Source organism: Hemibagrus wyckioides, linkage group LG11 (assembly GCF_019097595.1).
Source record: "Hemibagrus wyckioides isolate EC202008001 linkage group LG11, SWU_Hwy_1.0, whole genome shotgun sequence".
NCBI classification, from domain to species: Eukaryota; Metazoa; Chordata; class Actinopteri; order Siluriformes; family Bagridae; genus Hemibagrus; species Hemibagrus wyckioides.
Window position 1 is genome coordinate 1,301,693 of NC_080720.1, and position 129,159 is coordinate 1,430,851.

At 41.1% G+C, this 129,159-nt stretch overlaps 4 protein-coding genes and 1 non-coding gene across 13 annotated transcripts; 3 read left to right on the top strand and 2 right to left on the bottom strand.

Moving 5' to 3' along the window:
• Positions 1 to 19,149: 19,149 nt before the first annotated feature.
• On the bottom strand, positions 19,150 to 21,380 carry LOC131361408 (serine protease 27-like). Of its 2 annotated transcripts, none has more exons than XM_058402480.1 (7): positions 21,309 to 21,341; positions 21,022 to 21,042; positions 20,832 to 20,905; positions 20,380 to 20,648; positions 19,799 to 19,944; positions 19,492 to 19,667; positions 19,150 to 19,368 (listed from the first exon to the last, which is right to left on the bottom strand). In XM_058402480.1, the coding sequence occupies exons 2-7, from the start codon at positions 21,022 to 21,024 to the stop codon at positions 19,362 to 19,364; spliced, it is 675 nt and encodes a 224-aa protein (XP_058258463.1). In that variant the 5' UTR covers positions 21,025 to 21,042; positions 21,309 to 21,341; the 3' UTR covers positions 19,150 to 19,361. The 2 variants fall into 2 exon arrangements, with proteins under 2 accessions (XP_058258463.1, XP_058258462.1); XM_058402479.1 differs by having other exon boundaries at positions 19,152 to 19,368; positions 20,737 to 20,905; positions 21,309 to 21,380.
• Positions 21,381 to 31,282: 9,902 nt separating this feature from the next.
• eif4bb (eukaryotic translation initiation factor 4Bb) lies at positions 31,283 to 51,404 on the top strand. 3 transcript variants are annotated; one of them, XM_058402794.1, is made up of 15 exons: positions 31,283 to 31,334; positions 35,527 to 35,667; positions 36,266 to 36,471; positions 37,054 to 37,170; positions 37,259 to 37,313; positions 37,993 to 38,139; positions 38,227 to 38,439; positions 38,559 to 38,690; positions 42,693 to 42,939; positions 43,220 to 43,293; positions 46,820 to 47,051; positions 47,141 to 47,175; positions 47,282 to 47,429; positions 50,318 to 50,393; positions 51,002 to 51,404. In XM_058402794.1, the coding sequence occupies exons 1-15, from the start codon at positions 31,322 to 31,324 to the stop codon at positions 51,077 to 51,079; spliced, it is 1,914 nt and encodes a 637-aa protein (XP_058258777.1). In that variant the 5' UTR covers positions 31,283 to 31,321; the 3' UTR covers positions 51,080 to 51,404. The 3 variants fall into 3 exon arrangements, with proteins under 3 accessions (XP_058258777.1, XP_058258779.1, XP_058258778.1); XM_058402796.1 differs by having other exon boundaries at positions 50,318 to 50,384; positions 51,002 to 51,403; XM_058402795.1 differs by having other exon boundaries at positions 47,141 to 47,169; positions 51,002 to 51,403.
• Positions 51,405 to 56,680: 5,276 nt separating this feature from the next.
• On the top strand, positions 56,681 to 78,900 carry tns2b (tensin 2b). Of its 4 annotated transcripts, XM_058402790.1 has the most exons (25): positions 56,681 to 57,053; positions 59,180 to 59,276; positions 59,364 to 59,401; positions 67,290 to 67,321; positions 67,407 to 67,593; positions 67,690 to 67,740; positions 68,859 to 68,981; positions 69,158 to 69,222; positions 69,307 to 69,390; positions 69,502 to 69,614; positions 70,121 to 70,181; positions 70,267 to 70,342; positions 70,439 to 70,568; positions 70,653 to 70,718; positions 70,812 to 70,928; positions 72,001 to 73,263; positions 73,956 to 74,049; positions 74,169 to 74,956; positions 75,052 to 75,276; positions 76,045 to 76,122; positions 76,205 to 76,282; positions 77,066 to 77,234; positions 77,542 to 77,610; positions 78,432 to 78,461; positions 78,751 to 78,900. In XM_058402790.1, the coding sequence occupies exons 1-25, from the start codon at positions 56,940 to 56,942 to the stop codon at positions 78,896 to 78,898; spliced, it is 4,296 nt and encodes a 1,431-aa protein (XP_058258773.1). In that variant the 5' UTR covers positions 56,681 to 56,939; the 3' UTR covers positions 78,899 to 78,900. The 4 variants fall into 4 exon arrangements, with proteins under 4 accessions (XP_058258773.1, XP_058258774.1, XP_058258775.1 ...); XM_058402791.1 differs by lacking the exon at positions 78,432 to 78,461; XM_058402792.1 differs by lacking the exons at positions 56,681 to 57,053; positions 59,180 to 59,276; positions 59,364 to 59,401 and adding an exon at positions 64,647 to 64,732.
• A 2,135-nt stretch (positions 78,901 to 81,035) lies between these two features.
• trnaq-uug (transfer RNA glutamine (anticodon UUG)) lies at positions 81,036 to 81,107 on the bottom strand. The gene has a single exon. It is a non-coding gene; the product is annotated as a tRNA-Gln (tRNA).
• Positions 81,108 to 89,431: 8,324 nt separating this feature from the next.
• On the top strand, positions 89,432 to 120,553 carry vdrb (vitamin D receptor b). Of its 3 annotated transcripts, none has more exons than XM_058402387.1 (10): positions 89,432 to 90,085; positions 90,322 to 90,483; positions 109,416 to 109,560; positions 110,807 to 110,937; positions 113,743 to 113,927; positions 114,037 to 114,136; positions 114,551 to 114,731; positions 114,900 to 115,051; positions 115,682 to 115,798; positions 116,292 to 120,553. In XM_058402387.1, the coding sequence occupies exons 2-10, from the start codon at positions 90,468 to 90,470 to the stop codon at positions 116,540 to 116,542; spliced, it is 1,278 nt and encodes a 425-aa protein (XP_058258370.1). In that variant the 5' UTR covers positions 89,432 to 90,085; positions 90,322 to 90,467; the 3' UTR covers positions 116,543 to 120,553. The 3 variants fall into 3 exon arrangements, with proteins under 3 accessions (XP_058258370.1, XP_058258369.1, XP_058258371.1); XM_058402386.1 differs by having other exon boundaries at positions 89,432 to 90,046; XM_058402388.1 differs by lacking the exons at positions 89,432 to 90,085; positions 90,322 to 90,483 and adding an exon at positions 93,696 to 93,876.
• Positions 120,554 to 129,159: the final 8,606 nt, after the last annotated feature.

The window sequence follows — 129,159 nt, forward strand, 5'->3', positions numbered from 1 at the left end:
AGGTCATCCACAATGCTGTTTGCTTTGCGGATGCAGTGTACAGTGTAAATGTCTGTGATAGAGGGGAGAGAGACTCCAATGACCTTTTCAGCTGTCCTCACTATCCGCTGCAGGGTCTTGCAATCCAAGACGGTACAATTCTCAAACCAGGCAGTCATGCAGCTGCTCAGGACGCTCTTGATGGTCCCTCTGTAGAAGGTGGTCAGGATGGGGGGAGGGAGATAGGCTTTCTTGCTGATGGAGCTGGTGTTAAGTGACCAGGTGAAGTCCAGGTGAAGGAATTTGGTGCTCTTGATGATCTCCACAGAGGATCCGTCGATTGACAGTGGAGAATGGCCACTCTGTGCTCTCCTGAAATCAAAAAACATTTCTTTAGTCTTGTCAACGTTTAGAGACAGGTTGTTAGTTGCACCTTCTCTCTGTATGCTGACTCATCATTCTTGCTGATGAGACCCACCATGTTCATGTCATCCACGAATTTGATTATATGGTTGGAGCGTTGCATTGCTGCACAGTCGTGAGTCAGCAGAGTGAACAGCAGTGGACTGAGCACACAGCCCTGAGGAGTTCCAGTGCTCAGTGTGGTGGTGCTAGAGGTGCTGTTCCCAATCCGGACTGACTGAGGTCTCCCAGTCAGGAAATCCAGGATCTAGTTGCAGTGGGAGGTGTTCAGGCCCAGCAGGCTCAGCTTCTCAATCAGCTGCTGAGGGATGATTGTGTTGAATGCTGAACTGAAGTCTATGAACAGCATTCGTACATTATGCTCACTCTGCCACTCTAATTACCTGATAACTTTCACCTGTGCACCTCTCTCTCCTTATAAGCAGTTACTCTGGGCCTGTTTCTCTGCCAGGTTGTGCTTTGTGCCAGAGAGCCAACATCTTTCAGCTGCCTGAGCCTGACCTCGAATCTGAATCTGAGACATAGACCTGACCTGTTATCCTGTGAGCTTCTGAACCCTGCTACATTTCTGACCTATCTTCTGCCTGATCTCTGCCAGCCATGAGTACCTGATTAGACCCTGGAACTGTTTCTGGATTAAGACTTGGATCCTGTTTATACCTGAAAGCCTGCTCTGTCTGATACCTGGTTCTGACTTCTGCCCATATTATTAGACCTGGATCTTCCTCTCTGCCTACCTGAATTTGTCTGCCTGCCTACCTGCCTGTATCTGTCTGCCTGTTTTCTGGCTGCCTCTCTGCTACTGTAGCCATCAGAATATCTCCTTTCGGGAGTCCTCGCCTGTCTGCCATCTTGGATTCCCTCAGCACTCACCCTCCTGTTCTCAGCCCCAGAGTGCTTGCACTACCGTTTCTGGATTCACTCTCCAAGAAACTGGCGAGTGAATATTAGTTGTTTGACAGAGTATCAGCCAAGTTCCGTAATCCTCTGCTAACCTCTGTCTCCTGTGTTCAGGCCGCTGTTGTCACCACTAGCATGCTGAAGAACCCTCAACCCAAAGACACTTCTTTTAATAACCTTTTACTCAATAAACCTTTTGTCTTCATTTCACTCCTGGTGTTATCACTGATAATCACCACCGGTATCACCACCGTCCTCACGTTACAATTGAAGTTTGTGTACGACTTTGTGATTACACCCAGAACTTTCTGATGTTTTTACTACATAGACCAGGAGGGGTTGTGCACAATGTTAAGTTTTCTTTATTTGTCACATATACATTACTGCAAAGTGAAATTCTTTCTTCACATATTCCATCCCTGTGGGTTTGGTTTAGAGTGCAGGGTCAGCCATGATGCAGTGTGGACAGTATTGGAGTGAAGTGTTTATGTCTTGTGGTTTTAGTTAGGGCTCTAGCTGTTGCATTCTGGACTAACTGGAGCTACAGTACAGTAGTTTATGCTCCTCCTGGAACATCTAGACAGTAAGACATTACAATAATTCAAGCTGGATTTTAAGATGGTGTCTAACATATGGCTTTGCCAAAACATATAGTTGTGTGTCAACAGCATAAAAAGGAATCTACTACCATGTTTATGAATACATTTTCCCAGAGGAAGCATTAAAAAGGAGAATATCAGTAGGCCTAAAACTGAACCTTGTGGAAGGCCGAACTTATCCTTAGTATAAATAGAGAATAACACCTGAGGCAGGAGAGGGCTGTCTCCTTAACTCCAACAACATGCAGCAAGATGGCCAAGCAACAGCAGCAAGGAGACACAACACTGATCTGTGGGGTCAGATGGTGATCCAATCAAAGATTATAACTCTGGGAGATTATTGCTAAAACTATGAGCGGTAGATGATGTGAATGTACATTTTATGTGAAAGCTTGGCAAGCTGCGTATATTATGACTAAATATTTGTTAAATGAGATGAGCTAATGATCTGAGATAGCTTCAGACTGTGGAAATGTGATTATATATTTTAAACTTAAACTGATATTGTTTATTTATAAAAATATTTTCAATATTTAACCTACATGAAATGACTCACCAACCAAGAGGTGTATGCTGGTGAATACTCTTTAATTGTGTGAATATTAAATAAAACATTAAAAATTATTACAAACATTACAAAATATGTAATATCCTGTACATGTAGTACATACAAAATGATTATTTCTGCAGTCATCTTTATTAAATATAATATACAGTGACTCTTCTTCTTCTTTCGGCTTTTCCCTTCAGGGGTCGCCACAGTGAATCATCTCTCTCCACCTATCCCTATCTTCTGCATCCTCAACACTTGCACCCACTATCTTCATATCCTCATTTATTACATCCATATACCTCCTCCTACTAATATACTCACTTTCCCTCCTCTGGACATGTCCAAACCATCTTAATCTGTTCTCCCTAACTTTGTCCCCCAAACATCCAACATGAGCTGTCCCTCTGATGTACTCATTCCTAATCCTGTCCAGCCTTGTCACTCCCAAAGAGAACCTCAACAACTTCAGCTCTGCTACCTCCAGCTCTGACTCCTGTCTCTTCCTCAGTGACACTGCCTCTAAACCGTACAGCATGGCCAGTCTCACCACTGTCCTGTATCACCTTCCCCTTGATTCTCGCTGAAATTTTTCTATCACACAGAACTCCTGACACCTTTTTCCACCTATTCCAACCTGCCTGCACTCGCTTCTTTACCTCTTTCCCACACTCTCCATTACTCTGGACTGTTGACCCCAAGTACTTAAACTCCTGTACCTTCTTCACCTCTTCACCCTGTAATCTTACTGTTCCACTTCCCTATCTTTCATTCACACACAAGTACTCAGTCTTACTATGACTGACTTTCATTCCTCTTCTCTCCAGTGCAAACCTCCACCTCTCCAGGTTTTTCTCCACCTGCTCCCTGCACTCACTACAGATCACAATGTCATCTGCAAACATCATTGTCCAAGGAGACTCCTGTCTGACCTCCTCTGATAACTGGTCCATCACCAGTCACCATCACCATTCATATGCTTCATATGCTCCATTCATATGCTTCCAGTGCCGCAGTGAGTAGCAGCCTTTACAGCAGCTCTGTGTGTGCCTTACTATTTATTATTTATTTACTATTTTCTTCCATTTTTTTTCTTTTCTTTTTCTTTTGTGTGTGCATCTGATTATCTATCCTATAGATATGGATTTTCACAAACCCAAACTCTATATTCGAGACACCAACTTCTTGCTCTGAAAAAGTCCCCCGCCAGCGTGGTTCCCTGTTTACCTGACGAGGTGAGGAGGCGGTATCGTGGCTGCAGAGCCGGAACTAAGCTAAAAGCTAAGCGACTAGTGAAGAAGACTTGGTAAATTCTGTAATCATGGGAAACATGAACTCACTACCAAACAAGATCGACCAGCTGGCTGAGCTGGTGAAAAATGATAAAATCTACAGAGAGTGCAGTTTATTGTGCTTCTGTGTAATGTGGCTAACGTCTAGCATTCCGGATGCTAACGTGGAGCTACCCGGCTTCAGCACGGTCAGGGCGGACAGAGACACTAAAGCCTGCGGGAAGCAGAAAGGAGCTGCTGTCTCCAACTCCTGCAGGGACATCGAACTTCTGGCTGTAAGTTTGCGTCCCTATTATTTGCCCAGAGAGTTTGGACACACAATTGTTCTCATTGTTTACATCCCCCCACGCACCGACGTGGAAGTAGCGTGTGACGTCATCCACTCTGCTGTCGCTAGGATACAAACACAACACCCCAAGGCAATGGTGTTAATCTCTGGGGACTTTAATCATGTTACTCTGGACACAACACTACCTGCTTTCTCCCAGTATGTAGACTGTAACACCAGGGGAAATAACACCATTGATTTACAGTATGCTAACATAAAGGATGCATACAGAGCCACCCCGCTGCCTGCACTGGGGAAAGCAGACCACAACCTTATTCTGCTTCAACCTCACTATAAACCAAGAGTGAGGAGACTACCAACAACCACACGTTCATTCAGAAAGTGGTCTCCTGAGGCTGAGCAGATCCTGAGAGACTGCTTTGGGGACACAGACTGTGATGTACTGCAGGGGCCGCACAGTGAAAACATTGAGGATATTGTTGACTGCACTACTGACTACATCATCTTCTGTATGGACGTTGTTGTGCCAGTAAGAACTGTACGCTGGTATGCAAACAACAAGCCCTGGATCACAAGTGACATCAAGGGACTTCTGAACCAGAAGAAGAGGGCCTTTAAGGATGGTGATCAGCAGGACCTTAAGCGTGTGCAGAAGGAACTAAAAGTCCAGCTCAGGGAGGCGAAGGAGCAGTAGAGAAGAAAGATGGAGCAGAAGTTACAAAACAACAGCATGAAGGAAGTGTGGAGCGGGATGAAGACAATAACTGGATGCAGCTCAAAGCAGGGTAATACCATTGAAGGAGGTGTGGGAATGGCGAACCAGCTAAACAATTTTTTCAACAGGTTTGCCGACCCCAACTTATTCACACCTCAGTACACTGTACCCCCCACCCCCACTTCTGCTCTCAATCTACCCACTGAGAACAACTATGGCACAGAGGAGGAGAATAATCATCCACCCATGATCACAGCAGCCCAGGTGTGCGGAGAGCTGAGGAGGCTCCATCCCAGTAAAGCTGCAGGCCCAGATCCACGACTACTGAAGGCCTGCACAATGGAGCTGGGAGACCCTTTACAGCACATCTTTAACTGGAGCCTGGAGCAGGAGAGGGTACCTCAGTAGTGGAAAACATCCTGTATCATCCCAGTCTCAAAGAAACCACGCTCTGGAGAGCTGAATGACTTCAGGCCAGTCTCCCTGACGTCTAACATAATGAAGATCATGGAGTGTGTGATGCTACACTACATTAGGCCACAGATCCACCACGCCCTCGACCGTCTGCAGTTTGCATACCAGGAGAAGGTGGGAGTGGGAGATGCCATTACTTACATGCTACACAGATCCCTCTCTCACCTGGACAGCAGCAGCGGGGCTGTGAGAATAACATTTTTGGACTTCTCCAGTGCATTCAACAACATCCAGCCGCTGCTCCTCAGAGACAAACTAACAGAGATGGGAGTAGGCTCAGACCTGATCATGTTGATCACAGACTACCTGGCAGACAGACCTCAGTACGTGAGACTGGGGGATAGCAGGTCTGACACTGTGGTCAGCAGTACTGGGGCACCACAAGGGACTGTTCTCTCTCCGGTCCTGTTCACCATCTACACCTCGGACTTATAGTTACAGTATAGCTCAGAGCTCTGCCACATGCAAAAGTTTGCGGACGATACTGCTATCATTGGCTGTATCAGGAAGGGACAGGAGGAAGAGTACAGACAACTGATACAGGACTTCGTTGCATGGTGTGACGTTAACCATCTGCACCTCAACACTACAAAGACCAGGGAGATGGTGGTGGACTTTAGGGGGCCCAGGCCTCAACCTGAGCCTGTTACTATCAACCGGGACTGTGTGGAGTTTGTCAAGACCTACAAGTACCTTGGAGTACAACTGGATGAAAGAATGGACTGGACTGCCAACACAGACGCTCTGTGTAGGAAAGGACAGAGTCGGCTGTACTTCCTAAGAAGGCTGGCTTCCTTTAACATCTGCAAAAAGCTGCTGCAGATGTTCTATCAGACTGTTGTGGCAAGTGCTCTCTTCTATGCGGCAGTGTGCTGGGGAGGCAGCATAAAGAAGAACTTACATCTGGACAAGCTGGTAAGGAAGGCGGGCTCAATTGTAGGCTCAGAACTGGACAGCCTGACATCAGTGGCAGAGAGGAGGACGCTGAGCAGGCTCCTGTCCATCATGGACCTTCAACTGCATCCACTGTACAACATCATCTCCAGACAGAGAAGCAGCTTCAGTGACAGGTTGCTGTCACTGCCCTGCTCCACTGACAGACTGAGGAGGTCATTCCTCGCCCATGCCATGCAACTGTTTAATTCAACACAGGGTGGGAGAAGTCAGTGCTGACACTACTCTTCTCTCTATACTGGACTGTACAATAAAACACACACTACACACAATATACTCCGGTTTATACAGAACTCTCTATAAACTGAGATTTGCACAGGACTCATAAACACGCAGTTTTTGCACATAACAGTTTTTGCACAACGACTAGGTCTGTAACCTTAAACACTTGTTTTGCACATTACTTATTTTGTTTGTCATCTCATTCTCCATATTTATTCCAAAATCTCTGTATGTAGTATTTTTCTGCTATATTTTGTTATATTGTTATATTCTGCTATATTTTGTAATATTTCATATTTTGTTATTTGATATATTTTTTGTTATATTTTATATTTTGTTATTTGATATATTTTTCATCATATTTTTGTACCCTAATTTGGGTATTTTAGTATTTTTCTGATATATTTTGTCATATTGTTATATTCTGCTATATTTGGTAATATTTTATATTTCTGTTATTTGATATACTTTTTGTTATATTTTGTATCCTAATTTGGGTATTTTAATATTTTTGTTATATTCCTTCCCATTTTATCTATTACCTGTGTTTATGGATACTGCTGGAAACTGTGAATTTCCCTTTGGGATGAATAAAGTATCTATCTATCTATCTATCTATCTATCTATCTATCTATCTATCTATCTATCTATCTATCTATCTATCTATCTATCTATCTATCTATCTATCTATCTATCTATCTATCTATCTATCTCTATCACTATAGCAAACAAGAAGGGGTTCAGAGCCAATCCCTGATGCAGTCCCACCTCCACTCTGAACTCCTCTGTCTGCCGTACAGCACACCTCACCACTGTCCTGCTCCTCTCTGACATACTTCTCTGCTACTCCTGACTTCCTCATACAGTACCACAGCTCTTCTCTTGGCACCCTGTCATACGCTTTCTCCAAGTCTACAAACACACAGTGCATAAATTCCTCACAACATTCCTCCTTTTCAGCTTCCACCACTTGGTTTTCTTCTGTATCTCTATCTTTGCCCTCTTCTCACAGACCATCAAAGTCATGCTACACACCACCATCCTGTACTGTCTGACTACACTCTCTCCCACTACCACTTTACAGTCACTAATCTCTTTCAGATTGCCTCGTCTACATAGGATGTAGTCTACCTGTGTGCTCCTACCTCCACTCTTGTAAGTCACTCTATGCTCCTCCCTCTTCTGAAAATAAGTGTTAACCACAGCCATGTCCATCCTCTTAGCAAAGTCCACTACCATCTGCCCTTCAAGGTTCTTTTCCTTAACTCCAAACTTGCCCATCACTTCCTCATCACCTGTGTTCCCCTCACCAACATGTCCATTAAAATCTGCTCCTATCACCACTCTCTCACCCATGGGAATACTCTCTATCACCTAATCTAATTCACTCCAGAATCTCTCTTTCTCCTCTAGCTCACAACCTACCTGTGGGGCATAACCACTAACAACATTCAACATCACCCCTTCAACCTCTAACTCATCACCCTGTCCGACACTCTCTTCACCTCCAGAACATTCCTCACAAATTCCGGCACAGAAGTCACTGGACTGTGACCCCATGGCTAAATTAATACATATACAATATACAATGACTATGTTTTGATAATTTGGATTCATGTTTGTAAAAAATCTATAAATGTAGACCCGTATAGTTAACATATATACATTGGTAAAATAAGATGCTTTCTTGTTGCCTGATCCATCAGTAGAGTCTCCTGTTTTTCCCACTGTGTTAGTACCTGGCAAGATACAAGAACACATTATGAACAAGAGTTAGTGAGTTTTTGTAAATCAATGACCCCTAGCCTGAGATTGCTTTGTATATACATATATTTAATGCTCATAACCAAATCATGTCTTATGTGATAAAGCCAGGCAGATTTTGGTTGATGATGCTGGATATCCAGTTCTGGTGCTGAGATACCTGAGTGTACACACCAGGTGAGTTAAGCTGAGCACAGCCCCTACCCCAGCTAGTGATACCAGCCTGAATCCAGACTGCACCCTGCTTAGTCACCAATGGACCTCCATTGGTGACTAAGATCCACTGAGATCCCCCTTTAAAAGAGTAAAATAAGTTTTGATGTTTTTTGTTTGGACCATAATAAATTCTATTATGTTCACTCTTTAAGGTTTACTTACACATTATTCAGATATTTGTTCATGTTGTATCTGTGACCATTGCCTCCTGCAGCACACCAGGATATAGCTAATGATGGCACTGATAAAAAAACTTAATCCATATGCAGCTCTGCACAGGGATCTCTGTGTGTGTGTGTGTGTGTGTGTTCTACCTCCAAATGCAATGTTTCCCCAGCCTGTGATCCAGCAATTGGTTCCAGTTGGAATACTGCTGTTTTGAGCTGCAAGGCACACTGGTCTGATGTAGTTTGTGAAGGTGACGGAGGAGTTCAGAAGCAGAAGGGCAATGTCATTGTTTTGGGTTGCGCTGTTGTAGTTGGGGTGAAGGATCACCTGTTTAACACCTCTTGCAATTTGATTGGGATTAGGGCCATTTAAAGTTTCCCCAAATACACAGTCAGGCTAGAATTGCTAGTGCTGAAGGCATTAAGAAATACATAAAAGTATTTAGTCATTTTTCAGTTAAAGTTCTAAGAAATATTAGTACAGTGTTATGTGCAATATTGTACCTGGAGAAACAGTGGGCTGCTGTCAGAACCCGGTCTTTGTTAATGAGGGATCCTCCACAGATCCCTCCACAGTAATATACAGGGTGCTGTGTACTAACCTGCCATGGCCACACCCCAGCCGAGGAATTCTGTCCACCCACTGACTGAGTAAAACTGATTGAGTAAAACTGAGGAACAGAAATGCCTCCAGCAAACAGTGAGAATGATTAAGAGAAGTACCTACCACTGAGCTGGGAAAGGGAACCTAAAATGAGAGAAAAAATATTTGTCACAAAATGTGATGTTGACTCTGTTGTTGTAGAATATTCAGAAGTTACACCAGAGCTATGCATCCAGGATAGAATTGGCCTAAAACACTGACAGTCATGTTTACAGTGATTAATTTGATTTAAAAAAACAGCTACGAATATTCAAGCAGCAGTTGTTTTTCCCTTCAACAGTTTCGTTGATATAATATTAATTGCATAACATGAGCTCTATTAGCTTAGAGAGAACATTTTAAATACAAGACCAGGGCCACAAACACACACTGAACTTTCAGCATCTTTGTATTCAGCTCTCTGTGCAAGTCAGCAAGTGTCCTTGTCCTCTCTCAGCACTCTTTTATATCTACCCAGTACTGATACTGGTCTAACCTGTTCTATCGCTAAAACATTACATAACCTTCTAGACATCCAATCAAATTAGATTGTTCAATTTGATAAATCTAAAAAATGCAGAGTGACACTCAGAATCAGTTTAATACATAATCCAAGAGCCTCAACAGGGTCAGTTTAGTGATATCATCCGTACTACAGTTCACCAGCTGATCATGGTACTTTGCCACACTCTCTATGGAGAGCCTTCTCCCATGGTTTAGGAGACATAACCACAAGATAAAGCAGTTGAGAATGGAGAGAATCAACTGGTGAGAATAACTGCTCAGACATTGAAAACTTGGCAATGCTGGAACATGAATCATGCCAAGGAAAGTACAGCAATTTCCTGGCATGTTTGCTGTCTAGTACTACACTTAGTTCTTATACAGTTGTTCTTGGTATCATCACAGGATCCATTGTAATGCTGACGAATATGACTTTAGGAATGTCATTTTTCAAAAAATGTCTTAAAGACAAGGGTAGTTTAAGTTGTGTTGCTGTTCCTTACATTTACTCTGGAACTGTAAATCCATTAGACTTCCATATTAAGAAGATTTTTTTTCTTCATAGCATTTTCTTAAAGTCTAATTTAAATTCTATTTCATTTAAAAAGCACTACAGTGCTAAGCATCTATTGAATTTAAAATAAGGTGTGGGAGTGTTTCGGTCATTGTTCAAATTCAAATTCAAATTTTATTTGTCACATACATATACATACACAGTATGACATGCAGTGAAATGTTTTTCATGACTGTCCGGCATGTAAACATTTATAAAAGGTATTTGAGAAAGAGATCCATAAAAATAAAGATAAAAGTAAAACTAGAGTATCTAGTACAAAAATAGAAAGTACAAAAATAGAAAATAGAAAATAAAGTAAATAAAATATAATATAGATAAATAAAAATAAAATAAAATATGAAAGTATAGGTGTAAATAAAAATATAATATAAATAAAAAATAAAATATGAAAATATAGGTGTAAGAATATGAAAATATAGGTGCAAGTAAATAAATATATATATACACACTAACAAAGTGGTATACACACATATATACACATAAATGCAGACATGAACGTGAAGGGATCTATGTGTATATGGCATATATTGAGGTGATCCAGTGTTATCATTAAAGTGTCCATGTGCTGGAATAATTGTATAAAGTGACTTGTGCCAGTCCAGTGTCAAAGTGTCAGTTTGTGCAAATGTGCAAGATTGTGCAAAGTGATGAAAAGTGATGAAAAAAAGCAGAGAGTCCCTGTATCCGTATCAGGTTCTAGGTGTTTCCTGGTTCAGACTCCGAATGGCCTGCGGGAAGAAGCTCCTCCTCATTCTCTCTGTGTTTGCCTTCATGGAGCGGAAGCGCTTCCCTGAACGCAACAGAGAAAAGAGTCCATTTTTGGGATGGCTGAGGTCCTTCACAATCTTCCTGGCTCTGATCTGGCACTGCTTGGTGTAGATGTCCTGCAGGTCAGGGAGCTCGGTGTGGATGGTACGTTCAGCTGAACGCACCACTCTCTGGAGGGCTCGCCTGTCCTGCATGGTGCTGTTCCCAAACCAGGAAGTGATGCTACCCGTCAGGACACTGTCAATGGTGCAGGTGTAAAAAGTCTTTAGCACCTGAGAGGGAAGTTTAAAGTCCCTAAAGCATCTCAGGTGGTATAAATGCTGCCGGGCCTTCTTCACCAGGGTGTTGGTATGACAGGACCAAGTCAAGTCCTGCGTGATGTGAACACCTAGGTATCAGAAGCTGTTCACTCTCTCCACTGGGGTTCTGCTGATCGTGGTCGGTTGGTATGACCGCTCCTGCTTTGTACTGAAGTCCACTATTAACTCCTTAGTCTTGCTGATGTTCAGGAGTAGGTTGTTTACCTGGCACCAGCTCTCCAGGTTTTTAATCTCCCGTAGGTAGGCCGTCTCATCGCTGTTTGAGATCAGGCCCAACACAACAGTGTCATCAGCAAACTTAATGATGGTGGTGGAGTTGGAAGTGGCCACACAGTCATAAGTGTACAGTGAGTACAGCAGGGGGTTCAGAACACAACCTTGAGGAGCTCCAGTGATGAGGGTGATGGAGGATGAGGTGTGTTTGCCCATCCATATGGTTTGTGGTCTGTCTGTTAAGAAGTTGGAAATCCACTGGCACAGGGGTGTGCTGAGACCTAGGACCTCCAACTTAGAGGTGAGCGTGGAAGGAATTATGGTGTTGAACGCTGAACTGTAGTCCACAAAAAGCATTTTTACATAATACCCTTTTCTGCAGTCCAGGTGGCTTGTTGTTGTGTGAAAGAGGTGTGAAATGACGTCCTCAGTGGAGCGTTTTTGTCTCCTTCACCGTTCTGCACACGCTGTAAGACACAGCCTTGTAGTCGTCCATGTTCCCGGTGACAAGCCCCGCGTTGTAGGCAGCGGAGCGGGATCTCAGGGCGTCACGTATGGTCTTATCCACCCATGGCTTCTGGTTGGGAAACGTCCTGATGATGGTTTTCTGTACCGTATCATCCATTAGTTTCCCTATAAATCCCACAACCGCTTCCGTAAACATGCTGACATCATCAGAGCTGCGCCGGAACATGTCCTAGTCTGCGTCATCAAGCGTGTCCTGCAGAGCGGCCACCAATTGGTCTGTCCAGCATGCGACCTCCCTCTGCACCGGGGCTTCCTGTTTCAGCCTCTGTTTGTATACAGGCATGAGGAAGATGGCAGCATGGTCTGATTTCCCAAACAGTGGTCGTGATTGTGCCTTGTAGCTGTTCTTAAATGGTGTGTAGCAGTGGTCTAGTGGTCTAGTCCCTGTTGGGGCAGCTGTTGTGCTGATGGAAATTCAGCAGTGCGCGCTTGAGGTTGACACTGTTAAAATCACCCAAAACAATGAGTGTGGCGTCCCGGTGCTGTGTCTGGTGAAGGTTTAGTGTCTTGTGTAAGTCCCATATCGCAGTGTCTGTGTCCGCTTGAGGTGTAATATAAATGGCACTGACTATGATCGAGCTAAATAAGATAAAATGGGCGACATTTGATGGTCAGAAGTTCAAGATTCGGTGTGCAGTAGCATGAGAGGGGAACAATGCTCGCGCTGTCGCACCAGTGGTTGTTCACCATCAGACACACTCCACCTCCCCTTGTCTTCCCCGAGTCCAGTGTTCTGTCCATGTGGTAAACCGAGAAGAACTCGGCCGGCTGGATGGCGTGGTCCGGTACCGCTGGGTTCAGCCATGTCTCGGTGAAGCAGAGAGGGTTGCAGTCCCTCTGGAACTTGACCCTTGCCCTGAGGTCATCGAGCTTGTTTTCCAATGACTGGACGTTGGCTAATAGGATACTAGGTAAGTGAGCACGGTGTGCGCGTGCCCTCAGCCTGTTCCTGACGCCGACTCGTTTTCCTCACGGACACCGGTACGGGTTGCGTCCTTTGTTCTTCCTCAGGATCTCGCTCGACCAAGATGGGTCTGGGTTCAAAAACAGCGAAAAGTGAGTGCATTGTGCACCAATAGAAATAAGAGTGGCCCTGTCATACGTAGTAATGGCCATCTTACAAAAAGAAACCGGTGTGTGTGTGAGAAAATACAAAAAATAAACCAAAACAAGCAAGGTTTGGTCGGAGCAGTCGTGATGGCAGCCGACCTCACCGGCGCCATCTTTAGGATCTTAGCACTGATTTCCTGCTCATCATGATGATAATTGCATGTCACGTATGTAGACTGTAAGAGAATATAAGAGAAGACTGTACTGTTAGAGAATATGAAAGGGTAGACATAAAAGAATGTACAGAGAGGACAAGGTCACCATTTAGTAACTAGGAAATTTTGTTTGATAAAAATAGAAATCATCGTGTAAGATTTTTCCAGGAAGGCCTCAGTCAACTAATCCAAACAAATATAGGTGTCACAGATACCAGAGGGCAGCCCTGCAATTTTAGACAAACTCTTCCTGGGTTATGTGTTTCATTCAGCCCCCTATTCGGTTTCACCAGTTTAATGTGATTAGTCACTCAGATAATTAGCTTCCTGTTTTAAGCCATTTTGTCATTCCATTTAATTTTCTAGCTTCTGATACCAGTTGTAAATCCGTCTGTTTATCGTACCCAGCCTTGATCTAGTTCCTAGGTATTCCTGTTTTTTAAAGACTGCTTTGCTTTGCATTACAACATTTTATGTTTCCACCAAGTATCTTATTCTGTAGCTTAAATGAACAATTCTGCACCTGCTCCTGTCCTCACCACCTCTATGTATCAAAAAACACCACTCAATAGTATGGAGCTTTTTCTCCTTACATGTTCCTTATCCAAACCTGATGGTACCTAATTTTCTTATTTTAAAACCCTATTCATGTTGAGTAAACTGTGGATTTATTATATTGATCTTTTCTGTTGAGGACCCCTGATCAACAATGACTAGATTCTAGAAATGTGCCATTGTGTCAAAAACCTGCTAAGTCAAATATAGTTCTGACTTAGGAAACAAGAAGTAAATGTAGGTAATATTTATGTAACTGTTAGTAGTTATAATTAATTTAGGGATGATGATTATAGGAATGTTATCTAGACCAGGTAGCTTGTAGAACCATAAAAGTTGATTATGGACTTATGATGGCAAGGCCTGCACAACAACCATTCAGCATCAATTCTCCACTCATCCTGCTACTGCAGTTCGGGATCTGAACAGAAATCGTCATTTTAGCACCCCATTGTTGTGGACATCCAGAAAGCGGGTGCTTGCAATGCAGGGCGGCACCACTGGAGGTAAATTTCTCCAGCTAATCACAGCGCACCAGAACTGCATCCACCTTCACTGAGAAGAGAAGAGGGCAGCATCAGCATAGCGATTCCACAGTGCTAAAATGGTATGCTGCAAAAGAACTAACATGCATTTGTAATCTCTCTTTTTGTTTGCTGAACAGCCTGAGGATACCAAAGTTGATGACACTACCTTACATTGCTGTGCCTCACCAGGCTCATGTATATCACCTTGTTGCTGCCTCCTGAGCTGTCTGATCTGCTTGCCATACCATGATTACAAATTTCTTTTGCTCAAATTGTCCAGCTGACTGCTAAAGACATATTTTGTTTCCCACTTTGCTCACTGTAAAAAAACCTGCACGTTTCTTGTTCAAAAAGTGCTGGCTCTGGTGTCTTTGTTCTGCTACAACTGGTGGAGAATGTGGGCATGAACAAAACACCCACATACTACCCACCCAGTATGGAACAAATTCTGAAGCAACTCCTAAATACTAGCCTACAGCAGCAGGCAGTGACCCAGGACCCATTCATGCAGATTTCTGTGAGGTCCTGGACAGGTGAGCATCTGGAACTGAGAGGGGGAGTGGCCACTTCTAATGGGTGCAATCCCAGATTTGCCTGTTCCTCTGCTCTTAGGGTGTGACTGGCCAGGGTTCCCCACCAGGAGCCCTGAGGCCAAACCATGAAGACAACGGCAAACCCTGACCATGCTCTCGTACTGCTTATTCCACTCCTCATCATAAGTGTCCCCTTTGAATGGATTGGCATGGACCTTGATCTGCATTGTCTTTTGAAGGTGAAATACCTGAGAAACTCTGTCTACCACCCCCAGACGGATGGAGTGGTTAAATGCTTCAACCAAATGCTGAAGAGGATGTTCCAGAAAGTGGTAGATGAGGCTGTGAGGAACTGGTACCTCCTCTTCACTGACTGTGAAGCTCCCCAAGCATCCACTGGCTTCACCCCACTCAAGCTGCCTTATGGTGACCTTATGGTGACATTTGACATGGCCCAAGAGCAGGAAATGCAAGACCATATTTTCAAAGTTACCCCCATTGTATGGAAACATATGTAAGCAGCCCAAAGAGACCAGCAAAAGGACTATGGTCCCACCCATCTCCACTTGCAATTTCTTGACAAAATGGCAGGGCACATACACAGTCCTTGAGAGGGTTGGCCAAGTCAACTACTGGTCCAGCCCCATTGTGTTTGTGCCCCATGGAAGCCTATGCCTATGCAATGATTCGGCAGGCTTATCCACTTGAGCTACCACCACCCCAATGTGAAATTGGACTGGGAGCCAGTGCAGTGTGGACAAGATTGGATTGAAGTGTTAATGTCTTCTAGCTCTAGTTAGGACTAATTCAAGCTGGATTTTAAGATAGTGTCTATCATCTAGCTTTGCTGAAACATATACAGCTCTGGAATAAAAGAGACCACTGCAAAACAATCAGTTTCTTATGTTTTTTTCTTACAGGTACATGTATTGGTAAGATGAACAGTTTTGTTTCATTTTTTGTGAACTGCTGACAATATTTCTCCTAAATTCAAAATATAACTATTGTTATTTAGAGTGTATATTTAAAGGAAATGACAACACATCAAAATAACCCAAGATCATGCAGTATTTGCAGAGCTTTAATAACTAAAATAAAACAAAATGCAAATAAATTGTAAAGAAATTGTGTTAATGCTTTGTCTAAATAACATTAAGAAATCAGTATTTGGTGAAATAACCCTGATTTGCCTGTGTTTTGGCTCCATGCTTTCCACCAGTTTTTCACATTGCTGTTGGGTAACTTTATACCACTCTTTTTGACGGTACTTGACGGTTTGTGACTATTCATCTTCCTCTTGATGACATTCCAGAGGTTTTCAATAGGATTGAAACCTGGAGATTGGGCAGTGGTCTCTTATTTTTTCCAGAGCTGTAGCAGTGTCTCATCAGCATCAGAGGGAATCTATAGCATGAAAACATATGGACTATTATGTTTTCAGAGTCCATATGTTTTCAGTGTCCCATCTTGCTTGGAAAAGTACAGGAAGTTCCTTGCATGTTTGTTTTCTAGAGCTACGCTTAGATATTACACAATAGTTCTTGGTGTAGGATCCACTGTAATGCTGATGAATAAGGCTTTTGGAATGTCACTTCTTTTTTATTTGTTTTTTCTTCATAGAATTTTTTAAATGCTATGAAAACAAACACAAAACAAACAAAAAAAAACCTCTACAGTGCCACACTTCTACTGAATTTTAAATAAGGTGTGGAAGTGTTTCTGCCATAGTTTAAGATCTTAGCACTGATTTCCTGCTCATCATTATAATAATTGCAGGTCACGTATGTGGACTGTAAATGCTGCTATTTTTTTTTTTTTACTCATCAGGAAGTCATTCCACTGATGGAATAAATGAGACTAACATTGTTATAATCAAGGATGTAAAAAGGTATACATAATGTCCAGAGAGGACAAGGTCACCTGCTGAGTGCTAATATGCTGAGATTTTAATATATTAAAGCGAAAATTATACCTTTTTTTATTTAGCTACTAGGACATTTTGTTTGATGAAATAATTCATTGTGTAAGATTTTCCAGGAAGATATCAGTCAACTAAACCTAAATAAATATAGGTTTCATAGATACCTTTGACATTTCCCTGCCAGACCAGAGGGCAACTCTGTAATTTTATTTGAACCCTTCCTGGCTTGTGTGGCAAACACTGCCAGCATTCTGATTCAAGTGACAACCAAGACACTTTGCCATAACATTATCATTTATTTACAACTGTAAGCATGTGCAATAGCAATATATACAATACATACAAAAGTAACAAAACAAGCCAGCCAGGAACATGCAGAGAGAGGGACAAGTGCAGTGCTATATCAATGAAAACAATAAAACCAAAGCACACTAGTTAGGCACTCCTAATCTGACCAGAAAAATCAAAGAAAACAAACTACCCTGTCTCATGGTACACTAACTACCAGAACAAAAATACACAGGGTGGCACTCGCTCCTTGCCTAATAAACTAAACAGAACCAAACCTCTATGTGTGTGTATTATGTCGCTCCAATACATGTGCAATAATCCTAAATAAATCCACATAAGTAGCTGAGTTTACATGCAGTATTCCATACATGGGGCAAAAATCCAAACAAATATCCTCACAATATTGCATTCAGAAGAGTTCAGAAAGATCCACAATATTTAACAAAACCAAGTAGCAAAGTTTATGGGCTATAATCCATGCAAGTGCAAGACATGCCAGGCAAAAGATACATGGATCATCCACAGGGAGTGGCAAAAACCTGAAAATGGACAAACGGCCTTCAGAAGAAGAATTCAGAAAAATATCCACAATACAGCGGAGACAATGTAGCATGGTTTATGAGCTATAATCCATGCTAGTGCAAGGAACATCCAGAAGGGAAAAAAAATTCCAAGCGGGCAAAACTGGAGTGGCAAAAAATGGAATACAGGTCCGAAAATGGAAAAGCACTAGAGAAAAATACAGTGGGATGACCCACAGAGACACGGGGAGGCTGTTGAGACCATCTGGGATGTTCAGTGTTCAGATACCCACAGACATCTGGCCATATAATGCACTACATTGTATTATTTCTGGTGGACCAGGTACTATGTTCATTTTATGGACACTTTGCAAAGAATTTTCTCATGTTTTCACCTCATAGAGCACTTCACGCTGATCAGGAGGGGTTGTGCACAATGTTAAGTTGTTTTTATTTGTCCCATATACATTTCTGAATAGTGAAAATTTTTTCTTCGCATATCCCATCCCTGGGGCTTGGGGTCAGAGCGCAGGGTCAGCCATGATGCAGTGTCCCTGGAGAAGGGTTAGTTAGAGGCCTTGCTCAAGAGCCCAACGCTGGCAGCTCGAACCCCAATCTTCCAGTCCATGACCCAGAGCCTTAACAATTGAGCTACCACCACCACAATGTGAAATTGGACTGGGAGCCAGTGCAGTGTGGAAAAGATTGGAGTGAAGTGTTCATGTCTTCTAGTTCTAGTTATGACTCTAGCGGCTGCATTCTGGAGCTGGTTTACCCCAGCTGAAACGTCCAGACAGTAAGACATAACAATAATCCAAGTTGGATTATATAATGGTCTCTATCACCTGGCTTTGCTGAAACATATAGCTGTGTGTCATCAGCCTAAGAGTGAAAGCTGTCCCATTAACTTCAACAACATTTTCTAGCCTATCAAGTAGAATAGTATGATCAAAGAAAAGTAAGTCAAAAGCTCCACTAAGTTCAAGAAACACCAGCCAGGAGACACAACCCTGATCTGTGGGGTCAGATGGTGATCCAATCAAAGATGATAACTCTGGGATATTATTGCTTAATGTGTGTAGAAATGTGCTATGTTCTAAATGTGCTGTGTGCAGCAGATGATGAGATGTAGATTTTATGAGGCAACTTGGCAAAGTGCATATATTATGATTAAATGCATATTAAATGATCTGCTTCAGACTGTGGAAATGTGACTATGTATTTTAAATTTAAACTAAGTGAATATTTATTTATAGAATATTTTCAATATTTAAGCTACATGAAATGATGACTCACCAACCAAGAGGTTTATGCTGGTAAATACTCTTTAATTGTGTAAATATTACTTTTGATAAAACATTAAATTATATAATAAATAAAAAAAAAATAAACATAAATTTTAATAAAACATTAAAAATGATTAAAAACATTACAAAATATGTAATAACCTGTACATGTAGTACATACAAAATAATTATCACTACAGTCTTCTTTTTATTAAATATAATATACAATGACTATGTTTTGATAATTTAGTTTCTTTAAAAAATGTATAAATATAGACCCATATGGTTAACATATATACACTGGTAAAATAAGATGCTTTCTTGTTGCCTGATCCATCAGTACAGCCTCCTGTTGTGCCACTGTGTTAGTACCTGGCAAGACACAAGAACACGTTAAGAATAAGAGTTATTGGTTTATTGTAAATCAATGACTCCTGGCCTGAGATTGCTTTGTATATACATATATTTAATGTTCATGACCAAATAATGTCTTACGTGATAAAGCCAGGCAGATTTTGGTTGATGATGCTGGATATCCAGTTCTGGTACTGAGATACCCGAGTGTATACACCAGGTGAGTTCATCTGAGCACAGCCCCTACCCCAGCTAGTGATACCAGCCTGAATCCAGACCGCACCCTGTTTAGTCACCAATGGACCTCCAGAATCCCCCTTTAAAAGAGTAAAATAAGCTTTGCTGTTTTTAATTGGACCATAATAAAATCTATGTTGACACTATACAGATGATTTGCATTGTATTATTCAGATATTTGTTCATGTTGTATCTGTGACTCTGTGTGTACCTGGCAGGTGTCTGTGCCTCCTTGGAGATAACCAGCACACATCATGTTTGTAGTAATGGATCCAAATCCCAGTAGAAAATCACAAAGATATGTATTGACCGTGGGCACCATTGCCTCCTGCAGCACACCAGGATATTGCAGTTGCACTACACACAAACAAATACAAACATATCTTAATAAGGGTAACAAAATATACCCCAGATTGGCTGATTGGAACCCATCTATGCTCCCATTTTCTCTGCTTTCTTGAGATAGGCTTCAGGTTGATGAACAACAACTATTCACAACCCTTCAACTCAACCCAGTGCAAAATAGAGTTGGCAGATACCAGAAGCTCTGGCAGCTTGGTCTAGAGTAGTTTTAGCTACCCCAGGCATTTCAGAATCCTTACATAATTTCCTGCCTTTTGGGGCACTGATCAACAACCAAGCCCTAAACACCTCTACTACTACTGAGACACTTATATGATTATGCAAATGCAACAACTCTGTGGCTGAGAATTGCCTAATAAGTACAATATGAGTATGTTCACTTGTGCACAGGGAGCTGTGTGTGTGTGTGTGTGTGTGTGTGTATTCTACCTCCAGATGCGATGCTTCCCCAGCCTGTGATCCAGCAATTGGTTCCAGTTGGAATACTGCTGTTTTGAGCTGCAAGACACACTGGTCTGATGTAGTTTGTGAAGGTGACAGAGGAGTTCAGAAGCAGAAGGGCAATGTCATTGTTTTGGGTTGCACTGTTGTAGTTGGGGTGAAGGATCACCTGTTTAACACCTCTTGAAATTTGATTGGGATTAGGGCCATTTAAAGTTTGTTTCCCCAAATACACAGTCAGGCTAGAATTGCCAGTGCTGAAGGAATTAAGAAAGAAATACAAGTATTTAGTCATTTGTTAATTTTCTGAGAAATATTAGTACAGTGTTATGTATAAAATTGTACCTGGAGAAACAGTGGGCTGCTGTCAGAACCCAGTCTTTGTTGATGAGGGATCCTCCACAGAAATGACCGTAATATACAGGGCTCTGTATACTAACCTGCCATGGCCATGCCCCAGCTGAAGCATTCTGTCCACCCACAATACGGGTATTAAAAGGTGCACTGCCACATTCTGAAATAAAAACATCAGTTACAATTCTAGTGTCAACAATCAGGATCTGACTGAGTAAAACAGAGGAACAGAAATGCCTCCAGCAAACAGTGAGAGTGATTAAGAGAAGTACCTACCATTGAGCTGGGAAAGGGAACCTGAAAGGAGAGAAAGAATATTTGTCATAAAATGCGATGTTGACTCTGTTGTTGTAGAATATTCAGAAGTTACACCAGAGCTATGCATCCAGGATAGAACTGGCCTAATACACTTGTCACATTTGCAGTGATAAATTTGATAAAAACAACTATGAATATTCAAGCAGCAGTTCAGTTGTTTTTCTCTTCAACAGTTTTTTTTGACCTAATAGTAATAGCATAACATGAGCTATATGAGCTAAGAGTGATCCTTGCAAATACCTTACCTTTTAAATACAAGACCAGGGCCACGAACACACACTGGAGTCTCAGCATCTTTGTATTCAGCTCTGCCTCTGTGCAAGTCAGCAAGTGTCCTTGTTCTTGCTCAGCACTCTTTTATATCTACCCAGTACTGCTGCAATTAACTATGTTACTGGTCTAACCTGTTCTATCACTGGAATGCCCTAATTACATAACCTTCTAGGCATCCTGTCAAATTACATAGTTTGAATTCAGTAAATCTGAGAATGCAGAGTGACACTCAGAATCAGATCAATACATGATCCTAGAGCCTGAACGGGGTCAGTTTAGTGATACCATTCATACTAAAGATCACCTGATCTGATCATGGTACTTTGCAAGATGAAAACCTGCTCTCCTATAAAGCTCTGGGTAGCCTAGTGAACAGCTGATGGTCTCCTCTCTTGACTAGCTTAACCTTTACTAATGTCAGTCCAACCATAGGAGAAATGGAATAACAGAAGTTCCATGTAAATCAACAAAAGAGCCTGAAGGAGGTTTAGAATGGTTATTTCCAATCTGTACAGTTAGACATTAGGTTTCCTAACCATTTTAAGACTTTTTGTGCCATTGATACACAAGGACATTCTGTCCTCCTACTTCTGTCATGGTTTAGAAAACATGAGCACAAAACATGGAACAGGGAGCAGCCGAAACAACGACAAACATTACGGTAATGATATGTAGACGAGGTTACTTGCAGTACCATAGAAGCTGATTATGCACATTCACCACAATTACAACAAAGCTTAAATAAAATGATCAAATATATTAACCACTTTATTAATGAATTCATCAACACTGGTTCACTAGGTTACAGGATACAATCAGCCTAAAACTGTTGAGAAGAATTATAGCACAATTTTTACACATATACATAATACAAACAGGGAAAATAAGGGCTAGTTTAACTGTTTCAGGAAGAGGTAGGACTTTATCCTTTGTTGGAAGACAGCCAGTGACTCAGCTGTTCGGACATCAAGGGGAAGTTTATTCCACTACCTTGGTGCCGGAACAGACAGAACAGAGGAAGTGTGGTGCAGTTCAAGCAGAGTTTGTAACCCAAGTAACCTGGCCTAGATATAATTACTGTAATTATCTTCCCTTAATTAATTATTACTATTTACAGTTACACAATGAATACCTGCATGAACCTCTTGTTTTTCTGAGTCATAACTATATTTGTGACCTAGCAGATTTCTTGACACAGTGAACCATTTCTACTGAACATTTCTCACTGAAGGCTTTCACTCAATACTGAAGGTTCCCTGTCTCCTTCTATAAGTTTTTCATTTCTGAGGACTTCCTTTGAATAAACCTTACATGAACTGTGTATACAAATATGTCTTTGATTACCATAAACATTCCCATTGGCCATAAATATGCTTCATATTCTGACTGGGTAAATGTTTCTCTGATTCCTGGAGGCATGTAAAATACCATGAATATTGAAGATCCTTTTGTTAAATCAATCTTGAAGAAGCTTTGTAAATATTCAAACACACTGAGAAAATTATCGCACCAGGACAATTAATCAAATACCATAGTGCTATTCAAAAACTGAGCACACACCCACACACATACCAAGATACATCGCTTTACCGTAAACTGTTATTATAGCTTTCCAGCAAGCCTTTGTGTAATTTGTGTTACTCCTGCCTTTCATGTAGTGACTTCTTGTTGTGTTGTTGTTTATCTACACTATATTGCCAAAAGTATTCGCTCACCTGCCTTGGCTCGCATATGAACTTAAGTGACATCCCATTCCTAATCCATAGGGTTCAATATGACGTCGGTCCACCCTTTGCAGCTATAACAGCTTCAACTCTTCTGGGAAGGCTGTCCACAAGGTTTAGGAGTGTGTTTATGGGAATTTTTGACCATTCTTCCAGAAGCGCATTTGTGAGGTCACACACTGATGTTGGACGAGAAGGCCTGGCTCTCAGTCTCCGCTCTAATTCATCCCAAAGGTGTTCTATCGGGTTGAGGTCAGGACTCTGTGCAGGCCAGTCAAGTTCATCCACACCAGACTCTGTCATCCATGTCTTTATGGACCTTGCTTTGGTCACTGGTGCACAGTCATGTTGGAAGAGGAAGGGGCCAGCTCCAAACTGTTCCCACAAAGTTGGGAGCATGGAATTGTCCAAAATGTCTTGGTATGCTGAAGCATTCAGAGTTCCTTTCACTGGAACTAAGGGGCCGAGCCCAGCTCCTGAAAAACAACCACAAACCATAATCCCCCCTCCACCAAACTTTACACTTGGCACAATGCAGTCAGACAAGTACCGTTCTCCTGGCAACCGCCAAACCCAGACTCAGATGGAGAAGCGCAATTCGTCACTCCAGAGAACACATCTCCACTGCTCTAGAGTCCAGTGGCGGCGTGCTTTACACCACTGCATCCGACGCTTTGCATTGCACTTGGTGATGTATGGCTTGGATGCAGCTGCTCGGCCATGGAAACCCATTCCATGAAGCTCTCTGCGCACTGTTCTTGAGCTAATCTGAAGGCCACATGAAGTTTGGAGGTCTGTAGCGATTGACTCTGCAGAAAGTTGGCGACCTCTTCGCACTATGCGCCTCAGCATCCGCTGACCCCGCTCCGTCAGTTTACGTGGCCTACCACTTCTTGGCTGAGTTGCTGTCGCTCCCAAACACTTCCACGTTCTTATAATACAGCTGACAGTTGACTGTGGAATATTTAGGAGCGAGGAAATTTCACGACTGGATTTGTTGCACAGGTGGCATCCTATCACAGTTCCACGCTGGAATTCACTGAGCTCCTGAGAGCGACCCATTCTTTCACAAATGTTTGTAAAAACAGTCTGCATGCCTAGGTGCTTGATTTTATATACCTGTGGCCATGGAAGTGATTGGAACACCTGATTCTGATTATTTGGATGGGTGAGCGAATACTTTTGGCAATATAGTGTATGTGTAAAATGTTAGTTTTTTGTATCTTGTTTAAAGGTCAAGTAATAATAATAATACATTTTATTTATAGGCGCCTTTCTCAGCACTCAAGGACACAGAGTAAACACTTCAAAATAAAAATATATATTAAATTACATCAGGCTTTATAGGGTTTAGGGCCTTACTGAAGCAGTAGCTTTTTGGTGGGATTTGAACTCACAACCTTATGCTTAGTAGCCCAACAGGTTAACCACTTCCCTGTAAAATTCCACTGAGTTAGATATGAACCACACATGGGTGTGATGGTCTGGGGTGCACATACTTTTGCCCATATAGTCTATATTGCTGTCCTATTCAAGATAACTGATACAAAACCCTCTCTAATGTTTATAATGATTTATAATCCCACTCTCAGTGTTTATAATGATTTATAATCCCACTCTATGGTGTTTATAATTATTTATAATTCCACTCTCAGTGATTTATATATATTTATATTCCAAAAGGTAAATCATTGCAATAAGGTACTCTACATTCTTATCTAATTACATAACGAATGAAAGGTTAAGGTGTGGGACTAGTGATCAGAATGTTGTGAGTTTGGTCCACCCAAGGTCCTTAATTGCTCAGTTGTATGAGATAAATATAAGTCGCTCTGGATAAGGTTGCGTGCTGTAAATGTAATTGAAACTATGTTAATTGGCTTTCTCGTCATGCAGAGCAGTCTGGAGATCCCAATACTATGCTAATTATAATGCTAATTATAACCTCGTTGTTTACTCAAAAGTCTGTTGCTCAAGATGCGCTTCATGATCTAAAGACTAAAGTCACCTTTTTTCCAAAAAAAATTGATTGTAGAAAATAATATATTGGAAATTACAGTGAGTGATTTTAGAATTAAAATTTTGAGAAGATTTTCTTTAAAACGTAAAGTATTTTTCTATTCTAGAGTATTGTAATGCTAATGCTGTGCTCAAAATAACATGCTATACATCAACACACAGCACAACACAAAACACTTTGCTCTCTCGCTCCCAAGTGGTTGATGATGTTACTGCAGGTTGATCAAGTAAAGTAGTCTTTATTTGTCATATACACATTACAGCACAGCGAAATTCTTCCTTCGCATATCCCGACCTTGGGGGTTGGGGTCAAGGTGCAGGGTCAGCTATGATACAGCGCCCCTGGAGGAGGGGGGGCCTTGCTCAAGGGCCCAACGGTGGCAGCTTGGCAGTGCTGGGGCTTGAATCCCAACCTTCCGGTCAAAGGCCCAGAGCCTTAACCACTTGAGCTACCACCGCCCTGATCAGAGTGCAACATCCAGATCAAAACGCAACATCGGTTTTTCATCAAACTGCAAATTTCAGCTTTTCATCAAACTGCAAGATTCTTTATCACATTGAATTCCTATATAGACCTGAACAAGAACCCAGTTGAATCCTATTGGAAAACTCCAGTAGAAGTGGTCCAGCTCAATATTTATATCTTGACCTATGAAACACTTCCTATTGGAATACCATGTACATTCCAAAATACGATGAAAAAAATTCTCATCCTGTACGAGTTTGTTGTTGGAATCCTTTAGGATTTGTAACAAGAGCAGCATGACTAAAACATCTGTAACACCACTGTCATCTATTTCAAAACAGTTTGTAAAATGCAATAAATTATCTTACAGCTGCTCTAATGTGAGGTTTTTGCTGCTAGTTTCGTACCCTCCTACATTTTTTTGTGCAAGTAGACACTCATGTGGTGTAAAGTATATGTGCATCTGAGTTGTAAGAGGAAGTAATGCAATATAATGGTATTTTCTTCTTTTTTTGGTATTTTAGGCGACTGTTTGCTGTGGTCTATAGATTCTGTTTGCTGTTTTTCCAGTTGGTGAGAGAAAAGGTGAGGTTTGTTATATGTACATAATACCTCCTTCAGCAACAGGAAGTGACAACAGTATTTAAAGCATTCTATCACAAAAAGCAGAGATCAGTGATACAATGACATCAATGATCTATTCAAAGTTTTAGCATTATTGCAGTTTCTGAACCCAGGTAAAGAAATACATTCACCTGGCCAAAGGCTATTTTATAAGATGTGACATGAAAAAGCCAATTAAAAGTCTTCAACTGCTTACTGCTTTCAGTTATAGATAGTTCATAATCGTGAGCAAAACAGTAGAGCCCAAAAGTAGGCTTAACTTTAACAGCTAAAGCTTAATGAATATGGAACTTCCCTAAAAGACAAATTAAAATGATTGCATCATCGGGGTCAACAATGTTTGTCTGTGTTTGTAAGACTACATTTATATAAATCAGGAAAAAAAGTGTAAATATATCCACACAAAACATTTAAGTAGAATAGTCAAAAAAATAAATGATGATTAAAAAATCATTCTGATTACAAAAAAAGTGTTTGGAATTTTTAAAATCTATTCAGAAAGTGTTACATGGTGAAAAATAATGAAGAATCATTTCTTTTATTTTATTAGTAGTAGTTTACTATTATTACTATTTTTGTATTATTGTTATTATTATTTAAAAATACCAATACCACTAGTTGGGAGTAATGGAATGTTATTGAACATTGAACTTTTTGCCAAAGGTTTTGGGACATCCCTTCAAATCATTGAATTTGGGTGTTCCAATCACTTCCATGGCCACAGGTGTATAAAATCCAGCACCTAGGGATGCAGACTGCTTCTACAAACATTTGGGAAATAATGGGTCGCTCTCAGGAGCTCAGTGAATTCAAGCATTTTACTGTGATAGGTTTCCACCTGTGCAATTAGTCCGTTCGTGAAATCTCCTCAGTACTAAATATTCCATGCTCAACTGTTAGTGGTAATATAACAAAGTGCAAGCAACTAGGAACAACAGCAACTCAGAGACATAAAATCACTGTGACGGCGCTGCGCACACTGCCGCACACATGCAGAAGAGAGTCGCTCCTCGCCCCCTCCCTCTCCCTGGAAAACACAAGCTGCAGTGGTGCAGCACCCTGGACAGCGGTGCCTGCATAGACGGAAGCAAATCAGCACCATGGCTAGCGCCGCTAAATTGGAGTGCAGGGCGGAGCAGGAGAAAGCGTGCCAAAACGCTCTGGGCCAATCAGAAGCGCCGCTAAACTATTCACCCTCCATCTGAGCAACACAACAGAGAGGCTGGCCCCGCCGGCCCCCGAAGGTAAGGGGAAGCCCCCTGCTGGACTAATAGGGATGCTGTGTTTTGTTTTACAGGCAGCTCGGACTAAAGCAAGGCCTTCGTGGAATCACCGAATCTCAGCCCCTCCTGGATCTGCACCTGCCGTCCCCAGCCATTTTCAGCCTTCGCCAGGACACTGCTGCCACCGTTAGCCCTTCTTGGCCTAGGCCCCCTTCTACGCCCCTTCAGGGAAGAATCTCCTTAGTTGGCTATCTTTTTTTGCTGGTTTTCATTCCCCTTTTTGTTTTTTCCTGCCGTTCTGCTAACCTGAGTTCCTGTCTTCCCTACTTTCGGTTTGCACGGGAGTTAGCCTGGGGCCTGATAATCACCACTGAAGAGCTAAAGGAGCTCCAAAGAGGCCCCCAAGCTGCGGCGTTCCCTCTCCCAGACCCCGGCCATGCTGCCCGGCACCTCCTCACAAAGATGACAGCAGAAGATGACTTGGAGGCCTTCCTCGAGACGTTCGAGCGTACGGCGGAACGGGAAGAGTGGCCATGGCGTGATTGGGCCAACGTGCTTGCCCCCCTTCTCACTGGGGCTGCCGAACTGGCCTATTATGCTCTCGAAATGGAGGCGCAGGACTACGAGCTGGTAAGGGCCGAAATCCTCACCCGGTGCGGCCGATCTCCAGTCAGTGCGGCCGGGGACTTCCATAAATGGCGGTACGACCCCAGCCCGGCAGGTCGGGCTCCCAAACCTTGGCTTGCTGGATGTGTCCTGCATGCGGCCACTATCCCGGAGTCCCCAAGGGTCACCGTGGAGCTCAATGGCCGCTCCGTGCCTGCCCTGCTGGACTCAGGGAGTACCATCACCCTGGTCTGACCCGGCGTCCTCCCCAAGACAGCAAAACCAGCAGGAATCATACCCGTCTCCTGTATCCACAGGGATGTCCGGTCCATCCCATCCGCTCAGGTCCTCATCCGGGACCCAGCCAGGGAGTGGCCCATCGTCGCGGGAGTAATCCAAAATCTCCCAGTCTCTGTGCTACTCGGGTGTGACTGGCCAGGGTTCTCCGCCACCATGAAGGGCCCCAACCAGGCGAGGTGGCCTCAGAGGCCCAGAGCCCGGACAAAGCCAGCGTGCATGGCCCATGGAGCCCCAGACCCAGAGCCTTCCTCCCCAGGTGAGTCTGAGAAAGAAGCTAATCCCTTGTCTTCCCTATCTCAGCAGGTCACCAGGGAAGGGAGTTTCGGACGGGAGCAGAAAGAGGATGACCGGCTGAAGCACTGCTGGGTCCAAGTTCTGCAGGTAGAGGGTGTAAACACCCACCCAGTGGACCAGCTTCCCGCAGCGTATTTCCTCATCAAGGGGGGATTGCTGTACTACCACACCAAACGCCGTGGGGAGCCATGTGACTTATTAGTAGTCCCTCACTCATGGACCACCCTCCTCCTGCATCTGGCCCACACGCATCCACTGGGGGGCCATCTGGGCCCATGTAACACCCTAGAGAAACAAAAGGACCGGTTCACCTGGCCTGGAATGTAGGCAGAAGTCCAAGCCTTCTGCCGGGCCTGTCCCAAGTGCCAACAGACTGCCCCCCAGAAGCCAGCACCGGCCCCTCTCATTCCGCTCCCCATTATCAGTGTCCCCTTTGAGTGTCTCGGCATGGACCTCGTCGGGCCTTTGCCGAAGTCCACCCAAGGTCATGAATACATCCTTGTGATGATGGGTTATGCCACCAGATACCCCGAGGCAGTGCCACTTCGAAAAGCCACCTCCCACAACATCGCCAGAGAGCTCCTCGCGCTCTTTAGTCGTGTGGGAATCCCCAAGGACATCCTCACTGATCAAGGTACGCCTTTCACCTCACGACTAATGGCAGATCTGTGTCGGCTCTTACAGGTCAAACACTCTGGAGGCCATTGGCAGTATAGAGTCCTGCCCTTCGGTCTTCACGGGGCCCCAGCTACCTTCCAACGTCTTATGGACGTCGTTCTCCGGCCCTATAAAGCCTTCGCTGCCACCTACCTAGACGACGTCCTTATCCATTCCTCCACCTGGTCAGACCACCTCTTCCACCTGAAGGAGGTATTGAGCGGCCTCCAGAAGGCAGGACTGACGGCCAACCCCCGTAAGTGCCACCTGGGGCTGACCGAGGCACAGTACCTGGGCTACTGCATCGGACGGGGGCTGCTACAACCCCAAGAAAAGAAGGTCGAGGCCATCAGGAAGTACCCCCAGCCCACCACCAAAAAACAGGTACGAGTCTTTCTGGGGTTGGCGGGGTATTATAGACGATTCGTCCCTAACTTCTCCTCTGTAGCCTCCCCTCTCTCAGATCTCACAAAAAAGGGCCAAGTGCGCTGGACGGAAGAAACCGAGCGAGCCTTCCAACAGCTGAAAACAGCGCTCACCAGCCACCCAGTGCGCCGAAATCCTGACTTCGGCATCCCCTTCACCCTTCATACTTACGCCTCCGAGACAGGTCTCGGGGCGATTCTGTCCCAGGTATTTGAAGGGGAAGAGCATCCGGTCCTCTACACTTCAAGGAAGCTAACCCCTGCTGAAAAAAACTATGCTGCAGTGGAGCGAGAAGCCCTGGCAATCAAATGGGCCGTGGAGGAACTACGCTACTACCTGGCAGGGCGACACTTCACGCTGGTCACTGACCACACGCCTCTGCAATGGATGGCCAAAGCCAAGGACACTAATGCACGGGTAACTAGGTGCAAACTCTCTTTGCAGGACTTCTCGTTCCAGGTCCAGCACAGAGGCGGGAGCTAACATGGGAATGCGGATGGTCTCTCTCGCGCCCACTCCCTCTGGGCCCAAAGACCACCAGGTGGGGGCTCGGAGCTAAGGGGGGGGCCCTGTGGCCTGCTGGACTAATAGGGATGCTGTGTTTTGTTTTACAGGCAGCTCGGACTAAAGCAAGGCCTTCGTGGAATCACCGAATCTCAGCCCCTCCTGGATCTGCACCTGCCGTCCCCAGCCATTTTCAGCCTTCGCCAGGACACTGCTGCCACCGTTAGGCCCCTTTCCATGCCCCTTCAGGGAAGAATCTCCTTAGTTGGCTATCTTTTTTTGCTGGTTTTCATTCCCCTTTTTGTTTTTTCCTGCCCTCCTGCTAACCTGAGTTCCTGTCTTCCCTACTTTTGGTTTGGAGTAATTAAAAGCTGGTGTTGATGTGCTCCCGGGCTCTGTGTGTTGTTCTCTGTCCCTGCTCAGCGCACTACATCACATACATAGATGAGCGAGTTTGGTGGGGAGGAACTTGACTGGCCTGCACCTCCTGAGTCCTGACCTCAACCCCACAGATCACCTTTGGGATGAAGTAGAGTGGAGACTGTGAGCAAGACTCGTCCAACATCAGTGCCTGACCTCACAAATGAGCTTCTAGAGGAACGGTCAAAAATTCCCATAAACACACTCCTAAACCTTGTGGAAAGCCTTCCCAGAAGAGTTGAAGCTGTTATAGCTGTAAAGGCCGGACAACTCCATATTACATTCATGTGCAGGTAAAGGCAGATGTCCCAAAACTTTTGGCAATATAGTGTAGCTACAGTGTACCCTAAACAGAGCTATTAAATGACCTTAAACTCTATTTTTTAATGTTGTTGAAATCTTTCACCGAAACTTTAATGCAAAAAAGTCTCCATGTTCATTCATTTATTCATATTCTGATCAACTCACTATCTGAGTTTCCATATAATAAGGTAAATGTTCTATATCATAATATGGAACAACGTGAGGATTATAAAAAAAAAAAGTAACGCTTAAAAGTAAAATTTTCCAAGAACCCAGCGCTTGCTTATAAAAAAAAACAAAAAAAAAACTGGACGTGTAGCTGGATAGAAAGCAAAAGCTGGACAGTCAACATTTCTGACGCGCCCCCATGACGCACGAGGCTTTCATCCGGGTTCTGAGTGACGCGCACACTATCCAACATGGCGGCGTCAGGTGAGCTGAATGTGCACTTGCGGTCTGTGTGAATTTTGAGTGAAACTCAGAAAGCAAGTTTTTAAATTGCGGGTTTGTTGGGGGAGCAAATATACATTTACTATCCTCTAATGATAATGAGCTATGCGTTTGTAGGTAAAAAAAACAACGGAAGAGCGTTACACAAGCCAGCGGCGGGTTAGCCTGTCCAGGCGGAATAGCCAGTTAGCTAAGTAGCTAGCCAGTCATGTGGGGTGTCCTGCTCGCGTGCTGTCGGTTATTGTTTTGTCGCAGGCTCGCGCGCACATGTTGTGCAAATCTTAAATATTATACTTATTCGCCTCTTGAGATGAAACGTGCGGTTTTGTGCGCGGTGAAATGGCGTGTTGCGTGCAAGTGACGAGGTGCAGTTTGCGCGCATGCGCACAGTCGTGTCAGAGGAGGGCTTTTCCACGTGTAGTGCGCAGCGGTGTCGTCGCTGACCCCGGTGTCACTCAGTGCACGCAGACGTGCTTTTATGATGCCTAGCGAAGTCTTAAATGCAGAAAAATACATCAATAAGTAAAAAATACAATCTCCTGCTCGCGTTTTAGAGAGTGATCTAATTATTTAAATGACCTCGTCATTAATTATGCACCAATTAACCAACAAAGGGTCGTGTTCAAAATGGCTTACACGCTGTGGACTGAACCCATGGAGCTCTGAGTCCAGCATGTGAGAATTAGCGTTTATCAGCATGCACTGCCTGGTCACGTGACCTCCAGCAGTTCTGCTGTGAACCCATTTACACGAACGAGACAATAATCCGGTTTAAGTCTGAAATGAGATCATCTTGTAAACAACTCGGTCACACTTCAATAAAAGGGATTAAAATTTCCTTAAGCAATAATAATCCTATCTGATTACCTTCAATGTCAGGATCTGTGCTGCTGGTGCATTAAAACCAGCCTGTACACTTTAATCTGTGTGAATGATGGTGTGTGTTTACATCTCCATCACTTCATCTGAGCTGGACACTCGGTGTCTAATCTCTGTTTACACACTCGAGCTACACATAATCAGATCTGCTGTTATCTTGGGCATGTGGAGTGAGGTTTAGTGTGAACATTACAGTCACAACACGGAGCGTTCACACTGTGTGTAGATTTCCAGTTCATTATTATTCCTGATTGTGGGGTTTTCCTTCCTGAGGTTTTCAGAGGGTATAAGGTGCTTTCTAGGTTCCTCTGGTGGTTGGTAGTGTTTGAAATCATTCAAAGGAAACTTTCCACATTGTTTTTGACCATTATCTTTACCATGTCTGTGAAAGAAGCCAACTTTCAACACTTATCATATTTATAGTGAAAACTCTGCTCATTTCACCAGATTTGAGAGTAAGTGAGAATATCTTTGGATTGTTTTAAAATCCATGTGTTAGCTAGCTAGTTAGCTAGTTTAGCAATATCTCTAGATCTAGTTATCTTTTCCAGGAGGAATGTTTACTCATTAGATATTTAAGGAAAGTAAGGAAGTATCCATGATATCATTTTTAATTGTGTGTGCGTGTGTGTGGATATAAAGTAATGTTTTCCCTCTTGTGTTGTGGAGGTTTTACTGTCCAGGCCGTTTTTTTAGGCCTTCTGCAGCATTTCTCTCCATGTGCTGATTCAGGAAATGTTATCTGGAGCAGAGGCCCAGACACACACACACACACACTGTGAGAGCTGATACAGCAAGTAGACAATGTTTAAAATGATCAGATGAGGTCTGAACTGGAGATAAGGGGGACAACACCACATCTACAGGAACACAATACAGGATACACTATGTTGCCAAAGGTTTTGGGACACCCCTCCAAATGAATTCAGGGGTTGGGCTCGGCCCCTTAGTTCCAGTGAAAGGAACTCTTAATGCTTCAGCTTCATACCAAGACATTTTGGACAATTTCATGCTTTGTGGGAACAGTTTGGGGATGACCCCTTCCTGTTCCAACATGACTGCACACCAGTGACCAAAGCAAGGTCCATAAAGACATGGATGAGTGAGTTTGGTGTGGAGGAACCTGACTGGCCTGCACAGAGTCCTGACCTCAACCCCATAGAACACCTTTGGGATGAATCAGAGCGGAGACTGTGAGCCAGGCCAAAAGATTTGGGACGTCTGCCTTTACATGCACATGAATGTAATATGGAGTTGTCCCGCCCTTTGCAGCTATAACAGCTTCAACTCTTCTGGGAAGGCTTTCCACAAGGTTTAGGAGTGTGTTTATGGGAATTTTTTGACCATTCTTCTAGAAGAACATTTGTGAGGTCAGGCACTGATGTTGGACGAGAAGGTCTGGCTCACAGTCTCCACTCTAATTCACCCCAAAGGTGTTCTATCGGGTTGAGGTCAGGAATCTGTGCGGGCCAGTCAAGTTCCTCCACACCAAACTCACTCATCCATGTCTTTATGGACCTTGCTTTGGTCACTGGTGTACAGTCATGTTGGAACAGGAAGGGGTCATCCCCAAACTGTTCCCACAAAGTTGGGAGCATGAAATTGTCCAAAATGTCTTGGTATGAAGCTGAAGCATTAAGAGTTCCTTTCTCTGGAACTAAGGGGCGGAGCCCAACCCCTGAAAAACAACACCTGAACTCAATGATTTGGCCAGGGGGGTGGGGGGGTGGCTGGGGGTCCAAAACATTTGGCAATAAACGATAGCTACAGTGTGCCCTAAACGGAGCTCTTAAATGACCTTACATTTTTTTTATGTTGTTGAAATCTTTCCCAGAAACTTTAAAGGCAAAAATGTATCAAGACGTGATGAGAGCCTCCATGTTCATTCATTTATTCATATTTTGATCAACTCACTATCTGAGTTTATTTTATATAATAACTTAATTATTCCATATCATAATGTGTTTACATAACAACCAGATCGATAATTATTGGGTGAATATAAACACAGAAGGTGTGATGATTTTTAGTTCTGGACATAAATACAGTGATGTAATATCAGTATCATGACTGGTGACGTCGCAGTACTCTCTTCTGAGGAGAGATCACCAGTGTCCTCATTGATGAGAACTTTGTAATATTTATTTAGTTTCTCAGGGTTTTTTTTTTACCGGGCAGTTACCTGTATATGCACCATTTTATCACGATACATGTAGTTCATTATACAAATGTTAATATCAATTTGAACTGATATTTTTTTGCGTATCGTCCAGTCCTGTATCTGTTTTACTGATGGATAATGTACTTTTTTGGTCCAACTTCAGACCCTGATTTTTGGGAGATATGAAATACATGTTCACGCTCTCCCAATGACATTAATAGTAGTTTAGTTTTTAAATCTATCTAAATGCAGTTAATAACGTTTTCCCCATTTCTCTAATAACTAGCCATAAGGCTCAATTGAATTGTTCGGAATATCGTGCTCGGAATATAGTTTGGAATATTCTGCTGTGACAAATATGTTTGTGTCGGTCTCGTCTGAAACGATTCAGAATCACATGATGATGTAAGCAGAAAGTACATATTAATGGAGAAGGATGAGGAAATCTCCAGAGTAATGTGAGGAGTGTGTTTCTGATGTCTACAGTTCTGTAGGTGAGCGTGAGGAGGAGCTCCTTTCCATATGAATAACACTGCTGGGAAATACACAAGAAACACATTCAGGTGGTTTTCCTTCATGTCAGTGACACCTGTCATACCTGTCTCTCATACCACCGCTTTAATGCATCATGTTTAATAGGAAAAATGAAGAACTGGCTTATTGTTATGTGTAGAAAACAAAAACAAGCTAAAAACTTGATGTTCAGTAGCTTGGAATGGTGAGTCGGCCAAGAAGCTGGGCGTCGCTACAGTACAATAGCGGTCTGTTTTTTACTGTCTTGGAGATATCAAGCACTTTATCACTTTTTCTCTCACTGACTGGTGTTTATCTTAAAGTCCACGTGGTTTAGAGCGGGTATCACTTTAAACAGCTGAATGTCCTGACATTTACATGAAGAATAATCGATAAGTGAATCCTTCTCTACAAACAGCACATTTTTATTCCTCCTGCATTTACATTAACATCCATAATGTTATAAAGCATTAATAAAAACTAGAGCTGCTGTTATAAAAAACTAATCCAGAACTCAACACCGCACCAGGGCTTTCTTTCTCTTTAAATATTGTTCTTTCTCTTTAAATATTTTTCTTTCTCACACTCTCTCTCTCTCTCTCTCTTTTCTGCTTTTTGCAGCTAAGAAGAAGAATAAGAAGGGGAAGACTTTAACTCTGACGGACTTCCTGGCAGAGGATAGCAGTGGTTCTGGGCCGCCGGTTTATCAGGCCCCAAAGGCCACCAGCTGGGCAGATGAGACCGAAGACCTGGATGGAGAAGGTGAGCAGGAGTTTAAATAAGAGCTATTTTAAAGAGCTATAAGTGCGGGATTTGGGTGTAGTGTGTACAACCTTAGATCTGTTGCTATGGAGATAAAAATTAAACACTTGTTGAAATGAGGTTGAATAAAATAGAGGAAGGAGAGAACACGGGTTGTGAAAGCTGCTCAAGCAGTGTTTATCTGGTGAACTGTGTAGTCATGTGAGCTAACAGAAAAAATGAGGATTTAGTAGTTTTCTTTGATAAACAGGTTGCTCAGTGTTAAAAGTTTTCAGTTTGTAGGTTGGTTGTTTGTTTAAAAAAAGACTTATGAACATTTATGCCTGTGTGTCTGTAAACAGTTGTTGAATGATAAAAGTGTAATAAAAGAATAAAATTGTCTTTCACCTTATTACCTTATAGCCTACTGAATATAATTTTCTTTCTTTCTTTTTTTTCAATTCTTTAATGTCAGCAACATCTGCCTAAACAATTACTCTCTTTTTTGTTTTTTCCTTTTTTTTTTTTAATCTCTCGCCATGCATAGACTTTTATCATTTAATCCTGTTTATCAGAATTGTTGTTTCCTCCTCTAACACAGTCCTGTCTGTCTCTGCAGTGTCCACTTCCTGGCACACCCCTGAGGATTCGTATCGTGCCCCGCCCATCGATCGCTCCATCCTGCCCACGGCTCCTCGTGCGGCCCGGGAGCCGAACGTTGACCGCTCGCGTCTTCCTCGCAGCCCGCCCTACACCGCCTTCCTCGGAAATCTGCCCTACGATGTCACCGAAGAGTCCATCAAACAGTTCTTCAGAGGCCTCGCGGTGAGACCAGTGCAGTCCAGTCTTCTGGATTAATATGCATTTGGATTAATATTCCCGAGGATATAATGTCTCGATATCAGAAATGCAGCTGCAGTAGAGATATAAAGAATAACATAGTACATGCTGTTACATGATTTTTCCAGAAGGTTACAGAAAGCACCGGCTAAAATCTTTACGTCTAAATGTTACACTATGAAGTTTCACTGTTGCACTGTGTAGTTACACTGTAAAGGTTACATTTTGAAGTTACACTGTAAGGGTAAACTGTAAGGTTACACTATAAAGTTACACTGTAAGGTTACACCTTGATGTTGATGCACTATGAGGATCACTATGCTCATTGACATCACATCTTGTCACACTTTGCTGTTGTTCTGTGACGTTTAACTTTTCCATTGTACCTCAACATTACGTTACCAGGTTACACACAGACATTACAATTTGATGTTACACCTTTATGAATCTAATAAAATACTGAAGAGACACATCTTATAGTTTAGGAAAGTTTATATCTGTAGTTGTTGTGTTGCTACACAAATGTAAGAGATTTACATGTGTAAATGTAAGTGTGTGTGTTCTCAGATCAGTGCTGTGCGGTTGCCACGTGAACCCAGTAATCCTGAGAGACTGAAAGGTTTTGGCTATGCTGAGTTTGATGACGTCGACTCGCTGCTCCGTGCGCTCACTCTCAACGAGGAGGTAGAGTTACACTCCACACACACTGTTATTTACAGCAACATGTAGTGCTTTACATTAACGTGTGTATGTGTGGTGTGTGTGTGTGTAGAACCTGGGGAACAGACGTATCCGTGTAGATATCGCAGATCAGTCCAATGATAAAGGTGAGTGTGAGATTACAGTGTAGATAATCGCCATTTTATGCAGTAAAGGTCAACATTTTGCAGTTTAAAGCATTTAAGAATAAAAGAAATATCTTTAAAATTTATTTATTTTGCTTTTAAAAGAAAGGAAATAATCAGTCCTGCCACTTTATTATTTGAAAATACAGAAAAGTCTTTTCAAAGCAGTTGGAAACCCCTATTCAATCAATTATCTTGTATTATCATAATGATTATAGTTGGAAACGTAAGAGATGATTAAAACCCATTCCTAGATTTTCCTCTTATAAATTCTAGGTAATTGACTTAAGCTAGTTTGTTATTCTGCTAGCAGGCAATATTTTTATTTTACCGTAAAATAATGTAACCAGAAAAAGAAACAGTGAAGTAAAGCGTAACATGTAAAGGTAAATATTTATATATAAAGGTCATATTTTTTATAAATAAACAATATAAAAAGAAAAAAGTGCAATAAATAAAATAGTACTATTTTTCTTGTATTATTATGTAATGATAAATTTGGGTACATTCTTGTCATCATTGCCCTTTATTTTATTCTTTAAATAAATTTATTTAAGTTTTGTGTTTCTTCCTCCAGCTCTGAAATTATGGTGTGAAAGCAGTCAGGCAATTGTTCAGTGATGTTTTGAATAATTGTTTTTTTCTGACGTTACTTCCACAGAGCGAGATGGAGGTTCGATGTCGGGGCGTGACCGTGATCGTGGGCGTGGTGGTGACGGCGGCCCTGATAAGACGGATTCTGATTGGAGGGCTCGTCCCAGCGTGGAGCAAGATGACGGGCCACGCAGAGACGACGGTTATGGAGAGAGTGTGTTATTAATCACACGATGACTCTAATTTCTGTCTGTTAATTTACAGCTTCTTTTATCATTTATATCCCTCGTTTTTTTCTCAGGGTCACGTGACCGCTACGAGTCAGATCGGTATAGGGATGGGCAGCGGCGTGACGATCGTTTCGGCGGCCGTGATCGTTTTGAGGACCGGGACCGCAGGGATCGCTATGACGACCGGGATCGCTATGACGACCGGGACCGCAGGGATCGCTATGACGACCGGGACCGTAGGGATCGCTATGACGACCGAGGGGGCAGGGACTACGACCGTGGAGGTTAGTGCTTCAGTGGTTCTAATATGTTAATATAACAACAGGTAAATATTTATCATATTTATTTATTTATTACATTAATATATGTAAATAACGTAAACACGTGGTCATGTGGCTTGTAGGTTATGACTCCCGTGGTGGAGGGCGACGGGCGTTCGGGAGCGGATACAGGCGCGATTATGACGACAGGCGAGATGGAGATCGCTATGGAGATGACCGCTATGAAAGACGGGAAGAGAGACGTGAAGAGAGAGGTATGGACCAAATCTATATTTATATTTTTTATTTATAATACAGAAATATTTTGTCTCACTTTTGTGAGAGATTTTGTGTATCATGATTTCAATTCAAATTCAAATTTTATTGGTCACATAAGAAATCATACACAGTACAACATATAGTGAAATGCTTTTTACGACTGTCTTACATAAAAAAAGAAAGAGTAAAAAAGAAAAATTTAAAGTGTGGACATGAAAAATAGGGGATATAGTTAAGAATATATAGGGAAAAGTAGGGAAAATTAAATGGTGGAAATCACAAACGAAAATAACTAAGATATGCATATGCAAATATATGTCTATGTATGTATATAATATAAATATATATATGTAGTATCAATATAGCAGTAAATATAAATAATGAAAAGTAAAATAATAATAATAAAAATAGTAATATAATATATAATATACAAATATAAAACTGCTATATAAACTAAATATAAAAAACAAATATAAAAACAAAAATATAATACGGTACAATATAGTGTGTGTATATATATAGTATATGTGAAAAATAGAACAATATAAATAAATATATATGTGTAGATTCTATAATATACAGAAGGTACAGTATATGCATATACTAGATAAAATGTAGATAAAATGGTCAACTTTGAAATGGTGTAGCAATTGAATACAGTATGTACAGTGTGCATATGTAAGATAAATATATATGTAGATGTGTATATATAAGGCAAATATAAATGTCCAATTGAACAGGGAGTAAAGTGTCAGTGCAGTGTGCACACAAAGATGTACAGTGAGAGTGTTGTGTGTACAGTGCAGAGTACAAAGTAGTGCAGTTATTGCATGTGCAACAATGTGTAACAATCAGCTGAGGTAGAATGTTATGTCGTGTGGGGGTAAGTCCAGAAAGTCCAGATTCTAGGTGTACTGGTTAAGGGCCCAAATGGCCTGCGGGAAGAAGCTCCTCCTCATTCTCTCTGTGTTCGCCTTCAAGGAACGGAAACATTTCCCTGACCTCAACAGAGAGAGGAGTCCATTGTTGGGATGACTGAGGTCCTTCATTATCTTCCTGGCCTTGGTCCAGCATCGCTTGCTGTATATATAGTGTCCAGGTCAGGAAGCTCGGTGCGGATGGTACGCTCGGCTGATCGCACCACCCTCTGGAGAGCTTGCCTGTCCTGTTTGGTGCTGTTCCCAAACCAGACAGTGATACTTCCCGTCAGGATGCTCTCAGTGGTGCAGGTGTAGAATGTCTTTAGCACCTTTGAGGGCAGATTAAAGTCCTTTAGGCGTCTGAGATGATAAAGATGCTGCCGGGCCTTCTTCACCAGGGTGTTAATGTGACAGGACCATGTCAGGTCCTGCATGATGTAAACACCTAGGTACCAGAAACTGTCCACTCTCTCCACTGGGGTCCTGTCGATAGTGAGGGGCCGGTAATTCCTCTCCTGCTTTGTGCTAAAGTCCACTATCAGCTCCTTAGTCTTGCTGGCATTCAGGAGGAGATTGTTGACCTGGCACCATGTCTCCAGGTTTTTGATCTCCTCTAGGTAGGCCGTCTCGTCGTTATTGGAGATCAGGCCCAACACCACAGTATCATCCGCAGACTTCACGATGTTGGTGGAGCTGGAAGTGGCCACACAGTCAAAGGTGTACAGAGAGTACAGCAGGTGGCTCAGAACACAACCCTGGGGGGCTCCAGTGCTGAGGGTGAGTGAGGGTGAGACATGATTGCCCACCCGTACTGCCTGAGGTCTGTCTCGCAGGAAGTTGGAGATCCACCGACACAGGGATGGGCTGTGGGAAGGCCCAGGATCTCCAACTTAGTGGTGAGTATGGAGGGAATTATGGTGTTAAACGCTGAACTGTAGTCGACAAACAGCATTTTGACATTATTCCCCCTTCCTGCTGTCCAGATGGCTCAGGGCTGCGTGATGGAGGTGTGCGATGGCGTCCTCAGTAGATTGGTTAGGACGGTACGCGAACTGTAGCGGGTCCAAGGTGTCAGGTAGGGAAGAAGTGATGAAGTCTCTGAGTCTTTCGAAGCACTTCATCACCACTGAGGTCAAGGCCACTGGGCGGTAGTCATTCAGGCAGGCGGGCTGGGGTTTCTTGGGGACAGGAACAATGGTGGACCGTTTGAAGCACATCGGGATTGTAGACTGTTCCAGGGAGAGGTTGAAGATCTGTGAACACAGGAGCAAGCTGGTCAGCATAGGCCTTCAGGACCCGACCCGTGATGCCATCTGGTCCTGCTGCTTTCCTGGTATTCACTCTCCTGAATGCCTTTCTCACATCGTGCTCCGAGATGATGAACGCGCTGTCCTCTCCGGCATGCTCCTCGTGTGTGCTGCCTATAGCGCTGTTAGCACTGCTAATGCCGTTAGCGCTGTGAGCCGCAGCCTCGAAGCGAGCATAAAAGGTGTTTAGCTTGTCTGCCAGAGAAGCGTCTGCATTCACCGATCTGGAAGATGGTATTTTGTAGTCCGTCATTGTTCTTAGTCCCTGCCACAGGCTCCTATAGCCCCTTTGATGAAATTGTGACTCTAGTTTCTGTCCTAGGCGCCGCTTCGCCTCCTTCACCACTCTGCGCACGCTGTAGGATGCAGCTTTATACTCGTCCATGTTACTGCTGGCGAGCCCCGTGTTGTACGCAGCAGAGCTGGATCTCGGCATCGCGGAAGGATTTATCCACCCACGGCTTCTGATTGGGAAACGTTCTGATGATAGTCTTGTGAACTGTGTCATCTGCTAGTTTCCCGATGAATCCTACAACCGCTTCCGTAAACATGTTGACGTCATCAGAGCTGTGCCGGAACATGTCCCAGTCTGCGTCCTCCAGAGCGTCCTGCAGAGCAGCCACCGATAGGGCCGTCCAGCGTAAGACCTCCCTCCGAGCTGGAACTTCCTGCTTGAGCCTTTGTTTATATTTTGGCATGAGGATGATGGTGGCGTGGTCAGATTTCCCAAACGGTGGGCAAGATTGTGCCTTGTAGCCATCTCTGACTGTTGTGTAGCAGTGGTCCAGTGTCCTTTCACCCCTGGTGGGGCAGCTGATGTGCTGGTAAAAGTTCGGCGCTGTGCGTTTGAGGTTGGCGCTGTTAAAGTCCCCCGCGTCCCGGTATTGAGTCTGGTGTTGTATAAGTGCTTCATGCAGCTTGCATAAAGCAGTGCCCGTGTCTGCCTGAGGCGGAATATAAACGGCACTGACTACGACTGATGTAAACTCCCGAGGAAGATAAAAAGGATGACATTTGATGGTCAGTAATTCCAGGTTGGGTGTGCAGGAGCGTGTGAGAGGAACAATGCTCGCGCTGTCGCACCAGCTGCTGTTGACCATTAAACACACGCCACCTCCTCTTGACTTCCCCCGAGTCCAATGTTCTGTCCATGCGGTGAACCGAGAAGAACTCGGCCGGCTGGATGGGGTGGTCCGGCACCGCTGGGTTCAGCCATGTCTTTGTGAAGCAGAGGAGATTGCAGTCCCGAATTTCTCTCTGGAACTTTACCCTGGCCCTGAGGTCATCGAGCTTGTTCTCCAGTGACTGGACGTTGGCGAGCAGGATGCTAGGCAGAGGTGTGCGGTGTGCACGGGCTCTTGGCCTGTTCCTGACGCCAGCTCGTTTCCCCCGGGGCCGCCGCTTCAGGTCGCGTCCTTTTATTCTCCCTCAGGATCTCACTCGGCCAGCTTGGATCCGGGGTCAAAAACACCGAATTGTGAGTACATTGTACACCAATAGAAATAAGAGTATCTCTATTGTAATGAATGTACTCCATGATGAAGAATTAGCCGGTATTACTGTACTGAAACTTAAATTAAAAGACAAAAACAAAGAAAAAGTTCACCTTTTTCTTTGGCACCTCACCGGCGCCATCTTGGAATTTCTTCTAACCATTTATTTTTTCTTTATCAATCATTACAGATTGTTCTTTTTTTCAAGCCTGCAGTCAATAAGCCCCTACACGATGACCATTAATCATCACTGACTTTATTTTTTTTTTCCCCTTAAGCTCCTCCTCAGAGACCCAAACTGAACCTGAAACCTCGCAGTGTCCCGAAGGAGGAGGAGCAGAGCGGGGGCTCGTCTCCTCAGGCCAACCCGAGCCGGGCCTCCTCTATATTCGGGGCGGCGAAACCCGTGGACACGGCAGCCAAGGAGAGAGAAGTGGAGGAACGTCTGAAGAAGGAGCAGGAGAGGCTGCAGAAGCAGCTGGAAGAGGACAAGCCCAGACCTTCAGAGAGACGACCTCGAGACCGGTGAGGACCAGGAGGTTGGAGGGGTGAAGCTTGTGTACAGTAAAAAAATGTTAATGTTAATCGTTTACATATAAACATGTCTTTAATATATTCATATAATTTTATAATCACTTAAGTTGGCCTTTAATATGATCCTGTTCATTATAAACAGCAGCAGATACACAGCTTCACTTCATTCAGTGCTCAGTTATAGCTCAGGTGATCAGCTTGTAGCTCAAAGAGGTCAAGTTAGCTAGCGCCACATGATTTCTGAAGGACGTTGTTGTTGTGACGTGTGCAGGGACCCAAGCTGGCGCAGCGAGGCAACTGCCAGTGACCACGAGCGCACAGCCAGTGAATCCACACACCATGGAGGTACTTTAACTCTTTAACTCCTTTGTGTGTCCAGTGGTAACATACCTGATGGGTTGAGACGGTGTGTTAAAGGAGGGAAATCACCAAATATGTGCAAAGTGCCCTGGAATACGAGCTTGTAACTTTACGGAAAAAAAGAATTTGCATGTAAACTTGCTGTAACAATCACATGAAATTATATATATATACACTAACAGTCAAAAGTTTAGACACATCATCTAATTCCATGGTCTTTCAAGATTTTAAGAACTTTCCCAGGGGGAATTCCTTTGCCATGTTGCAGTTGCTCTAATGAAAATAAAAATATAAGAGAAAAAGAAAGAAATATAAAAATATGAAAATAAAATATGAGAAAGAAATATACACACTGTAAAATATATAAACTAAAAAAGAATAAATAAATACAAATATTGTACAAATACTACACAAATACTGTACAAATACTAGTGTAGAGCTGTAATATTGCACACAAGGATTGTAATTAGGTGATAAGGGTACAGTTGTTTGTACATTATTGGAAAAAATGGTGAAATTGTAATGTGCATGAAAAGGCCTATAATTACTGAAGCACTATTGCTCATGAAATTGCACATGAAAAAGAAAATGTCCAACACTTAAAGGGAGGAATTTACAGTTTAGTACAGTTTTATTGCCACAGGGATGAAAGATTTCCTAAAGCGCTCAGTGCTACACTTGGCAGTGGTCAGTCTCTGGCTGAATGTGCTCTTCTGATTAACCAGCACACTGTGTAGTCGATGAGAAGGGTTGTCCAGGATTGAATGGAGTTTTGACAGCATTCTTTTCTCAACAGCAACATGAACTGGGTCCAGCTCCATGCCAAGTACAGAGCCAGCCCTCCTGATTAGTTTGTCCAGTTTATTTCTCTCTGCCACCTTCATGTTAAATCCCCAACAGACCGCTGCATAGAAAATGACACTAGACACCACAGACTCATAGAACATCCGCAGTATGGTGTTGCAGACGTTGAAGGACCTGAGCCTCCTCAGGAAATACAGCCTACTCTGTCCTTTCTTGTAGAGCGCTGTTGAGTTTAGTGTCCAGTCCAGTTTGTTGTCAGTGTTGACTCCCAGGTATTTGTAATCCTCAACAGTTTCAACTTTCTCTCCAAGGACAGACAAAGGAGAGGCTGGGTTTCTGGATTTTCTAAAGTCCACTACCAGTTCCTTTGTTTTCCTAACATTGAGCTGTAGATGGTTGAGTTCACACCAGGTGACAAAGTTGTCCACTGCTGTCTGATACTCCTGATGTTTATTTCTTTCTACATTGTGAAACAATGCTGAAGGCGGCCGAAATCCACAATAATGTCCTTTGAACAGTTGATATTGAGATATGTCTGCTATTGATGCTCTGTAAAGCCTTCATAACGCCTCTAATCTTCAGCAGAGGTAAGTTTTGGTCTTGCTTTACTGGGATGGTCTTCATGTGAGCAGGTTTCATCATGGTGCTTGATAGGTTTTGCAAATGCACTTGACAATACTGTCCTTGCAAGAACTATTCCAGAACACCTGACCTTCGTGTCTTAAAATAACAACTGACTGTTTTTTGTTGTCATTACATATGGATTACTGTCCATGTGTGTTATTTCATAGTTTTGAAATCTCCAGGATTGTTCAAGAATGTAGAAAATAAATCCCTAAACAAAAAACATTGAATTAAAAGGTGTGTCCAAACTTTTGACTGGTAGTGTGTGTGTATGTATGTATGTATGTATATGTATATGTATATGTATATATGTGTGTGTGTGTGTGTGTATATATATATATATACATGTGTGTGTATATATAATATTGCCAAAAGTATTCGCTCACCTGCCTTGACTCGCATATGAACTTAAGTGACATCCCATTCCTAATCCATAAGATTCAATATGACGTCGGTCCACCCTTTGCAGCTATAACAGCTTCAACTCTTCTGGGAAGGCTGTCCACAAGGTTTAGGAGTGTGTTTATGGGAATTTTTGACCATTCTTCCAGAAGCGCATTTGTGAGGTCAGGCACTGATGTTGGACGAGAAGGCCTGGCTCTCAGTCTCCGCTCTAATTCATCCCAAAGGTGTTCTATTGGGTTGAGGTCAGGACTCTGTGCAGGCCAGTCAAGTTCCTCCACACCAGACTCTGTCATCCATGTCTTTATGGACCTTGCTTTGTGCACTGGTGCACAGTCATGTTGGAAGAGGAAGGGGCCAGCTCCAAACTGTTCCCACAAAGTTGGGAGCATGGAATTGTCCAAAATGTCTTGGTATGCTGAAGCATTCAGAGTTCCTTTCACTGGAACTAAGGGGCCAAGCCCAGCTCCTGAAAAACAACCCCACACCATAATCCCCCCTCCACCAAACTTTACACTTGGCACAATGCAGTCAGACAAGTACCGTTCTCCTGGCAACCGCCAAACCCAGACTCGTCCATCAGATTGCCAGATGGAGAAGCGTGATTCGTCACTCCAGAGAACGCGTCTCCACTGCTCTAGAGTCCAGTGGCGGCGTGCTTTACACCACTGCATCCGACGCTTTGCATTGCACTTGGTGATGTATGGCTTGGATGCAGCTGCTCGGCCATGGAAACCCATTCCATGAAGCTCTCTGCGCACTGTTCTTGAGCTCATCTGAAGGCCACATGAAGTTTGGAGGTCTGTAGCGATTGACTCTGCAGAAAGTTGGCGACCTCTTCGCACTATGCGCCTCAGCATCCGCTGACCCCGCTCCGTCAGTTTACGTGGCCTACCACTTCGTGGCTGAGTTGCTGTCGTTCCCAAACACTTCCACGTTCTTATAATACAGCTGACAGTTGACTGTGGAATATTTAGGAGCGAGGAAATTTCACGACTGGATTTGTTGCACAGGTGGCATCCTATCACAGTTCCACGCTGGAATTCACTGAGCTCCTGAGAGCGACCCATTCTTTCACAAATGTTTGTAAAAACAGTCTGCATGCCTAGGTGCTTGATTTTATACACCTGTGGCCATGGAAGTGATTGGAACACCTGATTCTGATTATTTGGATGGGTGAGCAAATACTTTTGGCAATATAGTGTGTGTATATATATATATATATATATATATATATATATATATATATATATATCTATATATATATATATATATATACATATACATATGTGTGTGTGTATATATATATATATATACACACACACACACACATATATGTAACATATACATATAATTTAAAAAAAGCATAATGCAGAAGATCTTATTAGTTTCTTTATTTCTTGGTTTTGTTTAAAGAAATCAGGAATTAGCTCCGTCCCTTTTTAACATTTTTTTATCTGTTTATTTATTTTTGCTTGCTTGCATATTTACTTGTTTTTTTTTTTTTATTGCAAGTATGCATTTTTGGAGGTATTTAGTTTATATTTTATATTTTTGAGTCGTTTTGTTTTGTATTTTTGTTTTGTTTATTAAGTTAGTTTCTTTCTGCCCTGCAGATTGCAGAGTGCTGCTATATTTCAAGGCTTTTTTGGATGTCACTAACTAAACCGTGTGTGTGTAGATTCTAAGCACCCTGAAAGTGAGCATTCAGAAAATAAAGTCGATGAACCCACCTCTCCTGGGTCCCGCCCTCCAACCTCCCCCAGTCAGGGAGTGCTGCCGCTGAAGGTGATGCCGGCTCCTCCGCCGAAGGAGAATGCCTGGGCGAAACGGAGCACAGGGGGTGGGGCTAACACCGCACCTTCATCCGCACCCAGCGGCGGTGGCGGCAGCACAGCTCAGAAGTCTAGCAGGTGAGAAATCGCACCAAAGTCTTCACCATTTCATCACAGAATTTAACCTTCATTCATTTGTTTCTTTCTGCTTTATCCTTTATTTGCAGCTCCTCGAATTCAGATGAGCGTATATCTGGTAAAGGTTTGAAAGCCACTCCCACACAGAGCACATAAACAAAAATGTAGCAAATAAAATATGAAATGTATGAAATAGCAATATAATGTGTCATTATTGTGTGTGTGTTTAGATGAGAATCGGTTGGACGGTGTAGGGCGGGAGAAAGGTGTGTCTCAAGGAAGAGGGGGCGGAGCAGTGAGAGGAGGAGGAAGGGGTCGAGGAACTGATCGAGGAGGAGATGGACCTAACAAAGACAAAAGACGAGAATCAACAGACAAGTGAGATCATGCGCACACAGAGTTCAAATTGCCTATTCGTTTATTTGATTATATGTGTTTTAATTATTTGTCTGTTGATTTTATATTTATTTATTGTTATTTGTCTTATGTACTTGTTTGCTTAAGCAATTATTTGTTAATGTATTTACTATTATTATTATTATATATTTTATGTTTATTTGTTTTATTTGCATATGTAAATATTATGTATTATGATATACTCTGAATTTTGTTTGTAGACCTGTGTTACATGAGTCCTGATGTCAAATTCAGATTCAAATTTTATTGGTCACATACGAAATCATACACAGTACAACATATAGTGAAATGCTTTTTACGACTGTCTTACATAAAAAAGAAAGAGTAAAAAAGAAAAATTTAAAGTGTGGACATGAAAAATAGGGGATATAGTTAAGAATATATAGGGAAAAGTAGGGAAAATTAAATGGTAGAAATCACAAACGAAAATAACTTGAAAGTCAAGTGTCAGATATGCAAATATATGTCTGTGTGTGTGTGTGTGTGTGTGTGTATATATATATATATATATATATATATATATATATATATATATATATATATATATATATATATATAAGCAGTAAATATTATAAATAATGAAAAATAAAATAAAAATAGTAATATAATGTATACAAATATAAAACTGCTTTATAAAAACTAAATATAGAAAACAAATATAAAAACAAAAATATAATACATTAATATAATACAGTACAATATAGTGTGTGTGTGTGTGTGTGTGTGTGTGTATATATATATATATATATATATATATATATATGTGGAAAAAAAAACAATATCTAAAATATATATATGTAGACTCTATAATATATAGAAGATACAGTATATGCATATATGTAGATAAAATGGTCAACTTTGAAATGGTGTAGCAATTGAATACAGTATGTACAGTGTGCATATGTAAGATACATATATAAATATATATGTAGATGTGTATATATAAGGCAAATATAAATGTCCAATTGAACAGGGAGTAAAGTGACAGTGCAGTGTGCACACAAAGATGTACAGAGAAGATGTACAGTGTGAGTGTTATTGTGTGTACAGAGTAGTGCAGAGTACAAAGTAGTGCAATTATTGCATGTGCAACAATCAGTTGAGGTAGAATGTCATGTCGTGTGGGGGTAAGTCCAGATTCTTTGGTGTACTGGTTGAGGGCCCGAATGGCCTGCGGGAAGAAGCTCCTCCTCATTCTTTCTATTTGCCTTCAAGGAACGGAAACGTTTCCCTGACCTCAACAGAGAGAAGAGTCCATTGTTGGGATGACTGAGGTCCTTCATAATCTTCCTGGCTTTGGTCCAGCACCGCTTGCTGTATATGGTGTCCAGGTCAGGAAGCTCGGTGCGGATGGTACGCTCGGCTGATCGCACCACCCTCTGGAGAGCTTGCCTGTCCTGTTTGGTGCTGTTCCCAAACCAGACAGTGATACTTCCCGTCAGGATGCTCTCAATGGTGCAGGTGTAGAATGTCTTTAGCACCTTTGAGGGCAGATTAAAGTCCTTTACGCGTCTGAGATGATAAAGACGCTGCCGGGCCTTCTTCACCAGGGTGTTAATGTGACAGGACCATGTCAGGTTCTGCATGATGTAAACACCTAGGTACCGGAAACTGTCCATTCTCTCCACTGGGGTCCTGTCGATAGTGAGGGGCCGGTAATTCCTCTCCTGCTTTGTGCTAAAGTCCACTATCAGCTCCTTAGTCTTGCTGACATTCAGGAGGAGATTGTTGACCTGGCACCATGTCTCCAGGTTTTTGATCTCCTCTAGGTAGGCCGTCTCGTCGTTATTGGAGATCAGGCCCACCACCACAGTATCATCCGCAAACTTCACGATGTTGGTGGAGCTGGAAGTGGCCACACAGTCAAAGGTGTACAGAGAGTACAGCAGGTTGCTCAGAACACAACCCTGGGGGGCTCCAGTGCTGAGGGTGAGTGAGGGTGAGACATGGTTGCCCACCCGTACTGCCTGAGGTCTGTCTCGCAGGAAGTTGGAGATCCATCGACACAGGGATGGGCTAAGGCCCAGGATCTCCAACTTAGTGGTGAGTATGGAGGGAATTATGGTGTTAAACGCTGAATTGTAGTCGACAAACAGCATTTTGACATAATTCCCCTTCCTGCTGTCCAGATGGCTTAGGGCTGCATGATGGAGGTGTGCGATGGCATCCTCAGAAGATCGGTTGGGAGGGTACACGAACTGTAGCGGGTCCAAGGTGTCAGGTAGGGAAGAAGTGATGAAGTCTCTGAGTCTTTCGAAGCACTTCATCACCACTGAGGTCAAGGCCACTGGGCGGTAGTCATTCAGGCAGGCGGGCTGGGGTTTCTTGGGGACAGGAACAATGGTGGACCGTTTGAAGCACATCGGGATTGTAGACTGTTCCAGGGAGAGGTTGAAGATCTCGGTGAACACAGCTGCAAGCTGGTCAGCACAGGCTTTCAGGACCCGACCCGTGATGCCATCTGGTCCTGCTGCCTTCCTGGTATTCACTCTCCTGAATGCCTTTCTCACATCGTGCTCCGAGATGATGAACGCGCTGTCCTCTCCGGCTTGCTCCTCATGTGTGCTGCCTATAGCGCTGTTAGCACTGCTATCGCCGTTAGCGCTATGAGCTGCAGCCTCGAAGCAAGCATAAAAGGTGTTTAACTTGTCTGCCAGAGAAGCGTCCGCATTCACCAATCTGGAAGATGGTGTTTTGTAGTCCGTCATAGTCCTTAGTCCCTGCCACAGACTCCTAGAGCCACTCTGTTGAAATTGTGACTCTAGTTTCTGTCCATAGCGCTGCTTTGCCTCCTTCACCACTGATGTGATGTGACCGTTCACATGTTTCTGTGTGTTTTTGATGGTTAGGAAGGAGAGCAGGCGAGAGCCCAGACCTGCACCAGAGCCAAAGAAGTATGAGGAGACTGCAGCTCCGGTGAGTCCTGTACGTTTGTCCTGTACATTTATCATATCACCTACATCATCCACCCTCCATCAACTACATCCACCACATCACCTTCATCACCAGCTCTCCATCCACTACATCACCCATTATAGCACCCACATCATCCACTATCTGTCCTGTACATCCACCACATCACCCACCCTCTCACAGCCACATCATCCCCGTCACCCACTCTCCATCCTTTACATAACCTGCATCGCCCACTTTCCAACCTGTACATCCACTACATCCACCACATCACCAATCCTCCCTCAGCCATATTACCTATATCACCCACTGTCCGTCCTGTGCATTCACATCACCCACCGTCCGTCCTGTGCATCCACATAACCTACATCACCCACCGTCTGTCCTGTGCACCCACCACATCAACCCTCATCATCTTGTACATCCACCACATCACCCACCGCCTGTCCTGTACATCCACACCCATGCCATCCACTACATCCACCACATCACCTACTGTCTGCCCTGTACAAAAATGTATTTAAGAGACCTTTCTTGTTTTTATATTATATACTCGTCAGTTGGTTTTCACTGCATTACTTGATTTTTTTATCCTTTGTTTGAAATTGTTTTTCTATCAGAAATTCAGCTCGGCCAGTAAATACGCTGCTCTGCTGATGGACGGTGAGCAGGCAGAGGAGGACGACGCTGAGGATTAAACCAGAATGAAGAAAAGAAGAGTGTAAACGCAAATATGGATAATATTGAATTAAAATTAATGATCAAATCCTTGCTGAGACTTGAGGTTCTGCCAGGTTTCTGAAGTGAAGCTGGTGATAGACTGAGGAGAACCTTCGCATGGGTTCTCAGAGCTGTTCTTTAATGTTTATTGAAATTTTCTAAAAGGTAATCCAACATTTGACTAGTTTTAATTAGCAACAGCAAAGAACAGATTATAAACGTATAAGACACTCGTACATGCATTTAGGGATTGAAAAATGAGTCATTTGCAAGTTGTTGTTATAAATAAATTTGAAAAGTATATAAAAAAATGTATTTGGGGTGATGTGTCTCTGGACTCGCTTCATTTTGTGTCTAATTAATATTCATGTTTGACATCAGGCGAGGCTCCGGTTATCAGGATTGAGACCTGAGGCCCTGTTCACACCAGCATTAACATCTGGTCTGGCTGATCGGATCGTAAGTACAGATGTGAACTGGGTCCGATGTGTCTCAGAACTATGCAGTTCGAAATATCAGTAATGTGAAAGCTGTCATTCGGAGCCGGAAAAGCAGCATGGTACAGAACCTGAGGCTACGTGTAGGAGGAGGTATGAGTTCACCTGCGCTGGAACTGTGCTGCCATGAACATGAACGCAGCTGGCACTCGACTCAGGAAGTGATGTAACCGGCACAGGTGATTTAGCTGATCGTAAGGTGTCCAGAACACAAATGCTCTAGCGTTTAATAGAGCCAAGTGTGAAACCCACCTTAGATACGCTCTGTGGACCGGTCACTCAAATCACTTTCAGAGGTGGTCACATTTGTAGTGTTGAAGCAAAAAGAGTCCTGATGCTTCGTTGCTGTAGATGAAAAATGTGTAAATGTTCCTCTCATCTCATTCGTTTATATTACTATTTTGTTAGCAAATGTCTCTAGACTTGGAATTTCTGCTCGGAGGTGGTGACTCAGGACGGTCTCCTCATTCCAGAGTTCAGAAAGTGATGTCAAATTGTCTTTCAGCATAGCACGTCATACCTTTTGAAAGGGTTCTACTGTACTATCAGATCAACATATTTATGCAGCTCAAAACCTTTTGCAGATGTCTGTAACTCTGCCCCCTACTACCCTCGAATCCCTCCCCTCTTCTGAGGTAGACTATATTGCCATAAGTTTTGGAACATCCCTCCAAATCATTGGATTCTGGGTTGGGCTCTTAGTTCCAGTGAAAGGAACAGCATACCAAGACGTTTTGAACAATTTCATGCTCTTTGTGGGAGCAGTTTGGGGATGACTCCTTCCTGTTCCAACATGACTACACACCAGTGACCAAAGCAAGGTCCATAAAGACATGGATGAGTGAGTTTGGTGTGGAGGAACTTGACTGGCCTTCACAGAGTCCTGACCTCAACTCCATAGAACACCTTTGGGATGAATTATAGTGGAGACTGTGAGCCAGACCTTCTCATCCAACATCAGTGCCTGACCTAACAATTGCGCTTCTAGAGGAACGGTCAAAAATTCCCATAAACACACTCCTAAACCTTGTGGAAAGCCTTCCCAGAAGAGTTGAAGCTGTTATAGCTGCAAAGGGCGGGACGACTCCATATTACATTCATGTGCATGTAAAGGCAGGTGTCCAAACACTTTTGGTCTGGCTCGCGGGCTCTGCTCTAATTCATCCCAAAGGTGTTCTATTAGGTTGAGGTCAGGACTCAGGAAAAACAACCCCTGAATTCAATGATTTGGAGGGGTATCCCAAAACTTTTGGCAATATAGTATAAATCGAATGCCTTTATCATTCCAGATTAGACCATGCCCACTTTGAGTATGAATTTGAGTACAGCTATAGATAGTGATGCATTATGAACTATACAGTGCAGCCTGGTGGTGGGATTCAAACTGATGATCTGATCTCGGTCCAGACCCAGGTCCAACTTTCTGAGCCTCCCACTGGCCAAGCTGCAGTGTTCTACATCGTACCTTCTGTCAGAGAGAACCAAAGAACACTTCAGAGTTCAGATTATTTTAAGTGCTAATCCAGAGCCTCTGTTCCTCTGAGTGGATCTGAGAAGATCTCATGCTGCCTCGATGCAGCTCCTGGACACTGTTCTTGCCGTGTGTTTAGACGAAGCAATGATGGAATGTAAACTCAACTGTGAAGAGACGCTCGGTTAAAAAATTAAACAAACACCTCGAGTCGGTTCTTCACTGTGCTGGCGGTTCCTTCAGACGTTCCACTGTTTATAAGATCAGCTTCGGCATTTACAAACACAGCCTGCGGCCTAATACAGACTCGGTCATGTGACCAACCTGTGGCCAGATTATTAGAGATAGAAAGATTATTCCTGTAAATTTTTACTACATTTTCTTTTCTCTTTAATTTAAATTTTTAAATTTTACTTCATGAAATCAAAAATTCTGTAACATTCTTTTATTTCTTCTTATTTTTAATCTTTTTTATAAGCGGGTTAGGGTTTTGATCCATTTCTTCGCTTTCCTTTCCTTATTTTCTTTTCCTCTCTCAGCAGTAGGTTTAATAGTCAATTTAATTTAATTTAAGCTAATTAAAGTTTCTCAGTGAAGATGACAGAAATGAGTGATTTGTGTTTTCAGCCCTGTGGACAGATGTGTGTGTGTGTGTGTGTGTGTGTGTGTGTGTGTGTGTGTGTGTGTGTGTGTTTTATGCTTCTCTCCTGCTGGGTTCACCTCTGAAGCCACAGTGCAGTTGCTGCTCAGTGGAGGTCTCAGAGCCGAGAGACCTCACAGAAATATTCCAGAGAGTGTTTCTCTCTCTCTCTCTCTCTCTCTCTCTCTCCCAGACCTGTGTGTGTGTTACAGTATAATTCTGAGTGGCAGTGTAGTGTGATGACGCCTCGTCCCTGTTGCCACCCTGAAGCTGATTATTTTTCTCTAACGGCATGATCCCATGTGTTTTATTTAATTAAGGATTGACTAAGTTCTTTTTATTTTATTTCCATTATAGCAGTTATTTGGACACTGGAGACTCCTTCCATACGTCACTCTAATTACGAAAACTTTTGGTGTTTTCAATAATCTGTTTATTATCGTGCTGTACAGGTTTCTGTATATGATCTGTTGCTATAGCAACGATAAAGTATCAGAGTGAGTGCACTGATATAAACCTACACTACAGCTGTTAGAGAGAATTAATCACCACCTTCTGACCAGAGTCCAGAACTCTGTGGTAAAGTAATAAGTCATAACTTTATAATTTGTTGTTGTTTCCTTGTCTGAGTCTAACTGATGAAACCGCTTTACCATCCCTGGCTTTTTAAAGTGAAAGGAGATTATTTACAGTCCTGAATTAGACCCAACCTTCTCCACCACTACATCTGAGGAACTAAAGTGTCTCAGCTGTCTCTGATTTTTATTTTTGTCTACTATTTTAAAAGTCTCTCATGGACCATGTGCTCGCTCAAAGCACTGAAGACAGTCTAAACAAGAAGCATGTGCTCTTCCTCTTCTGCTTTCATTTAGAGTTTTAAACAATGCCTCATTTACTTTAGTCTTTTATTCCTAGATTGAGTAACTAGACATTTCTACTGAGAATAGTTCAATGTTGCATGAAAAGCTCCTCAAACTTTTGGAAAAAATTAATTAATTAATTAAACATGAACAGTTCTCACTTTCAGTGCAGCATTAATGTTAGAAACCATTAGACTTTTATAGAGGCCCATAGTCAGGGTTACACCACAGAGCTGACGAGTCTGATTGGTCATCAGGTGTTAATTAATTCTCTAGAACAGGAGCTCCGATTGTAGCGCTGGTTACAGTCGTTCATTCTATCATCAGCAGGTTTGTGTGTATGTGTGATGTTTGGAAGGAGTCTCCAGTGTCAGTGCTGTGGAACAGTTATGTAAAGCTGGAAGTTTTCAGGACAGAAGAGTTTGTATCTACATTAAATATAAGAATAAATGGATAGAAAGTATGATACCAGTGTGGTGTACGAGGAATAAATTTACACTAATCCGGTATAACATTGTGAGCAGTGATCGATGAAGTGAATAACACTGATCATCATGGCACCTGTTAGTGGGTGGGATATATTAGGCAGCAAGTGAACATTTTGTACTCAAAGTTGATGTTAGAAGCAGGAAAAATGGACAAGCGTTGGGATTTGAGCGAGTTTGACCAGAAGGACCAAATTGTGATGGCTAGACCACTGGATCAGAGCATCTCCAAAACTGCAGCCCTTGTGGGGTGAACCGGAGATAGGGTCATGGGCGGGCAAGGCTTATTGATGCACGTGGGGAGCGAAGGCTGGCCCGTGTGATCCAATCCAACAGATAACCAGTCAGGGTGCCCATGCTGACCCCTGTGCACCACCGAAAGCACCAACAATGGGCACGTGAGCATCAGAACTGGATCAATAGAAGAAGGTGGCCTGGTCTGATGAATCATGTTTTCTTTTACATCCCATGGATGGCCGGGTGCGTGTGCGTCTCTTACCTGGGGAACCCATGGCACCAGGATGGGAAGAAGGCAAGCTGGCGGAGGCAATGCTTTGCTCAATGTTCTGCTGGGAAACCTTGGGTCCTGCCATCCATGTAGATGTTACTGTGACATGTACCACCTACCTAAGCATTGTTACACACCATCTACACCCTTTCATGGAAACGGTATTCCCAGATGGCTGTGGTCTCTTTCAGCAGGATAATGCACCGTGCCACAAAGCAGAAATGGTTCAGGAATGGTTCAAGAATCAAGAATGATCACAACCAGTTTAAGGTGTTGACTCCGCCTCCAAATTCCCCAGATCTTAATCCACTCCAGCATCTGTGGGATGTGCTGGACAAACAAGTCCGATCCATGGAGGCCCCACCTCACAACTTACAGGACTTAAAGGATCTGCTGCTAACATCTTGGTGCCAGATCCCACAGCACACCTTCAGGGATCTAGTGGAGTCCATGCCTCGACGGGTCAGGGCTGTTTTAGCAGCAAAAGGGGGACCAACACAATATTAGGCAGGTGGTCATAATGTTACGGCTCGGTGTATCTACTTTATTAACTGAAATAATCTTTGTTCTGTTGGAAGACACTGTCTGTTCTTTATCCTGGGGGTTTATTTCTAGAAAGAAGGAAAGCTGTCAGAAAGCTTGAAAGAACCGGCTGAAGGTTCTCTTGTTCGAGTTATAATAATCTCCTGATGAGGAAGATTTGCTCGTAGATTTTTTCGTTTCAGTAGATGTTTTTTTTGATATTTTGGAATTTTTATGCGATCATTTCTTAGATATATTTTTCTCACACATTAATACACACAGTGCAGAGATGAGGTTGAAGAACTCCAGAGTTGTCCTTTAAGACGGGTTTCGGATGGAGAGCAGAAATGTGACCAGAACAGAAAGTCATTGTGCTCCGACTGAGAGTGATGCGTGATCTGAGACATAAAAAAAAAGTCCGAAACATGGACATAAGGATTCTTTTTGTACACTTGGAGATTTTGGCCTGCGGAAAGAAAGTGTGTGTGTGTGTGTGTGTGTCAGAGAGAGAGAGAGAGAGAGAGAGGGAGAGGGGAAGATTGTGACGTAAGGCTTCCAAAAACAGCTGAGGGAGTGAGAGGTGAGGGTCTGGGGGGAGAGGGGCGGAGACTCGGACAGAGAGAGGCATGATGGTAAGAATGCATGTGGGAGACGGCAGGAGACGAGCAGAAGGGAAACACCTCGAGCAGAGGAGTGAGAGAGAGAGAGGGAGAGAGAGAGAGAGAATGTGTGTGAGCGGAAGTACAGAGTGTTTACAGTGAATGAAATAAAGGAGGACTGAAGCAGGAGCTGTGAAAAGAAAGTTGGATAAAAGTGAGAGGAAGAGGAGAAGAGAGGAAGAGGAGAAGAGAGATCATGGGCTGCGTCTTCAGTAAACGGAGAGATGTTGTGGAACGAGTTCTTCATCTCACTGATGGGCCTCAGACACGAGACTGCAACGAGGATGCAGAGATCCTCAGCCTCACTGAGGTAGGGGTGTGTGTGTGTGTGTGTACACGTGGTTATAGATCAGTGCAGGTGGATATCATCACACAAAGTGATTTTTATGTAGATATTTTGATCAATCCTTTTAATTTGATTTTCTATTATTATTTAATAATTTGATTAGCTTTACTTTTACTTATCTTTACTTTAATTACTTTATTTCATTTCACTTTATTTTACTTCACAATAATTTTCTGTACCTCACTTTTTATTTTGCTTTGCTTTAATTTGACCTAGTTTATTTATTTATTTTTATTTTTCCCCTTTATTTTAATGTATTATTATATTATTTTTACTTACTTTAGTTTATAAATCCATAGAGGGGGATTCTGGGTATTAATTCAGCAGCAGAGACACGTGGGTAATAGCGAGAGCATGCAGAAGACCACAGAGGAGCACAGAAACCACTTGAGTGTTCATGAATAATATCGTCATTATTACCTTATTACATTATTATAACTATTATTAATATATTATTACCATGCTACTGCTAATATTACTATATTCTACTACTACTACTAATAATAATTATAATAATTCGTTGTTACTAGATATATGATATGTGAGGTGTGTTTGTGGGTGTGTGTGTGTGAGTGAAGTGTAGATCTAACGAACAAGGCTTGAAGAATTCTCTCTGCTCTGTATCCTAATGGATCAAAACACTTCCTATCTATATCGGGCAGTTAGTCTGATATTCAAGCACACACACAGTAGCCAGGGTCACACGGGCAGGATAAAAATACTCAGTGGAATTCTGGGACGGTGGAAGAGCATACCAACCTGGAGGCATGGCATGCGTTTCCCACCTGCTGCCGTCTACTGCTGCTTTGAATATTTACTTTCCGTGTGTGTGTGTGTGTGTGTGTGTGTGTGTGTGTGTGTGTGTGTGCGCATCTGTTACACTGGTCTGAGAGTTCCAATTACAAGGGCCTACTTTTCTGTCTCCACACACTGTAATCTTCTGCATTTATTCCTATAAAATCTAAAAATCTGCATGTTTCATCACATTTCTTTCTGACAAATGCATCAATATTTCATTTTATTGTAATTTTTTTATTCAACACGAAATAAAAAAGTGGATCGTTTTGTTGTTTTTCTGATAAGAAGCACTTTTTTTTTTTTTTTTACATTTTTTATATTTTATTATATTTTATATTTTAGTGTCGTGTCTGAAGATGTTTTTCCAAATAAATTTAATATGAAGTCAAAAGACGTGTGGAAATGATTCAAATTAATTTAATAATGAAGTAAAAATAATAAAAACGTATATTAAATAAAAAAAATCACAATACTTCACAAGGTATCTATCTATCTCTCTCTCTATCTCTCTATCTATATCAAAATTATTCACTTGTCTGTCTGTGTGGCTCATGATGCAGGAGCTTCTTTCCCTGTTTGATTATAAAGAAAATTTTTGTTGCTTTTGAAGAATAAAATTAGAGTCAAATAAGGTAGGTTTGTTGAAACGTAATAATCTGAAGTTACTGAAATAGAGGAATATACTGTTAGAGATTAGTGTAAATAATCTGAAGAGTGAGGGAGAGAAAGAGAGGGAGAGAGAAAGAAATATAGAGGGAAAGGGAGAGAGAGTGAGAGGCAGAGAGTGAGAGATGGAGAGTAATAGAGGGAAAGAGACAGAGAGGGAGCACACTGCCCCTGTGTGTATTGGGGGGAAATGCTTTAGTCATGATCAGGGATTTGGCTGTAGGAGACCGGAGGGTGGAGACGAGGATTTAGTCCTTACTGCTCTCAGTGAAGTTTCCTCAGTAACACAGAGATCTAAAAACATGTGTCCTGGCATGTCACAGTCCACATTAGACTCCAGCAGTGTCCTGATGCTGGCGCTGAGAGACACACCAGAACACGTCATCATCAAACCAGAAAACATTTTTATCCTGCAGTAAAGGCTCACTGATGCTCGAACTGGACACAGTCCACTTGTTTTTAAAGTTTTCAGTTTTCTGTAAAGAGATGTTTATTGTAGGAAGGAGTATCCAATGTCACCGCTTTGAAACACTTCAGGACAGAGGAGTTCACACTTCTGTGGGCTTTTTGTTTGTCTCATTGACGTGGAAAATGTAAGCGGAATAAAACTGTTTGTTTGTGTGTAGGTGGGAACGCAGTCCTTCAAAGGAGGAAAGATTGAGAAGAAACACCACTGTTCTGTGTGTAAACAGATCTTAGACAGTGATGGAGCCTGTTATAGAGGTGAGACACACACACACACACACACACACACACACACACAACAATGACATAGGCTCATTCTAACATTGTGTTTTTTCTCTCTTACAGAATGCAAAAGTTCAGTTAATAGTTACAGTGAAGCAAAGGTTCGTCTCAGATCACCATCATTTACACACACTTACACACACATTCACACACTTACACACACATTCACACACTTACACACACATTCACACACTTACACACACATTCACACACTTACACACACATTCACACACTTACACACACATTCACACACTTACACACACATTCACACACTTACACACACATTCACACACTTACACACACATTCACACACTTACACACACATTCACACACACACACATTCACACACTTACACACACACACATTCACACACTTACACACACATTCACACACTTACACACACATTCACACACACACACACATTCACACACTTACACACACATTCACACACTTACACACACATTCACATGCATACACACATTCACATGCATACACACATTCACACACTTACACACACATTCACACACTTACACACATATTCACACACTTACACACATATTCACACACTTACACACACATTCACATGCATACACACATTCACACACTTACACACACATTCACATGCATACACACATTCACACACTTACACACACATTCACACACTTACACACACATTCACATGCATACACACATTCACATGCATACACACATTCACACACTTACACACACATTCACACACTTACACACACATTCACACACTTACACACACATTCACATGCATACACACATTCACATGCATACACACATTCACACACTTACACACACATTCACACACTTACACACACACTTACACACACACACATTCACGCACTTACACACACATTCACACACATTCACATGCATTCACACATTCACATACATTTTCACACACACACACACACACACACATTCACACACTTACACACACATTCACATACATTTACACACACTTACACACACACACACACACATTCACGCACTTACACACACATTCACACACTTACACACATTCACATGCACACACACATTCACACACTTGCACACACATTCACACACTTACACACACATTCACACACTTACACACACATTCACACACTTACACACACATTCACATGCATACACACATTCACACACTTACACACACATTCACATGCATACACACATTCACACACTTACACACACATTCACACACACACACATTCACACACTTACACACATTCACATGCATACACACATTCACACACACACACACACATTCACACACTTACACACACATTCACACACTTACACACACATTCACACACTTACACACACATTCACACACTTACACACACATTCACATGCATACACACATTCACACACTTACACACATATTCACACACTTACACACACATTCACATGCATACACACATTCACACACTTACACACACATTCACACACTTACACACACATTCACACACTTACACACACATTCACACACGTACACACACATTCACACACACACACATTCACATGCATACACACATTCACACACTTACACACACATTCACACACTTACACACACATTCACACACTTACACACACATTCACATGCATACACACATTCACATGCATACACACATTCACACACTTACACACACATTCACACACTTACACACACATTCACACACTTACACACACATTCACACACTTACACACACATTCACATGCATACACACATTCACACACTTACACACACATTCACACACTTACACACACATTCACACACTTACACACACATTCACACACTTACACACACATTCACATGCATACACACATTCACACACTTACACACACATTCACACACTTACACACACATTCACACACTTACACACACATTCACATGCATACACACATTCACACACTTACACACATATTCACATGCATACACACATTCACACACTTACACACACATTCACACACTTACACACACATTCACACACTTACACACACATTCACACACGTACACACACATTCACACACTTACACACACATTCACACACTTACACACACATTCACATGCATACACACATTCACACACTTACACACACATTCACACACTTACACACACATTCACACACTTACACACACATTCACACACTTACACACACATTCACATGCATACACACATTCACACACTTACACACACATTCACACACTTACACACACATTCACACACTTACACACACATTCACATGCATACACACATATTCACACACTTACACACACATTCACACACTTACACACACATTCACATGCATACACACACATTCACACACTTACACACACATTCACACACGTACACACACATTCACACACTTACACACACATTCACACACACACACATTCACATGCATACACACATTCACACACTTACACACATTCACACACACACACATTCACACACTTACACACACATTCACACACTTACACACACATTCACACACTTACACACACATTCACACACTTACACACACATTCACACACGTACACACACATTCACACACTTACACACACATTCACACACTTACACACACATTCACACACACACACATTCACATGCATACACACATTCACACACTTACACACATTCACACACACACACATTCACACATACACACATTCACACACATTCACATGCATACACACATTCACACACTTACACACATTCACATGCATACACACATTCACACACTTACACACACATTCACATGCATACACACATTCACACACTTACACACACACACTTACACACACACACATTCACGCACTTACACACACATTCACACACATTCACATGCATTCACACATTCACATACATTTTCACACACACACACACACACACACATTCACACACTTACACACACATTCACATACATTTACACACACTTACACACACACACACACACATTCACGCACTTACACACACATTCACACACATTCACATGCATTCACACATTCACATACATTTTCACACACACACACACACATTCACGCACTTACACACACATTCACACACTTACACACATTCACATGCACACACACATTCACACACTTGCACACACATTCACACACTTACACACACATTCACACACTTACACACACATTCACACACTTACACACACATTCACACACACACACATTCACACACTTACACACATTCACATGCATACACACATTCACACACACACATTCACACACTTACACACACATTCACACACTTACACACACATTCACACACTTACACACACATTCACATGCATTTACACACACACTTACACATACACACACACACATTCACATGCATACACACATTCACACACTTACACACACATTCACATGCATTTACACACACACACTTACACACACACACATTCACACACATTCACATGCATTCACACACACACACACATTCACACACATTTACACACACATTCACATGCATACACACATTCACATACATTTACACACACACACTTACACACACACAGTTACACACACATTCACATGCATTCACACATTCACACACACACACATTCACGCACTTACACACACATTCACATGCATTCACACACACACACACACACACACTCACGCACTTACACACACATTCACATGCATTCACACACACACACACACACACACACATTCACATGCATTCACACACACACACACACATTCACACACATTTACACACACATTCACATGCATACACACATTCACATACATTTACACACACACACACACACATTCACACACTTACACACACATTCACATACATTTACACACACACACTTACACACACACACATTCACACACTTACACACACATTCACATACATTTACACACACACTTACACACACACACACACATTCACGCACTTACACACACATTCACACACATTCACATGCATTCACACACACGCATTTACACACACACGCACACATTCACACACATTTACACACTTACATATTTACATGCATACACTTACACACATTTACACACTTACACAAACATTTACACACACTTACACACTTATACACATACTCATTTACGTATATTTACACACTTAGACACTTGCACATTTAGTTATTTGCACACTTACACACACTTAGATGCTTACATATTTACACATTTTACATACTTACATTTACACATATTTAAACACACTTACTCATTTACCCACTTACGAAGACACTGAGTGTCAGTCTGTGGTGTTTTCCGTCACTGTTAGCTTTGTCAGGAGCAGATAGCTACAAGTAACGATGCTATAAACTTTGCTAAAATGTTTGATACCTTCGGGTTTTGTGGGTTTTCCCAAACCCGTGTGTACACCAGAAACTGATTCAGAACCTGGAGATCTGATGGAGACGCATCCTACATGTACATTAGCACATGTACTCTTCTCTTCTCATCTCTTCTCCTATCTTCTCTTCTCTTTTCTTCTCTTCTCATCTCTTCTCCTATCTTCTCTTTTCTTCTCCCATCTTCTCTTCTTTTCTCTTCTCTTCTCCAATCTTCTCTTCACTTCTCTTCTCTTCTCATCTCTTCTCTTATCTTCTCTTCTCTTTCCTTCTCTTCTCTTCTCCTCTCATATCTTTTCCTATCTTCTCTTCTCTTCTATTCTGTTCTTCTCTTCTCTTACCTTTATGTTTCTTTCTTTTCTTTTCTCATATTTTTCTGTCCTCTTCTTTTCTTTTTAAAGTGGATAATTTTCTGTAAAACAAACACCTTTAATAAAGTTAATAATTTTTTTTCTTTTTTTTTAAAGCAGAAAAGTGAAGATTTTTATTCGGCGTCTTTTCGGAAGCATGAGGTCACAAATCATGAATGCTCAGACTAATCTGCAGATTTTCCCACAGACACTGAAGCTCTGTAGATCCTCGAACTATCTCAGTCTCGGGATTCTCACAGTGGAGATCTGTCCAAGATCCGCTGAAGGATCGTTAACGTTTGTATGACGTAGTCATGGTGGGGTGCCAATACTTTTAAAACTAACACTTTAAAAGACGACATTTAGTTTAAAAGTTAATTTTTTTGAATAAAAGCTAGACACTGTCCTGATACGCTTCAGCTCAAAATATCACACCACTTAACTTTATTATTTTATATATTCATTTATATATATTTATTTTAATAGAGGATGCCAGTATTTTTGGAGCTAATCCAAACCACAGAGCGCAGCTGTTCTGCTGTAATCTCAGAGTTCTCCGGTTTCTCTCACGCTGTGTTAAGAGGGTGGGCGGGGGTGTGTAGTGACACATAGAGGAAGAACAGGGTCGGAGAGTGTTCTCCATGCTGTTAGAACCCATGTCAGGGAAAAGAACCGGAGCGCAAGAGCAGACGTCTGAAAGGTAAAAACACCATACTGTTTATTAGGTTTTGTTGGTGTGAGTGATTCAGGATGAAGGTGAAGAACCAGAATAATGGAGTGGTGGTGTGAATAGATCAAAGACCAAACGGTTACATGGTGCTTTCATTCTAGCTTTGATCAAAGAGCCGTAATGTTCCAAATGACAGAGTAGAACTTTAGAACTTTTTTCACTGTTTTCATTTCTCTTCTCTTCTCTTCTCTTCTCTCTTCTCTTCTCTTCTCTTCTCTTCTCTTCTCTTCTCTTCTCTTCTCTTCTTCAATCTTCTCCTATCATCTTTTCTCTTCTCTTCTCCTATCATCTTTTCTCTTCTCTTCTCTTCTCTTCTCTTCTCTTCTCTTCTCCAATCTTCTCCTATCATCTTTTCTCTTCTCTTCTCTTCTCTTCTCTTCTCTTCTCTTCTCTTCTTCAATCTTCTCCTATCATCTTTTCTCTTCTCTTCTCTTCTCTTCTCTTCTTCAATCTTCTCCTATCTTCTCTTCTCTTCTCTTCTCTTCTCTTCTCTTCTCTTCTCTTCTCTTCTCTTCTCTTCTCTTCTCTTCTCTTCTTCAATCTTCTCCTATCATCTTTTCTCTTCTCTTCTCTTCTCTTCTCTTCTTCAATCTTCTCCTATCATCTTTTCTCTTCTCTTCTCTTCTCTTCTCTTCTCTTCTCTTCTCTTCTCTTCTCTTCTCTTCTCCAATCTTCTCCTATCATCTTTTCTCTTCTCTTCTCTTCTCTTCTCTTCTCTTCTCTTCTCTTCTCTTCTCTTCTCTTCTCTTCTTCAATCTTCTCCTATCATCTTTTCTCTTCTCTTCTCTTCTCTTCTCTTCTCTTCTCTTCTCTTCTCCTATCATCTTTTCTCTTCTCTTCTCTTCTCTTCTCTTCTCTTCTCTTCTCTTCTCTTCTCTTCTCTTCTCTTCTCTTCTCTTACCTGTTATGTTTTTCTCTTCTCATATTCTACTCTCCTCTTCTTTTCTCTTGTGAAGTTGATAATTTTTGTAAAACAAACACCTTTAATAAAGTTAATAAATTTTGATGATGACATTAATGTGGAAAGTCGTTCAGTAAACTGCTCAGTTATTCAGTCAGAGGGTCAGCAGTGGGTCAGTCAATCAGTCAGACATTCTGTCATTCAGTCAGTCAGTCAGTGACTTGGTCAATTGGTCAGTGAGTCAGTCAGGAAGTCTATCAGGCTGTCAGTGTAAGGGTCAGAGAGTCAGTCAATTGGACAGTCAGGCAGTCAGTCTGCCAATTTAAGAGTCAGACAGTCAGTCAGAGAGTTGGTCAGTTGGTCAGTCAGAGAGTCAGTCAGTCAGAGAGTTGGTCAGCTGGTCAGTCAAGAGTCAGATAGTCAGTCAGAAAGTTGGTCAGTCAGAGAATCAATCAGTTGGTCAATCAGAGAGTCAGGCAGTCAGTCAGAGAATAGGTCAGGTAGTCAGTCAGAGAGACAGGCAGCCAGTCAGAGAGTCAATCAGTTGGTCAGTCAGAGAGTGAGGCAGTCAGTCAGTCAGTCTGAGGGGTTTGTTCATCCCCCTGCTGAGACAGGATGCAGTAAAGTCTCCCCCATGTCCCTCATTATTACACACTCTGGACCTGTTTCCTGTTTGTTGTGTCCAGATTGCACTAACACAGATATAACACTCATTAGGATTCAGTGTGTGGAGTGTGTGTTAGACGAGGGTTAAATTTACACGTGCAGAACGTCAGTGAGACCAGCTGATCATCTGAAATAGAGTTATAGAAATAGTTCTCTAAATCCACTAAGCATTTCACTCATCCACCTCTCTCTCTCTCTCTCTCCCCCCCTCTCTCTCCCCCCCCCCCTCTCTCTCTCTCTCCGTCTCCCTCTCTCTCTCTCTCTCTCTCACCCCCCCTCTCCCTCACACACCCCTTTCTCTCTCTCCCCCCTCTCCCCCTCTCTCTCTCCCTCTCTCCCTCTCTCTCCCCCCCCCCCCCCCCTCTCCCCCTTCCCCCTCTCTCTCTCTCTCTCTCTCTCCTCTCAGCTGTTCTCCTGATCTCTTTATATCTCTCTTTGTGTCAATCATCTCACTATTTTAACTCAACTCTCTATCTTACCTTCCTTCTCCATGTTTTGTGTGTCAACATTTGGGACAGAAATGAAATCTATAAAACACGATTCTGGAAAACGTCCTCATGATGTTTCTAAACGAAATCTGGTTATTTGTGACTTTTAGAAATTAATGCATGTTTCGTTAATGCAGTGTTTCAGTGTTTAATTCGTAAACAAAAAAGTTAATTGTATTATTGTTCACCATATATTTGTTTATCTTGTGTTAAAGAGGGTAAATCACTGATAATGACACACACACACACACATACATGCTGGTGTTAAACATTAGCAGATGTGTCCCAGTGTGACGTTAAATTAATGAAGTAAGAGGATGTCTTTAAAAGCGCAGGGACACTCGGCAGTGTGAGAGTCTGCACATCTGTTTTTGTTACCATGGCAACCGTAATAAATAAATACAAACCCTTCTTCAAACAAAGTCTGTGAGATCCATTTGTACACTTTTTCTCCTTTTTCTCTCTCTTTCAGTCATCTAAAAGTCAAAGCAAGGCTCCTCTCAGGTATGAAGAATCACGACGATATAATGACATCAGAATATGTGATTTCCTATAGTAACTAACTGCAGCCGTTCTCTCTGTGCTGAAGGAGTGACAGCGTGGAGGAGAACGTCATGGAGAACGTCATGGAGAGCCGTTACGATTTCGACCTGATCTACATCACCGAGAGGATCATCTCCGTGTTCTTCCTACCAGACCTGGATGAGCAACATTATCGCAGAAACCTGAAGGAAGTGGCGGCCATGTTGAAATCAAAACATCAGGAGAAGTTTCTGGTTAGTTATTCTTATTCTTCATCATCATAATCAGCTCATAATCTATATCATAGTGAATCAGTAGCGATGGTTAAATTACATCTTTTCCCCTTTCAGGTCATAAATCTATCTGAGAAACGCCATGATATCTGCAGATTAAATCCCAAGGTATGATTTTATAGGAATTTGAACCTCAATACTCTAAAACCTTATGAAGCTTAGAAAGCTGACTCTGAATCAGGGTGCGATCAATTCATTGCTAAATTAAGGATTAGACCATTATATAAATAACTAGTTGTGTATCACATCCAGCATTTACTTTCTCTCCAAAACCCAGAACATGTGGCGTGTCTTTCTGCAGCGCTGCAGCTCTGGCCTTGGCTCTGTTTGCACCCCTGTGCTCAGTTTAGAAGCAATGAATCAATTGTTTGACTCATGTCCTGTAGTTGAGTTGATTCAGGGTGCTTTTCACATGGAACCTGGGTGTGTTCTCCCCCTCTGTGTGGTTCTTTAGGCAGGTGAGAACGCAGAAATCAAACTCAGGTCTCAGCATCTCCATCTGCTTCCAAGTAAACCGAGAACGTGATTAGACTCTGAATCGACTCGAATTCTGAAAGTGAATCAAACCTGCCAGCATTTTTTTTGTTGTTGACGTGACCTGCTGAAGATGAACCAAAGCACAGAAATGTTTTCTGAAGACCAAGAAAATAAAGACTGGATGTATCACATCGTCCTAAACTTAGATAAATAATGAATCATTTATTTGGCTCTTTTTCAGTGCTAGATGTGATTTCCTACTCACACTTGTTAAAGGTTTGTTTATGTTTAGCCATATTTCTATTTTATGAGGATGTCCTCAGTGTTACACACACCTCCGATAACGTTTCTTTGCTTTTTGGTGTGTTAAATTGCCAGCAGCAACTAAACAACACCAAAATGTAAATGAATCAAAAGATCCAATATCACTCTGATTCAGACACAGCAAAGAGAGTTTAATCGGTTTCTCACTGCAACTGAAATCACTTTGAAATGGACCGAGGTTCACTCGGACACATTCTTTGCATTCTCACCTGCCCAAAGAACCGCAAAAAAACACACCATTCAAACTGAGTAAACACTGCGTGTATGAAAGCATCATCATAAACATTAAAAACACACGTGCTGATTGTATTTGATGCTCTAAAGCAGAAATAGCAGCACCTTTATATCTCTTGAAAATGGTCTTCAGGTTTCATAATAATCTTTAATAAAGTCACCATGAGCTGAACGCATCCTGTTCCTGTCAGGTCGAGGAGTTTGGTTGGCCGGATCTACATGCCCCGCCCCTGGAAAAGATATGCACCATGTGTAAGACTATGGAAGGTTGGTTGAACTCTGACCCCCGCAACGTCGTCGTGCTTCACTGCAAGGTCAGGGGTTAAAGTTCAACTTATGGTTTAAAGCAGTACTTCGTAACTTTAGGACTCAGGGGTTCCATCTTTTAAACAGAAATGAAGACACTAATGAGATCTCTTACAAATGATGTGGTTATTACTGGACTATGAACTGCACCCTTTATAATAATAACTGTTCATAACCTTCTCAGGGGAACCGGGGCAAGACTGGAGTGATAATAGCAGCATACATGCACTTCAGCAAGATATCAGCCGGGTAAGTGTTTATACACACACTCATTCATGCTGTCATATATGTGTTGAGTTACACACTGTACACATTTTCATGATTCTGTGGCAGGGCAGATCACGCTCTCACCACCGTCGCCATGAGGAAGTTCTGTGAGGATAAAATCTCCTCGTCTCTACAGCCATCTCAGAACAGGTTCCTGACCCACCTGACGTCTGATTACTGACATCTCACAGCAGAATAATGAAGCATTTTATCTAAAGAATCATTTTTCCTTGTACTGAATTTTATTTCTATCCCACACAGATATATTTATTACTTTTCTGGACTTCTGTCTGGTGCAATCAAGATAAACAGCTCGTCTCTGCTCCTGCAGCAGGTTCATATTCCAGCTATAACCAACTATGAGCCCGGTGAAGGTACTCACACTTTATACTGCCTCAATAAAATACCTTAAAGCAGCAGTTTGTGATGTTTAGCGCCCTCTTCTGCCTGAAAAAAAAAACCTAACCAAACCTTTTCACCCAAACAAACTGGATTCTTTTTAGTTAAAAAAAATAAATTCCATTAAAAAATTACAAAGCCTTATGATCAATTTATGAATGATCTAAATATTATATTATATGTACATTTTAATATTGAAATTTATCATTTAAAAGAATTCAAAATTGAACAGATTTAAACAGATATTTAAAATTTCTTAAACTTTAATAGAGTGTCATGTCTGCCATATGTCAGTATTGATATTTTATCCTAATAAAAATGATAAAAAATAAACACACAATTCATAAACTACAGGATAGTCTATAAATTGTGTGTGTATTTTTATCATTTTTATTAGGATAAAATATCAATATTGACGTATCATCATGTAAAATATATTACTTTCGGATAATTTGAGCATGGTTGTGAATTTTTCTTTCAGCTTATGCACCATTCCTGAAGATCTATCAGTCTCTGAAACTGGTCTACACTTCAGGAATATAGTGAGTCGAGTCTCATGGCTTCATTATTGCAGATCAGTGATCATTATATCTACTGAAGGACAAAACCTTCTTGTATTTGTTGCAGTGAAACCAATGGCTCTACAAACCGGATGTTGTGCATCAAAATAGAACCGGCACTGCTGCTGAAGGGGGACATCATGGTACGTTGAGATGAACCTCACCACCACCGTGCAGTGCATAACTTCATTAAAATTCTGAATGTTTGAAAGTTGTATGTTCTATGTTCTCATCTGTAGGTGAAGTGTTATCATCGGCGCTCAGGTGTGTGTGAAAGAGAGTATGTGTTTAGAGTGCAGTTTCATACATGTACTGTTCATGGATCACAGCTTTGGTTTGGAAAGAAAGAGCTGGACAATGCATGCACAGGTGTGTATTTACACCTTCTACACACACACTTCTACACATTGCATTCATGTGACATTATTCATGCTGTTATTTCTATTCTTTTAGATAAACGCTATCCTGCTGATGCTACGGTAGAGCTTGTGTTCTCCAGTAGTCCAGAGCAAAAAAGAGGTGCTGATTCTGTCATGTTAACACCCACACCATCCATCATTCCAGGCAATAGTTATATTCAATCTCTTTTAACTGGACTGTGTATGTGTTCAGGGGAGGGGATTCAAAAGGAGGACCCTGGGGGGAGTCCAGATATCAGCTGTACAGATCCTATAGTGCGCTGGGACTCATATGAAAACTTTAACTTTCATCATGAGGACAGTATAGAAGGTACGTACACACACAATATACACAAACACAATAGGGATAGAGTATCTAGAGGATTGAGCCTGGTCTGGTAACTGAAAAAGTGGGATGGAGTGGTCAGAGTATCTGTGAAAGTGGTTTGAAGATCTGAGGTAGCAGGCAGGAGTTTGGTTAGAGTATTCAGGGTAATGGACCGGAATTTACTGAGTATATGAGGTAACAGGTAGTAGTGGTCAGAGTTTCGCAGGTGATGGAAAGAATTGGTCAGATTATTTGAGGTAACAGACAGGAGTAATAGCTCAAGGAAGTGGTACCCCAGTGGTTAAGATGTTGGACTACTGATGCACTACAGAAGGTTGTGAGTGCCTTAAATGTAAATAAATAGACAGAGTAATTGAGATACTGGACAGTAGTTCCTAGAGTACCTGAGGCTATAGATGGGAGTGGTCAATATATCTGAGGTACTGTACGGGAGTGACCAGTCAATCTCAGGTAATCGACAAAAATGGTCAGAGTAAGTCAGCTAATGCACAGGAGTTTTCAGAGTATCTAAAGCAATGGATTGGAGTGGTCAATGTATCTGAGGTAATGGACATGAGTGGTCAAAATGTCTGAGGTAATGTTCAGGAATAATGTTTGAGATTATCTGATGTAACGGGTGGCAGTAGTCAGAGCATCTGAGGCAAGGGACAGCAGTGGTCAGTGTATCTGAGGTCAATTATGAGAGTGGTCAGTGTATCTAATGTTTATCTAACAGGCGAGATTGCTCAGAATCTATGAGGTAATCTACAGGAGTGGTCAGTGTATCTAATATAGGAGACAAGATTGCCTAGAGTATGTAAGGTAAAGGATGGGGGTGGTTATTGTATCTGTGTGCAAGTGATTGGGACAAGTGTGAGCCTATGAAATTGAACAGGAATAGTCTGCAGAGTCCAACAGATATGGGTGGGTCCAATGCACATTTCTAATCCATGACCTGTCCTCTTTTAGCAGAGTAGAATAGACGTCATAGCGATCATACTGACTAGGTAAATATAACTCCATTCTACATAACCACCCATAAATTCACTTTACTGTGTCTCTGCTTGTTGTGTAGATATCTGTCACACTCGTGGCCCACTCGACGGCAGTTTGTATGCTCAAGTGAAGAAGCGCCGTGGACCTGGCTCCACTTCAAACAACCCACCAATTATCAATGCCTCCACTCCCAGTCAATCACCCTATATTAGTTCTGACTCAGGTCAGTGTTGCACTCGCTCAGAGCTCGAGGGATTACCACTTTCTTCATCTCATTATCTTCACCAAAGGGAGGACAAAGAAAGAAATGTGGAAAGGGATAAACCAAATGTGAGAGATAAGGATCGAGAGACTGCTATACTGGATGATAACGATCTCCGTATGGAACGTGCTTACTGTGGTCGTCCTTATTCCCATCCTTACTCTTATGTGGGCCCTGATTTGTCCAAAACTCCGCCTCAAAAACTCCAACCCAAACACTACACATTGCCTTGTACTCGTGCTCCCTCTCTGCCTGTCTGTGAGCCATGTGGGTCTCAGCCGAACTTTCTGTGGGAGAAAGGCCACTGTCAGCATCACATCTGCACTCGGTCATGTTACCCTTACCCCTCACCAGAAACACACTCCTATACCCATGCTCGTTCTTCACACACACTTCCTGTACAAACTCGCTTATTCTGTTCAGGGGATGCATGCCCTCTGCTCCATTACTCTCCTCTAGCCCACAACCACACCCACATTCCACCACCTCAGTCTTCCCATCAATCCCTGACTTCCAGTCCTTACCATGAGTTACGTTTCAGCTCAACTTCACCTACTTCTTGCTCCTGCAGGGACTGCTTGCGCCTGCGGGAGGATCTGTCCCACTCTCTCAGAGTGAGCCAACTTGAAAACCTCCCTTGGCACCGAGAGCCAGGGTTTGGATATAGGCAAGAGGGGGCTGTGCACTGGAAAAGAGACAGAGATGTGGATTCTCAGGACTCAGACTGCTGGCAGCACAGAGCTGTTATGCAACCCGTTATGTCATCCTTTGGATATGGGCATAGACATTGCCATTCCATCCCTAAGCAAGACCATCCAGTCTATGGAGCAGATCCCCGACAAGACCCTTCGTCAAGTCCATATCCAAGCCCCCACAGCAGTGGATACCACAGCCCTCATCTACCCTGGCCCTGCTCCCCACCACATGTTAGAGATAGTCCTGGCTATTCTTCCATGGCTCAGTCTCCAAACTCATCTCCTCTAGCTCACACTCCTTCCCCAAAAAGGACCAGTCTTTCCCAACAATACCTTCAGAGCACCACATCTGGAAAAGAGCACAATAGCCATTTCAACCACACAGGTATGACCTATTTCATTAAACAACTCTAGACAGATTATTGGAGCCAGCACATACCATGAATTACCCAATTTTGGTCATTTGCCATTTCTCACATGCTAGCAAACTCTCACCCGACCTCATCACATGATAGCTACAGACCAGGGAGGTTAGGGCTTAGACATCCAGCAATGCCATCTTCTTCTTTTTTTTAGCTCATGCTATGTCATAAGCAGATGATCTCACTCAGAAGAAAGTGCTTACTGCCCTCTTCTACCCATCATCAGGCATCATGAACCTGATAGGGGTTACATGAAACATAGACTCCACCAAACAACCAAGTGACAAAACTATCAAAAAGTCTTCCTCAATGTGATATATAATGAGTGACCACAGCTTGATGTGCGCTGATCTATGATTGACATTTGATAGCATAGTTTTGGTACATTTTGCCACTCTCATTCAAATTACATTTTAGGCCACAAGTTCCCAGCCCTGGACAAGGAGAACATACTATCTTAGGAACATTTTATCAGAATGTTACTGCTAGCTCAAGTCTAGGTTTGCATGAGCAGGAATTGAGATTTCGAATTCGGAAAGTTACTGACTATTTCATAATTTCAAGCCCTGAACCTAATTTTTATACATCAATCTTTATTATAAAATAGGCTTGTATGTTTCAAATACATAAACTCAACATTTTTCTTGTTTTGTAGAAATCTCAGATAAACATTCAAAGATGAAAATTCCCCATGATGTTACTACAAAGGAAGATTGTAATAATACTGTTGCTCTACAAGTCCAAAACAGGTACATACCATATTAATATTCTCTTTTATATTATTTTGTTTGTGCCTCCGTTTGTGCCATGGATTTTAGGAATTGTGTTCTAATATTTATCTCACTGGTTACTCATCTGGACTTTACAGTGAAGGGCCACCAGTAGAGCCAGAAGAGTCAGGCAACTGTCATGTTGCACATAGAGATTCTCCTCCTAACAGCAGTACCTTACCTGAACTCACCAAAGAGCCACAAGTGTCTGAGGCAAAAAATCCAGATGTCACAGAGTCCACATCCACCACAATCCTCATAAGTGAGCCTAGTGAGTCTAGTCAAACCTCTGAACCCCAAGTCACAGCTTTGGGAGCAGAGTCTCTTAGGTCTGTCAGTCAGGTCCTGGGGAATACCTCATTGCCTCCTGAAAAGGAAAATAACTCTACATGCCCATCAGAAAGAAGCTCCTTCTCAGAACTTCTTTTACTGGGCCCCAGTTCTGAGAGACAGAGCCTGACCCCACCGATTGACAGGGTATCGTACCATGAGGATGGAAGTAATAATGATTTGAGAGCCTCCTCCCCAGTGCCAGATGGCTACATTACACCCTTGTTTCCTTTGGCATCACCCAACTACCCTCTGTTGACTGTGCCTCATCATCCATATACTGGCTACACTGCAATTACCATTCCTTCTTACCTTCCTCAACCTCCTCTCCCAGAAAAACAGCGTGTCAGTCCACTTCAGGATTCATCCACAAGTTCGTCCTCGGTTAGATCATCCATAGCATCTTCCACCTCTTCTTTTCAGTCTCCAATCACACGCTTACCTACAGCAGACACCAGACAAAAAGTAACTCCAGAGCAAGAAAATCGTGTCAGTGCCAAATTTGTGCAGGATACCTCCAAGTTCTGGTACAAGCCTGGAATTTCTAGAGATCAAGGTAAGGCAGAGCAGACTTTTCTAATGTATACCCATGCATCTTCTTAAGAATGGTTGTAATTGGAATAATGTGTTTTTGTTTTTTTTGCCCTCTAGCAATTGCTGTTTTGAAGGATAAAGAGCCTGGCTATTTTCTAATAAGGGACAGCAGTTCTTTCCAGGGTGCATATGGACTGGCTCTTAAAGTGGCCACACCTCCTGCTCATGTCAGCAACCATGGCCACACCTCTCACTCACAGGAGCAGCTGGTCAGGCACTTTCTGATCGAGAGTGGAGCAAAAGGAGTGAAAATTAAAGGCTGCCAGAATGAAATGTATTTTGGTGAGAAAACATGTTGATGCTGTTGGATCCTCTTGGTCTTGGGCCAGTTGCACCTGCATGGTTTACACTTTGTTTAAGTTGAACTGAACTTTCACATAGTACACAGTATAAGAAAAGACATTATAGCTAACCCTTTTCCTTCTTTTGGACACAACAGGCCAAGCTGCCATTGTAAAATACTGAGTAAAAGAGTGTGATGAAGAAGAGTTACTGTTACTACTCCAGTGTTAATTATTGTCTGAAGTGTTTTATTCCCCATAGACAATTTTTTATTTATAAAAAAAAAATTACATCATCACCCCTTTAGTTGCATGTAATGTACCAGAACTTCTGTAAAACAAGTTGGCAAGTTCAAGCTAATTAACATTTGAATTCACTCGACCTCAGGATGTGAACTAAACATTCCCAGGGTTTGGGGATGCAATGTTTTTATATAGATACATGCTTTTATACTGAACTGTGAGCCCCAAAATAGTGCTGCAGAAATGCCATATGTTCTTATGTCATCTTTATTTTCCCTGGTCTAATCACGTTTAAGTACACACTTGGTAAAGCTTTGTTTACCTTTGTAGTTATAAATGAATATAAAAATATGTTTTCAGCTTTACACACCTTTATGATATCAAAGAAACCAAACAGCCAAAGAACCAAACTAGGAATTCTGCTCTGTATTCCGACTGGGCTAACAGAATAGCAGCTGCTTCAGTTAAGACGTGTTGGTGCAGCTGTCCGGTGTGTGTCTGATCCATGTTTTCTTTGTGTTTGCAGGCTCTCTGTCTGCTCTGGTATACCAGCACTCCATCACACCTGTCTCTCTACCCTGTAAACTACACATCCCAGACAAAGGTATCTAACTTACAGTATACACATGCTTATTCTTACCTTACAACCAGAAGATATGTGCTCAGGGTGTGTTGGTTTGTCCCAGATCTTGTAGGAGAGCTGCAGGAGTTGCAGAGTGACACCAACACCAGTACGGCTGCAGAACTGCTCAAACAGGGGGCTGGTAAGGATTTGTCTTGTCTATGCAATTCAGTTCAAATCAATTCAATTCAATTTTATTTGTATAGCGCTTTTAACAATGGACATTGTCTCAAAGCAGCTTTACAGAACATAAGAAGCAAAAACATAGTGCAAAAGTCATAGATCAAAAAATCATCCCTAGTGAGCGAGCCTGAGGCGACCGTGGCAAGGAAAAACTCCCTTAGATGGTATGAGGAAGAAACCTTGAGAGGAACCAGACTTAAAAGGGAACCCATCCTCATTTGGGTGACACCGGAGAGTGTGATTATGAAATATTATAAACACCGGAGAGTGAGATATGAACAATGTCCTTTCTGCAGTTATGTACAGTCAGTTGCAGATACAGCATATGTAGAATGTTAGTGTGTGTATTAATTAGGAGGTTGTTGTTGTCCTCGAAGTCCACATAGGGTTGGCATCGTTGCTTTGAATACCCAAATCCTCATGAAGCAGAACCCAGCTGGAGCTGGTCCATCTCTGGATGCCTCAGGATCCTCACAGAGTTGGCTTCTTCTCACTGAAGGTCTACTGGAGCTGCCATAATCTCCAGATGCCTTGGGATGGGTAGAAAAAGGGAAACAAGTGGAAAGGAATTAACGTAGCTGCTGCTCTTAATATTAGCAAGCACTAGCTGGTAATGTGCATTTAATCAGATGTACCGGAGTAAAAGGTTATGCCTGGCTAAAGACAACCAAAGTCAACCAAACAACAGATGGAATTTTACTTCCTTTTATTTTTACTGTGTTTGTCTTTGTGTCTCTTCCAGCCTGCAATGTTCTCTATATAAACTCTGTGGACACTGAATCTCTAACTGGTCCACAAGCCATCTCCAGAGCAGTGAAGTGCACTCGGGCTCAGAAACCCTGCCCTTCTGCAACCGCAGTCCACTTTAAAGTGTCTAGTCAGGGCATCACCCTTACAGACAATCAACGCAGGTACACAACACACACAGACCAAACCCTGATAGCTAAATTAGCCAAGAAAACCACCAGAGCACATTTTCAGCTGCACACACGCTAGATGGAGAAGGAATTAACTCGGTCTGTTCAGTGGGTGGGACAACTGGCACACTTCCTGCTTCATTGAGATGCTAAATCCAATCATAGCTCAAGTTTATTCTGTGACAATTCTTTAAAGGCTAATGATGCAAAAAAGTCTTTATGATTTTAAAAAATATTGATTAAAATATCTCATGTTAGTTAATGATGTCCTGTCTGTTTCTCTGCCAAATTCCACATCCAGACTGTTCTTCAGGAGACATTATCCAATCCACAGTGTTATATTCAGCTGTGTGGCTCCGGAGGACCAGAGGTAAATGTTGTGATAATTAATATCAAATAAAAAGTTCTGTAAGCGTACACATGTAGAAACTGTGTTTTGTTTCTTAAGCTGTAACTCCATGGAGGAGAATAGAGTCAAGTGTATAGTACAGAATAGAGTACAGGAGTGTTTATTTTAATAGACTAGAGTGAATTAGTGTAGAACAGGGTAGAGTTAAAAAGAGAAGAACAAGATTGAATAAAATACAATGGTATAGTACCATAGGATTGAACAGAATAGATAAAGATGAGGTTTGTAAGAGTAGAGTAGAGGGAAAAGTAGAATTAAAGAATCAAGGCTAATAAAATAGAAATGAGACTAATAGAGGAATAGAGTAGAATAAAATACAATAGAAGAGAAAAGAAAAGAAATGATAGTGAGAGAGGAGTCGAACAGAATGAAATAGAGAAATAAAATAGAAATTATACTAATACAGGAATAGAATAGAAATGATACAGATAGTGGAATAGAATAGAATAGAATAAAGACAAAAGAATAGACTGCCACATTGTTACATGTAAAGAACAGAATATATTAAAACTATTTTTTAAAGCGTGTGTGTGTGCATGCATGTGTGTGTTTGTGTGTGTGTGTCTGTGTGTGTGTTTGTGTGTGTGTGTTTGTGTGTGTGTGTTTGTGTGTGTGTGTCTGTGTGTGTGTGTGTCTGTGTGTGTGTGTGCGCTATGAATGTAGATGGCTGAATTTGTCTGCATTCTATTTGCTTTATGTCTTTTTCTCTCAATAAAGATTTTCTGCTTGCTCATGAACTACATGCTGCTTTCTGTGTGTGTGTGTGTGTGTGTGTGTGTCAGGTGGACTGCTGCTGAAAATTCATCCAACAGGTAAACGCTTCATGTCTGCTTGGCTGTGTGTGTGTGTGTGTGTGTGTGTGAGATTACAGTTTTTTATTAATTAAACATGACATCATACTTTTTATCAGTTCATAGTTACATTTAATAATGTGGAACAACGACTTGGATCCTGATTTCATTTACATTATAGCAGCTACAAACACTCCTGCACTCAACAACCTCTCTGTCTGTCTGTCTGTCTGTCTCTCTCTCTCTCTGTCTCTCTCTCTATATCTGTTTGTCTCCTTCTCTCTGTCTGTCTCTCTCCCTCTCTCTGCAGGATGTTTGGGTTCGTAGCGAGACGCAGTGGCAGCAGTTTGGGAAACGTGTGTCACCTGTTTGCAGAACTCGATCCCGAGCAGCCGGCAACGGCCATCATCAACTTCATCAATAAAGTCATGCTGGGACCACATCAGATCCGCAAATGAGGGAGGGGAGGGGAGGGGAGGGGAGGGGAGGGGAGGGGAGGGGAGGGGAGGGGAGGAGAGGAGAGGAGAGGAGAGGAGTTTTTTTTTGTTTTTATTTTGTTTATCATTAAATTAATAATACTATATAATAGTAGATTGAAATATATTGACTGTATCATCCAATTGGTTGAACTGCACTGTGCATTGATTACTGAAATAAATTCATAATATAAATTTCAAAATTTAATATAATTCTGTCTTTCTAGCTTATTCCCTTTCTGATATTCCTCTTTAATAATAATCATTAATTTTTTTCATCTGATTTGAGTTTGTGTTTTATTATTATTATTATTATTATTATTATTATTATTATTATTATTATTATTATTATTATTTTATTTCATAATTTAGTATATTATTATATCTGTATAAAATAAAGTTTATATTAAATGATTCCTATTCCCTGATCTACATTTCCCAGCATACAAAGCAGTGAGATCAGATCAGTGTGCTTCTGTTGAAATTTTTTTTTTTTGTCACTTCATCAGTCTCCTGTTTTCCATAAATATTCTTTATTTACGACAGAATCTGTAATAATATAAAGATTGTCTAATAAAAAAACAAAAACAAAAAAACTCTGTCCTCTTTGTACTGCTGTATTAAAATACGTTCAATCTCACACACGCACCACTGCTGAGTTCTGGACTCTGATTGGTCAGAAGGTGTTGATAAATACTCTAGAACAGCAGCTCTGACCGTAGTGCAGGTTTTTATGTTCATGCACTGATACCTGATCGTTTCCATGTCAACAGGCTCAGCAGCACAACTGAAAATGAACAGATTGTTGATATGGTGAAGTTGAGGTTCTTGATGTACGGAGATGTGACACGTGTGGAAGGAGTCTCCAGTGTCAGAGATAAAACTTTTCTGAAATCTTCAGAACAGAGGAGTTTTTTTTTTTCTTATTAACTAGAAGAGAGAGAATAAAGAGAGGTTGGTTAGAGAATGAGTGTTTATAGCTGTATAACGGAAGTAAAATAAAAGGAATTAACCTGCTTCAACATTACAAAGTACACCATTATACCCAGATAGATAGATAGATAGATAGATAGATAGATAGATAGATAGATAGATAGATAGATAGACAGACAGACAGACAGACAGACAGACAGACAGACAGACAGACAGACAGATAGATAGATAGATAGATAGATAGATAGATAGATAGATAGATAGATAGATAGATAGATAGATAGATAGATAGATAGATAGATAGACAAAGTATTCATCATAATTGGAAATTTACAAAATTTATTAACAATAAATGGATAAATAGGACAACATTTTTTTATATATAAATAAAAAATATTATTGGATAAAAGAGATAAAACATTCAGGAGGTTCTAATATGTACTGTGTCAGATACATGTGGTTGAAATGACAATAAAGCTTCTTGACTTGACTTGACCAGTATGGGCCATATTGATGAAACCCCCACAGACACTGTTGATTGTATCGGAAAGGCAGTCTTTCAGGGTTGTAACAGTAACTCCACTTCATCTCACCACTGATTATTTTCCTAAAACAGCACAACATCGAGTGTTTTATTCATCACAATGTAAATTTTCTCACGAGAGAAATTACAGTAATTTTTGCTTTTGTTTTTATTGATGAATGAAGCAGTATTTTCTTCCATGAAAACAGTAAACAGTGTCATATCTCACAGGTTTGTATTTATACAGCTGACCACGATATACAACATTATGTCATGAATATGTGTTTATTAATCGTTAATACATTTAAAAATTTTATTTAAATGGTTTTTATTCTTAAACCCAACATGACTTTGTCATCTATAATAAATATATAATATATATAAAGTCATCTATAAAGTGCTCCTTAAATATATTACAAATTTAAACCACCAATGTTATAATGTTTGTCTCGAAAATAACATTATTATTATTATTATTATTATTATTATTTATTAGATTCCTGTCGAGGAGGAAATTAGACACTTGGTGTTGTTTAGTTGTCATTTTTTGCAATGTACCACAATAAACAAACAACACAAGGAACAACGTGAGTTATATTATTTATTTGTTTTTAAAGCTGAATAAATATTTGTAAACAATAAAAATTAGGGGAGAAAAGGACGAGGTCCCACCGAGATTTGAACTCGGATCGCTGGATTCAAAGTCCAGAGTGCTAACCATTACACCATGGGACCAGACGCGTGCAAGAATTGCCGGAACTGTTCCTTATAAAGCAAATACTTCGTACCAGTCTTTTCTAAGCGGTAGTTTTATTCATTCCAAATTTTGTTAAAATTACATCCGACTGTCAAATCCTCAGCTCTTAAAATTCAGTTACAACACATAGATCATGATAATAAATATTAGACCTTGAATGCTAACAACGATGCTAAAAAGATGTTAGTCTTCTTGACAAATGTTAACAAGCTAGCTAAACCTGTCCGCAATTTACGACATTTCCGGGACACTTTCAGTGTGGTACACTAATGTTGAAGGTAATGAACTATATTTCTTAAGTGATTATTTATAATTACAGCTTGTAATTCATTTACAGTGGAAAAAACACGCTATGGTGAACTGTCTAGCGTTTGATAGGTAACGAGTCGTTTCATGGAATAACCGCGAGAGGGCGCTGCTCCTAATTTTTTTCATAGACTATTGCTAGCATGTTTTGCTAACAACTCCAGTACGTCAACATGGTCGCCATTTTGAAAAGGGCAAGATTCAAGCGGAAGCCTGTTCAGCTCTGTGGAGACATTCTGCTCTGTACAGTGATCAAAAACAGCTGTAACTCGCTTTATGTTTTTTTAACCAATTTTCACAAAAATTGTCTTTAATCCAGACGTCAACATTCATGTATATTTCTCTTCCGGTCATTTACCTTAAATATAGATTAATTTCTGGCGTATTTACTGTAAGAGTCACCTTTCAAGCTGTAGTCTTTCTTTCCGGTCAATTAATTTTGTCAAAAATATGTCAAAAATATTTCATTAAACATTTTTAACCAATTGAACAAGAAAGAACGGTAAAACTGTTAGGTTTAATAAATAAATAAATAGTAAATTTTTTTTTTTTTAAAAAGTAACTGAAAGAGTCGCCTCTTGTTCGTGAGCTGATTCGACTCACTAAATGCATCCGGATTTTATTTCAGTAATTCAAACAACTCGCCTATTGTTCTTAATGGTAATATACAAAATGTTATTTTGTACCGAACCTAATCATATAAATAAAACCCTATAATCATCACACTGTGTAAATAATAGCGTCTGATATGTGATTCACCTAAAAGAGCCGATTCAAAGAACCGACTCGTTAGTGAACGACACATCAGCGCTTTGTGGCAGTCAGTCAGAGGCAGTCAGGCAGTAACTTTAAGTCTTCTGACAGTTTACAGATTCTTGGTTTCTGTGTTATTATTAACCTTGAAGAGAGAATAAAGAGATACTGGTGAGGAAATGACTGTTTACAGCTGCTATAACGGAAGCGACAACAGGAACTCGCGTGTTTCATTGCCGTTACACGTCACTCTTAATGGATTTATAAAGTGTGTAATCTCCGGTGTATTGCTCTGCTGTCAGAGGAATAAGATAATAAACGTCATCACCTACTCTACATTATATTGTATAAGTTAGCTTGTGAGCTATTTATTTATCTCTGAGTGATCATGTGACCAGCGCAGTGTTTGCAGTCGTGACCCATGAAGGATGTTTTCTTTGCTATTTCTGTTCAAAGACTCCAAACGAACAATCAAACTCCACAAGCCACATTCTTTTGTCTTTTCCTGGACATTATTTCAGTGTACAGATGTGACTTTAGTCACAGACGCTGTAAACAAATCCACTACAACAATAAGTCAGGGCTATGGAAATAAATAAAAAAATATGAATGAATAAATAAATAAAGCCCTGTAAGCCTGGATTGTTCGAGCACGTCGGAGAGTAACGAGCCGGCTCTTTCTTTCTGTTGGAGGTAGCAGACGTGCACCAGTCCGGTTGGTTTCTTCACATTCCTCTTCGCGCTCTTCTGTGCTGCATGACGATTGGCTGGACAACCTTGACCTTTGACCCACGGTGATGCAATCCCATTGTAAAGCTCTTTCCCGCACATTCCAGCGTGATGTTTGTGTTCTCTGCAGAGTTCACGGCCTGTTGCATCACGTACACACGTCCAGCACGCACAGAGGAGATGGACAGAGGGGGAGAAAAAAAGGTTTTGTTGTTCACAAGCCAGTCCACCTTCTGATCCGATCAGGAGAAAGACGAGATTTTAAACACAAAACTGCTTCCTTTAATCATCAGAAGATCAGAGTTTTGCTGCTTCATGTGATCTTCACTCATGTCTATAAAAGTAAAAAACTCATGGAAGCCTGGATGATAAATCTTCTCACTTTTAGCTAAAGTTGCTTTATTTGTAGCTTCAAACACCTCACTATAGAGTTAAACACCTCACTGTAGAGTTAAACACCTCACTATAGAGTTAAACACCTCACTGTAGAGTTAAACACCTCACCATAGAGTTAAAAACCTCACTGTAGAGTTAAACACCTCACTGTAGAGTTAAACACTCACTATAGAGTTAAACACCTCACTATAGAGTTAAACACCTCACTATAGAGTTAAAAACCTCACTGTAGAGTTAAACACCTCACTGTAGAGTTAAACACCTCACTATAGAGTTAAACACCTCACTGTAGAGTTAAACACCTCACTATAGAGTTAAACACCTCACTGTAGAGTTAAACACCTCACTGTAGAGTTAAACACTCACTGTAGAGTTAAACACCTCACTACAGAGTTAAACACCTCACCATAGAGTTAAAAACCTCACTGTAGAGTTAAACACCTTACTGTAGAGTTAAACACCTCACTGTAGAGTTAAACACCTCACTATAGAGTTAAAAACCTCACTGTAGAGTTAAACACCTTACTGTAGAGTTAAACACCTCACTGTAGAGTTAAACACCTCACCATAGAGTTAAAAACCTCACTGTAGAGTTAAACACCTTACTGTAGAGTTAAACACCTCACTGTAGAGTTAAACACCTTACTGTAGAGTTAAACACCTCACTGTAGAGTTAAACACCTCACTATAGAGTTAAACACCTTACTGTAGAGTTAAACACCTCACTGTAGAGTTAAACACCTCACTGTAGAGTTAAAGCGGGCAAAAGCATGTTGCATGAGTAACTGATTCTGAGTAACCGCTAATAAACCGACGAGATAAAAAAACACCTGATTTGATCTCAGCGTGTCGATGTGAAGTTGTTGTACATTTTTAAAATAAGTAGGGGAGAGCGGGGACGGTTGCAACATGGGGCAGTTGCAACAAGGCTTATTTCTCCAATCAGGAATGAGCTAGAGTGACAATACTCATACTGCACATGCTGGAAGAAGACTTTATCGTGTTTCTGAAGCATTTCCAACACAACACTAAGTCCTCAGTGGATGCTAAAGTTCTGTTTATACTGGACAACCACAAGACAATTCCATTGTCTCTACAGAAAGAGACAAATGGGATGCATTTGTCTCTTTCTGTAGAGACAATGGAATTGTCTTGCTTTCCTTTCCACCTCACTGCTCTCACAAACTACAGCCACTGGATTGTACTGTTTATGGTCCTCTAAAACGAGCTGTGAATTCCTTCTGTGACTCATGGATGAAGAGCCACCCAGGGCTGGCAATGTCAATTTATGACATTCCTGGGATTGTTAGGTTGGCCCTGCCTTTGGCAGCAACACCAGCAAATGTGCAGTCAGGTTTTAGGTGCACTGGTATTTGGCCATTTAATTGGGAGGTCTTCCAAAATGTTGACTTTGCACCATCTTTGGTGACAGACCGTCCTCCTCCATCCACTGCAGCTCCACCAGTTCCATCTGCTCTGCCTACACCTCCTGCAGATTCTGTCTCCAGCTGGCTCAACCACTGCCACCTGTGCTGCCCGCACCTGCTGGAACTGCACAAGAGACACCTTCCCGTATCAATTTCTCACCTGAGACCCTACAACCTCACCCTACTGTTATTTTATTACTCTTTGTCTTTATCAGTTTAACCAATTTAACTCTGTCTGTTCACAAATAAAATAAAGAAATTGCAGTATGATGTTATATAATGTATTTTTTAATTACAAATTTTGGCTTTCTACTAAAAACGGTCACTGAGAAACTGAAGAAAATACAAAAAGTGTTTCAACCGTCCCTGCTCCCCCCTACACAAGGAATCCCCTGAAACACTGTGTAGCATTTGTGCAATTGCAGAGTTGCATATCGCTGCTTTAAAATAAGTCAGTGTTATGCATGAGGTTGATTAAAGGCTGCTGCTGATCTCAACATCAGCACCAAAAAACACATTTAATTTAATTTAATTCTTTAATCCAAACAGGAAGTGGATGTGTTTTATATTAAAGCTGTGATTTGTAATATTTTCTTGTTCTTTTTTTTTATAATCCTATAGTTTTAAAGCTGTGGTTCACAATCTTTGTCTTGTTGTGCATTTTTCGTTTCAGGTTTGTTTCCTTTTTTTCTGGCCCTGAAATTAGCTCCTCTCATATCTGATTCACTTCACATTCTAAATTTTGCATCTTTAAACACAATCTGCTAAACTTCTGGGTGCTTTTTTTTTTTCTTCCTTCCCCTCCCCCGATTTCACACTTTCACACCCTGACACGCCCCTCTCCCCCCTCAACATTCAAGATTCAAGATTCAAGAAGCTTTATTGTCATTTCAACCACATATAGCTGACGCAGTACATAGTGAAATGAAACGTTTCTCCAGGACCTGGTGCTACAGAAACATACAACTACAAAGAGTTCAACACAAAAAAAATAAAAATAAAAAGATTCATCAGACTGCACACAGAAATGACAACATCACAGACTGCAGCTTTAAACAAATTCATTTAAAATTATCTTCGTCTTCTGAAAGGAGCTTTCTGGAATATTTAGCACTTATTTCGAAGAGCTGCAGTGAAACATCACCCAGTGTTCAGTGTATTGCGTTTCTGTTCAAGCCTGGGGGCGGAGCTTATTTACGGGCCAGAAAACAAACAGTACACAACACTATAGCATCGTGCATTATGGTGAATTTTACGAATTAAAGTCTGAATTAAAGGTGAATTAAAAAAAGGTCAAAAAACAGCTGAGTCATGGCGCTGTAGTCTAACTCAGACACACACACACACACACACACAGTGTTAAGTTATGTAATTTACTGAAATAACAGCGCTGAATTCAAACGTTTGACTCAGGATCTGAGAAACAGGATCTTCAGCACACACTGCAAAGTAAACTCATCACAGCAACATGAGACGGCTTGTCTGATGGAGAATCAATAAAAATCCTAAATATTAAAACTAAAAAAAAATTAATAAGGCTTGATAAAGATCAGGGTGGATTTGTAAAGATTTGGTGTGTGTCTTGACAAAAACAAACAATTTTATGATTTCTTTACGCCATGTTTCAGTTGTGTTAATAATAATAATAATAATAATGATGATAATAATTATTATGATGATGACGATAACAATAAAAAAAAAATAATAGTAATAATATAATAGTAATAATAATGATAATGAAACTTCATCAAAATGTTTTATTTCCAAATCATTTGATTGTTTAATTAAATAATTTCCCTCTAGAATGTCACCTACATCAATACATCAATTTATTTATTTGTACCCTTTCACCATTTGGGGGGGCGGAGCTACTCATCTAACCTCAACTTGTGACGTCATAAAATCTCAGGCTGTAAGGATTTATGCATCAATCACCTCTGACATGCAAATGATTCGAAAATGCCCAAACATTTCCCCCGCAGGACATGGGCGGCTGAAGCTCCGCAGCTAGCTCACTGACCGAGACGACGGTGATAAGATGTGTAAGATGTGGTGACGTCGAAATCTGACGCATAATAACAGAAGAAAAAACAAAATAAATATGGTTTCATCTTTCATCAATGTGTCAAGAAAACAGAACGCTGTGAGAGTACATATGCTAGGACAAGGACTACATGTGACATCAGGGACTTGTTGCCTGCTAGCATGAATGTTGTCATTTTGTTAGCCTAATTATTTTTATCATTAATAAGCATTAATTACAGAATAACACCGTAAATAACAATGTTATTAAAGTGTTTACAGCGGATGTGTTTAGGAACAAATAGTTGTCCCAGGATCATAAACAAAGCCATACACACCTCCAGACAATAGCATGCACGCACACGCGCACACACACACACACACACACACACACACACACACACGCGCACACACACACACACACACACACACACACACTGGTGAGTGGTGGACAGATGGAAACAGGATAACGGAAAGCTGCCGCCCCTCCCCCCCACGCACAATACCAACTCGTAGCTCGCTGCACGCCTCAGCGTGGCCTCTTCCTCTCATTCCTACACATCAGCTCTTTCTGTTTTTTCCCCTCTTCCCTTCACCTCATGCTCTGACATTCACACCAAACTGAACAGCTCTGCCCTTGACGTAACCCCACCACACACACACACACAAACACACAAACGTACATACATACATACATACATACATACATACATACATACATACATACATACATACATACGTACATACGTACATACATACATACATACATACATACATACATACGTACATACGTAAATTCATGCTTGGAAGCATGTAAGCAATTTTCTTCTCTGATTCGTATCATGGGGCTCATGCTAGGGTGTACATACACACACACACACACACACTAGGCCCCCCAGATGCACGCATACCTCAAGGACTGCATTATTGCACAAGACATGGACACACCCATGTGAAAGAGTGAGAAGCCCATGGGTGCACTGACCCACATCAGCACACACTCAAAAACATCCCATCAGGGTTGCCAGATCTGTGTAAGGAAAAAAATCACTATGTGAAACTGAATTAAAAGCAGGACTTAAAAATGTGACCTGAGCTACACTGTGATGTCATATCTATACACAGGGGGCATGGCCATCTGTGAGCCCTTACTGTCTTTATGATAAAATCCATGTGCTCTTTATAATCCATAAAGTTTTATTTTTTCCCATGACAGTACACCTCCACGTGTTTATTCCTCTTACACCACAATGATTTTTTTTTCCACAAATACAATTTCAGATACTAAACAATGACATGTCATAATTTTTATCCATTTCTAGTAACACTTAATGTCCAGTTCTGGTTCTGTTAAAGACAGCAGCTGGTCATTTTACTGAGAAACCACAAAAAGGTGTAAACTCCTGAAGTGTCCTGACGATGTGGAGAACTTCAAGTTCCAGCTTCACCTGCACTGACACGGGAGACTCCTTACACACACACAAACACACACATACACACACACTGATACAGAGCACTGACACTGGAGACTCCTTACACACACACATACACACACATACACACACACTGATACAGAGCACTGACACTGGAGACTCCTTACACACACAAACACACACATACACACACACTGATACAGAGCACTGACACTGGAGACTCCTTTCACACATCACACATACACACACACTGATACAGAGCACTGACACTGGAGACTCCTCACACACACAAACACACACATACACACACACTGATACAGAGCACTGACACTGGAGACTCCTCACACACACAAACACACACATACACACACACTGATACAGAGCACTGACACTGGAGACTCCTCACACACACAAACACACACATACACACACACTGATACAGAGCACTGACACTGGAGACTCCTTTCACACATCACACACACACACATACACACACACTGATACAGAGCACTGACACTGGAGACTCCTTACACACACACATACACACACACTGATACAGAGCACTGACACTGGAGACTCCTTTCACACATCACACACACACACACACACACATTTTATTTCTTACTTATGTGAATGTGCTATGAAGCTATAATGCAATGTGGAGAGGTGGATTGTGTGATGCAGGTCTGGCAGATATAGTCTAATCTATTTGATGAGTGTGTGGTGGGAAAAAAAAGATGTTGCAGGGCTTTGTTAATTAAAAATAAATGGAATATCTGTGGTTTAAGAGGAATAAATCAGTCAGGGAAGATTATTATTATTATTATTATTATTATTATTATTATTATTATATTGTTGTTGTTGTTATTGTTGTTGCTGTGATTTCAGTGATCCAGGATGGAAATTCTAATGTAATAAATCCAGTGTGTATAAATAGAACAGTGAGTGAAATCCGTGGATCTGGCAACCCCGCATCCCGTGACTCCCACATGTTTATTAAACCTGCTTATTTTTAAAAAAAAATATTTATTGCACTTAAACATGAAGGAGAAACCTGGAGCTCTATTCGCATTTGTTTTTATTATTCCTTCTTAATTTTATATATGTATACATATATATTCGTTTTCTCACGCGGACCGAGCGAGTTGTTTACCTCTTCCCCTGTGTGACGTCACGACACACCCCTTACGCGCGTACGTGTGTGTGTGTCTGTGTGTGTGTGTGTGTGTGTGTGTGTGTGTGGGTGGGTGTCGTCCCAAACGTCGGAACGTGAGCGAACGGGGCGCGTGGCGTGGCCCTTAAAAAAAAAGACAGAAAGAAAGAATGAGCTCGGAGGAGCGCGCGCTTGGTCCGGTCACCGCGCGGAGGATCTGAGGCGGGGCGTCGTTACAACCGATCCCCCTTTTTTCTATTGGGGTCCAAGTTCGACGTGTGTGTGTGTGTGTGCGATTTTTTTTAACGTGGGTTCAAAGTTTGTATATGCGCGTGTGGTTTTCGTCATACGCTCCAGAAGGCTGGCGCGCGTGCCTCTGTTTTATTTTATCGCTCGCGGAAACGACAAGAAATGGAAGAAAAATATTAATAATAATAATAATAATAATAATAATAATGGATGCATATGATTTTTGACGCGTCTCCGCATTCTTCTCCTCCACGCCTCGGTGTGTGCTAGAGCTGGCGCCAACTTCTCGCCATAGGAATGAGATAAACACACACGCACGCGCGCACGCACGCACACACACACACACACACACACGTTTACGAAAGGAAAAAAAACAGAAAAGTTCCAGGGCACCGGAGTGAGCAACGAGCAACCCGCGAGGAGAAACGGGATAAAGAGAAAGTTGCACGGTACGGAGCTGAACTGGATTAAAGTGGAGCGGCGGAGACGTGAGGGGCAAGACTGCGAAACAAAAGCGCTGGCGCGTGCTAACGTTAAAGAAGCGATCATAAATAATAACAATAACAACACTAATCCTGCTCGAGCGCGCGCGCGTTCCGCTGATTGCGCTTTTTTAAAAATACCTCACTCGCGCTGAATAGTATCCTAACTTTACTGTCTTAAACACGAGGAACTTTCACATTGTCACACAGTACCGTGTGTGTGTGTGTGTGTGTGTGTGTAGGTTACATTAATGCATGTGCACGCGGGACAGAAAGAAAGCGAGAGAGAGAGAGAGAGAGAAAAACGCTTGACGGAAACGAGACGAGGAAAAACGCAGTCACGGAAAAGCTGGGAGAGGAAGAGGAGCACACACTGATGTGAAAAGGAATGCAAAAGAACTCGGGTAAGAAAGCAAACCCGCGCGTGTGTGTGTGTGTGTGTTTGTCCTGTTAGCACTGCAGCTTCCTGCAGCCATTTGCAGCTGCGACATCATATAGGACACATACGTACACACACACACACACACATTCCTTGTTTAATCTTGATGCACTGTTGTGTGTCATTAATGTGATAAAGTACAACTTTCTCTGACTAAATAAAAATTTCACGCATTTAAACACTCAAATCATCATCATCAGGATTCATTTAAAGATTGTTTTCTTTTTAATCTTTTTTTAAAAGACATTTCTTGACTTCATGACGAAAAACATTCTCTCTCTCGCTCTCTCTCTCTCTCTCTCTCTCACACACACACACACACACACACACACACATTCAAAAGAAACCAAAAAAAGCTGAACATAAAATAATTCCTGTGTTTAAAGATTTTACAATTTTTAGCATTTTTATTTATTTTTATAAATATTCCTTCCATTATTTTAACCTCTGAGCTGCAGGTGCTTTCTAATGATCAGAAATCTGAAACCTGAGGAATATGTTCCTCATCCTTTACAGAAAACTTCCTTCTTATTTGTTAGTTTGTGTTAAATTTCTACAAAAACACAACACACACACACACTCTCTATTTACACTGTGATCAATTAGAAACGATTCAAAAGATTTATTTACATTTCCACTCAGACTTCTTTTCAAAATGAATATTCATGGGAATTATACAAATACTGTATTTCACATTTTACTGGCTGGTTGATTGATTGATTGATTGATTGATTGATTGATGAGGACAATATTTAGTTTCCCTTCAACACTCCAGGGGAGAGCACGCTGCTGTATGGCGAGTGTGTTTTATTTACACTGTAGTTGTGTTTTATTCAGCCGGAAAGCGAGTGTGTGTTTTATCTGATCTGCAGATTTCAGAAAGAAATAATCGTTAGGATCGAGATTTATAGATTTATATTATTTATAAAGATTTATATTATGTAAAAGATTTTATTATAAGACAACACTTTCATCTTGATCACACATAATAAATCCCTGATTTATTTAGTTTAATATGTAAATAATAACAAATATTTAATAATAAAACATTAAATATGTTTATAATCATCCGCTCAGTTAAAGACATCGGAGTTCTGGACTCTGATTGGTCATTAAGGGTGTTGATTAATTCTCTCAAACAGCAGCTCTGACTGATTAGAGTAAAGCACCGACTCTTATCGTTTCCATAGCAACACGACAGTTTTTTTTTCACTACACAAAGATCAGAAGAAGAGGAATAAAACACTTCATGATGTGAGGCAGGAATCAGTCACACACTCACACACAGATATACATACATACATATATATATATATATATATATATATGTATATATATGTATATAAATATACACACAGATATATACACACACACACACACACACACTGTCTTGTTCCTCACCAAATGTGTAATGATTCATATACAGGGTGTGTGTTTAATTTTTTGACAGCCATGTTAATGGAGGCTGAAGAGCTTCTATGCTGGTAAAATTAGACCCTACACACACACACACACACACACACACTATTGAGTTGCATTAGCTCAGTGTTGATCGCCGGCTCTGGAGCGGCCGCTGCTGTGGTGTTGAAACCTTAAAGCTTGTGTGTGTGTGTGTGATTGTACACACAGTTCTCTATTACATTCTGTGATCTGATTGCGAATGAGAAGTTTGTCCAAAGCTCCAGATGTTCCTGCTTCTGAAATTCTGGCTTCTTTTTCCACCAAACACCAGTCCAGTACTGAAAGTTCCAGATGTGTTTTGGTTCCTTCCTCCACACTGGGAATGTAGAGCAGCAGGAGGTGGAGCAACTGATAGTGGAGGGGGAAAGTGGGCGGGGCAAACAACAAGACAAGGAGAATGTTATCAGATGGACGGTTCAGTCACTTTGGTTGTACATGTTGGTTCCTGACCCAGTGGCTGAGTCTCGATGTGCTGCCACGAGCTTAAGGTCTTTCCTTAACGTCAATAAATCCTGCAGCACAAATAAACAGATACTTTATCAAATTATTTATTTATTTATTCTTAAGCGTCTTTAAGAAGATTGTTTTGGACGTCAGAGAAGCAGCAGATCGAGACTGGTTTCTTGCTAACACCTGAGTGCATTAGCGGGCTACGTTACTAAGTTTGGATTGCATCAGAGAAGAAAAAGCTTAAAAGTTTCTTTCTGTTTGTTTTCGTCAGTGTGATGATAAGTTTATGCTGAGTTTCTGCACCTCAAAGATGTTTGATATCATGTGCTGTAAGAAGATTCTAGTGATAATTATTTTCACAGTGTTTATAGATCACATCAGATCGATGTTGCTTGCTGTTTATTAGCGCTAAAGCGTACGCTAGCGGAATGAAACACACAGATTGATAACTCAAACTGTTACTCTAGTGATGATGATGCTTTTTTAAAAAAGCCTTCATGTTTGTCGTTCGTTAGCATGGTGTTAGCGGGCTATCTGTGCCGAGCTGTACGCTGAACTGTGAGCGGCCATTTTGATTTGACGCCACTTGCTGAACTCGGGGACGATGAGACTGTTCCCGAGGAGTCGAGTGTGTATTTTCTTTCCATTTGTTATTTATTTATTTTTTTCTAGTCCTGGGTCATTCTGTCGCCATGGTGATCATATCCAGCGGTTTAATAAAACATTACTTCCTGTCAGAGTTCCTTTTTTTTTGCGACGGCGCAGTTAAAAAAACATCTTGATACTCCGCAGATGTGTCCTGCAGCTCCGAGACGTTCTCACGGGGGAAAAATGTTTTGAAATAAAATATAAATCTATTAAATAACCACAATGTGGAGGGCTGGAAACGATTCAGCGTCATGGTAACAGCCCGATGTAGCTGCGTTAATAATGTAATTGAAACGTGGCCTCATGTTTGGGTCGTTATTGTGGTCGTGTTCGTTTTGGGAGTAGGAATGTGTGTGTGTGTGTGTGTGTGTGTGCCATTTATGTAACTGTAGAAAGAAGCTGTGAGGCCTTGACTGGAGCGCTGTAGAGGCCCGTCTAAGGGGAGGCCGTGTGTGTGTGTGTGTTCACGATATAGAGGGACCCTGTACGGAAGTAAAGGAAAGAGAGGAAGGAGGAGTCACTCATGCTCTCTGATCGTGTGTGTGTATGTGTGTGTGTGTGTGTGTGTGTGTGTTAAACACACATGAGGGGAATAACATCCTCACACACTGAAGCTCGGAGTGACAGAGTGCGAGTTTCTCATCCACCTCTTTAACCGTTAGCGCTCCTTCCTACCCCAGTGTGTGGCTCGGGAGAATGAGGGTGGGGCAGTTATGTAAGGAGGAACACATGACGGGGCGTGCTGTTACAGGAAAACAATCCACTGCGGCTGCTGAGCTCCGGCCCTGACGTGAGAGACGTGAGCTGAATATTAATCATTACACCTTTAACTGTAGACAGAGAAACGTCCGTCTATTTGGAGTAAACACGCTGTGTGTGTGTGTGTGTGTGTGTGTATTATTAACAACTATTATACTATTATAACTATTATACTCCTCTTAACAACACTTCCTGTGTGGTTTATTCCTCTCTCACCACAGCACTACACTTACAGGGTTTTATTAATTATAAAGAATGACACTTCTGACTTTTATCCGTTTATAGTTACATTACACACACACTCACACACACACACACACACTGCTTGTAACACAATTGCACAACATCAACAACCTGTTTAAACATTCTGGTTAGTTTAACTGGTTAATAAGATAAATATACACTACTCACAAAAAATTAAGGATATTTGGCTTTTGGGTGAAATTTATGGAAAATGTAAAAAGTTCACACTACAGTGATTATTATATCATGAAAGTAGGACATTTAAGTAGAAGCTGCAATGGTGATTTCCTCATCTCAAACAATTTATTGAAACAAAAGCCAACAACAGTGGTGGGTATACCACAACAAAAAATGTCAGTGTCTCAATAATTTGTCATGTGCCCTTGACCATCAATTACAGCTTGACCACGACGTCTCATGCTGTTCACGAGTCGACTTATTGTCTGATGAGGCATGGCATTCCACTCTTCTTGAAGGGCGGCCCTCAGGTCATTGAGGTTCTGGGGTGCAGGGTTACGAGCCTCTACACGGCGACTCGGCTGATCCCAGAGGTTTTCTATGGGATTCGGGTCTGGAGAAAGTGCAGGCCACTCCATTTGAGGTACCCCAGCCTCCAGCAGCCGTTCCCTAATGATGCTCCTCGATGACCTGGAGCATTGTCGTCCATGAAGATGAAATTAGGCCTGCATTGTTCATGCAGGGACACAATGACTGGATTAATGATGTTATTCAGGTAGTATTGGCTTGTCACTGTACCATTCACAATATGTAGGGCAGTTCTGTATTGAGTGGACACACCTGCCCAGACTGTAACACCACCACAACAGTGGCTGATGCATAGCGCTCTCCTTGACGTCTCCAACATCGTTGGGTCCATCATTTCTGCTCAACGTGAATCGACTTTCATCAGAGAACAGCACTGAGGCCCACCGGTCCCTCGTCCAGCGTAAATGCTCCCTGGCCCGACGCCTGTGCCTGGGGGTGTGGTCAGGTACCCTTGCAGGTCATCTAGCACGCAGACCACGCTGATGTAAACGGTTTCAAATGGTCTGACGTGACACTTGGGTTCCTCTCACCTCCCTTAAATGTGCCTGGAGTTGAGTGGCATTCATCATCCGGTTCCGCAGGGCACTGTTCACAATGAAGCGGTCATCAACGTGGGATGTGGCCAAAGGACGTCCACTTCTGTGCCTTTCTGTGACTCTTCCAGTCTCTCTGTATCTCTGTCCCAACCTGCTGATGACACTCTGACACTCTAAGCTCAGTGGCCACTTCCCTCTGAGAACATCCTGTTTGAAGCCTCACAATGGTGAGGTTCTGTTGATCAGTTGTTAGGTGTGGTCTTGGTCTCATGATGTCAAAATGTGAACAGCATGATGAAGAGAACTGTTTAAATACCAATTCTAATGGAACCAGAAAATTTATTGGTGGATTCATGGATCAAACACCAGTTGTGAATTTTGCCGTTAAGCACCTTGTTAGAGAACAGCAAGTTCTGCAGAAAGTACTGAAACACTGAACAGTTGGACATGTGCATTCAAAAGGGTAGAGAAGGTCAAATTAAGTTCACCTGGAAAGGTTATAGTGCATTTTAGGTGCATCCTGAAATTTTACCCGAAAGCCCAATATCCTTAACTTTTTGTGAGTAGTGTATACTACTCACAAAAAGTTAAGGATATTGGGCTTTCGGGTGAAATTTCAGGATGCACCTATATATATATAATAAGTGTCACTTTACTGAGAAACTGCAAAGAAGCGTAAACTGTTCTGTGATTGTTTTATGGATCTCTGTGCTGCTCTGTGATTGGTTCATGGAGCTCTGTGCTGCTCTGTGATTGGTTCATGGAGCTCTGTGCTGATCTGTGATTGGTTCATGGAACTCTGTGCTGTTCTGTGATTGGTTCATGGAACTCTGTGCTGTTCTGTGATTGGTTCAATGAGGTCTGTGCTGCTCTGTGATTGGTATAATAGATAACTAATATAAAAAAATATATAAAGAAAACACTCAGTAATTTTATTTTAATCTAATAATTTATTGTCATAAATTTTTTAGTTGATTCTCTGTTGTTTACTTTATAGTTGTTTTATATAATTGATCCAAAACATTTTTAATCATTTAAAAATATTTTTGTTTTTTTATTTTATTTAAAAACAGTTAATGTAATGCCAGAACAATGCATTTATTTATTTCGTAAATAAAATAAACATATTTCATTTTAAACTTTATTAATTTTTTAAAAAAAAGATTTGAATAATTTTATATCTGAAAAAGTTCACAGCTAATAATAATAATAATAGTAATAATAATTATTATTATTAATTTATTTATTTATTTTACACTGCATCATTTAGTAGTTTAAAAAATTGGCTTTAAAGTAAGAAAAAGTTGTATTCATTTTTTAAATTGATAAATAAAATAATAACCCAGAACTAATAATCTTTTTATTTTTATTTGTAATATTTTATTTAAACTGTATAATAATAATAATAATTTATTATTATTATTATTATTATTATTATTATTATTATTATTATTGTCATTGTTGTTGTTGTTGTTGTTTTATTATTTAACATTTTTATCCTGTTGCAGTTTCTGGTCTGTTCTGTGCCGAGCCGATCTGTAAGAAATGTTTTTTATAACACGGAGATAGCGTTACGTAAATACGGTGTGTGTAGGTGGTGAAGGACGAGGTCAGCGTTTCACTAAAGCTTTGATTGACGTCGAGTCTCTACACGTGATTTACGTTCTCCAGCAGATGTATTTTGCCACAAGTTCTAGGAAAAACCGAGATGTTTGGTGGAAAATATCTTTTCTGAGTGTATCTTAGTGGAGGCCTGTGTGTGTGTGTGTATGTGTGTGTGTGTCGGAGGAAAAGAGAGAGACTGTAGTGCAGCCTGGCGAGGTCTCTGCTGAAAGGTTCATTTAAGGACACCAGAATTTAATGTGTGTTCTGGACCTGAACTGACCCAACTGGCTCTCACACACACACACACACACAGGCTGGAACTGGTATAACTGTTATTGAGGAAGTGTGGAGGGTTTTGTGAGTGTTGTTAGTGTCGAGTGTGTGTGTGTGTGTGATGCACGTGTGAAGAGTATTGTGTGTGTGTCGTGTGAGACTAGTGTGTGAAGTATGTTGTGTGTGTGTGTGTGTGTGTCAGAGCCAGCATAGATACTGTAGGTGGGTGGCAGTAACTCAATCTCAAAGTGCCTTTTATTTTTGTGTAAAACCAGATTGGGGCGGGGCTACCTATGAGCTCAGAGTATGATGTCACTGATTCCCTCAGATATAAACCAACCGTGTCTGATATGCAAATTAGTGTAGATTATATGTAACATTTTATCTACAAATGTTAGCTTGTGAAATATTTCTCTGGTTGTCGTGGCAACGCTGCTGTCGGTGATGATGATGATGATGTAAATGGTCGCTAATGTGATCTAGATTACTAGCAGTTGGCTAAGTGGCTAGCAAAGTTAGCTCACATTACAGGTTATAACGCTGTATTAGATGACATGGAAACCCGATCCGTTCTAATTTGCATATTCATGAATATCCATAGAGTTCTGCATTTTAATGAGGGTGAAGGTGTGCAGATGTTCGTAGAACGTTTTATTTCCACGTCACTGCAGTGTTCTGACGAGGGGTCAAAGGTCACACAGAATAAACAAACGTCTCACTCTGACATCTACACACACACACACTCCTGTTTAAATGTGTCACGCAGTGTATGTATGGCTAGGTGCAAAAGTTTGTGCCCCCTTTACTATACTGTTATTGTAACTCCATTGTACGCTTAAAAATAAAATAAAATAAAAGTAAAAAATATTTTTCCTATTGATACATAGAGAAAACTTTTTTTTCTGATGTTTATACACAGTATTGTGAGTGTTTGTGTTGTTTATAATGAAATAAAAAGTTTTGTTTCTTGGTACACTAAAACGAATTGTCCCCTGGGTGCATAAACTTTCGCTCTCGACTATACATATGTAATCTATAATCGCGGCTAGCTCAAGGCCGAGCGCGTCACTGTGCCTGGCGTTAACTTTGTCCCGTTTTTCAGAAGAAGGTGATTATAGATTTCAGACTGGAGTGGTGAGTCATTCTGTCCTCACGTGTCCTGAAATGTTTCCACGTGTCCCTCAGTATCGCACATGACCTCAGCGGGACTTGGACCGGAGTGTAAACTTCATGTCCATGCGCTCAGGACTCAGAGCTCAGTTCTGATCCACATCCGTCATCTGCTGGTCGTTTCCTCCGAGTTTAAAGCTGAGTGCAGTGAAGTGAGTTACTCGGAACATCCCGAGGTCATTTATTCGTCTTTTTCACTCGTCTTCATCTCTGACCTTCACAGAGCGCTGACACCGGAGACTCCTTCCATACATCTCACATGAGCACGTGTCACATAAACACATGATTACTGACAGAAATCTGTTTATTTATCGGATTGTTCGCTGTACACATCCACGTGAACGAGCTGTTGCTATAGCAACCATAATGTATCAGAGCAAGCACATTAATATAAACCTGCGCTACTGTCAGTGCTGCTGTTCTGGAGAATTAATCAACTAATCAGCTAATGTGTGTGTGTGTGTGTGTGTGTGTGAGAGAGAGAGTGAGTGAGTGTGTGTGTGTGTGTTTGTGTGTTTAGTTACACTATATTAGATGATACGGACGCTGAAACATGAACCTTTCTAATTTGCATATTCATAAATATTCATAGAGTCTGGCATTTTAATGAGGGTAAAGGTGTGCAGATGTTTGTACAACCAGGTTTCCCAAATTCTCACCCAAAATTCTTACCCAAAACTTTGATAAAAATTGAATAACAAATATTTTAATAAATGTTAATTAAAGCGTAATAATAAAAAACGGGAATTTTAATAATAAAAATATAAATAAACATTTAATACAATTATTAAAATGTTAGTAATAAAAAAGTTAATGAATGAAAGTTTATTTCAATAATATATTATTATTATTATTATTATTATTATATATATATAAATAATATAAAATATAAAAATATAAATATAATATAAAAATACAAAATATATAAAAATGGAATGAATGAAAAAATGAAAAAGAAATGAATAAATATGATAAAATATTTTAAATGAATGTTAATTATAGAAATGTTAATAAGATAAATCTAAATATATGCTAATAACATAAAAAAATACATAAATAGGAATTTTTGTTCACTGTTATTAATTTACTATAATTATTCTTTTTAAATAGTCTAGGAAAATAATAAACACCTTTCGACCAATCATAAAGCAGAATTCAGCAGGTCTGATAGATGGAGCTCGGACTCGTTTCTTTTTCCTGAAGATAAATGTAATGCTAACGCTTCAGAAAGTTTGTAAGAATCTGCTGTTGTACTTCCTTTACATTAGTGACGTTTTTAGTACTTTTTGCTACGCCAATGTTTTTTGAGATAAATTTTAAAAAATCAGATTTTATCTTATAGAAAAACTTTAGTAGTGTCTGTTCTGTTACGCTAATATATTACACTGGAACCTCAGCATATGAATTTAATCCATTCTGGAGGCGAGTTCTTGAGGTAAAAATTTGTATTGAAATAAATTTTCCCTTAAGAAATAATGTAAATACACATAATCCGTTCCAGCCACCCAGAATATGAGCAATATTCCCAATATGAAGTGTATGTAAACTCTATGGCTGCTTACTGAGAAAGAACTGACCCAGGCCAAGCATTCCATGTCAAGGCTCCTCACAGGAAGTCGTGCCACCAAGTTTGGGCTAAAAATAGAACAGACCACCCACAACACCAATCTGTCAACAAAAAAACACCCCAAAGGCAGCGCTGGTTTCGTGGGTTGACTCTCTCAGAACAACTTTCACTGACTGAAAAAAAAATATATGTAAAATTCATAAACTGGCTTCGCTTGGCTTTCCACTGACGCTAACTAGTTTTGAAAGGCTCCCAGACGTACGTGTGACTTAGCCAGCGTTCGGTTCGGTTCATTCGTTTGCAGAAAATGCTTCATATGCCGAAGTATATATGATTTCTTGCTAAATTTAAATTCTTAAGGTGAAAATTCATAAGGTTCATAAGGAGGTTCCACTGTACTAGCTAGAACTAGCTTTGAGGAGGAATAAAGCTACACGTTTTACATTTTATTGAATTATTATTCTAACTAAAATAAGGCTAAAGTACAACATGTGAGTACTTTTATTATTCTTTATTATTAGGTACAATACGATTCAGAGTTCAGTTCAGCTTTATACATCAAATTAAAAAACGTGTTTAAAAAGAAAATAACGAAACAACTTAAATAAATAAATATATATGAAATTCTGAAATTATTTGTTTATATCTCTCTCAAACTGGCGGCACATCAGACCATGAAATCGGATTGAAAGATTTAAACTAAGAATAAATCCAGAGTAAAAAACAAAAAACACTGAATGACTTTCATTATTTATTTATTTATTTATGATTTGTATTTCTAGTTAAAATGTAACAGAACACTTGTATTTATTCAAAGAACAAAACATTATAGACAATAGGATAATTTTTAAAGAAGTATGTGTTTCTGTTTAGGAAGGAATTCTGAAAAATTTGGAACAACTAATAAATATGACTGGAAAAGAAATTCTGCTTTTTCGTGTCTAAAAACTTGCTGTGGAATTTCATCTGAATCTAAAACTAAACCCAAAATGACTAAAACATGAGGTGTATTTTTAAACTAAACCTAAATTTTTATGTTAAAATTAATACTGTAAAGAATGACTTTTATATTCTAATAGACTGAACAAAAATTAAAATTAATTTTACTTTAATTTCAATTTTATGTACATTGTTTTGTTTCTTTTCGCGTTTTTTTTACTCAGTTCACTACTGACATTTAACAACAAACATTTAATTTTTTACTTTTTAATTTAATTTAATTATTTTTATTTGTTGCTAAATTGTTACTTCATCAATTATAAAAAGGTACATTATTAAACACTTCAGTTTTCACTTCTCTGTCCAGGCCATAAAGCGTCCTTTTGTGAGCTTCCTGACCAATCAGAGGCGTTCGTCCTGAGTGTTTTGGTCATTTCCAGGCTGATCATTAATCCCGCCTCACGCTAATCTCGCTCGCTCGCTGTTCAAGATATTAGCTGCAGTTCATATTGCACAATGTGTTTTTCTATATTCTTTCCACTCTGAGCGAGAGACCGGGTCGAGCGGTCAAATGATCACACGTGATCATGTGACCACCCGATGATCACGTGACCTCCAGGGTTTAGAGTTTAAACATTAAAGTGAAGGAGACGGATGGCTGGATGAAGTCACTCTGTGTTTCAACATCAGTGTACAGTCTGTACAGAGACCAGCAGAAATCAATAGAACTGAGCAGAGGTCAGGATCCAGCTGAGAAAAATATAGGACAATAAAAATCAACACTGACTCACCATGACTCTGACTCACCATGACACTGACTCACTATGACTCTGACTCACCATGACACTGACTCACCATGACTCTGATTCAACATGACACTGACTCACCATGACACTGACTCACCATGACACTGACTCACCATGACTCTGACTCACCATGACACTGACTCACTATGACTCTGACTCACCATGACACTGACTCACCATGACTCTGACTCACCATGACACTGACTCACCATGACTCTGAGTCACCATGACTCTGACTCACCATGACACTGACTCACCATGACACTGGCTCACCATGACTCTGTCTCACCATGACACTGACTCACCATGACTCTGACTCGCCATAACTCTGACTCGCCATGACTCTGACTTGCTACGACGCTGACTCACCATGACTCTGACTCACCATGATACAGACTCACCATGCTACTGACTCACCAATGAAATGAAAAATGAAACAATGAAACAGCCTTTATTTGTCACATATACATTACAGCACAGTGAAATTCTTTCTTCGCATATCCCATCCTTGGAGGTTGGGGTCAGAGCGCAGGGTCAGCCATGATACGGCGCCCCTGGAGCAGAGAGGGTTAAGGGCCTTGCTCAAGGGCCCAACAGTGAGCGTGTTTGTGATCGTGAACGTGGTTGTGATCATGAGCGTGTTTTTGATCGTGAGCGTGTTTTGGATTGTGAGCGTGTTTGTGATCGTGAACGTGGTTGTGATCATGAGCGTGTTTTTGATCGTGAGCGTGTTTGTGATCGTGAGCGTGTTTGTGATCGTGAGCGTGTTTGTGATCGTGTTTTGGATTGTGAGCGTGTTTGTGATTGTGAGCGTGTTTTGGATCGTGAGCGTGTTTGTGATCGTGAGCGTGTTTTGGATTGTGAGTGTGTTTGTGAGCGTGAGCATGTTTTGGATTGTGAGCGTGTTTGTGATCGTGAGCGTGTTTGTGATTGTGAGTGTGTTTTGGATTGTGAGTGTGTTTGTGAGCGTGAGCGTGTTTGTGATCGTGAGCGTGTTTTGGATTGTGAGTGTGTTTGTGAGCGTGAGCGTGTTTGTGATCGTGAGCGTGTTTTGGATTGTGAGTGTGTTTGTGAGCGTGAGCATGTTTTGGATTGTGAGCGTGTTTTTGATCGTGAGCGTGTTTGTGATCGTGAGCGTGTTTTTGATCGTGAGCGTGTTTGTGATCGTGAGCGTGTTTTTGATCGTGAGCGTGTTTTTGATCGTGAGCGTGTTTGTGATCGTGAGCGTGTTTGTGATCGTGAGCGTGTTTGTGATCGTGTTTTGGATCGTGATCGTGTTTGTGATCGTGAGCGTGTTTGTGATCGTGAGCGTGTTTGTGATCGTGAGCGTGTTTGTGATCGTGTTTTGGATCGTGATCGTGTTTTGGATCGTGTTTTGGATTGTGAGCGTGTTTGTGATCGTGAGCGTGTTTGTGATCGTGAGCGTGTTTGTGATCGTGTTTTGGATTGTGAGCGTGTTTGTGATCGTGAGCGTGTTTGTGATCGTGATCGTGTTTGTGATCGTGAGCGTGTTTGTGATCGTGTTTTGGATTGTGAGCGTGTTTGTGATTGTGAGCGTGTTTTGGATCGTGAGCGTGTTTGTGATCGTGAGCGTGTTTTGGATTGTGAGTGTGTTTGTGAGCGTGAGCATGTTTTGGATTGTGAGCGTGTTTGTGATCGTGAGCGTGTTTTGGATTGTGAGCGTGTTTTGGATTGTGAGTGTGTTTGTGAGCGTGAGCATGTTTTGGATTGTGAGTGTGTTTGTGATCGTGAGCGTGTTTGTGATCGTGAGCGTGTTTTGGATTGTGAGTGTGTTTGTGAGCGTGAGCATGTTTGTGATTGTGAGCGTGTTTTGGATCGTGAGCGTGTTTGTGATCGTGAGCGTGTTTTTGATCGTGAGCGTGTTTTTGATCGTGAGCGTGTTTGTGATCGTGAGCGTGTTTGTGATCGTGAGCGTGTTTGTGATCGTGTTTTGGATCGTGATCGTGTTTTGGATCGTGTTTTGGATTGTGAGCGTGTTTGTGATCGCGAGCGTGTTTGTGAGCGTGAGCGTGTTTGTGATCGTGTTTTGGATTTTGAGCGTGTTTGTGATCGTGAGCGTGTTTGTGATCGTGATCGTGTTTGTGATCGTGAGCGTGTTTGTGATCGTGTTTTGGCTCGTGAGCGTGTTTGTGATTGTGAGCGTGTTTTGGATCGTGAGCGTGTTTGTGATCGTGAGCGTGTTTTGGATTGTGAGTGTGTTTGTGAGCGTGAGCATGTTTTGGATTGTGAGCGTGTTTGTGATCGTGAGCGTGTTTGTGATCGTGAGTGTGTTTTGGATTGTGAGCGTGTTTGTGATCGTGAGCGTGTTTTGGATTGTGAGCGTGTTTTGGATTGTGAGCGTGTTTGTGATCGTGAGTGTGTTTTGGATTGTGAGCGTGTTTGTGATCATGAGCGTGTTTTTGATCGTGAGCGTGTTTGTGATCGTGAGTGTGTTTTGGATTGTGAGCGTGTTTGTGATCGTGAGCGTGTTTTGGATTGTGAGCGTGTTTTGGATTGTGAGCGTGTTTGTGATCGTGAGTGTGTTTTGGATTGTGAGCGTGTTTGTGATCGTGAGCGTGTTTTGGATTGTGAGCGTGTTTTGGATTGTGAGTGTGTTTGTGATCGTGAGCGTGTTTGTGATCGTGAGCGTGTTTTGGATTGTGAGTGTGTTTGTGATCGTGAGCGTGTTTGTGATCGTGAGCGTGTTTTGGATCGTGAGCGTGTTTGTGATCGTGAGCGTGTTTGTGATCGTGAGCGTGTTTTTGATCGTGAGCGTGTTTTTGATCGTGAGCGTGTTTGTGATCGTGAGCGTGTTTGTGATCATGAGCGTGTTTTGGATCGTGAGCGTGTTTGTGATCGTGAGCATGTTTTGGATCGTGAGCATGTTTGTGATCGTGTTTGTGATCGTGTTTGTGATCGTGAGCGTGTTTGTGATCGTGAGCGTGTTTGTGATCGTGAGTGTGTTTGTGATTGTGAGCGTGTTTGTGATCGTGAGTGTGTTTTGGATTGTGAGCGTGTTTGTGAGCGTGTTTGTGATCATGAGCGTGTTTTGGATCGTGAGCGTGTTTTGGATTGTGAGCATGTTTTGGATCGTGAGCATGTTTGTGATCGTGTTTGTGATCGTGAGCGTGTTTGTGATCGTGAGCGTGTTTTGGATCGTTAGCGTGTTTGTGATCGTGAGTGTGTTTTGGATCGTGTTTGTGATCATGATCGTGTTTGTGATCGTGTTTGTGATTGTGAGCCTGTTTTGGATCGTGAGCGTGTTTGTGATCGTGAGTGTGTTTTTGATCGTGAGCATGTTTTTGATCGCGAGCGTGTTTGTGATCGTGAGCGTGTTTTGGATTGTGAGTGTGTTTGTGATCGTGAGCGTGTTTTGGATTGTGAGTGTGTTTGTGATCATGAGCGTGTTTTGGATTGTGAGTGTGTTTGTGATCGTGAGCATGTTTGTGATCGTGAGCGTGTTTTGGATTGTGAGCGTGTTTGTGAGCGTGTTTGTGATCGTGAGCATGTTTTGGATCGTGAGCATGTTTGTGATCGTGTTTGTGATCGTGAGCATGTTTTGGATCGTGATCATGTTTGTGATCGTGAGCGTGTTTTGGATTGTGAGTGTGTTTGTGATCGTGAGCGTGTTTGTGATCGTGAGTGTGTTTTGGATTGTGAGCGTGTTTGTGATCGTGAGCGTGTTTGTGATCATGAGCGTGTTTTGGATCGTGAGCGTGTTTGTGATTGTGAGCATGTTTTGGATCGTGAGCATGTTTGTGATCGTGAGCGTGTTTTGGATTGTGATCGTGTTTGTGATCGTGAGCGTGTTTTGGATCGTGAGCGTGTTTTGGATCGTGAGCGTGTTTGTGATCGTGAGCGTGTTTGTGATTGTGTTTAGGATCGTGAGCATGTTTTGGATCGTGTTTGTGATCATGATCGTGTTTGTGATTGTGTTTTGGATTGTGAGCGTGTTTGTGATCGTGAGTGTGTTTTGGATTGTGAGCGTGTTTGTGATCGTGAGTGTGTTTTGGATCATGAGCGTGTTTTGGATTGTGAGCGTGTTTGTGATCATGTTTTGGATCATGAGCGTGTTTGTGATCGTGAGCATGTTTTGGATCATGAGCGTGTTTGTGATCGTGAGTGTGTTTTGGATTGTGAGCGTGTTTGTGATCGTGTTTGTGATCGTGAGCGTGTTTTGGATTGTGAGCGTGTTTTGGATTGTGAGTGTGTTTGTGATCGTGAGCGTGTTTGTGATCGTGAGTGTGTTTTGGATTGTGAGCGTGTTTTGGATTGTGAGTGTGTTTGTGATCGTGATCGTGTTTGTGATCGTGAGCGTGTTTTGGATTGTGAGTGTGTTTTGGATTGTGAGCGTGTTTTGGATTGTGAGCGTGTTTTGGATTGTGAGCGTGTTTTGGATTGTGAGTGTGTTTGTGATCGTGAGTGTGTTTGTGATCGTGAGCGTGTTTGTGATCGTGAGTGTGTTTTGGATTGTGAGCGTGTTTGTGATCGTGAGCGTGTTTGTGATCGTGAGCGTGTTTTGGATCGTGAGCGTGTTTGTGATCGTGAGCATGTTTTGGATCGTGAGCATGTTTGTGATCGTGTTTGTGATCGTGAGCGTGTTTGTGATTGTGAGCGTGTTTTGGATCGTGAGCGTGTTTGTGAGCGTGTTTGTGATCGTGAGCGTGTTTTGGATTGTGATCGTTTGTGATCGTGAGCGTGTTTGTGATCGTGAGCGTGTTTTGGATCGTGAGCGTGTTTGTGAGCATGTTTTGGATCATGTTTGTGATCATGATCGTGTTTGTGATCATGATCGTTTGTGATCGTGAGCGTGTTTGTGATCGTGAGCGTGTTTTGGATCGTGAGCGTGTTTGTGAGCATGTTTTGGATCGTGTTTGTGATCATGATCGTGTTTGTGATTGTGAGCGTGTTTTGGATTGTGATCGTGTTTTGGATCGTGAGCGTGTTTTGGATTGTGATTGTGTTTGTGATCGTGATTGTGATCGTGTTTTGGATCGTGAGCGTGTTTTGGATTGTGATTGTGTTTGTGATTGTGTTTGTGATCATGTTTTGGATTGTGAGCGTGTTTTGGATTGTGATTGTGTTTGTGATCGTGTTTGTGATCGTGTTTTGGATCATGAGCATGTTTTGGATCGTGAGCGTGTTTTGGATTGTGAGCGTGTTTTGGATTGTGAGCGTGTTTTGGATTGTGAGCGTGTTTTGGATTGTGAGCGTGTTTGTGATCGTGAGCGTGTTTTGGATTGTGAGCGTGTTTTGGATTGTGAGCGTGTTTGTGATCGTGTTTTGGATCGTGACCATGTTTTGGATTGTGAGGGTGTTTGTGATCGTGTTTTGGATCGTGAGCATGTTTTGGATTGTGAGGGTGTTTGTGATCATGTTTTGGATTGTGAGCGTGTTTTGGATCGTGAGCGTGTTTGTGATCGTGAGCATGTTTGTGATCGTGAGCGTGTTTGTGATCGTGAGCATGTTTGTGATCGTGAGCGTGTTTGTAATCGTGAGCGTGTTTGTGATCGTGAGTGTGTTTGTGATCGTGAGTGTGTTTGTGATCGTGTTTTGGATCGTGAGCGTGTTTTGGATCGTGAGCGTGTTTTGGATTGTGAGCATGTTTGTGATCGTGAGCATGTTTTGGATTGTGATTGTGTTTGTGATCGTGTTTTGGATCGTGAGTGTGTTTGTGATCATGTTTTGGATTGTGATTGTGTTTGTGATCGTGTTTTGGATCGTGAGCGTGTTTTGGATTGTGATTGTGTTTGTGATCGTGTTTTGGATCGTGAGCGTGTTTTGGATTGTGATTGTGTTTGTGATCGTGTTTTGGATCGTGAGCGTGTTTTGGATTGTGAGCGTGTTTTGGATTGTGAGCGTGTTTGTGATCGTGTTTTGGATCGTGAGCGTGTTTTGGATTGTGAGCGTGTTTTGGATTGTGAGCGTGTTTTGGATCGTGTTTTGGATCGTGAGCGTGTTTTGGATTGTGAGCGTGTTTTGGATTGTGAGTATGTTTGTGATTGTGTTTTGGATTGTGAGCGTGTTTTGGATTGTGATTGTGTTTGTGATCGTGTTTTGGATTGTGAGCGTGTTTGTGATTGTGTTTGTGATCATGTTTTGGATTGTGATCGTGTTTTGGATCGTGAGCGTGTTTTGGATTGTGAGCGTGTTTTGGATTGTGATTGTGTTTGTGATTGTGTTTTGGATCGTGAGTGTGTTTGTGATTGTGTTTGTGATCATGTTTTGGATTGTGATCGTGTTTTGGATCGTGAGCGTGTTTTGGATTGTGAGTGTGTTTGTGATCGTGAGCATGTTTTGGATTGTGATTGTGTTTGTGATCGTGTTTTGGATCGTGAGCGTGTTTTGGATTGTGATTGTGTTTGTGATCGTGTTTGTGATCGTGTTTTGGATCGTGAGCGTGTTTTGGATTGTGAGTGTGTTTGTGGTCGTGAGCATGTTTTGGATTGTGAGCGTGTTTGTGGTCGTGAGCATGTTTTGGATCGTGAGCGTGTTTTGGATTGTGAGCGTGTTTGTGGTCGTGAGCATGTTTTGGATTGTGAGCGTGTTTGTGGTCGTGAGCATGTTTTGGATCGTGAGCGTGTTTTGGATTGTGAGCGTGTTTGTGATTGTGTTTGTGATCGTGTTTTGGATCGTGAGCGTGTTTTGGATCGTGAGCGTGTTTTGGATTGTGAGCGTGTTTGTGATTGTGTTTGTGATCATGTTTTGGATTGTGATTGTGTTTGTGATCGTGTTTTGGATCGTGAGCGTGTTTTGGATTGTGAGCGTGTTTTGGATTGTGAGCGTGTTTTGGATTGTGAGCGTCTTTGTGATCGTGTTTTGGATTGTGAGCGTGTTTGTGATTGTGTTTGTGATCATGTTTTGGATTGTGAGCGTGTTTTGGATCGGGAGCGTGTTTTGGATTGTGAGCGTGTTTTGGATTGTGAGCGTGTTTTGGATTGTGAGCGTGTTTGTGATTGTGTTTTGGATCGGGAGCGTGTTTTGGATCGGGAGCGTGTTTTGGATTGTGAGCGTGTTTTGGATTGTAAGCGTGTTTGTGATTGTGTTTTGGATCGGGAGCGTGTTTTGGATCGGGAGCGTGTTTGTGGTTCACTGTTTGACTGTAATAGCGTGGTTTATTATTTAAGAGTTTCTCCAGCGGCTGTTGAAAGTGTGGGTCAATCATTCAGGAGAGCGTATAATCAAGGCAAATGACTTTTTCTCACTCACCGCACTACTGATGGGTGTGGGTGTGTGTCTGTGTGTGTGTGTGTGTGCATGTGTGTGTAGGTGTTTAGCGTTTTTAAAGCTTTTAAAAACAAAATTTATCTGAGTGTGTGTGTGTGTGTGTGTGTGTGTACACATCTAGCAGCACTTCTACAGGAACACCGTTACACTTAAGGCCGTGATTCCGGGAACACATGCCATCTGAGAAATCCACCTCATTCCCTCCACCCCACCCTCTGAAAACAGGAATGCCGTGACATCACTCTCTCCCCACGCCCCGGGAGTGTTTATTTAGGCGTTTGCACGTGGCCAGCCACAGAGTGTTCACAGAGCTGTTTTGTGACATGTTCCTGAGTTTTAGAGCGACGATTATGTAAAAGGTCTCGTGTTTTTTTTCCTTCACTTCACCTGATGTTTTTTCCCGGCGTACAGAGCGCTGTCACGGGGCTTCGCGTATCTGGGTTCAAGTGATTTACGGTTCTATTAAAGTAGTTTTAATTATTCAGCGCAGTGCAAAAGCCACGTCACTTATGATTTGTGGTTGTGTTTTGATTTTGGTTGATGCTGAAGGACGGAGAGATTTCCAGCTGCTCACTCCATTATATACAGTCGATTTCTCCTCCGGCTCCGCCCCCTCAGTCTGCTTCTGTAAACCCACACTCAACTCTCTCTCTCTCTCTCTCTCTAGTGATGGAGTCTACAGTTAGCACATCCACACAGGTGCCTGAGGAATATGACCGGAACGTTCCACGGATCTGCGGTGTGTGTGGAGACAAAGCTACTGGCTTCCACTTTAATGCCATGACCTGTGAAGGCTGCAAGGGCTTCTTCAGGTACACACACACACACACACATACACACACACATGCACATACACACACACACACACACACACACAAAAACACACACACACACACATATACACATATTTACTGGTAATGTAAGATACAGTTACACCCTGAAGGCAAGGTCTGTTTCCCTGCTTCAGGAATCAGATCTGTCTCTTATTAGGGAGAATTTAAACAAAAGTGAGCTTTGGAAGGAAGGTGGAACATGTTGAGGAACCTGTTCAGGAACCAAATAAACCACCTTCAGGAAATCAAGAACTTCAGCCGAAATTCCAGCACAGAAACCAGGAAATGTTTTAGTCCCTGTTCAGGAGTCAGTAGCTTATTGGGCAGAGCTTGCCTGAATGTTGATGTCACTGATTGGCCAGTTGCACTTCCTCTGTGTTAACACTATCAAGTGACAAACCTGAACAGTGTGAAAGTCACAATTTCAGCAACAAGCAACATGCACACCGAGGCTTCCTCAATTCTGTGCCAATTTAGGTATCAAGCTGTGAAACTAAATGATCGGTTCCTATAACGTATTTCCTTAACTAAGGAAAAACTTTACTTCCTTCCTGCAGTTACTTCCTGTTTTCTTTTTGAGCCAGAAGATTTTATCCCCTCATAGACAACTTCTCATTATCTCCGTTCTGATGAAACAGTGAATCTTTTGAGATGGTAGCAGAGATCGCTGGTATGTCCAGTAAGTGTTTCAAGCCAGTAAAGTTAGCTCGCTTTGCTAAAAGAATCCGAACTTGTTAAATGAAATTGTTGTGTATAACCCGTGTAGTTTTCTGTAAGCTGTACAGCACTGTAATGTTATTTATTATGAGCTCAACACTAAAACAAACATGTACAGCTTTCTTTTTTCTTTCTCTAAACACTCCTAAATAACTCTTTATTTCTCGTTTATTTGGTCAGAGATATCACGATCGTGCGAGTTCGGGCGTTCCCGACTGGTTCAACGTAAATGTAAATACTGTCACTCTGACACGGCCCCTGAGCCTACACATGCTGCCTACTGACTGAACAAACAAACAAACAAACAAATGTATAATTATAGAGAGATTAGAGAGAATGTGTAAAGGGTCAGAGCTTCATGTTGTAAGATTTGGGATAGAGAAATCTATAAATAAACCGATTTATGTAACAGTAATAACACATTCACCATGTCTAGCAGTGTAGAAGATACCTCAAAACACTCGTGTGTGTGTGTGTGTGTGTGTGTGTGCGTGTGTGTGTGTGTCAGACGCAGCATGAAGCGCAAGGCCAGCTTTACGTGCCCTTTCAGCGGGAGCTGCTCCATCACTAAAGATAACCGGCGTCACTGCCAGGCCTGCAGACTGAAGCGCTGTCTGGACATTGGCATGATGAAGGAGTGTGAGTGACCACACACCCGGCGCTTCACACCATCCACCGCCATGGTCTCTCGAACACGCTATGCTCGGCATGTGTGTCAGGTCCAGAACCAAGCAGGACGTGTTTACCCTCAGGCTGAGAGGGGGCGGGGCTTCAGGAATGAGGACAGATGTAGTGCAGAGCTGCTGTTAATAAATACTGCGGCCTCCATTTTTCCATAAGATGCATCCTGTTTTCTAACAGCTCGCTCTACAGGGTTAGTCATTTCAGGCGGTTAAAGTTTACCTGGATGAAATTAACCAGCAGTTAAAGGAAATCTGTTGATCTTTAGCATTCTGTCCTGGCAGATTGTAGCCTAAAGGTCATTACTGTAAATTTTGTGGATAAGAATGGTGAGTTTCTGGCCAAAAAAGCTATCTTAAATTATTATTAAATGATATTTTGTGGAAGACTGAGTCAGAGTGGGTGGGTGTGGCAGAGAATCAGCAGGGGTGAGTGGGTGTGGTCAGGGCATGTGGTCAGGGTTTCTGGGATTGGTTGGATGTGGTCAGGGTGTATGGGGTAGCAACTGGTTGTGGTAGGACATTAGGCTTTTCTAGGTGTAGTTAGGTGTGGTTTTTGCATTGAGCGTGGTTCATGGTGTGGTTAAGCATGTGGTGGGGCATGGTCAGGGTGTTGGGTGTGGTCACGGTGTGGTTGGGCATGGGTAACTTAAGTTAAGTAGCCAATTTTTGTCATATACAGTATCTCACACAAGTGAGTACACCCCTCACATTTTTGTAAATATTTTATTATATCTTTTCATGAGACAACACTGAAGAAATGCCCCTCTGCTCCAATGTACAGTAGTGAGTGTCCAGCCTGTATAACAGTGTAAATTTACTGTCCCCTCAAAATAACTCAACACACAGACATTAATGTCTAAACTGTTGGCAACAAAAGTGACTCCACCCCTAAGTGGAAATGTCCAAATTGGGCCCAATTAGCCATTTACCCTCCCCGGTGTCATGTGACTCGTTAGTGTTACAAGGTCTCAGGTGTGAATGGGGAGCAGGTGTGTTAAATTTGGTGTTATCGCTCTCACACTCTCTCATACTGGTCACTGGAAGTTCAACATGGCACCTCATGGCAAAGAACTCTCTGAGGATCTGAAAAAAAGAATTGTTGCTCTACATAAAGATGGCCTAGGCTATAAGAAGATTGCCAAGACCCTGAAACTGAGCTGCAGCACTGTGGGCAAGACCATACAGCGGTTTTACAGGACAGGTTCCACTCAGAACAGGCCTCACCATGGTCCACCAAAGAAGTTGAGTGCATGTGCTCAGTGTCTTATCCGGAGGTCGTCTTTGGGAAATAGATGTATGAGTGCTGCCAGCATTGCTGCAGAGGTTGAAGGGGTGGGGGGTCAGCCGGTCAGTGCTCAGACCATACACCACACACTGCATCAAATTGGTCTGCATGGCTGTCGTCCCAGAAGGAAGCCTCTACTAAAGAAGATGCACAAGAAAACCTGCATACAGTTTGCTGAAGATAAGCAGACTAAGGACATGGCCAGAACCATGTCCTGTGGTCCGATAAGACCAAGATAAACTTATTTGGTGGTGTTAAGCGTGTGTGGTGGCAACCAGGTGAGGAGTACAAAGACAAGTGTGTCTTGCCTACAGTCAAGCATGGTGGTGGGAGTGTCATGGTCTGGGCCTGCATGAGTGCAGCTGGCACTGGGGAGCTACAGTTCATTGAGGGAACCATGAATGCCAACATGTACTGTGACATACTGAAGCAGAGCATGATCCCCTCCCTTCTGAGACTGAGCCGCAGGTCAGTATTCCAACATGATAATGACCCCAAACACACTTCCAAGACCACCACTGCCTTGATGATGGACTGGCCAAGCATGTCTCCAGACCTAAATCCTATTGAGCATCTGTGGGGCATCCTAAAACGGAAGGTGGGGGAGCACAAGGTCTCTAACATCCACCAGCTCTGTGATGTCACATGGAGGAGTGGAAGAGGACTCCAGTGGCAACCTCTGAAGCTCTGGTGAACTCCATGCCCAAGAGGGTTAAGGCAGTGCTGGAAAATAATGGTGGCCACACAAAATATTGACACTTTAGGCCCAATTTGGACATTTCCACTTAGGGGTGTAGTCACTTTTGTTGCCAACAGTTTAGACATTAATGTCTGTGTGTTGAGTTATTTTGAGGGGACAGTAAATTTACACTGTTATACAGGCTGGACACTCACTACTGTACATTGGAGCAGAGGGTCATTTCTTCAGTGTTGTCACATGAAAAGTTATAATAAAATATTTACAAAAATGTGAGGGGTGTACTCACTTGTGTGAGATACTGTACATTAACACCACCCGTCATGGTGTGTTTGGGCGTGGTCAGGGTGTTGGCTGTAGTCATGGTATGGTTGGGTATGGTCAGAGTGTTGGGTCTGGTCATGGTGTGTTTGGGCATGGTCAGGGTGTAGGGTGTGGTGGTCAAAGTGTGGTTGGGCGTAGTCAGGGTATTGGCTGTGATCATGGTGTAGTTGGGCGTGGTCAAGGTTTTGGGTGTAGTCATGGTGTGGCTGGGCATGGTCATGATATGATTGGGTGTGGTCATGGTATGGTTGGGTATGGTTAGGGTGTGGCTGGGCATGGTCAGGGTGTTGGGTGTGGTCATGGTGTGGTTGGGTGTGGTCATGGTGTGGTTGGGTGTGGTCATGGTGTAGTTGGGCGAGGTCAGAGAGTTCACTGATGGTTTGTCTGTACTGTTTTTGAAGTTTTGTCTCCTGTCTACTTTTCTGTGTTCTAATCCGGCTTTTTACATGTGACAGTTATCCTGACCGATGAGGAGGTGCAGAGGAAGAAAGATCTGATCCAGAAGAGGAAGGATGATGAGGCGAAGAAGGAAGCGCAGAAGCCCCGCCTCTCTGAGGAGCAGAGTACGGTCATCTCCACACTGGTGGAGGCGCATCACAAAACCTACGACGACTCGTACTCCGATTTCTCCCGCTTCAGAGTAAATCCTCCATTCTCCTGCTGCTCTGTCTGATGTCTGCTACAGCTTCATCTGCTTCTTTCAGTCCTTCTGCTAAATGTGTGTGTGTGTGTGTGTGTGTGTGTTGCAGCCTCCAGTGAGAGAGGGTCCTGTTACACGCAGTGCCAGTCGAGCTGCGTCTCTACACTCACTGTCCGATGCGTCTTCCGATTCCTTTCGCCACTCGCCTGGTAACACACAAACACAAACACACTCATTCACACACAAACACACTCATTCACACACACACACACAAACACACTCATTCACACAAACACACACACACACCACACAAAAACACCATCTATTCTGTGTTTGTCTCTTTCAGTTGATTAGGTAAAGTACGTCTAATGTAGTGAGTGAGATTTACTCTAAAACAGTCCCCCCCCCCCCCACACACACACTGTTTGTTCCAATCAGTCCACAGCACTGATAAGTTGTTGTAGGAGAACTTCGTCTTAGAGTTTTAGTGTTAATATTGTTTTGTTGTTGTTGTTGTTGTTTTCCTATTAGGAAGTAGGAAGTTGAAGCTTTAACATTTAATCATTTTACATCTTGTAACATTCAGGCTACTGAACTCTCTCTCTCTCTCTCTCTCTCTGCAGAGTCAGGTGACGGTAAGCTCAATCTGAGCAGTATGCTGATGATGTATCAGGAACAGGGTTCTAGTCCTGACTCTAAGGAGGACGATGGTTCTCGCTTGTCCATGCTGCCTCACCTGGCCGATCTGGTCAGTTACAGCATCCAGAAGGTCATCGGATTTGCCAAGATGATCCCCGGATTCAGGTAGAGTGAGAGAGAGACTCCTCCACAAGCTCACACTTGACAGCTTCCTTCTTCCTTTTATTTTTTATTCAGAATTTTAGTCAAGAGATTTAGTCAATGCACCTCTAACTCAGGTGTCTCTGCTGATGTGTGTGTGTGTGTGTGTGTGTGTGTATGTGTGTGTGACAGAGAGTTAACAGCGGAGGATCAGATTGCTCTGCTGAAGTCCAGTGCCATCGAGGTGATCATGCTGAGGTCTAATCAGTCCTTCAGTCTGGAGGATATGAGCTGGTGCTGCGGGGGACCCGAGTTCAAGTACTGCGTCAGTGATGTCACTAAAGGTACACACACACACACACACTCTCTCTGTTTCTTATACGCACATACACACACACATATACACATATACTCACACTCTCTCTGTCTCTTACACACACACTCACACATACTCTCTGTCTCACACACACACACACACTCTCTCTCTCTCTCTCTCTCTCTCTCTCTCTCACACACACACACATACTCTCACTTGTAAATAATTTATATTTATATAAAAATATATATAAAATATATAAAAGTATATAACTAATTTTTTATGTTAAGGTAGAGGAAGCTGTTTTGTCATTTAATATTTTTATTCTTTATTTTTGTATTTTACTGGACTATATGTTTTATTTGCAATTATTTGTTTTTATTTTATTTCATATTATATTACATATTTTATATTATTTGTTTTTATTTATTTTATAATTTTTTTTTTACTTTATCTATACTCATCAGCATGTGTGTTATTTATTTTTGGTTTGTTTTTCATTTTTAGTATGAATACATTTTAGTAAGATCTATTTTTTTTTAAGTTTTTATTTTTTATTTTTTATTAAATTAATGTCCAAGTGCTGATTCTCTCAGCTGCAGTTTACTATATAAATGTGTTAAATTTCACCTGTGTGTGTGTGTGTGTGTGTGTGTAGCTGGACACACTCTGGAGCTGCTGGAGCCGCTGGTGAAGTTCCAGGTGGGGTTGAAGAAGCTGAATCTGCATGAGGAGGAACACGTGCTGCTGATGGCCATCTGTCTGCTGTCCCCCGGTGAGTCCGAGCCATTGCCCATCACTCACTACTGCAGAGTCTAATCTCATCTAATCTAGTCTAATCTAAACTAGTCTTGTCTAATCTAATACAATCTAATCTAGTCTCGTCCAATCTAAACTAGTCTCATATAGTCTAATCTAATCTTGTCTAGTCTAATCTAGTCTAGTCTAATACAATCACGTGTTTGTGTGTATGCATGTGCATTTGTGTGTGTATGTGTGCGTGTTTGTGTGTATATGCTTGTGTGTGTGTGTGTGTGTGTGCTTGCATGTGCATTGGTGCGCGCGTGTGTGTAGACGGGTGTGTGCGCGCGTGTGTGTGTTCACATTTTATCTTTTTTTTTTTTGTATTTTCAGAAATTGGTGTCTCTTACCGTCTCTATTTGCATTACCATGACAACGATTGTTTTGTTATTATTTGTGCATTAAGAGTCAGAGACTGAGCTGTGTGTGTGTTTATTGGTGTGTACATGTGTGTGTGTGGGTTGCAGACCGTCCCGGTGTGCAGGATCACGAGCGTGTGGAGGTTCTACAGGAACGTGTCTCCGAGGTCCTCCAGGCGTACATCCGAGTGCACCACCGCGGACGTCTGCATTACGCTAAGATGATCCAGAAGCTGGCGGAGTTGCGCAGCCTGAGTGAGGAACACTCGAAGCAGTACCGCACGCTGTCCTTCCAGCCTGAGCACAGCATGCAGCTCACACCACTCGTCCTCGAGGTGTTCGGAGGACAGGTCACCTAGAGGTCAGAGAGAGCGTGTCGGGCGTGGACGCATGGACAATCACCATGAGACACGCACACACAGAGCCTGGGAGTGACGTGTGTGTGTGTGTGTGTGTGTGTGTGTGTGTGGGTGGGTTCATTCCTTCATGGGTTCTAGATCAGAAGGGTGTCTTTAGCACCATGACAATGTGTAAAGCATTTATTCCAGAAACATTAACCTACAGTATTACACTACATGTGTAGCTCTGTGTGTGTGTGTGTGTGTGTGTGTGTGTGTTATAGCTCTGCTTAGTCCACTACTACTGTCTCTTTTCACCTCCTACCTTTAAAATGTACACGGTCCACAGTCCAGCCACTCGACCAATCACAACACAGCACTTCACCCTCAGGCCCCTCCCCCAACAAGCTCTGATTGGTTGCTGGGAAAAAAATGCACAGAATCAGGTTTGTGCATTATTGTTATTCTTATTATTTATTTAAACAACACATCGGTCTTATTGAAAAACATGTCCAATCTATGTTTTTAAAAAAATTGCTAAATTTTTACTTGGCTAAAATATTTAGAATTTAGATGCATCTGAATATTAATGAGTCGTTTGGGAAGACTGCGTTCAACAACGAGTCGCTAACGGATTCACGTTCACTGTGTGCTTGCTACGTAGCGTATAATAATGAGCAGATATACATCACGTGCAACATCGTACAGACACAAAAAAATGTTAAATATGCTGATTACATGACCATAAAGACAGAGCTTCTACACCAAACAACACACGAGTCATTTAGTCAGATTTAGTCCTTCAGATATCTACATATTATGATAGTTTGTGTTTTTTTTATGATGAATATTAATATTTACAACTATTTTTAACAGGAAGACACTTCTGATGCCTAAAGAATCGATTTCAGCTCTCACTTTGCCTCGGTGAATCAAATGCAATAGAATCAGGATGAAAGAAGACAAAAGATATGTCTTCCGGTTTCCTTTATATATATATTTTTTTCACCTCGCAGTACTTAGACTAGCGAGTGTAGTACCGTCTCTAAGGCTACTACGTTACTGTATTCAGCGCTTCTCCTGTATCAAGCAACGCATGAGTCATTTAGTCAAATTTTGTAAATGACTCTGAGTCATTTAGTCAGATTGACTTTCAAATGTCTGCGTAATAGAAGCATTTATTGTTTTATATTTTAAATTAAAAAATACATATACGTAAGCCATAGTATGAAAACATAATGCAAACAAGGCATAATCAGGATGCTTGAGGAATCAATTTCAAATAACATGAATCAACTCTGAGTAAATGACTCAGAGTTGTTTCATCATATTTCTAGATCATATAAATTTTCTTTCTTTTTCATTATCAAGATGGCTGAGGAATTGCTTTCTAATCATGTTATAACTCAGAATCAAACCTCACTAAATGACTCAGAGTCATTCATCCAGATTTAGCTTCAGATATTACAAATATTATGAGTTTTATTTTCTATGATGTTTTTTTTTACATGATATTGTTTTTCCTAAAGCAGAAAGCCATAGTTGAAAAATACACAATCTATCATTGAGATGCCTAAAGAATGGATTTTTGGTCACTCACTGACTCACTGAATCAAATCAGCAATCAGGTGTCTAGAAAATTTCCATCCCTTATTGAAAAGAAAGCAGAAGATGCCTTTCGGATTTCTTCCTTCTTGTAGAAAGCAAGTGATGTGATGCGGTCTGTGAACTAACTGCTCAGTGCTGAGCGTAAGAGCGTGTATATACGACTATATATCCTTTAACGCTGTATTCTTAGAGCCTACACGTATAATCTTTACCTCTGACCCGGGATGTGTATATAGAACCGAGTTCCTCTTTAAGCCGAATTTAAGGTCTGGTCATCATGGGACCTCTCAGAGGGTTTAAGGTCTAACTGTAGTTTCTTTCTCATGCTGTTGTAGCTAACAGTGATGTGTTAAGCTTTTGGAAGGATGATGTACCGTCATGCTTCATGGCGCATGCTACGTTTCCCTGATCGCTGTGGTTAATTTGCTCGTTAGTGCTGTAGAATCTCTGGACAGACGCAGAGAACATCGCCATGAGGCCACTCCGGAGAGTTCTGCTCAATCTCTCACCACGTGATCTGACGTGTGTGTGTGTGTGTGATTATGATACGTGACAATTTAGAGTCATTTATCTCACATAGAATGGAAGTCTAAGGGCAGATGTTTGGAAAAAAGTTTTTCTACCCTTATTATTATTATATTTTATTTAGTTGTCAATACTATAAACAACTTTTGCTAAAAAAAAATCAAAAACAAACACATTAAAACAGTAAATGAAATTTGGTTGTATAGATTTTTTTGTAAACTTTTGCTCATAAACAAACCTGACAAATAATCTATAAACTGTCATCCCCCCCCATTAAATGTTGCCATGGCAACGATTTATATCAAACCTGTCAAAAAATCATATGTTAGCTAGCTGAATGTTACCATGGGAACTGCCTCTGATGATCACATAGCCATATATGAACTGCCTAACCGTAGCCATGGCAACGCTTCCTAATAATCTACACTCACATTACCATGGGAAAAGCTTTTGACGATGGTCAAATTTCATTTGTTCTTTATAAATCTGTGCTAAAGTTATGAGGATGTCTGGTTTGATTTGAAAACCTAGCTAACTAACTCAACGGTCGCTGCCAGCTATCACACAGCCTTGTCTGATCACCTAGCATTAGATGTCACCATGGTAACAGCCTTTGACAGTGTATGAAACAATCCGATTGCATTACAGCGACTGAATGTAACCCTGGAAACGGCTTGCTGTAACCTGCAGAGCTGTCAGGTCTGTTATTAGCTAGCGCAATGTCAACATTTTATTTATTTTTTTTGCTAAACCCAGTGTTATCCAGCTATATGTAACTATGGAAACATCGTTTATTCATCCAGGACCTACTGATTTAAAAATATTTAATGAAAAATATACCATACTGCATTCACAGGCTAAATGTAAACACAGGAGCAACTTTTGCTAATTCATGAAATATTCACATTTCCGCCAAAACCACAGAAGCTAACGGTGGCATTGTGCCAGATTCCAGTACACCAGTGTTTAAGCGTATCCATGGAAACAAGCTGTGGTGATTTGACGAGCTTGTCAGGTCATGTCGTATTAGCTAGCTGAATGTAACCGTGAGAAGAACCGCTTATGCTAGCTAAACAAACCCACATTGTGTTAGCTAGATAAATGTAACCATGGCAACGCTTCGGGCTAACTTAAGGTGAATGTATTACTTTATATAGCATCTGCCCCTTGACTTTATTATAAAGGAGTTCCATGTGAACGTTTGTTTGTAAAACGACTTTGAAATACACACACACACACACACACACACACACACACACACGTGTGGTGGCGTGAGATTAGATTTGCTGAGTTAAACGCCGGAGTTTCCCTTTAACAGGCTTTAATGGATTTGCTGCTGCTCTCAATGTTAAATGAAGCTACATAACGTTTATTTTCAATGTTTTACGTCTCGTATCGTCAGTGTTCCTAATCCTCTGTTTCTACTTTCTGTCCTGTTTGGTTCCAGAATGTTCCGAGTTAACATGTATACTCGTTTTTGTTTTTGTTTTGTTTTTTTAAAGAGAGATGGAGGTAGCGAGGATTCTTCATAGCCGGCACTTGTGTGTTTATGGATTGTGGATGATTCCTTGTGGTTCCGTGTATGTGTGTGTGTAAGAGGGAATGAGGGCGTGGTCAGTGGTCAGGTCACCGTGGTGACGGCAGGCTGAAGCTGAAGCTGCTCGGTTGTCTAGGCTCAGGGTCGATGGCAGAATGTTTCATCGCTTTTTTATTAGGAAAATATTAAGATAGCTCAGCGCATAAGGAAAACAAAAACTACCTGGAGACTGTGTGTGTGTGTGTGTGTGTGTAGCAGGACTGTTAAGCACTTATCTATTCACTATGTATATTGATATATCTGTCTGGGCGTGGCAGACTCAGTTTAGCCTCTGTGTGTGTGTGTGTGTGTGTGTGTGTGTGTGTGTGTGAAAGATAAAGAGCGATACTTTTAAACCCAGTCCAGAGTTATTTGCAAAATATTATTTAGTCCAGGCACTTAAAAAAATCTAACCGTCAAATTTTGATCCATGAATGTTGGTTTAAATTAATACATTTTTTTATTTTTATTTTATTTTTTTATTTATTCTCCTCATATGTTCACATTTTAGTCACACATTTAATCGTAGGGCTGCACAGATCCTTTTATTACAGGCGTTTTCCTCGAACCGTAGCCTGGATATAAAGATGGCGGACGGTGAGAGAGGCGTTATCTCCCCTCCTTCAGCCTCTGGTGCATTAATGCTGCATTCATTTGCTCCTTGATTGTTGGTGATGTATAAAGTTTTTTTGCGTCTAGAAAGTAGGAGCTGGTTTCTGTTTCGGTATGAATATCTTTATGATGGTCTAATCTCTAAGTCTAATCAGATCTGTAGCCTCATCAGCAACGATTTAAGGATGTTCTTTAAAAAATGAACAAATATCGGATTTTACACACTGAAACTTTCTTTTTGGGGGGGGGTCCAAGTAAAACTCTGATCTTAAATTTCTTAAAGTCCTAAAGTCGGAAACTTGTCTTTCCGGTAAATCTTGATTCTTGAGCACAGCATTATTCACGTGTTCCTCCTTTACCTTTAAACAGATTGACCAATCACAGCGCACGATTCAGACACCGAGCACTCTCATTGGTCCAGACAGACACACTGTCTGAGCGTTGGATCTGATTATGGTGTGTGATAAACACTCAGAAACAGGAGAAGGGAACGTTACGGAATGATGTTTGATCTGGGAATCTGTACGTAGGAATTATTTATATGGAATTGTATCGAAGTTTGTTTTTAAGGCTTTAAAAATGGACCATTAAAAGGACCTGGTGTGTGAAACACTTTTTAACACGGAGTCTGGATGTGAAGCGCCACAGGGTCACCTGACCCGAGCCTCAGATTCGGCCAATCGGCGGTCTGGAAAAGGGTTTAGATTCCACACAGCGTCTACCTTTATAGTTCTTAAACATTTCCAAGTGAATTGAAGGCAGCGTTCGACTCTCGTGTTGTTTAAAAGAAATGAAACAGTGATGTAAAGAACCAAACGTGTTGGAAGCGTGTGCTGAGCGTGATACAATTCTGGTTAAATTGGAAGAATAATTCTTGACGGTTAATCAGCATGAAGCCAAATAAACGTCATGATCACTTCAGCCCTTTACTGTGCAGCCCAGGCCTCAGATACTGCTAGACTGGAAGGTGTGTGTGTGTGTGTGTGTGTGTTGATATGCAGTCATGTGTGTATTTAGAGGACTAGTTCAGGAGTAATCAGCCCTTTTCACCCATTAAAGGAAAAAGTCCAAGTTTTTTTTGTTTGTTTGTTTTTAATCCTGATCTCTTCATATAATCCACACACTTCTTCCAGAAATCTAATCTACATACAGACTTTCATCATCTACAAACCCTTCCAGTCCTGCTGTGCCAACTGGCTACATCTGAACAAACACTTCTTCATCGTAGGTCGTGCCGTGTTTGCTAGCTGTTACCATAGAAACGGACAGTAGCGTGAGAGAGATTTACAATTTAAAATAATTCTGTGAGAAAAAAACACCGGAAATTTGTTTAGACCTGTTCCACAGAGGGCAGAAATTTATTTTAATTTTTCAAGATTAAAGTGTGTGTGGTCTTAGATCTTTAACTTTCACACACTGGAGTCGTGTAGTGAGAAGTAGTTCCGGTTACATATTTCTCATATCCTTACGCCACAGGGAAAGTAGAGCGTGTAGAATCTCTCTCTCTTTATGTTTTTCTCTGTCTCTCTGTCTCTGTCTGTCTCTCTCTGTCTCTCTCACACACACTACAGCTGAGAGAGATCAGGATTAAAAAACAAACAAACAAGAAAAACCAACTTCTGGACCATTCCTTTAACTGGTGTTTTTCTTTTCTCTCACGTCGTCGTGGTCATCTGAGAGCTGCTCGTTTCTCTGTGTGTAGTTTTATGTTTTTCACTTGAACTGGAAACCTCTGTCTCACCTTCAGCAGGAATTCTCTCAAATCTCTTTACGGTGAATGTTCAGTCTTTTATTATTTTTTTACATACAACAACAACAACGCTACACCAGCATCTACTCCTAAATAAACACCAGGCTAGAACGGAAAGTGGATGATGATGATGATGATGATGATGATGGAAATGAGGATGATTTTTTTAAATCGATGTTGGTCTCTATTTTTCTTATTTTTATTTTTGAGTCCAAAGTGTAACCATGACAAACTACCTCACTCAGCTACAGACGCATGTGATTTTATTTTTTTTGTATTTTTTTATGATTGGTGTTTGTATTTATTGCCGTCTCGTGACTCACACACGGGCGACTCGAGTACCTCAGACTTTAATGTGTTTCCCACAGCGCAGCAGACTCGCCTTAACACAACATTACAGCTTATTATTATTATTATTATTATTATTATTATTATTATATTTCTTCTAGTCATTTTTTTTCTGTTTTATAATCTGAAGCTCTCTCTCACACATCACACACAGAACCACAGACATCTGGGTCAAAGACGGTATAATGAAAATATTCCCACTTTATTCCGAGTCTCATAAAGATGTTTTTTTTAGGAAAAAAAGAGAAAATCTTTAAAAGCTTTAAACGTAACAGCCCATGTTCTTATTCTAATAATAAACATTATGGACATATGATCATGATAAATAAAAGAAATTTATTATTATTATTAATAATAATAATTAACATCAGAATCTTGGAACACAAATACAAATGCATTATCTACTTATTTATTTATTATTTATGATAAAATTATTATCATAATAATAATAATATTAAATTCTTAAAAATATTAAATTCACTTTTAAATAAGTAAATAAATAAATAAAAAGCAAAAAAAAAAAAATCTTTGGTGTTAATAAGGAAAATATTACATTTTAAACCAACAAAATAAAAAAATGAAAAACAAATCTTCTACTTTTTTTTTCTTAATTATTGACATTGAACAAAATAAAGCAATTAAAAAAATAAAATTTACAATAAAAATACAAATTTATATTTGCGTCTGATTTTTTTATTAAATTTTCTTTTTCACTTTGATGTTTATTGCTCTTTATTTATTAGAATAATAAAAAATATATATAAAAAAATAAAAATTTAAAATACAATAAAAGTACAAATTTGAATGATGGATTTTGAAAAATATACACATATATATATATTTTATTTTTATTTCGTCTTTGACCCACACATTCACACACGCACGCACACACACACTCAGAGAGAAAGCTGTAGTGGGCGTGGTCACTCCTGTGACTGACAGTGTTCAGTAGCTGCTGGGATTGGTTGGCCCCTCCTCAGGCCCCGCCCCCTCTCGATTCTGACTGTAAGTTGGATTTTTTTGCTGCTTTACAGAAACATTTACAGTAAAAAACACACATGAACGTGATCACCTCACGAGTCGCACTCATTTCCCCTTTTAGCTGCGATTCTGCCGCCGATCTTTCACTGAGAAACTCGCTATCAAAATCAACACAAACACCTCAATCTGTCCTGTCTGTACACTTCTACTGGACACACACTCACACTCACACACACACTCACTCACACACACACACTCACACACACACACTCACATACACACACACACACACACACACACACACTCACTCACACACACAGCTGCTAACGTGTTAGTGCCTCAGATCAGATGAGGTCGAAGCGGCAGTTTCACTCTTAAAAGGGGAAAACAGACTCACTCTGTGTTTTCTGATGGATTTTTATTTTTATTTTGACCCTCACGGGACTCCGTAGGGAAGCTGTCTATGTTCCCAGGTTCAACAGTCGCATGCTTTCACACCAGGACCTCAGTTTATGGTTAAAAATCAAACTGTAAATCAAAACAATTTAAAAGTTATTTCCTTTTTTTTCCTTCATTAGATATTGATTTCATGTAATGTTTTGTCTAATGTTTTACAAATCAAACAATAAATAACAACATATATGATTAAAACCTGTGTCTGATTTATTGTTTGTAGATTAAAGGAGCAGTCAGTGATTTTTGGGGGGCTGCTTTGGAAAATGATTAATATTGATACTCTCAGTGTGATGCTTTTCAAACCTCAGCAGATGGTAATGAGCAGTTTATTCATCTTTCCTTGGTTTAAACACCACAATTTCCAGAAATGAAAGAGATAGATGGATACCTTTGGAATATACTACTAGCAGCTGGGAAAAAAGCAATAACAAAAAAATGGTTGACACAAAGTGAACCAACTGTTAGGGACTGGAATGAGGTGACAATGGGGATTTATAGAATGGAAAAAATGACATTCTCTGTAAATCTAATGATGGACCGTTTTGTTGAAAACTGGAAAAAATGGGAGAAATATGCCAAACAATGTATACCCAATTATGTTTAAAGGACTACCCAACTGTTGTATACTTCTAGGCCTCTATAATACACCTTTCGTTATCAGCTTTAATCTTTGATGTCTAATATAGCTACACATATTATTGTTTCCTCTCTGGAATTTTTTGTTCTTGTTTGTTTTTTTTGTTGGTTTTTTGGGGGTTTTTTTTCCTCAATGTTTTGTATAGCGAAGATGACAATGGATGATTTTTCTTTCTTTTTTTTATAAAAAAAAAAAAAAATTTAACAAAAAAACAAAACACCACAATTAAGGCTGCTAGCTTCCGTTTTTGTAGATTAAAGAAGCAGTCTGTGATTTCTGTGAGGTTGTTTTTATTAATGTAATTATTAATGTTGATATTGATACCATAATGACTATTAATTGTCAACAGATATACATTTTTTATAAATTAGTTTATTTTTTCACTGTTTGTTTCCCTGCTATAAACAGCCTTGTATTTTGTAGATTAAAGAAGAAGATTAAAGGTGCAGTCAGTGATTTTTTTTTTTGCAAAAAATTTTGTTGATAAACATTTTGTTTATAATTCTTAATGTTGATACAGATCATGTAATGAGTAAACATCAGAAATGGAACTGTTTATTTACTTTAAACTGAACAAATCAGGCAGTTAGCCCATTCTAGATTAAAGGTGCAGTCAGTAATTTTTCACATTTTAAAAACATTAGGCTCCTACATATCCACAACACAAGATATTTCTGCGCAGCTTCCTGTGTCTGACGCCCGTGTTAGCCGTGCTAGCAATGTGTTTTTACAGGATATTATTCTGTTACCTGATGTCTTTCTGCCACCGTTGAACATTTCAGGTAGGTCTCCCTAACAAACCACACACACACACACACTTTACACCGATCAGCCTTAACATAACCTGCCTAATATTGTGTTGGTCCCACTTTTGCTGCCAAAACAGCCCTGACCCGTTGAGGCATGGACTCCACTAGATCCCTGAAGGTGTGCTGTGGGATCTGACACCAAGATGTTAGCAGCAGATCCTCTAAGTCCTCTAAGTTGTGAGGTGGGGCCTCCATGGATCAGACTTGTTTGTCCAGAACATCCCACAGATGCTGGATTGGATTGAGATCTGGGGAATCAGACCAGGCCACCTTCTTCCATTGCTCCGTGGTTCAGTTCTGATGCTCATGTGCCCATTGTTGGTGCTTTCAGTGGTGCACAGGGGTCAGCATGGGCACCCTGACTGGTCTGCGGCTATGCGGCCCCATACACAACAAATTGTCCTGCGCTGTGTATTCTGACCCCTTTCTATCAGAACCAGCATTAACTTCTTCAGCAGTTTGATCAACAGTAGCTCGTCTGTTGGATCGGATCACACGGGCCAGCCTTCTCTCCCCACGTGCATCAATGAGCCTTCGCCGCCCATGACCCTGTCTCCGGTTCACCACTGTTCCTTCCTTCCATCACAATTTGTCCCTTTCGGTCAAACTCACTCAAATCCATACTCTTGTCCATTTTTCCTGCTTCTAACATCAACTCTGAGGTCAAAATGTTGACTTGCTGCCTAATATATCCCACCCACTAACAGGGGCCATGATGAGGAGATACTCAGTCTTATTCACTTCACCTCTCAGTGTTCATAATGTTATGGCTGACCGGAGTATAATCAAGTACATGATCTGTTGTATTTTTTTCTCTCAGGCCACTAGGGGGTGATATATACCAGACACTGGCTCATGTACAGTCTGTGTGTGTGGCAATGAAGTCTGCTATTACAGAATAAGATTTATTGTTTTGAAAGAGTCTCCACATCAACACCACATCATTTTTGTTCATTTATATTTACATTAAATGTTCTGTAAAGCCATACAGCGAACCAGCCTCTCTTCTCTCTCTTCAAGTTAATAAGAAAAAAACAAAATGGCAGGTTGTTACACATGAAACCACAAACTTTCTAAAAGTTTCAAACTTCTCCATCCTGAAGGTTTGGGAAAACTTGTAAATTCTCCCTTCTGATTGGTCAGAAGGTGTTGATTAATTCTCTATAACTGCAGTGTATTATTTTTGTTTATCTAATGAATAAAATGTGGAACTGCAGAATTTATGTCCTGTTAAGTCACATTTAAGTCAAATTTAATTTTAAAGTAGATAAAAATCATTTTATTAAAAAAAATAGAAAGATAGGGATAAAATAGAAAGATAAATAAACAAATAAATAAAAATATAAATAAATAAACTATTTTTTTTAAATGTCTCTAAAATAAAAACAGCAGTGATTTTTCTTTTCGTTAATTCAATTAAATTCATTATTTCTATATTTCTATTGCACTTTTAACTGAAAATTGTTGCAAATCATCTTTACAGGAAATTCAACATTAATCAGAAATTACACATGTCCTATTGTCCTGGTTTCCCCCTTTAAATAAATAAATAAACAAACAAACAAATAAATAAATAAAGCTGTATTAAAAATGAAAATAATCATTTTTAAAACGTTACAAATTTATCTTTCTGCCTGTTTATTGTTTTTTTTCCTTATTATTGATTTAAATTTAGGGCAAAGAAGTAACAAAATGTTTTTTTTGTTGTTGTTGTTGTTGTTGTTTTTGTTGTTTTTTTTGACCAATCATAGGAGTTTTAACAGCTTATTTTCATGAAACTGAGATAACAGATGGAGGGAAAAAAAATAAATTGTGTGATATATTATTGAAAATATTTAATTTTATATGAGTATAATAATCTAGATTTATTTTAATAATAATATTATTTTTTTTATTGGCACATTTCAAAAGCGTGTGTCAACAATAATTTAAATAAATAAAGTTATCCTAATAGAGGTGATAAAGTGAATGTGCAGCATTTCATAAAAAAAAAGAAATAAAAAAGAATAAGAATAAGAGCTGCATCAGTGTCTGTCAGTCAGATTCTGTGTTAAAGCTACACTGCAGCAATGTCAGGGGTCCAAGCACTTTTCAGGAAAGGTTCAGGAAGCCACCTGCTGAAAGTGACGCATGTCCTACATTGTGAATCAGGTTATTTTCTCACATGACCTGACAGATGAAATAATATTGATGAAGCTGGAACTTTCTTCATGAAGTGTTTATATCTAATGTCATGGTTTAATAAGTGCCTTTATTCTCAGAACCACAAACTTTTCTCTTATCTCAGTGATCTTTATTTATTTATCATTTTATACTCAGATAATTTATTTCCTCTGACATGGTTCATATCTCCAGCCTAAGCGACAGTAACAGAAAAGTGACACTCGACCACAGGCTTCATGATATACAGAGGATCCTGTGTGAATGGACACGTGGATAAAGAATGAGTTTTATTTTGTCTGAAAGGAGCTTTGGTGTTTTTTCTTCAATATGAAGTCGTTAAAATGTCCAGAATCACGAGGAGAGATGTTTTTTGAACGTTGGGGGTTTATTTAAAAAATAAAATAAAATAAAATAAATAAATAAAATTGTTATATCTGCTATGTCATTACATAACTTCCCTCTATCTATCTATCTATCTATCTATCTATCTATCTATCTATCTATCTATCTATCTATCTATCTATCTATCTATCTATCTATCTGTCTAATCTGTCAATCATCCGCAAGCTTTCATGATCAAATGATTGTTTTATTAAAACAGAAGAATTAATTCTCTAACTGACTAAAACTTATACATCATTGTTATTTGTTTGGTTATAGAAGTTGGTGAAGATCACATTTATTAATTAATTAATTCATTTATTTACTTATTTATTTATTTATTATTTATTTATTTGTTTGCACGTCCTTTTTTTTCTTCATGAGTGTAGTATTTTTTATTTATTTATTTAATAGGGCGTCCTTTTTTTCTTCTTCGTGACTGTAACATTTTATTTATTTATTTATTTATTTATTTTAGGGCATCCTTTTTTTTCTTCATGACTAACATTTTTTCATTTTTATTTATTTATTTTTATTTATTTTTATTTTTATTTATTTATTTATTAATTTATTAATTAATTAATTTATTTATTTATTTATTTATTTATTTATTTATTTATTTATTTATTTATTTATTTATTCGGGCATCCTTTCTTTTTTCCTTCATGACTGTAGCATTTATTTATTTATTTATTTATTTATTTATTTTAAAAATATTTACATACACACACACACACACACAAATATCCTCAGTAGTACTAACACACAACCCTCAGGCACTTTAATATTTAT

Bases quoted from the DNA above. Each gene is read 5' to 3' on its own strand.
- vdrb (XM_058402387.1), top strand. The intron at 109,561-110,806 runs GTACACACACAC...TGTGTGTGTCAG, and splicing joins GGCTGCAAGGGCTTCTTCAG to ACGCAGCATGAAGCGCAAGG. The intron at 113,928-114,036 runs GTAAATCCTCCA...TGTGTGTTGCAG, and splicing joins CCGATTTCTCCCGCTTCAGA to CCTCCAGTGAGAGAGGGTCC.
- tns2b (XM_058402790.1), top strand. From the start codon at position 56,940: ATGGGCTGCGTCTTCAGTAAACGGAGAGATGTTGTGGAACGAGTTCTT. The intron at 67,322-67,406 runs GTATGAAGAATC...TCTGTGCTGAAG, and splicing joins CAAAGCAAGGCTCCTCTCAG to GAGTGACAGCGTGGAGGAGA. The intron at 78,462-78,750 runs GTAAACGCTTCA...CTCTCTCTGCAG, and splicing joins GCTGAAAATTCATCCAACAG to GATGTTTGGGTTCGTAGCGA.
- eif4bb (XM_058402794.1), top strand. The intron at 37,314-37,992 runs GTGAGTGTGAGA...TTACTTCCACAG, and splicing joins AGATCAGTCCAATGATAAAG to AGCGAGATGGAGGTTCGATG. The intron at 38,440-38,558 runs GTTAGTGCTTCA...TGTGGCTTGTAG, and splicing joins CAGGGACTACGACCGTGGAG to GTTATGACTCCCGTGGTGGA.
- LOC131361408 (XM_058402479.1), bottom strand. From the start codon at position 21,357: ATGCTGAGACTCCAGTGTGTGTTCGTGGCCCTGGTCTTGTATTTAAAA. The intron at 21,043-21,308 runs GTAAGGTATTTG...CTCTCCTTTCAG, and splicing joins CCTGGTCTTGTATTTAAAAG to GTTCCCTTTCCCAGCTCAAT. The intron at 20,906-21,021 runs GTAGGTACTTCT...TTTTTATTTCAG, and splicing joins TTCCCTTTCCCAGCTCAATG to AATGTGGCAGTGCACCTTTT.